The sequence below is a fragment of the Opisthocomus hoazin genome, chromosome 8 (assembly GCF_030867145.1).
Source record: "Opisthocomus hoazin isolate bOpiHoa1 chromosome 8, bOpiHoa1.hap1, whole genome shotgun sequence".
Lineage (NCBI taxonomy): Eukaryota > Metazoa > Chordata > Aves > Opisthocomiformes > Opisthocomidae > Opisthocomus > Opisthocomus hoazin.
The window spans coordinates 16,482,187-16,625,252 of NC_134421.1; the positions used below are offsets into that span (position 1 = coordinate 16,482,187).

General features: G+C 46.6%; 1 protein-coding gene across 5 annotated transcripts; it reads left to right on the forward strand.

The window, feature by feature from the left end:
• The first annotated feature begins 10,139 nt into the window (after nt 1–10,139).
• On the forward strand, nt 10,140–104,054 carry CACNA1I (calcium voltage-gated channel subunit alpha1 I). Of its 5 annotated transcripts, none has more exons than XM_075428124.1 (35): nt 10,140–10,246; nt 11,249–11,382; nt 29,517–29,614; nt 47,497–47,656; nt 49,687–50,002; nt 50,666–50,758; nt 55,843–56,149; nt 57,516–57,922; nt 66,167–66,318; nt 66,932–67,117; nt 67,794–67,911; nt 68,403–68,558; nt 69,008–69,098; nt 71,027–71,229; nt 72,414–72,830; nt 73,836–73,936; nt 75,010–75,133; nt 76,762–76,830; nt 77,778–77,962; nt 78,291–78,417; nt 79,494–79,619; nt 80,101–80,190; nt 81,210–81,402; nt 82,490–82,641; nt 84,334–84,443; nt 85,055–85,188; nt 85,616–85,686; nt 89,398–89,476; nt 90,055–90,176; nt 90,929–91,267; nt 91,895–92,041; nt 99,202–99,318; nt 99,701–99,869; nt 100,361–100,557; nt 102,419–104,054. In XM_075428124.1, exons 1-35 carry the CDS (start codon nt 10,154–10,156, stop codon nt 103,118–103,120), a joined length of 6,285 nt encoding a protein of 2,094 aa, XP_075284239.1. In that variant the 5' UTR covers nt 10,140–10,153; the 3' UTR covers nt 103,121–104,054. The 5 variants fall into 5 exon arrangements, with proteins under 5 accessions (XP_075284239.1, XP_075284241.1, XP_075284240.1 ...); XM_075428126.1 differs by having other exon boundaries at nt 100,385–100,557; XM_075428125.1 differs by having other exon boundaries at nt 99,704–99,869.
• The last annotated feature ends 39,012 nt before the right edge of the window (nt 104,055–143,066 follow it).

A 143,066-nucleotide genomic window follows, 5' to 3' on the forward strand; every position in this document is an offset into this window, starting at 1 on the left:
ACTCTGCCTGGCACTTTGCAGCCAGCTTTCCCATCCTTCATGTGTGCTCTCCTTTCATCTGTTTGCATTTGTGAGCTACCAGCAAGCTTGTCTGGTAGACTTGATGGGCACAATACGGTCTCACCAAAATCAATGGGAGGCGAGGATCTGTAAGCTGCAAGAGGTCCCACGGAATGTTCTTGTGCATCTTTAAGGGCCTGAATGTCTGCCAAAACCTGGCCCTCTATTCCTGGATCCTGAAGAAACATTTGTTCCCCTCTTCATACTGTTTCATTCTAAACATTTGAGCGTTTATTTCCAGAAGAGTAGGGGAAGGAGAGCTCTGGAAAGCAAAAGAGAAAGAGACCAAAGCTGAAGAAAAAACCCCAAACAAACCAGAAAACATTAAGGATCAGCAGGGAGGGGGGAAAAAGCAAAATGCCTCCTGGCTTTTTAGTTCTATTGCTGTCGCTGCCCTCACTAGTTCTTTTTCTGCCTTTCTTGAAGTAGTCACACAGACACTGCTATTACAGTGGTATATTTACTTGGTGGATATGTCCAGTGGACCAACCCAAGGTAAGGACCGCATTCAAACCTCTCATGACATGAGGGCCGAAGAAGGTACTACAGTAGTCCAAAACGTGGCAGGAATGTTACATCAGTTTGACAGGTGCTGGGGAAGACTTACACAACTTTGGGTAGTGTTTCTGGGAGGCAGGGCAATGAAGCAAAGGGGTAGAATTTAGAGACATCTTGATTTTTCTTGCAAAGTACTTTGTTTTTACACTTTGGAAGGAAGTTTCCATCAAGTAAGCTTGACAACATCCAGATTAAATCAGATAAAAAGTCACCCCACTGTGGGTCAGGTCATGTTTTGAGAATGACGACTCCATCAGCCTCTGTGACTGCTCTTCTCACTTCCTGGGGCCCTGTATCGGAGCATTCAGCTGCCCCATGCAAAATCATATTTTGTTACTCTAGAGCACATGGCTAATTCAAATCACTCCTGGGACTGCAAATGCCATCCTGCTTTGGCCTGCGAAGTTCAGGTCTTCTCTGGCAGAGAGTTCAACTGAGTGCAAAACCAAAGACTAACTCTTCTAAGATCCCTACTTTGCCACTGGTGTCAGTTGGGAATTGCCTCCACAAAGTGAAATTTCAGTAAGCAGTAAGAGCTTCACAATTTGGATCCCAGTTTTCCTCTGGTGGTTCTTCCCTGGTGTCTGTTACCCCTGCAGCTCTATCTGCAGCAGGAAGCAGCGGCTAAACCTGCCACTTTTGACTAAGAGATTTTGGAGCAAAATTCTTTCAACTGTCATATAGTATAATAATGTGCCAGGCTGCAGTCTTATCAGCTCATGCTGTGACCTCGTTGAAGTTCCTCATGTGAAGCCAGGTCAGGTTTTGGATGGTGATCTCCAAGGCAGAGCCAGAATGCTGCAGGAGGCACCATTTGGGTGTCAGCAGGAGGTGTGATTCCTCAAGTCAGTCCTGAACTGATCCCACAGCATGGTGGAGTATTGCTTTACTGGCAAGTAAGATGTGCAGACGGAGTCTCAGCCATCTGAGGATATTAAAAAGCTCTTTCTCCAGGAACAGTCATTACCTCTAATACCCTGCTCAAGTTTAAATTTGGGTAATTAGTTTCTTCTGACCTAAAAAAAAGATTCTCGGGTGTTTTGTTTTTTTCTAGATACTGTATTTTTTTCATGCTTCCCATAGTAAACAGCTTTGTAGAAATGTTACACGCTATTAAACAGATGCTCTGTTGCACCCTGAAAGCTAGATGCAATTCAGAGGTAGGTCATTATCAGTAGAGAAGCTCTGGGGCCCAGCTGCTACAGGCAGGAGGTAATCATTAATAGTAGGGCTACGTAGCAGCATTGATGAAGATTCATGGTATTTGTGAGATATTTGAAGAATTAGTGGTGGGATCTGCACACCTCTTCTGAAGAAAACACCAGGCTGCTTTTGAAGACCAGTGTATATCCATCCAGGTGGTGTGACAGCCAGCCAGAATTCTTGGCACAACTCACGCTGGCTTTAGGTCCAATGGGCTTTCCTGTAGTTGCTGTGGTAAAGAAGCACCATAAAGAATTTTTGCTTTCCTCTCTGCAGCCTCCCGTTTGATTAAGGGTCCTCTGTGGCCTTTTGTGGCCCTATACTAGGTTACAGCTCTCTTATTGGGTTCCTATCTCTGGAATATCTGAAGACTTGTCTCATGGCGTTAATACCTCTGTTTGCTCTTCAGATTCCTTCTTAGCCTCTTAATCTCCATTGTATGTTTTTCCTGCCAGAGGTTAAATTTCTTTCTCTTAGTTTTGGTTTTGCTGGACTTGAGAGTTTAATGGACTCAATTAGCAGGTCTGAATAAATCATTATGTAAAGAGTTGTAAGAAATGAGAGATTTGCTTTATTTTTTTCTGTAATGAAGAGAAAAAAATACCCAACCCAAAAGCCATCTTCAATGCTCACCTGACTCCGCAGGGGTATATGATGTGGTGGATGAGATACAACTGACTTAGTTCTCATTAGTCTCTAAGTTAAATCTGAATTTGAGATATGCAGCCAAAAGCCTGTGTGGCTGGTACATGACCCTCTTTCTGAGCAGTCCTGGGAAGTTAGGCAGATCAGAGAGGCTGATGTATGGTACTTTGTTTGGCCGGTGCTTATCTGATGTAATACAGATATGACTGAGTCTTTTTCTTTTCTAGTGAATCTGTTCTTGATGTGAAGTCCCTTCCAAAGGACAGAAACATCAAAGTATTGCCAAGGATTTAAAATTCTCTCTGCTGCCTCCCTGTCCTGTAGTTTCTTGTCCTGCCTCCTAGTAACACCATCACAAGTCATGTAAGTCTTCCCTAGTGCCTCTCAAATCAACGTAACAGTCCTGCCGTGTTTGGCACTACTGCAGTCCTTTCCTTGGCATCAGTATTGTGAAAGACTGAAGACCCTTAGCAATGTGTATGTCAGCTGTCCAAAGTTCAGGTGCTCCTCTTTAGTGAGAAGAGTGTATAAATGATGATGTGTTGAAAGCAAGCATGTACAAGAGAACATGTCATGGAAAGACCTAGAGCATATCAACCTTGAGGGCCTGCAAAGAAGGCTTTATAGATTGCGCTTTATGGCTTGGCCACCATGAAATCCCAGTATTGCAATGCATTATTGGCATTTAATTTCCAATTGACTCAGAACTCAAAAAAAACCACAAACCCTGAAGAGTTCTAAGTCAGGTCAAAACAACCTTTTTTTCTGTAATGTTGAAACCTTTCTTTGCACTGAAGACAAAGAGATGTTTCAGTCTTTCCAAAATAGGATTTTTAAAGCTTTTTGTTCTGAGAAATATTTTGATTGTTTTGATCTATTTGAACACAAACACATTTTGAGATGTATTTTTCTTTGAGTGAACATCAGGTATTACATTCAACTTTTTACAATGGGTTAGCTTAGCAGATTGAGGCTGAAGAGAAAGAACCCTATTGCTTCTGTTGACTTGTTTTGCAGAAAAAGACCATGAAACTCCTGTGCATCAGCATAGAAGGAAAAAAAGTGAGTGGTGATAAGAAAAAAGTAGGAGGGGGGAAAAAAAAGAAACTCACCTGTGAGGGCATCTGCAAAAGCCAACAGCAATGAGGGAGAGAAAATAAGCACTTCTTTCCCTGGAGCTACTTGTTTCTCTCACCTTCACAACACAAATCACTCCTTCCATTATAAATGAAATATTAACTGTTCCACTGCAGCTACAGCATCCTACCAGTTTCTTACAGGAGAGTCACAAAGTAGGGAAGGAACACAGCACTGCCCTTAACTTATTTCAAGAGGAGGGAAAGAAAATACAATCACTGCAAACTGGAATCACAGAGTGCAGCCATTTAACTGGTGAGAAGCATGGTAGGATGAGAGGAAGGTGGAGAGAAGCCCAAAGGGGAGGCAGAGAGAAGTGATCATGCAAATATGATGTCTTGCCTGCAGGGTGCCCACAGCTGTGCCTGCCTGGCATGAGCTTGGAGGTGGAAGGCCATGAGGAGTTGTGTGTGTGGGTGGCCGGTGTTTGGGATGCATTGTATGGGGCTTCATGTTTCCAGTTCAGTCACTGAACTTGCTCTACTGCAGCAGGCTCTTTGCTCTGTTTTGGGGCAGGAACAGATGCTACCATGACCAGCCACACCACAGAGATGTCTTCTCCCCCTCACTGTAAGTGCTTTGTAGCCAAGGCATTTCTACTGCTGGTTAAACAGGTCTGAGACATTCAAGACCTGAATTGGCACAAGGCATACCCTAGGAGTGGTTTGGAGATAGCTACAGGAAATGCTGAGGGATTGTCATGCTTGCAAAGGTTATATATCTTCTGTGCTGTTAGGAGTGCCAGCCACTGGGGAGCTCTTTGGGCCTGGTGTACTCTTACTCTAGCTGAAGATAAAGGAGGAAGAGGAGAGGGGGACCCCAAAGGATTGTTTTGTTTTGCTCTGTTGTATTTTTGTCAATGATAAAAAGCAGAGATTGATGCTGATCCCCAAGAACATTAAGTGACACCTAGTTTTCCAGGTGCAAGTTATTTACACATCCAGTACAGCATACCTTGCTTCTGCTATTTGTCATTCAGGAATTGAGCCCAAAAGCTTTGTGTGTATCCCATCACCCATTTCTAACATCAATCTTGCATTATGCATAGTCCTGTCATCAAGCACTACCACAACTTCCAGCTCCCAGAAGCACCTGCATGTGTCTCTAACTGTCCTGTAATTTGTGGCTTTCAGCACTAACTTTATGCCAGATGGACTGGGGTGGATGACAGTTCTTTCCTGGTGCATGCTGGTGCCGTATGTCCCCCTCGAGCCTCTCTCCCCCTCCCAGACTTGTCCTGTCCGTTGGAAGACATGGTGGATGGTCAGTGGGTATGTGGATGCCTTCAGGCAGCAGCTGGATGGACCCTGGCTGGGGTGTGGAAGGACAAGGAGGGCACTCATCAGCAACGCAAAATGTCAGTGCCACAGGCAGGCACCAGCTCTAGAACCAGTACGAGGAAACGTGTTTCAGGCAAAATGATTACCCTAGATATGGGTCTTGATGCCGCAAGACAGTGGTGAATCAAAGAGCTTAATGGGACTTCTACAAGGAGGAGACAGTTATGTGGATAATGAGAATAGCCCATGGTTAAAGGAGTCAGGAAACCTTTCTCCCTTGCTGTTTCTCCTTTTTCAAATGAGCACTATGACCCCTTTGTCCTTGAGGGCTTGAAACAACTGTGAACTGTCATTGTTACGGAAAAACCACCCATTAAGGGCAAGTTATTACATACTGGATTGCTGTGGGTTTTCTGGTACCTTCCTCAAGCATCTTGTGGTGGCCATGAGAGAGCAGCTGACCATGGGCAGAAATGCCTGGGTCTCCTTTTAGTTTCCAAAACCTGTAAGATGCTCCAGGCCTTACTGGGCAAGGTGTTGGAAATGGGGCCATGGGAAGGGAGAGGAGCAGCGAGCAAGGGCTGGGGCAGAGGGGGATAGCATGTGTGTGGGTTTGCTTGTAATTAGGAGATTTGACCTTCGAAAGAAGTTAATTAGTGATGGAACTTCTGACTGTATGATGCAGATTGTGAAGACGGGCTTTGTCAGCAGCTGAAATTAATTACAGGCTCAGGCACGGGGCGAAGGAGGGGGTGAAGGATGCGGGGAGGGGGAGGCATCACTGAAAGACAGATGATAAACCTGGCTGCAGGCTGTTGCCGTGGTGATGGGAGGCAGTCACTGTGGTTGACAGTGGTGACACATTGAAGGCAGCAGGTACTTCTAATTACCCCCTCCACCGACCCAAGCAGGCAGCAGCCCCTCCTGACTCAGGGCAGGAGATGCTCCGGTTTTCTCCTAGCACTTTCTTCCTCTCTGCTACAGATTGAATGTGCCTTCTCAGGGTCCCCGCCTGCTCCGAAACGAAAACTGTGGGGTGGCAGATTTTTCTAATATCACTTTAATAGCCCAGGAGCAGCCAGCGATTCAACAGCATCCTCAGGAAGCCTGGACAATGCTGGCAAACTTTCAGAGAGCTGGTATCCAAGAAGCATGGGAGGAGAAATTGAGTGCAGCTGGCCATAGCTTTTTGAGCAAGAAGATGAGGGCCTTGCTCATCTGGCCCAAACAGCAATGCTTTTGTGAGTGTGGCTGGCCAGGTCTTGTGCTTTGGGGTCTCACCAACTGCCCGAAGGCACCCTGCTACTGTCTGTATGGCATGGAGAGCCACTGCAAGGGGGAGTGAGAAGAGCAAAGGAGCACGGGAGCATCCCAATCACCCATGTGTTGCTGCTGCTGAAGCACGTGCACAGAAGTGTAGATGCATATGAGTTAATCCCCTGACTTCAAGCTCCTTTTTCAGAGTTCCCTGTGTTTGGCTGCAGTTGGAGAGTACTCCCTGCCTTCGGTTCTCTTGTGCCACATTTTCTGGATGTTTGCTGAAGAAAAAAACCTGGCTTGTTTTAAAACAACTTCTGCTTTTCATTTCTTATGTATTAATTTCATCTACTTCTGTTCTGAGTGCTGGCTCTGTTTGTACCTGTCTTGACTGCCTTATGCCCAGGGAGAGGGACTTTTGCAGCTGTCACTGGGTCAGCCCATACAGAAACTCTTTTGGCCCCCTGAAGAATGTTATTCAGCACTGATCCCTCCCTGAGGGCTTTGCTGGTACTGCCTTTCCAATAGTTGTCAAAGCACCTGCTGCATAATAGAGATGCTGAAAGTGCTAAGACTGCTCAGCCTTGAGAAGAGAAGGCTCAGGGGGGTCTTATCCATGTGTATAAATATCTGATGGGGGGAGTAAAGGAGACGGACTCTGTACAGTGGTGCCCCATGACAGGGCAAGAGGCAATAGGCACAGCCTGAAATATGGGCTATCCCATTTCAAATATAAGAAAACACTTTTTCACTATGTGTGTAGTCAAACACTGGAACAGGTTGCCTAGAGAGGTTCTGGTGCCTCCATCCTTGGAGATACTCAAAATCCCACTGGATGCAACCCTGAGCAATCTGCTGTAGCTGATACTACTTTGAGCAGGGGGCTTGGACAAGATGACCTCCAGAGACCTCTTCCAACCTCAAACATTCTGTGGTTCTGTAATTCTGTGAAAGTTGGTGCTTAACAGATTTTGAAAAATCTGGAAGAGAATTGCAGTCTTGCCAGAAAAGGCAGTGAGAGCTAATGGAAACCACTACAATTCCTTTCCTGGGGCTTTGGATCAGGTCATTAAAGGAATATGTAAGAGAGAAAGATGGAAAGTTGAAGCTGTGTTGTGTAGACCTCTAAGGGCAAACACTTTATTCTGTGCCCTTTTGGTGTATTCCTCTTAGAAAAGGCCTCTGGTTTTGAAGCTGACATTGAGGGTGGGCTCTGTGTGCATTACTTTGTATGACACTTGGGATTAACTTAGAGACAGTCATAACATATTCTTGAAATCACCTCATAGCATGATTGGCATAGTAGAGCTGGTGTCCTGCTCTTGTCTGACTTTTTTTTTGCAACTGAAGGTAGCTCACTGAAAACCAGGTGGGGGAGAAGAGAAAGAATTAATAATCTTCTAAATCAGATTGTGCGGGTTAGTCACAAATCACTGTCAGAGAATGAGCATGGAAGTGTTGCTCAGAACAAACCATAGATGTTGAGTGTCTTTCAAAAGTGAAGAGAGATATAGACCACCGTTCTGAATTCAGTTTTGCAAGGACTGAAAATGGGTGCACTGAGTAGCTTGTGTTTTAAGTGGATAATTTCTTAGTTCTGTTACTTTGAATTAAAAAAAAAAAAAGGACAAAAATGGATTTTGTCTGAAAAAGGAAACTGAACCGATGTGTTTGTGGGGTGTGTTAAAATACTCAAGAAGGACGGTTCTGCCAGAGGTTGGAGGTCCATACTTATTAGACCTAGATTACTGCTTTGTAATGTGAACACTGGAATGATATCACAGAAATGTGCCCACTTTTAGAGCTAAAATACTGTAAACAAGTTCTTGGATAAGTCTGTATCAGGTCTTAAGAATCCTTCAGGAGGAGAAGGGGGCTGGTAAAGAGAAGGCAGGTAGAGAGTGTGGAGAGCATAGAGAAGGTCACACATACACCATTTTTATCCTCTTCTACAACATATAAATGAAGTGGCACTTCATGAAATTAAAAGGCAACAAATTAAAAATAAGTAGGAGGAAACAATTTTTAATGTGAAGTATAATTAGCCAATGTAGCTCACGGCTGCCAACTATTATCGAAGCAGACATTTTAGTAAGATTATCAAAAAAAATTCAAATGAATAAGCAAAGCATCTGCAGGGACACTAGTATAGCTGAGAAAACAATTATAAGGGCTATCGATCCTCATGCTTTAGGGCATAAACAGATCACCAGCTGGGGTCAGAAACGCAATTTCCCCCTATGGTTACTGAATAAGTTAATTAGGCACATTGTAGAGTGTTATCCAGCATGGGTCACTGCTGGAAGCAGAATAACAGATTAGATGGACCATTGACCTGGTCCAATATGGCAACTCTTTATCTCCAAGTTCCTTTCAGAAGGGAAGAGGGAGGCTCCTAGCCTTGTGTTTCACCCTCTTCCCAGAAGGGCAGTAATCACAGAATCATAGAATGGTTTGGGTTGGAAGGGATTTACAGATTATCTAATTCCAACCGCTGCCATGGGCAGGGATACTTTCTGCCAGACCAGATTGCTCAGAGCCCCATCCAACCTGGCCTTGAATGCTTCCAGGCAGGGGACATCCACAACTTCTCTGGACAAACTGTTCCAGTGTCTCATAAACCTCACAGTAAAGAATTATTTCCTTATATCTAATCTAAATCTACCCTCTTTCAGTTTAAAGCCATTACCCCTTGTCCTATCACTCCATGCCATTGTAAAAAGTCGCTCTCCATCCTCACTGTAGGCCACTTCAGGTACTGAAAGGCTGCTCTAAGGTGTCCCAGAGCCTTCTCTTCTCTAGGCTGAACAAACCCAACTCTTGGCCTTTCCTTAAAGGAGAGGTTCTCCAGCCCTCTGATCATTTTTGTGGCCTCTCCTCTGGACCCACTCCAGCAGGCCCATGTCTTTCCTGTGCTGAGGGCTCCAGAGCTGGATGTAGTGCTCCAGATGGAGTCTCACTAGAGCAGAGGGGCAGAATCACTTCCCTTGACCTGTTGGCCGTACTACTTTTGATGCAGCCCAGGATACAGTTGGCCTTCTGGGCTGCGAGCTCAAATTGCTGTGTGATGTTGGGTTTCTCATCAACCAGCACCCCCAAGTCTGGGGCTGCTCTCAATCCATTCTCCACTCAGCTTGTATTTGTGCTTGGGATTTCCCTGGCCCGTGTCCAGGACCCTGCACTTGGCCTTGTTGAACTTCATGAGGTTTGCACAGGCCCCCTTCTTGAGCTTGTCGAGATCCCTCTGAATAGCATCCCATCCCTCAGGTGTCAACTGCACCACACAGCTTGGTGTCATTGGCAAACTTGCTGAGGGTGCACTCAGTCCCACTGTCCATGTCGCTAACAAAGATATTAGACAGTACTGGCCCCAATACCGACCCCTGAGGAACGCCACTTGCCATTGGTCTTTGCTTGGACATCGAGTCGTTGATCGCAACTCTTTGAGTGTGACCATCCAGCCAATTCCTTATCCACCAAGTGGTCCATCTATCAAATCCGTTTCTCTCCAGTTTAGAGACAAGAATGTTGTGTGGGACAGTGTCAAATGCTTTGCTCACTAGGCTTACATAGAGATCCAGCTGTCCATTTTGATTTAGATCCCTAGATCTTGGAGATCTCTGCTACATTTAAGTATAGACCACCATGGAAAGTCTCTTCCGTGTATTTGGAAGATTCAGTAAACCAAAGAGGGAAGGGACACAGCAAATCAACAGGAGAGGAGTGAGCATGTGTTTAACTATGGCAATGATTTTACTTGTGTGAATACCTTAGGCCTTTGTGCTACCTGTACTTTCCCCTTTTCGAAAGGGTTTTGGCTTAATCAAGAAGAGGAGTAGTGAGGGACTGAGGGGGTGGAAACATAAGAATGTAATAAATCAGCCTACCAGCAGTTGTTGCTTCCCTTAATCTTCCTATTTTGTCATCCCAAGCCTAAAGCAAGCTTCTCTCAGCCATGACGTTTTTACAGAAGTTTTCCTTGACTCTTTTCCACCTGGTTTGAGTGTGTCAGCATGATGGTGATTTTGTTAAACTGTGTTACCCTGGGGATGTACCAGCCATGTGAGGATATGGACTGCCTTTCTGACAGGTGTAAAATCTTGCAGGTAAGCAGACTTCCTTCTTGTTGTGATGGTGCCTCAGTCCAAGTAACAAATTTTCACGGGTACTTTCCTTCAGTGTGTGGGCAACACCTTTCCAGACAGGTTGGCAAGACTGTCCCTGGCAGTAAGCTATCCTGTTGTAAAATGCCAAGGGGTTGCTCTGAGAAGGGGAACAGGGCGAGAGAGATAATGAATGAAGTCTGCTTGTGACCATGCAATACAGAACAGTTGCTAACATTCCTGATTCTGTGCATACACAGGGGTTTCCTGACATAGCCAGCTACAAGATCCATAGCTCAGGGGTAAACTTGGGAGAAACAACTAAGGTTACAGCATTCAGGCAGGAGACGGTAACAGCCTCACTGCATTTGCTACTCTGTTGACAAGCATGGCTATTACTGAGTCCACAGTAACTTGGCATTCAGGAGTCCAAAGGGAGAAGAAACAAAAGCTACGCCAAGAAGGGCCATGGGGGCATCCAGCCTACGAATGCACTAGCTGTGCTTGCTGCTTCCCCAAAGAGAAGATGACAGCAAAGTTTGTCATCTATAGTGTTGCTGAGGCTGCAATGTTCAGATATCTGAAGCCTCTGTCTATGATTGGTATGTGCTATCCAAGCTGTTCATGCAGCTGCATGGTGTCCTTAGCTGAGCCATTTGCAGTGGAATGATGAGGAATCCCTCCTGGAAGAACTTGGGAGGACTGCATTTCCCTGGCCAGGTTTGGACCTGCTGATGCTGAGCCAACACCACCTTTCAAGTCCGTGTAAGGAGTTGCTGAGTCTGCATCAACTGCTTCACCCATGGGGAAAAATACTATAAAAGCCCCTTGCTTACTTGAGCAGCAGGAAGCTGTGATGCCAGGGCTGCATGGAAGAAGCTTTTCCAGCCCTGCCCCCAACTCGTTTTCAGAACTACTGAAATTTGTATTTATCTCACAGTCTGCATTTTAAAGTTCAAGGCTGAGAATGCTTATCAAACATGCTCTTGGGTTTCTCTTTGGCAGGTATTTGATGATTTCATCTTCATCTTCTTTGCTATGGAAATGGTCTTAAAGATGGTGGCCCTGGGGATCTTTGGCAAGAAGTGTTACCTTGGAGATACCTGGAACCGCCTGGATTTCTTCATTGTCATGGCTGGGTAGGTCGATATTTTCTGGGTTTATTTGTTCTGTGTTTGCTAGAGTCTTGCATGGAACAGAGATGATGTAACTGGGGGGAAATTTTCCACTCTGGTGCTGCTCCAGTACCACTCCTGAACTGGAATCAGATGTGCTGGGGTTAGCAGTCTATGGAAGAAACAGTAGATAAGGTAGCTTAGCTTCACAGCTGATGTGCAGCCACCTGTCTTGCACAACTTCAGCAGAGAGTGTTAATTTGTACCAGCTGAAGAGCTAGTGCAGAAACTTTTTTTTTTTCCTTTTAAAATGTCCGAGTGCAAGAGGTGTAACCTTTATCAGTACTAAGCTAGATTTTCTGTTTCCAGCAACAGCGTTTCAGAGGTAGGAATGTCATTTTTGTTACCCTGGGCTTTTTGTCTTTGTATTGTGCTGGCCTTACCCATGGTACTACTGGGACAAGTTGACATTTGGGTGTTTTTTTTACAACAAAGTTGCTATGGTGAAGCTCTGATTTCCCCTCTGCATGTATGAAGTGGAAAGCCTACAAGGATTTGCCTATTGAATCACAGCAAAATGTCCATCTCTGATACCAATGGGCATCTGCTTTTTGGGGATTTTTCGATTTTCAATTAGATTGCTGTGTAGTATAGTAAAAAAAAGAAGTCAGAAATAAATATGTAATATTGTTGTTCTCGCAGCAAAAAAGTGAACGTCTTTTCAGAGAGAAACCCCCACTTTCCTCTTCCTCCCAGCAAGGAAATACCCACATTTGCTGTCACCTGGATGTGCATGTATTACTGACTGAGCCAGCAGTGAGTTCAAGCTCACTTTGCAGAGTTTTCCCCTGTGGTGCAGAGCAGCACCATTTTTATATTTGCTTTTGACACAGTTATTCTACAGCGAGACTTGAAAGTCATTCCCTCTGGGGGGGTGTATAATTGTTTGCTTCTGGGGGGAGCAGAGATTTTCAAACTCAGTTCAGTTGTAAAAGTTTGAAGGCTGATTCTCGGCCAGCTTGTGCATGAAAGGAGGACAGGCAGATGAAAGCTGTAGCTTTTTCAAAATTAATACAACATGTGTGAGATGAGAAGAATTTTCTTGTGGCTGAGCCTGCTGTGATGAGCATCTGATTTAAAATAGTCTGGCATGGGGACTGCGAGTTTGTCAGGAAATGCTAAGGGAAAGCACCTGGTGCATGGTGGTGAGAAAAGCCAGATCATTGTATGTTCTAGTCTGTGCTGCTGGTGGCAAAATTGCTGGTGACTGGATGCAGGGAAAGTGAGACCCTATCACAGCAGCCTTTGAGGAGTGGAAAGGGAAGAACAGGCATGTTTGAAAGGGGGACCTTGGAGCCCACGGTGCTCGTCCGTGTGGGTGATGTGCTGCGGTATGCTGGGAGGAAGGCTCTGCTCCAGGTGGGCATGGGATAGCCGGCATACGGGGTAAAAGGCTTGGGAACTGGGAGTCTTGCTCTGCCTGGTGTGGCTGCAAGAATGGTATGTGAGTGGTGCTGTCTGGAGAGAGGAAGAAATCGGTGAGGTAAAGCAAAATGAAAGAGGGTGAGCTCAAGTTCTTACTCCATGCAGGAAACAAATGAAAACCATGCTACCTACATGAGAAGGGAGTAAACCCCATTTACACATTTCCATCTGTCACTATTGCTGGCACAAATTTGAGGGGAGAGAGAATCTTTTGTGCATTTGATAGCAGTACTAGGAAAAAAGCTCATATCTGAACTCCTTTCAATGCCAAAGAGACTTAGAATCAACTCCTTAGATATAAAATAATCAGGGTGGAGGATTTTTCATTTTAGGTCCATAACTGAAAGAAATTTGTTTCCTGATTTCTGTACAATTGTCCTTATGAGGTGTCAGGCTGAAATGATAGTAAGCTCATTAGAATATCTGATCTCAAAAGACTTCTGCTAAAGAAAGATTTTTCCATTTAGTTATATAGAGCTAATGACTATATAATGTATTTCGAGTTATAAAAGCTTGTGGTTATTAATTCATTATTCTTTGAAATCCATTAAAATTGTCTGCACTGTTTAAATCAAATCCAAGGCTCAAACTTGCCCTTACATACAGACTATAGGCTTTTATTTAACCTCGAATTTAAGCCCCAAGCTTTATCCTGATTGGTCCCACACATGGATGCTTAGCTTCCGCTTACTTTGGGTCCAGATGCTGCCTTAGCCTTCTGACTAAGAAGACATCCTGCATTAGGTCTTGCATGTTTTCTCCATGCCAGTGAGTTAGGTCCTGATCAGACGCTAATCTGTATTTTCTAAGGGCCGCCTTCTTTTCATGGTCCTGGCCTCTCATTGGCTGCAAAGGAGGTCATAAATTTGACTCTGAAGAAAGTGTCCGTGATGTTGGGAAGTAATGCATTGCCTAGAAGACGTGCAACTTCTCTCAGTTGCAATAATATTGACCATACTTCCCATCCCCTTCTCTTCCCTTCTCTCTTTCCAAATAAACACCAACAAGGCAGCACAGGTTGGAAGAATAAACTGTAGCATGGAAAAGCAAAGTGCAGGCAAGGGACAGTTGTGTTGGGTGTTCCTGGGCGGCTGAGATACCTCCATCTGGCTAGCTGCATGACAGCATGTTTCATCAAGGAGCATAAAGGCTATTTGCTGTTATTGCCCCAGACGGTGTTTTGGTTACATAAACCATATATTGAGGCATTCATTTGTAGTTTTCTCCTCACTTCCTTGGAAAGCCAGAAGCTATAGTTTTAGTTAGCTGAATTCCCTCATGTGCCCCTGCCCTGCTTGCCCCTGCTCCCCACGCAACCCAGCAGCTCAAGGAGGAAGACTCCATTGTCACTAAAAATGTTCAGTTTCCATGGTGATAGGAGCTGACATCACCAGAACTTTCTCCCCTCTCGCATGGTCCCTCCCCCAACCACCTTCAATACATTTTTTTTCAGAAAGGATTAGAAAAAAAACCAAAACAGTCCTAAGTCGATGCTCTACTTCATTGTTCTCCTTGGAGCTCTTAAAACTGAGCGAGGTAATTTGGATAGAAGAATGCTGATGTCCTTGTGTGCACAAGCAACCAGGGCTGCAAATTCAGCTTGCCGATGCACCAGTTCCCAACTGCTTGCTGGCGACAGGAGGTTGCAGGTTCCCAGACGTTTCAAGCAGACTGTGCTTGTCACCAGCTGTCCTGGTGGGAGTCTCTCTTCTCCTGCGTTTGTGATTAGGTCTTGCCTGTCGTCATTTGTTTTCCACAGTGATGGGTGCATTTGGAGAGCTTCATCTGAGGCACCTTCAAAGGGTAGCTTCCTAGAGTTGAGAACCTACTAAGTTTCGAAAGTTGAGATAATGTGAACACTAATCACCTTGGAAACTCAGGCCAGTATATCTACATGTATGAATTCAGGAGAAAAGTCACTTATTTCTGGGCTAGCGCCTATCAGCTTTTAAAATCAAGCAGTTCTCTAACAAGAAAAGAGTAGGAATTTCTCCTGCTCACTCTACTCTGTGAAGCAGTTGTGTGCACGTGAGGTTGGAGATGATGCCGCTGTCCCTCTGGGAAGGGAGATGTCCATTTGCATGACTCTGTCCTGAGGGTCTCCATGCAAGGAGTGAATTCATGCAACCTGCCTGGCTTTGGGGGCATTAATTCCATTGAGGACGTATTTGTTCTGACCCTCTTGAGCCAAGTGCTGTAATTAGTGATCTATGGTGGGAATTATGTCTGTCTCTGCCCTCTTCTGTGGCATCCCCACAACATGTTCTGGTATGCTATTTACTTGTGTAAATAGATAGGTTAAGCGGGAAGAGGGCTTCACTACATGGGCAGGGGAATGATTGTGATGACAAGTGTGTGCCCAGAATATGCCCAAAACCTTTCCTTAATTACTTGTGGCTTGGAGTCCAATGGCTGAGGAGAGGCTGGTGTATCTTTCAGAGAATGCCCTGTCTTTGCCTCCTTCCATTATCACACTGGACCTTGCCACGTAGATTCCATAAGCTGTGGTCAAATCCCATCCTAACCTTGAGGAATGACATGATGTTGTATATTTTGGCATTTTAGGATGTACTTGCAGTGTTTTTTAATGCTTTTAAAAGTGGTGGATATCAGAACAAGACACAGTACTCCGTGTAGCCGCTTCAGTGGTAATACAGTCTCTCTGTTCCAGCCTGAAATTTCCTGTTCCTAAAGCCAAGGTTTGCAGTAGCCTGTCTAATCAATCACTGCATCTTCATATCGATTTATTCAGCTGCTTTCTCCGTTGGCCTCAAGATTTGTTGGTTGGGGTTATTTTCCTGCTCAGTCTCCTCTTCTGAAGAGAGAAAATCCCTTCCTACTAGTAGGAACAGCAAAGTTTGTTTGCAGATGTATACTGTTACATTTGTTCACACATTATTTGCATTTCCAAAACAGTTCATACTGTTCCATATTGCTGACTTGACATCTTCGTTTCTTTTTCTGTTCTCCTAAAAACGTGCTTCAACTGCAAAATCTATCAGTGATTTTTTTTTTAATTTTCTGCCAGGTTGTGATAAATAAATAAACAACAGAATGGCAAGATTTGTGCATTACAGAAGTACATCTGCTCACAAATGAGTCCCCATTTACTATTGCATGTGAGGTTTATTACTTAGCCAGTTTTTCTCCAGCTAATGTATGTCATGATGGTGTCATATCATTCCAGCCATATCAACATAATTACTTGTGCGAATCAGACTTGTAATCTCATAAGAAATTATAGCGCATTAGTTTGATGATGTCTATTTTTCCTTAAACCTATGTTGATTATAGTTAAGTTCATTATCCACCTTTAATCTGTAATCTATCAAAGCTGCATATTGGCAATTTCATTACCATACAGTGATCAGCATCAGTCCAGTTAGCCTACTGAGATCACTGTGTTTCAAAAGTACTGGCACAACATCAGAATTTCTCTGGCCCTTGGATGCTTTCCCAGTTTTCTGAGACTCATCAAAAATCATCAGTACTAGTCTAGATCTTTTCTGGCCATCTCTTTTAAAACTCTTGGATATAAATTGTCCAGGCCTGCTTATCTTAGAATATCCCAATTTTGATAGGCACAGCCTAAAATACTTGATCACAGCTGGAGCTGAAAGTAGCTCATTATAATCTGTGGTACACATACATCATCTGACCTTCCCCACAGAACTTTCTTTTAATTGAAGTTTTCTGCCTTTTTACACTGTCCATGATAATTCTGTTTTCTTGTTCCAGTGATTAACTTGTACCGTTTTATGTGCTTGTTCAATTCTCTTACAAATTTTCTACAATTTCCATCTTCCTAATTTATATTCATTGGTATCAGCTTCCTCTCTCTTGCTATTACATCGCTGCTTTTGCTTTCACTTACGTTGTACTATCTTTTTAGCCCATTCAGCTTTCTTGTCTCTGTTGAAGCTTCTTGGATACCTGATAAATATTCCTGAACACCACAACTGTCGTCCATAGTTTGTGAATTAAAGTCTTTTTCCTGACCTGTTTGATGCATGGCTGTTTCCGTGTGTTTTCAACTTCATAAATATGGCCTCTGTAATCCACCAAGCGTATCTAGTACTGTTCATGACCTTGCTTGATTTGTACATAACACAAGTAATCAAGTAGTCCTAGCTTTAAGTTCTATGATTAAAAAAAAAAAAGCCCTTAATAGGCAGTCTCTGTATCTTCCATCATTAAATGAAATTTTATTTGAGTTGTAAGGCACATCACTGTAAATGCTGGGAAATTGCAAGGAGATTTAGGTGTGCCCAACACATTGCCCACATTCAGCTATTGCAGATGGATAAGGGGAGGGTTTTTCTCCTATGAATTACAGACAAATACCAAGAGAGCTAGTCCGTCTGTTTTCTAGTGTGATCTGGACATACCTAATCACATTCATATGATTACAGGATAATACAGGTTGGAAAGGGCCTTGTGAGGTCTCCAGTCCAATCTTCTTGTTCAAAGGAAGGATCAACAAACTCAAGTTCGGTTGCTCAGAGTTGTCTGGTCAAGCGTTGAAAACCACCACAGGCAGAGACTTGCACCATCTCTCTGGGCCCCAGCCCCATTGCTGATTCATCTCTGTAACAAGTCTGAATCTCCTTTCCCTGCTTGGATTTATGCCTGTTGTGTCTCGTTCTCCTGCCATGCACCACTGTGAAGAGTGCTGACCTCCCTGTAGGTACCAAGGAGCTGCTGTTAGGTCCCTCCAAAATCATCTACCCTCCAGGCTGAACAAGCCCCTATCCATTAGCCTCTTCTCACCGGGCAAGTGCTCCAGGCCCCTGAGGCCTGGCAGCTCTCCACTGAACTTGCTCCAATTTATCAACATCTTTCATGTACTGGAGGGCCCAAAACAGAATGTGCTATTCTAGAGGTGATCTACCAGTGCAAACTGAAGGGGATAATCCCTTCCATCATCTGCTGGCTGCACTCCTGTTGGTGCAGCCTGGTATGCCTTCAGCCTTTCTCACATGGACCACGTGTTGCCTGTTGTCCCCGAGGACCCACAGGTCCTTTTCAGCAGAGCCATTACCCAAACAGTTCTCAGGTAGCGGGTCAGTCCAGCTCAGGTGCAGGGCCTTGCATTTGTCTGTTGAATTTCATGAGGCCACTGGCAGCCCATTCCTCTAGCCAGGAGGAATTCTCTACTTTATACGGCAGAAAATGTATCCGTAAGCGTTCATTTCCAAATTGTCACTGATTCTGTTCTAGGAAATGCCATTTTTGACAGTGTGCTACTCCCCCTCCCTTTCTGTCCACTTGAGTTTCCCTAGCTAGGTGAAAAGCATTGATTTTAATATTCCTTTCATGCAGATCTTCCCACCAGGCTTTCTTAATGCCATTTAGGCTGTTTATGCTCATAAAATGAACAATTCCTATTCTTTTTATTACTCAGGCCCCTGGCACTGGTGTATAGATGATACCATTTTTCTCCACTTTACATCTTTTCGTGCCTTGATTAGTTTTGTTCTTGACATGGAGGCTCTGTAAGAATTAACTCTTTTCCTAACTTCATTACTTTCCCCTTTGGTTTTTCATTTCTCCTGACTGGTCTATCTCTCGGTTCCCTAAAAACTAATTCTTCTAATGAAATACTGGTTAATGTTTCTGATTCTCCGGGGGTAGCCCAGTGCTCTGTAAGTCTCCTGCCCTATGTGGCTGGCCAAGCCAGCAGCTTTTTGCCAGATTCCTCCATCATCTCCTTTGCCCATTGGCCAGGATGGGCCACCAAGAAGCTCAGCTGAAAATTTCTTGTCTGTCGTCTTCAGAAATTGTCTATAACATGTGGTATATCATGATAAGAAAACCAATTTATTTCAAAACACATCATCACAGGTAAATCTTGTACTGTAAGTTTGAAAACCTTGCTAAGTTTGCCTTTTTATCTCATTTCACTTACAGTATGGCAGCACAGCTGTCCTGATATCTTCATTTCTTTTCCAAAGCATCCTTTCCTTTCTGAGTAGTTACACAGCCTTTGGAGAGGGTTTTCTGGCATGTTTGTACAGCTGGAGATCCCTTCTCGGGCATGCCTGATAGCCCCTTAGATTGAGCAGAACATTTCTTCTTGCTCCCTGTGCCTTTTGGCTAGCTGCTTCTTCAGGAGTGCTATATGCAGCTTCCACACTGGGAGCTGCAAAGTGTCACTCTCTATTAACTGAGATAACTATAAGAGAGGGAAGATACTAATAATAATTATCTACTGTCCTTGGTTTCTGCTTCCCCCAATTCCTTAGATTTTGCATCCTTTCTTCCGTAAACCTGAAATGATGCTCCTTCCTAAATCCATTCGTTCTTTTTCAAACCTGTGCAGCATCAGTGCGTGTACCTCTGAACGCCGACTCTCTGCTTACCAGGGAGCCACCGGTTTACACTTATGGCCTCAAGTTTGTTCCCCTGCATTTCAGCCTAGGAAAAGGGGCTGGCAGCTCTCTGGAGGATGAGAGGTACAAGTCCCTCAGCCTCAAATGCCCACCTGTTCCCAGGAAACAAAACTGGCACCGTACGGGACCCTTCCATGCTGGCAAGATGCCGCGTAGCCTGAAACACACTGGTTGGCCTTAATCTCACAAGACGGGGAAGCGTGTTGCCAATCTTCTGCTTTCTCTTTGCTTTTAATTAACTATGGTCCTTCAGGGACTTGGCCAGAATTTGCATAGTTATGACTTTAAAATCTCAGACCATTAAATACTTATTAGCATCTGTGTAAACAGCAGAATGCTCAGAAAATTCTAGTTAGCTAATCTTCGATGTCAAATGAAAATTTCTATAAAATTATGGCAAGTTAAAACTGTAATAAATATAGCAATTTGGTGTTTCAAGCAGTGATCAGATAAAGATGGAAACCAGTAAGCAGCGGGCTAAATAATATCTTAACCAAAGGCAGAAATATCAGAATCGCAGCCCTCCCCCCCAACACGCACTCATTTTTTCCTCCTTAATGATACTAATTATTTCATTTGCTTTCTCCTAGTAAAACTATCCATAGATGTGCAACATATTGAAATGAAAGGAGTCATCAAAACGAAATGAATCACACCAGAGAAGAATCAAAACAAGGAGGCAGTGGTACCCTGCGTGTGTTATGTGTAGTTCTCAATTATTGCCTCTGATTTTTTTGCTTGCTTAAAAGCTAATTCCCTACCATGTGAATCTTTAGCTTTATTTACAAAAAAAGGCAACATCAGCAGGCTTCCAGGACCAAAGTGCAGACACCTTCTTTTTACTTCTCCCCCCCCCCCGCAATGAAGTACAGAGCTCAGAGCCTGTGTTCAGACTCCTGGTTGTCAAAAGCGAGGCCCCATCATTCGTCTGCAGTCACCTGAGCTTGGCGAGTCCCTCTGGCTTTCTTATCACAGTGTGAAAACCTGCTTATGTCTCTTCATATCATGTCTCCAAAACTATTAAGAGACTCTGACGTTTTCTTTTAGTGCACAGTTTGGAGGGAAATCTGAGTGTTCAGGGGTGTGAAATAATCACATTCCAGGCAGCAAGGGACCAGTCTCACAGGCTCTGGAAGCTTTCAGCAGCTTTTGCTTGCAGAGCAATTAAGAAAAAAAAAAAAAAAAAAAAAAAAGAAAAAAAAGCTTTGTACTGGGGAGGAGACAGTTGCAGGTTACTTTTTTAAGAATACTAAGAATCATAGCTGGAACTGACTGTGCAGTTAGTAATTGATCTATCACTCCCTGAAGAAATGTCTTACTTTTTACTAACAGAATTATAGCCTCTTTACTTTTTTTTTTTTAATAAGGGGGGTGGGGGGAAGGATGTATTTTTTGCGGTCCTTGTTCTACTAGTAAGAGATTTTAGGGATTTTTTTTTTTTTTCTTTTATCTTTCAGCTTGTTATGTCAGCAGAGAGTTGTGTTTTTGCAGCGTGATGAGCTCTAACTTTAAAAGAGATAAGCAGGACCATTTAGTTGAGTACACTATAGTTTGCAGAGCAATTTAGAGGCCTACTGTGTAATGTCTGGCCACATCCCATATGATGTTGTTCCATCCTTTCTGGAGGAGGTGTTGAAAGGATTTCAGCTCACCTATTCATCTGTTTTTGAAGCCTGGCCCTGGAGGCACCAAACCGTGCAGGATGTGTGGAAATGCCTGCATGGCTTGCTCTTCAAGTATATATCAAGCAAGCTGATAGCAGGTTCAGTGCTGGGGTCTGCCTGGCAGCCGTATGTCTCCTGCACCATGGAGCAACCTATGTCTGTATAGCAAAAGATCAAGTCCAAATAACCCATCAGATGGGAGCCAGAGCATCCGTGAAGACATCTTTAAGGAGGACTCCATAGGTGACTGCAGCCACGATGTGGCTGGGGGGCTGCATGTGCTTTGCACACCCCATGTGGGCTGGTGCAGTCCCGCACTTGTCTGAAGCCCCTGCCCATTCCCAATGCACTGGTAAAGGTTGTGCCTTCTTGCAGCTGTGAGCAAGCAAAGGAGATGGGGGCATGGGCCACAACGCAGCTTTCTGAGCAGGGAAAAGGGGACACCCAGAAAGAGCCTTTAATTTCTACCAAAGCTCCTGGGACCTTTGGGAGCAAGTAAGGGTGTGGCTCTAGCTGTAGAGCAAAAGGGCTGGCATGATGAAGAAATTTTTAAAAAATAGGTCCCCCCTGGGAGCCCTGCAGTCCTGGGGCTGGCAAGTAGCCTGTCTGCATGCTCTGTGTGTTTTTTCTCTCCGCTGGTATGTGTGTGTCCCATAGTTTCAGACTCAGGGTACAAGCAGTAGCCCTCCTCTCTTGCCTGGCATCTGGGCCAGCCTTGCCAAAATCTCCTGGCTCTGCTTCTGATGTCTCTGGATGGGTTTGCAAGAGATTGGATTCATCCCTTGCTGATGCCTGCCTGCTTACAGCTCTCCTTCTATATAAGTCAGGGCACATCCAGCCCTAGCAAGGGCTGACTGGAGGTGTCTTGAATGCCACACATGCCCCACGCTCTAGCTGTTCGGCTGTGTGCTCTTCCTCCTGCCTCTTTGCTGTCACTCCAGTGCTGATGGTCCCCACTATCCAGGCAGTTGTGGGCACCCGTAAGTGGATTTTGCTGCCTGCCCTCCCTTTTTTGCACGCCACAGATTCAGCTAATAGAACCTTTGAGGGAGCCTGGCCAGCCCCGTTCTCCATGTTCCCTGCCCACTGCTACATCTTTGGCCAGAGATGAATGGATCTAGCGATGCACATGCTTTTTAATTTCCTTTGATCAGAACACTGCATTAATATAAGAGAGGAGATATGGGACCATTGGAGTACATTGTCCAGTGAGAGGACCAGCTTTGCTCCTTTGTGTTGTAGCCACAGTCTTTGAAGCCAGAGCAGAGACAATGAGACCTTCCTCTCATCCTGGTGTGTACTACAGAGGTGGGAGTATTTAGTGGTAAATCGGTCTCCCACCACCACCCCACAAACTGCAAGTGAGAGATTTGAGCTGTGGAATGGCTTGCACATGGCTTACATCTTAGGGGGTTGGACACCTTGTAAATGGAGAGACATCAGCTCCAACTTTTGGCACCGATATCTGAATTAAAAATTCAGGCAGGGAAAACTGGCAGACTTAGTCTTATATTTTCCCTGTGAGTCCTATGTTCTGGATCTTTGAAGTGGTAGAAACTCTAGTTTGTGGACTTTGATGGCCAAATCAAGGAGCTGAGGACAGAAAGGCATATTCTTGTGCACAAAAGACATTAATTAAATCACATCATGTCAGGCTTAGACCCCTGACGTAGCTGAGAAGCTGAAGGAGTTCAGAGCAGAGAGCAACCAAACAATCTTCTACCCAGGTGCTCATAGATGCAGGGACCGAATAAAAGTCCACAGGCAGGAGGTTGGTAACTAGTGGTGTCCCCCAGGTGTCAGTACTCGGCCCCGTCTTGTTTATCTTTTTCATCAACGACCTGGATGAAGAGTTAGAATGTACCCTCAGCAAGTTTGCTGATGACACCAAACTGGGAGGAGTGGTAGATACACCAGAAGGCTGTGCTGCCATTCAGCATGACCTGGACAGGCTGAAAAGTTGGGCAGAGAGGAACCTGATGAGGTTCAACAAAGACAAATACAGGGTCCTGCACTTGGGGAGGAACAACCCCATGCATCGGTACAGACTTGGGGCGGACTTGCTGGCGAGCAGCTCTGTGGAGAGGGACCTGGGTGTCCTGGTGGACGACAGGTTGACCATGAGCTAGCAGTGTGCTCTGGCTGCCAAGGAGGCTAATGGGATCCTGGGGTGCATTAGGAAGAGTGTGGCCAGCAGGTCGAGGGAGGTTCTACTTTCCCTCTACACTGCCCTAGTGAGGCCTCATCTGGAGTACTGTGTCCAGTTCTGGGCTCCCCAGTTCAAGAAAGATGAAGAGCTACTGGAGAGAGTCCAGCGGAGGGCTACAAGGGTGATGAGGGGACTGGAGCATCTCTCCTATGAGGAGAGGCTGAGGGAGCTGGGCTTGTTCAGCCTGAAAAAGAGAAGGCTGAGAGGAGACCTTATAAATGTTTATAAATATCTGATGGGTGGGTGTCAGGAGGATGGGGCCAAGCTCTTTTCAGTGGTGCCCAGTGACAGGACAAGGGGCAATGGGCACAAACTGAAGCACAGGAAGTTCCGTCTGAACATAAGGAAGAACTTCTTCCCTCTGAGGGTGATGGAGCACTGGAACAGGCTGCCCAGGGAGGTTGTGGAGTCTCCTTCTCTGGAGATACTCAAGACCTGCCTGGACAAGGTCCTGTGCAGCCTTCTGTAGGTAACCCTGCTTTGGCAGGGGGGTTGGACTAGATGACCCACAGAGGTCCCTTCCAACCTCTACCATTCTGTGATTCTGTGAGAAGCTTCACTTTGTACAGAGACTCATAGCAAGCCTGAAGTTACGGTTAGGAAGTCATAGCCACAAAGTTTCTGGCTTCAGTGCCAAATCTAAATTTATTTGACAAAGAAAAATGAATTGATTAGACTACAGTTAATTAGATTTCAATTGAAAACCCATATCAGAGAGGGGGAATTAGGCAGCTTTTGAATTAGACAAAAATATACTGGCTTTGTGTCATAAGAAAAATACTGCATTTTTCATGAATGCTTCCAGAATATATTTTCAATATTATTTCTTGGCTGCTAATTTTCAGCAAATAGAAGTTCAGGAACCAAGATTAGGAAAGTTAATAAGTATTTAATAAAGGTATAAGGAGGTGTAAATATGAAGAGGTAAATGGTAATGTTTGAACTCTTTTAATAATGGATTTCATCGAATGTAATTGCGAGGAAGCTGCGTAAGTACAGCAAGATAAAGCCTGAATTTTATGGACTCCTTACAAGGTTTTCATATTCTCGCTATGTCTATTTTAAATAGTCTTAGTTTTTATTCCTCTATCCTGCTTGGTCAGTCTGCTCTCCTGTGCCTGGCACAGACCCACACTGGTCTTGCATTTCTGCTGTTGAGCGAGGAGTATTGTTCTTCTCTCCCAAGTTTCATTGCTGCTGTAGAAGTGGAGAGTGCCAAGACCGATCTAAGCCCACTCTTGAGCTCACGAGTGCAGAGGAGCAGAAGAAATGCCAAGCTGTAGCTGTTGAAGCTGTTTTGCTGTTGTTGAGACCTTATGAGCAGTGCAGATTTGCAATGCTGGTGGTTTGTGTAGTCCTCGTGTGCTCGCTGTCCGCTCCAGTGGCTTGGCATGGGATGGAGGTACACCAGACCAGGTGCTTTCTGGACAGGGTCAATGTGCTGACAAACTGCTCGCTTGTTCTCATTTCTGTTAAACTCAGTCTCATGTGTGTTCACCTGAGCAGGCTTAGCTGGGCATAGGCTAAAGTTTATCAGCAAGGCAGACACAAAGTTGGAGGAGAAAGCAGGAAGATGATCAGTAGGGAAAGACACAAAAGGAATGAAGAGAAAGATGGAAGAGGAAAGAAAGGATTAGGAAGGGACTTCAAGGATATGAGGCAAAGTGGAAAAAAATGAAGGAGAGGCAAAGGGCAAACAGAAAACCTGGAAGTTAAGGCAGAAGATTAAAATGAAAGGTGGGAATGTTGCAGGTGGGGATGAGTCAGAGGGATGTAAAGAGAGAGAGGGGGTAGGGAGGAGGTGGAATATCTTGAGAGTGGGGAGGGAGGCAGAGCTTGAGTGGAGAGGCATTCCCTGCCAGGCATCCCCTGTGCTTCTGCAGGATGAACCCCACGTGTGCAGCTGGTGCCCCTGTGCTATTTCCCACTCTGTCAGTGTGGCATGAGGGCAGGGTGTGCATCACTCCCCTCTTCTTCCAGGAGAGTTTTGTGTGGAAAGTTTTGAAGAAGAAAATCTCTAGTGAGGGAAGAAGAGTTACTGTATAAATTCAATTATCTTGACAGCTTAGTGCTCAAATTCCATCACAGATCAGGAGTTTCTTTCTGATTTAGCATAGTTCCAGCTTCTTAACTTGCCCCTGCACTCACCCACCCACGCCAGAGGCCACAAAATACTTTAGCAGTGCCAGAAATGAGCTGCCATTTCTCTTGGGAGAGATGCATTCCCCTCTGCACTGTCACGATAAGAAAAAGGACAGCTCACAATCAGTACAGACTTTTTTTTCCCCACATCCAAAACATTGTCTGACTGTCCCTGGACATTAAAGAAACTAAGGCTTTTACAAAAAAAACCACACTTCAAGCAATCAAGAAAGAGGGGAGAACTAGATGAAGAGTGGTCAGGTCCTGTGAGCTACCCTTGCTCATGGCACTGAGCTACCACAAACCAAGGACAAGGAGTCTGGAAAGCTCCTGGAGTTTAATATGGAGGAAACCATTTTGTACTAGCTTTAACGTTGCCATGCTCTTTGTTTGTGAACACCCAGCAAACACACCGTTCCCCACATTGCTGATGTGATAAGGATCTAAGCACCAAAGGTTGGGTGCCTGCCTGAGAGTCTGAATAAGCACCGTGCACTTAATCCACCATCACAAGGCCATGAGACTCAGACATGGGAAAATGTGAACCTCCTGACATAAATCTACTGCCAGTTTTTCTGGCTGATTGCTTTTTGTGACATACCCTTTAGACCCTCTGTCAACCTGTCAGCACCTCCACATGTGGCAGTAGGAGATCAGGTACAGCCCAAACCTGGAGGTGTTACGTGTGTAGGGTTTCCAGGCAGTGGGGAACAGGGCTGGCTGGAGAAAGATAAGAGCAAAAACAGCTGGCCTGGCAGTCTCTGAAATGCTGCAGGCGCCCAGAGATTCCAGCAGAGTCCCTTAGACATCCCATTTCATTAGAGAAAAGAGGCAACATTTGGATTCATTGGTTTTACCAACATGGAAAATGTATTTTTTGTTAATCGATGGAGTTTTATTTCACCCCGCTCACCTGCAGTCCATCATTGTGTGCGTGTGCTACCCTTGTGAAAAGAGAAGCAGGAGTGCAAGCTGATGCTGAAGTCATCACTAGGAATGAAAAAGTAAGAACAAGCATCTCTAATGTAAAATTGCACTGGAATTGTGTTGAGTTGTTTTGGATATGATTTATGTGACTACAATAGGCATAACTCATCTGCAGGGATTTAAGCATCCTGGATGTGTCTCTGTTATTGCAGCCAGGACCAGGAGGCCTCAGGAAGAACTGTAGGCAGAAGGGGTCTGCAAAGTGAGCCAAAGCCCTGGGGCCTGCTAGGGCTGAGCTCGTTTTTTGTTAGAAGTTGCTCTCTGAAAAATTTAACGGTTGCCCTTCTCTGACCCATCCTTGGGACCAGCCTGCCTATTTTCATTGGCAGGGTGGTTGACTGTGCAGCATTTTTTCCCATCTAAACTGGAACGTAATCAGAACAATCTGCAGCCAGTGAGGGCTGCAGAAGCCTGGCTCGTTGGCTTTAGGAACTGCACAGTTGCAGCTAGGGTAGCATTCGTCTTGTTCCAAAATGACCTGTGCTCGCTACTTTGTTGATTATTAGTTTTCTAGTGACAGGTGGACTGTGCCATTTTGGTGGAAAGCTCATTCCACCTAGGAGAAAGCAGAAATATTACAACAGGAGTCACCTGGTTAAGGTGACTCCTGTTGTAATACCAGCAGTATGGCTGTAGCTGCAAGAGGACAAAACTCGAATGGTTTGTAAATGGAGGTTCTATTTTTTAAATGAATTTTGCATGGCTAAGTCTAAGAAAAGATGTCACCTCTTCCCACTGATTTCATCTCAGCCCTAGCCCCGTGCTGTTCCCCTGTGCTCAGTTTCTGTGAGGGTCACAGTGTTCTTCGGGGCTCCTCATTTGGATACTTGCAGTTCAGAAAAGACCACTGGTTGAAATTAGAGGTATTTTGGGGCTTTTTGCTTATTTGGCATCTGACAGAGTGTGTTTTAAGTTGTTCTACTACTGCTCAAAAATATTTTTTTTGCATTCAGACGTCTGAACTCAACCCAGTGCTCTAGGGGTTGTGGTTTTTTTAGGAGAGGAAACGAAGTTCTGTGGGAGTTTATCAGGCTTGGAGATCTTTATGTTTCTATGCATATACCTGCCCTCTATAACAGACTTCAGTGTAGGGACTGCTTCAGTTATGAACCTGCCTCTACATGTCAAGTCTCTGTGCTGTGAAGAGATGTTAGTTCACATCTTGGGAGCAATGCAGTTATGTCCATATGATGCTTTGCCTGTAACTGCAGTCCTAAAGTTTCAGCAGCTCTGTCTCATTCTGGAGCAACAACATGCTAACGAGGCAATCTTGCTGTATGCTTTTGGAGCAGGGTGGATCAGTGCTTACTCAAGGCCCGTTGCACTGCATTCATGCGCACCACATGCGTATGTCCTTTGTGTGATGCCCTGTAGTCGCATTTGTGCGTTTATATCTGTGTGTGTTCTTCCTTCTTTCATACCCGCTACTCGGTTTTATCTGACTGGATCCCAAGCTTCTGTTGATCACCAAGGCTTTCTGTAGGCTATCTAAGTATTGCTGTTTGGTTTGGGATGGACTTTTTTTGGCTTGCGAATATTTTGATTATCTGCATGAAATCCCTCCTCTCTCCTTCTGCACTCAGTGTATGTGGAACTGACAGCTCTAGGGAGGTAAATGAATACCACTGCATTTCAGAGGAAGAATTATTTCATGCAATTACCCTAAAAGCATATGAGAGAACAGAGTGAAAGGAATGAAGGAGAGAAAGAAAGAGAGCATGAGAATAATCACAACACTTCGACAGGTTTATCTCATTGTGTTTGAAAATCTATCACTCTGACAAATCCCCTTTGGAAGGTGTTGACAGATAACTAGATATTTGCTCTTTAAGGTCCTTTTGAGTGAAGAGGGTGATCGATAGAAGGATCAGTCCCTTTCATTCAAGTTTCACTCAAGTCCTCTCCCTGAGGTTTCTTACGATCTGGCTGTACCTGTTTCACTCTCAGCATCTCACTTGGGCTCTCTGATTTGCTCCTCAGTGGTTCCTGGGCAGAGGGATTTGGGTGGACTTTAGGTTACTGGACTATTGACTTGTAGGTCTTTCTATATAAATATAACGGTTTTGGTTTGAGAAGGGACGCAGTAACAAAAGGCTGTGTCTCCTGAATCCTCACCATCTTTTGAGCGTGTTGGAAGGTTAAGGAAAAGGGACCTTTTTGTAGCTTCATTATTCACATCTGAGAAGATATTCAGGAGAAGCAGTTCCTGTCCTGACTCTGCTGCTGCTGTTTCACCTACCAACTTTGTCACCCTCTTGATCCCCTCAGCACATCAGGGTCACTCCGGGGAAGCTGGTGTCAACAGCCCATGTCTTAGTGGAGGCCTCATGTGTCTATGTTCACTAAAACATGCAAAATGCTTCGAGATCCCCAGGTAGAAATTGCTGGCCAGGGTAAATGGTATAATCCAGTTTCTTGCCATAGTTTCCAAGAGGCAGGCAAGTCACTGGATGTTTGCCTTACTGGGCGAGGAGGGGAGCACTGGGCTAAGGGATACTGGGCCATGTCATTTTTTTTCACCTGCACCTTCTGCTCTTGCAGTAAAGCCAATGTGTTAGTCATAGCTGTTTGCATTGAGGTTATTTAGGGAGCATGCTTTTGGGTTGGGAAAGCTAAGGTCTGGCATATTTCCTGAAATTAGGCTTTTCCCCTTTTGGTTGGTGTCAGGAAGGAATGATTCACAGCTATGGGAGAAGCCTTCCCACCTAGCTGAAGCAGTTACCGCTTTAAGTAGAGAGTTTGCTTCTACGTGAGGTAAAACAGCTTAGCTGCAGCCACCTCTGGGGACGTTGTCCTGCACCATGAGACGAGGGGAACATGGGGAGCACCCCAGTGTGCTGCAGGTAATGCTCAGCAGAACCAACTGTGCAGCCCCCCTCCTCCTGGCAGTGTGGGAAATGTCCACCCTGCGTGCCTGCCCCCGGCAGCAGAACATGCTCCTCGTGGGGATGTCTTCTTGCAGCCCTTTCCCCTCCTAATGGTCGCAACAGGTAAGTGTTATCGCAGCTCCTGGCCTGCATCCTCATGGCACACACTCTCACTGCCTTGCTGCTGTCGCACAGATGGGCTGCGTTTTCTGCGTGGAAGAGCCATGGACTTCTGGTCCTGCTCCCGGAGGGCTCACAGAGGCTTCAGCTTTGCTCCGAGGGCTCCCAAACACTGAGTCCTCACGACTTCCAGAAATCCTTCAATGAAGAAACAGTAACTCTGTGACTCAAACCAAGATTCTGAATTGTTTTAAACTTTTTTTTTTTTTTCTCTCTGTCTCCCTTTCTGCAGGATGGTGGAGTACTCCCTGGATCTGCAAAACATTAACTTGTCTGCAATCCGTACTGTCCGTGTTCTGAGACCCCTGAAAGCTATCAACCGTGTGCCTAGTAAGTCATGCTTCCCCCTCACACCTCCTCAGCTTGGGTTGTGGGGTGTACGTGATCAGTAGGGCTGTGTGGTGGGCTTCTCCAGGCTGGGTGCAGGTACAAACTGAGTGCAGGCTGCTGCACGGTGTGTGCAGGCTTTTCCCCGTCATGAGGCCAAAGAGGTGTTGTTGGATGGGCAGGAAAGCTGCAGTCTCATAGCGTATCTGTCCTGGTAATCCCTCCTGGAGAGCTGTGCTGATGGTTTAGGAGCTGAAGCTGCACAATGTGCAGTAAAGGAAAGGGGGTTTTCTCGCTCTTACTGAAGGACATTGCAGGTTTGGTAACATCTGTAGCCTCAAAAAGGGATGTGTGTGAGGTCTGGAATAGGGTGAGCTGGGGGAAGCAGGGAGAATTGGTTTTCTCTGGCTTTCACATGCTCTTCCAGATCCTCTCATCTGAAAAATTTTTATGCCGTTACAGTTTAGGGGCGTGTAGCACTGGCGGTTTTTTCTCTACTCCTCACCCTGTACTTTGTACTCTCTGTTTTGTGCCAGCTATCCCCCCTGCGAGCTGGCATGTGCATATGAGCTGGGCTGAGCACCGCTGGGCCGGGGGCTGTGTACGAGCCTGGATGTGTCAGCAGCCCAAGTGCTGCTCACCAGCACGGTCGGGTCCATGATGCAGTCCCCAGGTCAGGTCTGCATGCAAACCAGAGAGGTGCTGCAGCCCTGGGGCATGTGCCACGCACACGTGCTGCTCCTGTAGTGGAGGTGGCCCCTCCATAACCCTCGCTTCCTGCTTTCCCAGAGGATGGGGACAAGACTGGCCTCTTCACCGTGCTTTGCAGTTTTTAGCGGTGCTGCACTGTTTCTTCCCTCTTCTTCCTTTCCTTTGCCTCTCTTTTTTTTTTTTTTTTTTTTTCCCCCTCAAGTCAGCGTTGTTCTGCTTGCAGCCCTGGAGCTAATAAGCAGGCATTGCGTTGTTATTTAACTGCAGAAAACATCGATGGAGGTGAATGGAAGTGAACTGGTGGGCTGGTTGCTTACTGTTGCGGTCGGGGGGTTGCAAGATTGCTGAACTCGGTCTGCTGTGTCAATCCAATGTTTCTGGCTATTCCCTGTGCAAAGGCAGCAGCTGCCACATGCAGCCCTGTGAGACTTTAGGCATTTCTTCTGCAAGTTTTTCTGTCTCGCAGAATGGCAGGAAGTCTCCGCTCTTCCCCATAATCTCCTTAATCAGGTTGTCTGCAGTGGCTAAGACCTTGCCAGAGATCTCCTAATCCTTCTTTTGAGCTCAGATGCTCCTTTTACTTTTCCAGATCTGAGGAAGTTTGCACAGTCAGCCTCCCAGTCTGCATCATGTTTTTCCTTGTGCCGAAGTCACTTTCACGATGCCACTTATTTCTTGAACATGCTATGGAGGCAGATTTCAGGGTCTTCAGCTCCATGCAAAGCCCTGCTGGAAAGGGGTCTTCTCTGTCTTCCTGGGTGTATTTTTATCTCTGGGCAATAACCAGGGATAGAGGGTGCTGAATGGTGTGATGGAGGAACTGAGGCACAGTCCTGTGTGCCTGACGTGGCAGGAGGAGGTTTGGGCACTGAGTGCACACCCAGGCACATAACAGGTCCATCATGGGGTGATAAAGATGGGAGCTGAGAATAACCTTTTTGCTATCCACTGTTGGCAGAAGAACTTCCCCAACCTGCCTCCATCTCTCTGCCCCTTTTCCAGAGAGGAGAGGGCTGGGACCTAGCCACGATCCCGGCTGTGGGCATGCACTGCGGCAGGGTGGTGACATCTCTTCTGCTAGGAGGTGGGCTGGAGGTCATGCGTGGCAAGCTCGCTCCTTCCATAAAGCATATGGCTGGCTGCATGAGGGCAGCACCGTCCTCATGTTATGCAGCCCCTTTCCTTCCTGCTTCACAAGGAGTCCTGTGAGTCAGTGCTCAAAGACAACTGTGAGGCTCATCCCTGTTACCACGGTAGACTTCACCTTGGTGGTGAGTGGAAACGTCTTGAATGACATCCAACTGACTCCTGCAGATGTCTGCCGCGTTGATTGCTGAAGACTGGTGGTCAGGAGCAGAACTTGACTGACAAAAAGTGAAGGCCTTGTTTTATTCCTATTTATTGGCTGGAATAGCTGGAGTTACTGCCCTGCTGGCAGGAGCTGCCCCAGGAGGAGCGGTGTGAGCAGCATCTGAACTGGCCCACCAGGGACCCGCTCTGCCCATGCAGAGGCACCAGGGACGCCTTCGATCATCTCGCCTGACCTTTGCAGAGCTCGGGATGTTGGATTTCCCCTGACTGTCCTGGTCATGACGCTGTCTGTCTTCTCCTTTTACCAGTATAAAACTTCATCTGTATGAAATTGATGCTGTTTTAATTTCCACTCTGTGGATAAACCTTTATGTATCTTTCTCGCTACATAAATCAGTGGTTATATGCAGATAACGTTTTGGAAGAAAAACATCCTGCCATTAACTTAAAAAAAAAAAAAAAAAAAAAAAGGCAGATTTCCTGGTAGAGGAAGCACTGACTTGAGGGTTGAAAACTGGTAAGAGGCTGTAAACAAACACTTGTGATGAATGGGAATGAGCTGCGTTGGAAGAAGGTGCTTAGTGGGGTACAGCAAACATAATTAATGGGACCTTTGGCCACAAATCTTTTTTAATGTCTTTTTAAAGTTCTTCATTACTGATCTGAAGCAAGAGGAAAGTCTATTAGTGAGATATACTGATGATACCAAGCTGGAGGCGTTGCAGGTGGTAGCAAAGGAGGTGGGAAAGAAGACAGCAGTTAATCCCAAAGGCAGATATTTGGCCATGTTCAGGAGGCTGCCATGGGGTGATGTGGCCCAGCGTTCATCGGTGGACATTTCTAAGGCTTCCATGTGGGACCCAGGTAGGGACTGATTTTCACAGAGGAGTCTGGCTGTGTGGACTGAATAATGGCAGTTTATTATCAAGAGAATGGGCAAAGTGATTAGGAACCTGAGTGATTACTGCATGAGGGGAAGAGTGCTGAAGTGGTCTGCTGGGTAGATTACTTAGCACCCAAAGAACAGTAACACTCTAATAATCAGCCACTGTTTGAAAAGTCTACATACTACATACTGGAGAAATTTGAGAGAAATTTTGTACTATATAAAGCAAAAAAAGAAGCCATGCCAGAAAATTAGGAGGGAGGAAATTCAGAGTGAGTCTAAGGAAACAGTAGCAACATGGTAAAGGAACAAGTATTACCAGTTAAATAAGTTAAACTTATTTTATATTCTTGGCATTCTTCTTCTTATTCACCTGTTAAAGAAGTTAAATAAACTTATTTTATATTTTTGGCAGATGGGCGAGGCTGAAGTTCAAATGCCAAAATTGGGTACGTCTAAATTCTGCTTACCTGTGTTTACTTTTGACACGTTACTGAAAGCCCTCCCTTACAGCCAGACTTGTGAGGCTTTGAAACAATATCCCACAAGGAGCTTCCAAATGCTATTTGTGTGTGCAGTACTCATTATGTATAGTGTAAAAGATGCATAGACTCTCCTACCTGAATCTTGACAGAAGAAGAAAAGGACATTCAGTGTAACCAAGAGGGGGTAAATGTCTATTAAGAAAGCAATTCTCCACCTGCTTTGTAATTAGGCTGTAAAACTCGCTGCCGCGGGGAGTGCTTCCAGCCCCATAGCAAGTAAGAGGCACTGTGTAAGCAAAGTAAGTAAAATAGGCCTGTCTAAAGGATGAGAGCTCATGTGGAGATGCTTCTAGGTTTCAAACCTCCTTGCTTCATGGTTAGAGCTGATCTTTAGCTACTGGTTATCAGCAATTGATTGCATTTCTTGCCGTTCTCAGCAGGATGTGCTACTGACCATTTTGGATTTCACTTCTGGATGAAGAAGTTTATGGCTCTGCCCCACCTGATAGTTCCCCCATTCTCATGTCATATTTGAAGTGTACTAGAGAAAACATGAGGCACCCGAGTTTTGTAATACGTATTACATCTTCATTAGTATTCCTGCTTATCTTTTGCAGTGCTGACTACAGCCCCAGGAATGCTGCCTCTTGGAATTTTGTTTGAAAATGCATGAAACAAAAAATTAGAGATTGTTCTGGTCCTATTACTATGTGATTCAATTCCATGGCGGTAAGCTGGTGTGACAAGCCCTGCAAGTCACCAAACAAGTGTAAAGAGAAAAAAAATACCCTCCAGGTCCCTGTCAGAGGTAGTTGCTTTCTGCCCTGGTCATGTTTGTGTCCTGGGCTTGGGGTGAAATTCCACATCCATTTGTTGTTGTTATCCTTTTGCAATTGTGTGGCAGGTTGCTAGGTGAAACGTTGCTGTTTCTGCTAGCTCTTTCATCCCTTCTCCTCATGGCAAGGCACAAGGTTTGAGGGGAAGCTGGTGGTGTTTTATTTCTGCCTGCCTTTGAGCAGGGAGTCTGTAGTCATTTCTGATCATTTGAATTTCTTTCGCTTCTGTTATTAACATTTTTTTGACACTGGAGCAGGAAATGTTTCTTCAGTTTACTCTTTCTTTTTGCATTAGTCTTATGCAAAGAAGGGTCCTTGCATTGTGTTTGATATCTTCTAGTTTCCACTACAATTTAATAACTAATTCATCATTTGGAAGCAGATTACTTCAGCTGGGCACACTGTACGGAAGTGGAGAAGTCTGTTGCAGAGTGTTGCATAGCAACTTTATTGAATATAAAGTGTATACGTGTGCTAATACTTGGTATGTAAGTGCAGTAATATGTATGTGGGGGTAATAGGCATTAGAAACATAATGTTATATTCTTATTACTAGCTGTGCAGGAAATAGAATTTCAGATCTGTGGGAAGTTCTGCTCTGTTTACATGTGTTTTTTCTCAGAACAAGAATAAGCATTGCCCATGCATTTTAATATGGTTTTATTCTGTCTAATTTAGGTGGTTTGTTTGGCTTTTTGATTTTTTCCTGTACTTTGTAAGGGTGAAGAAGTTTAAAAATGAAAAAATCTCAACTGTGCCATTTTAGTATAAAAATACTTTCCTCTTGTCTTCCTTTTCTTTTTGCTAAATGATGCTTCAATAACTATCACAACAATGAGGTGTTTCCATTTCAATGAAATAACATTTTTTGCCTCTAAAAGTGCTGCGTAGGAAAATCTTGGTCTAGCTTGATTTTTCTTTATTAATTATTGTTATTATAGTAGCTCTATGACTCCAAATAGACCAGAGTTTTTAATTCTCTTGTACACATTTCAAAGATATAAAACAAGGCTTGTTGGTTTAATCTTTCTCATGTTTCAGACCAGGTGAGTGAGACCCAGTGAGTGTCACCAGCAGACTCAGGAATACAACTGACATGTCCTAACTCTCAGCCCTGCGTTCAGCTCAGTAGACCAAAGCACAAATATAAAAATAGTCTGAAGCAGCTGAACCCTGGAACGGGAAAAGCAGATGCTTTGTATTTATATGCTGGCCTTAAAACTGTATTCCACACTGAGCTACCTGTGTTTGGTGCTGTAGCAGTGCCTAGGACAGAGTGGTCTGGCTATGAGCCCCACACTTGGCATGGGGGAAAACTGATGACATTTACTTCTCTGAATGTGGTTTTGAAGAACTAATTTCACTGATGAGTGTGTGTGAAATTAGCTGCTGACTGAGATATATTAGGCTGTAAAACAGTCTCATTTACAGCTAGATCAGACAAAAAGTGAGTGCATTTGACAGGCACAGTCCTGCCCTAGCAGTTGGAAATGCAAAGGGATTATGAGATTCCTCTTCTAAAACACCCCCCCTCCCCGGGTCTTTGCTTCAAATGCCTCGGTCTTTCTGAAAGAGGACTATCACTTGTGTGTTCTCTTCTAAAGTTGATTCCCTTTCAGAAACCTACTCTTCTGTTTGACTCTTTTGGAAGTGCATTTTTTCCCCTCTCTGCTTTATTTGTGAAGCAATAACTGAAACTCAGATATTGTTGTATTTTCCAAATATTTAAACTTACCCCATCCACAGTTCTTTGTATAAATTGTTCTGTAAATATTTGTTACCATGTCTCAGCGATGCACAAACCATACTTACAACCTCATGCAAGTGTGTACACACACAGATTTTTCTACACGCAGCCACAGTCCTGAGCAGGTTAGTACAGGGACAAGAGTGATGTTCTCTCACAGCATCCATACACGAAATTTAAGAGGTTAAAAAGCCCTTTTCCATTCCCTGGTCAGTCTATGTGTGATTCAAATGCATTCAAAGGCGAAGCTGCCAGCTTTCTGTAGGCTCTGTCCCAGGCAGGTGGGCAGCGAAAGGATGGAGAAAAGCCGAGAGGGGATGGACTTGATCGATGGGGTTGAGTTCAGTTTATGTCCTCCCTTCCCGACGGGATCACCTAGCCAAGTGAAGCAAAGCACTGAAGAGAGCAATGTGATTTATGCCCGGAGCAGGCCATTAAAGGATGCCTTTCCTCAGAGAGGGGGACAGATCGGAGATGGAAATGTAACTCAGAGCTGCGCTTTTTGTCAAATCAGTTAAACCCTAAATCAGACAGGCGCGTTCAGCATACAGGGAAACTGTGAGGGGGGGCAGAGCAGCGTGAGGATCAACAGGAGAGCAGAGGAGAGGGGCTTGCAAGAGGCAAGCGGCAGGGTTTGCCAGGCACAGCACGCGGAGGCGTGGTGTACCTCTGCGTGTAGGATAATGCAGAGAACGGGGGGATGGAGGGAGGGAGAGAAGGGGAGGAAATCAAAACCGAAATAAGGGCAAGGATTAGTTTAAGAAAAGTCTATTGACTCTCGGATAAATACTCCAGATGGGTTTGCAAAGCAATGCTTCTCTGGGGCTTTTTAACAAACTGAGTGGGCTGCAGCAGACCCACATCTTGTAGTGCTGAAGGAAGTCTTTGGTCATTGAAGACAGGCTCCAATTTTATTTAGTTATTGTCTGATCTTAGTGCTGTTTTTCATGTGCATTCCACAACGTGCAATATATTGCCACGTGTTTAAATGGGTAATCAAAGTAAATTTGGGAGAAAAAAACCCAAACCAAAACAAAAAGAAAATTATATCCCTGTGTTAGTGTAGCATCGTGGCAGGGAGCTGGGGAACACTGAAGTGCAGGAAATGTAGACTTGGTAATGCCTTATTTTGTACCATACATTGCGTAGTCCCTTTTTTTGCGGTCACAGATCATGGGAGAAAGTAATCTTTCCCTCTCTGAACCAGTCTGCTCGATTTCACTGTGGTTACAAACAAGTATTCAAAAGTCACAAATTGTGTGCTTGTAGGTTGTCAGATGGGTTTTAAACCCATGAGATTTGAAAAAGGAAAAGGGAAAAAAATCATAGATTATTTTTATTTTTCCTATGGCGTTCAGACCTTTAGACCTGTGACTCAGATCTTGTAGTCCTCTCTTTTTCGCTGCATAGTAGTGAGGAATACAAACTTACTCTCTTTTTTTTTTTTACTGTGATCCGAGATTGTCAAGTCATAGCAACATTTCATGCCTGAAGGTTTATGCCATGCATCCCAAGAGTCCCGATAAAAATCACAAGAGTTAGCAACAGCACTTCTGAGTTTCTGTTACTGAAAGTAAAGCAAGTCTGGAAAAAAAAAACCCAAACTAAAACCCAATCATAAAGAGACCTTTGCTAGAATCTTTATTTCTCCCTTCTCCTCTGGGGAAACTTGTACAGCCAGAATTTAAAAAATGCTTAGCGCCTCGCAGCTCCCGTTGTGACAATTCTGCTGCCTGTTCAAACAAGCTCAGCCTCCAGTGTACACACTGCTCACGAAAGCCCAGCCACGTATTTTGCTGCCTAAATGGGAGCTGAGCTGTTTTGCAAAATCTGTCCCGTGGGACCTATCAAGCAATGGATACTATGGAAATGTGAGCAATAATGACAGTGTATTATGAGGTGAAAGATAATGTCATATTACACTAATGCAAATTACACTTTGTGTGTGGGCAGGGCAATTTACAACCATAACCTTAAATTTCTCAATCTTTGTGTATTTCGGGCCCGATTCTCCTCTTCACACACATTTCACCTAACATCACATCACTGCCTGCGGTAGAGAGAAACATGATTCATGCTAGTGACAGCACAAGGAAATTAGATCCCTTAAATCCTAACCAGAAGTTGCATTAACACTGTTTTACATAATATTTTGCATTATTCTGTCCTACTTACACAGCACTAGAGAAGTGTAAAGAACTTAAGGGTATTTATAGAACAGAGGCAAGTGGCTTGCAGCCACGGCACTGGAGTTACTTTTTATCCCTGGTGGTGGGTGACCCCTGCAATTCTGAGAGAAAAGCTGGCACTGTATGTTTTTAATAGAGTTTTCGCTGAAAGTGAATGCAGTCATCATTGCAGGAATAAACGGGGAAAAAATGAGATGATCAGTGAATGAACAACAGTGGCAGGTGGTAGTAGGTGTTGCTTATTAGATGTTCAGTAGTAGAAAAAAGAACAGAACGGCAGGAATCCCCCCGAGAGACACCTCTCTAAGAAATAATCTGGCACCTGGAATCACTCTCCAAGGCAAGGTTACTTAACAGCCCGAAGCTTGCAAGGGTTAATGGGGTGAGAGAGTGAAGAAGGGTGCTCCTAAGACCTTTGCCTGCATCTGTTTCTGCTCATGTCACAGGTTATGTGGCTACCAACTGTGCCATGGTGGCCCATACTGAATGTGAGTGCCTGTGGTAGAAGAGCTTTGTGCTGCTATCTGTGGACCTTAGCTGGGCTCAGAGCATCCCTAATAGGGTGGGTAAAGCCTGCTGCACAGCTGAGGTGTCTCCTTCTCTTTGGATCACAGCAAAGCATGTACCAAGGCCCCTCTTTTTCCAGTGATGTCAGCATTTAGATGTCAAGGTAAATGTTCTGGATTTTGCCCTCATTCTTGAGGCCAGTGTAACCCCAGGGTGAGGTCTGCAATTAGGAGGCCTTACTTCTGGGCTTGCTTCTTCAAAGCATCTGGCAGTTCCACCTGGCATGGCCCTGGTTTCTGGTCCCTCTGTAGGGCTAGTAAGGCTCCAGCCCATCAGGAAGGAATGGTTTTGTGCACTGGGTCTTGTGCATTTTGGACAGAGGTGTGACATATGAGAGCTTGGTACTATTGTTTAGACCATCCATCTTCCGTGAAAGACTTGGAAGGTGCAACTATAGTCTGACCCTTCAAGCCACAGTTCATTTTTGACATTATTATGATCCGGTGAGAAGACCGTTTTCCATGACCTTGGTCTATATTTCTCATAACATTCTCCAAAGGGCTTTGTTTTTGTTTTTTGCTTTTGACATCTTGATATTCTCTTTAAAAAAACCCTTTATGAAGAGATCTTTGCCACCATATGCTGGAAGCTGGGCCTGTTTCTCTGTAGGATTTCATAGAATCATAGGTTAGAAAAGACCTCTAACAACAGCAAGTCCAACCGTCAACCCAACACCACCATGACTGCTAAACCATGTCCTGAAGTGCCACATGTACACATTTTTTGAACACCTCCAGGGATGGTGACTCCACCACTTCCCTGGACAGCCTGTTCCAATGCCTGACCACTCTTTCAGTAAAGAAATTTTTCCTAATATCCAATCTAAACCTCCCCTGATGCAACTTGACGCCATTTCCTCTCATCCTATCAGTAGTCACTTGGGAGAAGAGACCAACACCCACCTCACTACAACCTCCCTTCAGGTAGTTGTAGAAAGTGATAACATCTCCCCTCAGCCTCCTCTTCTCCAGACTAAACAATCCTAGTTCTCTCAGCTGCTCCTCACAAGACTTGTTCTCTAGACCCTTCACCAGCCTCGTTGCTCTTCTCTGGACATGCTCCAGCACCTCAATGTCTCTTTTGTAGTGAGGGGCCCAAAACTGCACACAGTACATGAGATGCAGCCTCACCAGTGCCAAGTACAGGGGCATGATCGCCTCCTTACTCCTGCTGGCCACACTATTCCTGATACAAGCCAGGATGCCATTGGCCTTTTTGGCCACCTGGGCCCACTGCTGGCTCATGTTCAGCTGGCTGTTGATGAGCACCCCCAGGTCCTTTTCTGCTGGGCAGCTTTCCAGCCACTCTTCCCTAAGACTGTAGTGTTGCATGGGGTTGTTGTGACCAAAGTGCAGGACCCGGCACTTGGCCTTGTTGGACCTCATATGATTTGCCTCGGCCCATTGATCCAGTCTGTCCAGATCCCTCTGCAGAGCCTTCCTACCCTTGAGCAGATCAACACTCCCGCCCAACTTAGTGTCATCTGCAAACTTACTGAGGCAGCACTCAATCACCTCATACAGATCACTGAGAAAGATATAAAGCAATACTGGCCCCAAAACTGAGCCCTGAGGAACACCACTCATGACTGGCCACCAACTGGAGTTAGCTCCATTCACCACCACTCTCTGCACTCAGCCATTCAGCCAGTTCTTTATCCCGTGAAGAGTACACCCATCCAAACCATGAGCAGCTAGTTTCTCCAGGAGGATGCTGTGTGGAACAGTGTCAAAGGCCTTACTAAAGTCCAGGTGGACAACATCCAGAGCCTTTCCCTCATCCTCTAGGTGGGTCACCTGATCATAGAAGGAGATCAGGCTGGTCAAGCAGGACCTGCCTTTCATGAACCCGTGCTGACTGGGCCTGATCCCCTGGTTGTCCTTCACATGCCCGGTGAGTGTACTCGAGATGAACTGCTTCGTAATCTTCCCCGGCACTGAGGTCAGGCTGACAGGCCTGTAGTTCCCGGGATCCTCCTTCTGGCCCTTTGTGTAGATGGGCATCACAGTGGCAATCCTCCAGTCATCTGGTACCCCACCTGCTAACTAGGACTGCCGATAGATGATGGAGAGCGTCTTGGCCAGCTCCTCCACCAGCTCCCTCCATACTCTTGTGTGGATCCCATCCAGCCCCATGGACTTGTAAATGTCCAGGTGGCATAGCAGGTCATTCACTGCAGGTTTGCAACAAAGAAATGTGGCAATAACTACTTGTGGTCTGAGCTAGGTCAGAGCTCAGTGGGACTTGTTGCTATGTACCATGTTAAAGGGAATTACAATTTTCAAGGTTGCTGATGCGTCTGAAAGCTACGTCTCACTAGGAAGAGCCTATTTCCTTGACCTATGTATGACATTTGATGGACAGGTAGGAAGGAAAGCTCTGAGGCATTCAGAATATCGAGATTTAGCCCTGGCTCTGGCATGTGAGCCCTCTTTGTCACTGTGCTGAGCATCGTGGCTACACAGCACCCATGTGTTTCTTGTCTTGTCTTCCCCTCAAGGAAAGCAGCAGGTCTCGGATTTCATTTGTGCTCTCTTTTTGGCAGCTGTTTTAGCTGAGTGTGTGTTGGGGGGTGTTGTAAGTGGTGTCATTTTTTTCTCTTCTTCCTTTTCTTTTTGATGCTCCTGTTGCCGTGACCTGCTCCATCTAAGGTAAGCGTCTTGCTCTTGGAGTGAAAAGCAGTGAGGTCTGTGCTAGTCCCTGGCTCCTAAGGGAATTGTTTCTACAGCCTCAGAGCTAGCTTGAGAGAGCTCTGTCTCTTACATCAGTACATTTTAAACCTACTCTGGAGAGCTCTGTTGTCCAGGCAGGGTGAAGCTCTGACCAACAGTTTTTTTCCTGCAGCTTTATTCTCTTTTTTGGCTACCTCAGGCTTAAGCTGAGGAGTACTTTGAAGATAACGACTAAGGACACTTAATGCTTGAACTTGATTCAGTATCATAAGGGAAGTCACAGCACCAAGGCAAAGCTTGATGTGCCCATGCTACTGAAAAAATGAACAACAGCTTTTTTGTGCTGGCTGGAGCTTTAGAAGTGCTGGAAAAGTTGTGCTTTGGTATTTTCTGTGGTCAGGCTGAGGGGTAACAAGGATCTGGAGGGTAGTTCATCAACAGGCTGAGCGGGATAAGGTGTCTGATCCAGTCACAGATGCTAGAAAGCTTTTCTTGTTGGCAAGGGAAGAGTGGGGTGTTGGTGAGGAAATTAGTGGTGCTCCTAAACTACGGGTCATGCTGACAACCTGTAAGTGCAAAACTCCCAACCTTAAATGTACCCTACAAATGCTCTGGAACCTGACAGAGAGACATCTGTAGAAAAACTTTGGTTATCTCTGAATGAGGTCAGTGTTTCACATTTTGGTCTGGGGCAGGTTTTCCTTAGCAGCAGAGCTCTTTTAAGAGCTCTCACTACCTACAATGTCAGCTGGACCTGTTTTTCTGTAGGGTTCATTTAATCTGGGCCAGGCCAGCCACCTTGACATGCTCTCTCTTGCATTGGCGCAAAGCAAGGTGTGATGGTCTGCAATGTGAGTGAGGCTGGTTTTACAGCTTGAGGAGAAGGCATCTGGAGCTGCACACTGGCTGTTCGAGCTGAGCTTCTCTTGCTTACACGTATGTTTGCAGGAGAGACCTCGGTTAGGAGGAATGCAGCAAAGCAAAAAAAGTCTGGGTGGCAAGGGAAGCTGTGGGTTAGAGTAATGATCAACTTGACAGTGCATCTACTGTTGCACACACAGCTGATTGGTTTCTGTTTGCAGTAGTTTGGCCCCAAGTTTTAGTTAATGTAAATGGACGCAATGTGCAAGTTGGAGCACCAGCTTGCACTGTGCACGCAGACTGAGGTTATTTTAACTACAGAGGTTGACTGCAAAAAAAAGGGTGCATCTCTGTGTGCTTTCTGCACAAATACAATCTATTTTCTGGAATGGTTCCTCAGCTGTAAAATTGGCGTAAAGGAGCATGCACAGGAAAATCCTGTCAACCCTGTGCTAGCTGGGTGGACTTCCATGTGTCCTGGGGCAGGGGAGGAAGGAATGAAGGCACACTTGGACAAGCGGCCTGGCTGAGGGACAGAATGATGCTTCAGTCTCTGCACTCTGCAATATGTCCTGCCAGCTACAGTCACAAGCACTGATGGGGAAGAGATTTGGTTTTACTCCAGTTAAAATGACAATTGGTGGCTTGGACCATGATGCAGATGAGATGGGTGCTGAGAATTATGTTCTCTTCCATCTGGTTTACTCTAATCAAGGGAATGATTGCCACAAATTGCTATCTCCTTTTGATTCCACACGCATTAGCTTTGTCCCTCACTGTAGACTTGGGGAGGACTCGAAAGCCTCAGAGGTGGGTGAGATATAAGAAGCAAGAACGAACAGGGTTTCTCACCCTCTCCTGAGCCAGTCCCCCATTCAGATCATGGGCTGATTAGTGCTAGGGAGTGAATCAGCTCAGCTGTTGGTCCTCGCTCTTGGAAAGAGGCAGGCGGAGAGAAGGCGAAGTGACAGAGTGATGCTGAGGAGGGAAAGGCAGTGGTAAGCTGCCGGGCATGCCTGCACTGCGTGGCTGGCTCCGGCTGCTTGGAGCTCACCTCCTCCCCAGCCCTGCCTCGGCTGCTCGCCGCTGACACCACGCTTTCCCCGGGGCTGGCACATGCCGGGCGAGTCTGCTCAGCTGTGATGGCCAGGCTAATCGGGGTAGATGGCAAGTGTCTGGAGGGAGCTACGGTCACTGTAGCATCTGCAGAGTTTGTCAGGAATGGCCTCCGCATGCTGCCGGGGCAAGGCAGAGGATTTGCTCTGCCCAAACCCAGGAGGGAGTTCAGCAACTTTGCTTCATCTTCTGGCTTTGCTCAGCTTTGTGCTTCTCTCTGAAAGCTCGCTCCCCAGCACTCCTCTCGCCCTCCCACTGCTTCTCACCGCTGCGACGTACTTTCCCTCCGATGTCCACTGCTGTGCTGGAGCAGTGAACGGATCTCTGTTGTGCTCGTGGCTTTGCTCCTGCAGGATATCCTACCAGGAGTAGCCCTGCCGGAGAGGTCCTGTCGAGCACCCTTCCCCCACCTCTTGCCCAAGAGCATGAATGAGCAGCAGGGAAGCGTTATCTGAGCATCATTTCATGAGGATCCTTCCTTGGATGCCCACAGCCGATGCTGTGCGTGTGCCTCCTTTCCCCTGGTCTCCTCATGAGGGTGAATGTGGAAGAGAAAAGGCCTTTCAGAGCCCACACCTGGCACTCATGAATATTTCATGTTTCTAGCTTTTCTTCCCCTTGAAGAGAAAAACCTTTTCATATTTGATGCCCTGGGAGCCTGTTCAGTTGCTGAATGTTGTTTTGTCAATGCTGTCCCTCCTTGCTTTTCCTCCAGACTGCCCAGCCCATCTTCCTTTCTCTTCTCAGGGAATGTCTCCTTTTTTCAAAGGCTGCTTCAGCAAAGGTCATTGTCCCTTTCATATTCCCTCCTTGCTGTGAGCCAGCGTGGCTTCTGCTCTGCCAATGGTAAAGGACAAACGGGGATGTAGGGAAAGGCAGCAGTGAAGGAGGACGGGAAACATGCACATGTATGCTGCAGAGCAGTGAGAGACAGAGAGGAGATGTAGGCAGAGTGAGAGAAAAGTAAAGGGGCAGAGGAGCAGGCAGAGGCGGCAAAAGGTAGGAAGGAGGCAGCAGCAGGACTGTGCCAAAGAACCGGCTTTCCAGCACCTTCCAGAACTTGTCATGCAGGATCCACTCGTGCTGCTGTGGATGGGGGCTTATCTGGCAAAGGCCCCTTGGGAAAGAGAGGCATCCTAGTTCTCCAGGGCAGAATGCTCCCAAAGCTGCACTGACAAATATGCCTTCTGCCCATTTCCGTTGCCCTGCAACTACTTTAGATACCTTGTTATCTCAGCCATCAGGGTCTGGAGTAAATCATCACTCTCCATCTTTAAGCTTTTCCGCCTTTCTCACTCTTTCCCCCACGCCTCGTGAGTGCTTGAGGAACCAGAGACCATTTGCAACCTGCTCCAAGTCAGGCTGTGCGGACCCTGAAACACGCTGTGCTGTGGGTCCTGCCTGAGTGGGGCTTGTCCCCTCTTGCCCTTGAAAAGCATTCAGACACCTGGCAGTGAGGGTCCTTCCTTGGAGACCCGCAGCAGATGCCCTAACGTGGCTGCCAGACCAGCCTGTCCCTTTCTGGGTCCAGGGGACTGCAAAGCCCCCTCCACAGACCGACCCGTGCAGGGCTGCCAGCTTGGGAGGGGACAGGGAGGCTGTGAGGGCTTCCCTCGAAAGTGCCCTTAGGGGCTGGCACAGGTGTAGGAGGGGCACTACCAAAATGCCATAGCAGAGGATGGGACTCAGGGACTTCAGCAGGAGTGTTGCAGGCAGCACAGCACAGGCAGCAGGGGAAGCTGACAACAGAGAGAACAAAGGTACTGAGCTTGTATTTGTACTATGCCTTTCATCCATCTGGAAGTGGTAGTTGAAGTACCTCCACTAACTGAGTGAACTCAGCAGAGGAGGTCCATTTTGTTTCCTGGTGGAAAACTGATGCCCCTGGTGAAAAATGGGTTCCCAGAGCAATTGCTTTGTGGTTTGGGGCAGGGAGCAAAAGAGCCTTTGCACAAAGTGAAGTGATGGATTTGTTTTAGAGGTGGTTGGCCCACAGGAGAATTGCAGTTGATGGTTGGATGGGTGTGGGTTCAAAATTCTTGCTTTTGGAAGAGTCAATCTCATATCCACCATCAGTATCAATGGGCAGAGAAGGATGATTCTGTTCAGTTGGAAGATTTTAAAATCACAATTGGGTTTCATTTGGACTTAGAAATGGAACCCATCAGTGCTGAAATTCTTTGTGATGTGGAAAAGATGCCAAGTGCTGGGGCCACCTGCCTGGCAGCCACTTGCCTGGTGTGGGGCCACCTGCCGCTTCTTGGGTTATGGGCTCAGGTACCCCAGAAGGCCAAGCATGAGGGCAATCGCTGTGATCCTGGAGCTGTGAGTGGCACAGTGCTGTACCATTAACAGCTCCTCTGAGACTCAGAATGGACAATGTATGGGCAGGCAGGATGTTTCCAAGGAAAAGGCAGGCAAGTTTTGGGAGTCACTTGTCTTCTCTTGGAACAAAATCAATTTTTGCAAATTCTGACCCGACAAGTGCATTGTCTGTAAAATTCTGGTGGGAATGTCTGTTCTATCTATTCTGCATTTCAGTATAAGGGCAGTCTCGTTCTTCCCATTACCTCTGCTGTGATGGATCTAGCATCAATTGATCTGAACAACGTCACCCCCTCTTGCAGCGCTGCTGGCACAGCTTCCCGTGTCACTTGGCTCTCCCTAATGCACTGACCGGGACAGTTTATGGGAACTACCAGGCTCATGCCGTGAAGCGGCGTTAATGCTGGGAACACGCTGCCCTGCAGTGAGGGTGTGTGGCCTTAAAGCCGAAGTGTTGTGCAGAGCGTTGCTCCAGAGCCTGACAGGTCACAGCGACAGGCAGAAGGCCACCGTTGCTATGCTGTTGGGCTTTGTGTGGTGACAGATCAGAGAGCTATCAGTGACTCATGGCATGTCCGCGATCCCCAGCGAGTGGCTGGAGCTGCGCCCTTGCACTGAGTTACTGATGTTCTGTCTAGAAACTGCCTTAACTGGTGACTACTGATACAGCTGGGCAGTCAGGCAAGCAGGGCTTAGCTGCTGCTCCACAGCCTGGCCTTAGAGCTAATGCCATCATTCCTTGTTTTCCATGATCCCATGTAGCCATCCTTAAGCATCTTTTCCTTCTTGCACATCGTCTATCTGCAAATACCACTTCTGTATCTCCCACCCCCATACATCCCAAAAACATTCCCTACTGAGCTAAACCTGTCCGATGCCCCACACCAGGCACCCTTCCCTCTCTCCCTTCAGTGTGCATGCACCCCACGCCTGCACGCACCCAGCAGGCACCGCTTCCCTCCCCTCTCCGCAGCGTGAGCAGCCCAGGGAATAGAGTTAGAAAGTAATGTACAGCATTGTGTGGCTAATTACTTGATGCTGGGCACACAAGGGGGATTAACTTGTGCCTCAAAGGGCTGTCAGAGAATCCTAATCTCATCTTTCCCTCCTCTTCACCCTTCCACTGCCATCTGAAGTAATGAACTGGTTATAAATACCTAATTAGCTAATTATTTGCTGCCCTACATGGAACATCTTCAGTGAAGGAACTCCCTGGGCCCTCAGGGGAGGGAACTCTGTGGAGGTGAGGAGAGATGGCTGCACGAGGTGTGCGGGGGGTAAAGGATTTCTAGACTTTCACCATCCCTGGAGAGCAGAGGAATAGTCATTAGCTGCATGGAGGACTGAGCCTATCCTTATCCCTACTTATGGCTGTGTGAGCTGAAGAACCAGGGAGAAATAAAACCACAGAAAGAATTCATTAGGTAATTAGAAAAAAAAGTAAGAAAAAGGCCAGTGGTGCTGTGCCGACAGCATTTCAGGCTGTGCCCACTACCTGTGTGCTGGGGAAGGTGTACTAGACAAGAGAGGAGAATGTGGTCTCCATGACTGTCCCCTGATGAGTCTGTCATGGAGAAGACCAATTTATGCCAGTTGTTTGTGTGTGCTGGTGAGATTCATCCTGCTAGGCAGGCTGGCCTTGGGCTGTCAATGCAGTTCTCATGCGTTGCAGCATGCAGTCATCAAACTGGGATGACTTTCAGTCTGAGCCATCTGAGGATGGGGCCGTTGGGCTGCCGTGCACGTTTGGGGCAGAGTTTTCACTCCATTGTCCTTCTGCAGGGAAGGAGGAGGGAGAGATATCAGTCGGACAGCTGATGGTACCAAAAGTCTCATTCCCTTTTCTTCTCGCTGCTGCAGATGGAGGCCTAGGGTTAAGAGATCACAGCATCATAGCAGCTCTGCTGGCTGCATGTCAGTAAAGGTTAGGACAAGAAAGGGTAATAATCATAAATCTAGCCTGGTCTGGGCAATAATTAATTTATGATATTCTGCTTTTATCTTCATGTGACTTTTTTTTTTTTCTGTATGGCTCCTGAACTATGTGACTGGGTTTTTCCTGTATGGCTCCTGAATTCTCCTTTCTTTTCCCTCTCCTTCCCTTCCTTTTCTCCATTTCTCTGTCTCTCTATTCCTCCATCCCACACTTGCTCTTTCTGGCTCTTTTCTCCCCCTGCAGGCATGCGCATCCTTGTGAACTTGCTCCTGGACACCTTGCCCATGCTGGGGAACGTCCTTCTTCTCTGCTTCTTTGTCTTCTTCATCTTCGGCATCATCGGGGTGCAGCTGTGGGCCGGGCTGCTCCGCAACCGCTGCTTCATGGAGGAAAACTTCACAATGTGAGTGCCTGGGAGATGATGTCCTCTTTCTTCCTTCCAGGGGCAGTTCTCTTTCCCCTTCCCTGCACGCTTGTCTTCTGCAGCCTGGCCTCCTCCAGCCATGCCCAGGGATTCAAGATGCTGCCCCTACTCCCAGACACAGGTGAAACCCTGAAACACCAGCCATACCAATTTTCTCCTTGACTTGCTCCCTCTTCAAAAATCAAGAACAAGAGGAGTCTTGTGGAAAGCCGTAGTTCTGCCTGATGCTTCCAGGGACATCTTTGCCACCTCTGGGATGGAGCTGAGGTCACTGTTTGGACAGTAGTGCATGACCTCCGGAGGCTTTGGAGGGACACAGGGAAATTACTGGAAAACTTCAGGAGTCGAATTGCACGTGGGAGGTGCCATGGGGAGAGGACAGGGGGCTGTTGGGAGAGGTGTCTCACAGCTGGATTAGTAGAAGTGAGAGCATCTGAAAGTAAATAGTGGCTGCTTGAATGGGATGAAAAAACCACGGGGAAACATGCACACAATTCTGGCAAAGAAAGCTTGAAGCTACACAGGGGTCCATTACAAGTATCTGAGGTTTATTCTGGGGATCAGAGGGGAGCCTGCAGAGCATGGTGGATAACTCCTGCCTGCTGCGAATTCTCCGATTACCCTCCTGGGGGGCATAGCACCACTTCCAGGGCACAGCTCCTCCTGTTGACTTTCTGGCTTTAGCAGATCTCAGGCTTTAAAATGTCTTCTGAAAACCATATACTAATCCCACCGTATCAGTTTCAACTGCTTTAAAAAAACCTAAAGGAGTAGAACAGTTTAGACTGATTAAACAATTCTGAAGCTTTAGATCATTTCACATTGGAAAAAAAAAAAAGTGTGAAAATAGAATCTGCAGAACAACAGTGGGGTTGGAGAGTAGGAGCTGCTTAAAGCAGGCATTTACTGTGTTTATATATTCCCTGGGGAAAAAAGAATGTTTAGAGTGATTGTCCTTTATGTAAATCCAGGGTAGTACTACTTTAATGAGTGTAATTACATCCATGCAGAGTTGATGTAACTGAGAAGTGAATTGGGGCCGCAGCCTGCAAAGTGACAGATACTAGAATATCTGTGGCTGACCATTACTAGAGAAAAGAAGTCTGCAGGCACCCAGATCACCAATGATGTGGATGTCTTACGACAGATCTATGTGGTTTAGTCCTGCTTGGTTTAGAATCGGAGACTTTCTTTTCTTTTTCATCAACGCCTGCCCTCTTCCAGTGACACATAGTGAAAAAGTCTGCATTCATGGAATGTGAAAGTTGTGTATTGCAGCACTGCAAGGAATACACCAGATAAAGTTTAATGGAAAATTTTAAATCTCCACCTTTCACTTTCCTGATCATTAGCTCATCTCCAGCTAGGCAAGCATAGAAGATTTTAATTATTCATGCATTTGGAAGGTGCTGCGTTATTTGGAAAAAAGCACGTGAACTTGTCATGAAACATTGCACCCATAATGCCAACTGTCAAGGAGGAGTCAAAGTTAAGGTTAAGTCAATTTTAACTTTGCGTTTCCTGATTTTAAGGCTTGGCTGTGCAACCTTAATTATGCATGAACTGGATCTTTTTTTTTTAGAAGTACAGAAGGTTCACTGCCAAATGTTATAAAACATGTCCATCAACGGTTACATACATGAGCACATCACAGCAAAGCCTGATGAACTTCCTTAATATCGCTGCATCTGATTTAGCTTTGATGCTAATGGGGAGAATGATCAGAATGCAAATCTCTGCATTCCAGTTTTTCTTCATCTTCATGCAAGCAGACTGTATAATTTGGCTTGGGGTGGTCTGATGGCAGGCAAAGCTCTGAAAACTGGGGACTCACTCAGGAAATTTCTTGTTTTCCAGAAGCCCTTCCCTTCCCCTGAGGCAGTAAACCTGGAAATCCCTTATCCAGTGCAGTCCCTGTGTCAGGATGGGAGCTCCCAGTTCCACCAGTGTCACTGATGAGAAACTGTCTGTTACAGGAACTTTATGACCGTGGTTTTTTATCCTTGTAGACAAGGTGACATTGTCCTGCCCCCTTACTACCAGCCTGAGGAAGATGATGAGATGCCCTTTATCTGCTCACTGTCAGGAGACAATGGAATTATGGGCTGTCATGAGATACCCCCACTGAAGGAGCGGGGCCATGAATGTTGTTTGGACAAGGATGATTATTATTACTACAACTCAGTCCGGCAAGAGTTCAACATCAGTGGCATGTGTGTCAACTGGAACCAGTACTACAATGTGTGCCGTACAGGCAATGCCAACCCGCACAAGGGTGCCATCAACTTTGACAACATTGGGTATGCCTGGATTGTGATATTTCAGGTAAGACCGAGTTAGCCTACTAAAAAGGCTCAAACTATTTTTCTTTTTTCCAGCTCAATCTTTCTGTGCTCCTGTGATGGTTTCTGCAGGGTGTGATACAACTGCAGAGAGAAAAGGGCTTTGTAACCACTCTGGCAAGAGAGGCAGAGTGCACACCATGAACGGTGTTCCTGAAGATGAGGAAGGACATAGAGTTGTTCCAGATCTTTGCTGGACTGGGCTACACACTTCAGGCTGACTTGTACCAGTTTTCCCTTCAATCCAGATCACTATAGCAAAAAAGTCTTCTTATTTTCTTTTTAATTCTCAGCACGCGTTGCAGATGGGAGCTAAAATCCGTGCCTTTTTTCTTCTCCGCCGGCAGTACGCAGTGTCCAGTCCAAGGGGCACAGAAACCTGCTGCGATCCAGGGAAATGAACTATTTTAATGAAATATTCCTGCTGTGGGCTAGCATGATCTCACTGGCTTTGACAGTACGCCAGTGTCACCAAAGCAATACCATGCTGATTTCCTGGAATGGAAATTTGGCCTACTTGAATTGAATTGTTGTTTCTCGCCTTCCTAGGGTTGCAACAGCCCTGCCAGTATCTGCCTGTATACTCTGAGAAGTGAACTCTGGAAGTCCACTTCCCTCCTGTTTCTCTTGTTGTTTGTCTTTGCAGGTGATCACACTGGAAGGGTGGGTGGAGATCATGTACTATGTGATGGACGCCCATTCCTTCTACAATTTTATCTACTTTATCTTGCTCATAATTGTAAGTATAAGACTTGACGACTGTCAGCATTGCAAGCTAAGAGCCTACAAAAAACAGGTGTTAGGTCAATGCAGATACCCGGGAAGCAAACTATTTAACTTGGATTTCTTCTAGGAATCTCAGGAACCCAGCTAGTTGATTTTCACCAAGAGTCAGTGGCAGGATCACACAGGTGTCAGACAGTAACCTTTCACTCAAAAAATATGTTCAGGATTGATTCCTAAAGATATACATACCCGGCGTAGAATAATGTTCTTGTCCGCAGATCTTCTCTCAAAGTAAATTCCGCAACCCATAGGTCCAAAAGCACAGAAAACCATTTCTGCATCTGCCCTCCTGCTTGGACTCTTTATACATTTTAAGCTCTCAAGTAATTCTTGAGCCATATTTTATGGCTTTTGGCAGCGCCTGTCTTTCTCCAAATCATAGAATGGTTTGGGTTGGAAGGGACCTTTAAAGGTGATCTAGTCCAACCCCCCTGCTGTGATTAGGGACACCTTCAACTAGACCAGTTTGCTCAGAGCCATGTCCAACCTGGAACTGAATGTTTCTAGGGATCAGGCCTCCACTGCCTCTCTGGGCAACCCATTCCAGTGTTTCACCACCCTCATGGTAAAAAAATTTCTTCCTTATATCTAGTCTAAATCTACCCTCCCTTAGTTTAAAGCTGTTACTCCTTGTCCTATCACAACAGGCCCTGCTAAAAAGATTTTCCCCATCTTTCCTATAGGCACCCTTCAGGTACTGAAAGGCTGCTTTAAGGTCTCCCTGGAGCCTTCTCTTCTCTAGGCTGAACAGCCCCAGCTCTCTCAGCCTGTCCTCATAGGAGAGGTGCTCCAGCCCTCTGATCATTTTTGTGGCCCTCCTCTGGACCCTCTCCAACAGGTCTGTCAGGGTCTCAGATTCAGATTTTGTCAGATTCAAGGTCTGTCATGCTGAATTGCTTCCTCACCATGAACAAAATGAGCTGCTGCTCCCAAAGTGTCCGCAGTCCAACATAAACTGGCTGTGTAAGAGCATCTGTGGCTGGTGGGGATGAAAAGAGAGAAGTGTGTCAGTGATGAGAACTTAAGTGCTTTATAAGCCCCGTGGGTTTATACAAGTGAAGGCTGAAGGTTGCTTTGCTGTAAGGACGTTTGTTGTCGTTGTCTGGAGAGAGAGGTGAGAAACGTGATGCCATTGCCTCTTCCATTCCTCAAGCCTCCCACATCTAAGTGCATGTTCTTGGAGGGAGTATCCTGTTTCTGACAAAGAAGGATTTTGTTTTTATGAAGACTCTTGCACTTTCCCCACATGGAGACCAAAGTCAAGACTAGAAGGGAAAGACTTAGGATGGATTATGGGAAGTACAAAATCTGTATGCAGTAGGTGCAATTTAGTGCTAGGTCACTTAGCCACTGAAGACCTCAGTGTGTATCTCCAAAGCCGACAGGCATTTGGATGGGCTGTTGAATGGACCTGGTTAAGACTCTACTCTTCACCTACTACTTGTCCTATGTGGTCATGCCCTCCTAGAAATAGGACCTCTAGAATCAGTAACACAATAACAGCAACAGACTCACCTGGCACAGGATCTAGTTTAAATTTAAATTGACATGCAATGATTTGAGAGCAAACAAACCTTAATCCAGTTTCTGGGAGAAATTCTGCAGCCTGGGGGTGGCACAAAAAAGAAAAAATCTGCTGGTCCATTCAGGTCAGAGAACTTATGAAAAAGCTGAATCTTCATGATATCCTCGATTTCTCCCTGCCTTCTGGCCTTCTACCATCACAAAGGAAAGACAAGGAGAGAAAACCAGAAAGATGATCTACTCTATGTGAGCTGCAGCTTGAGCCAGGAGAGCAGAGGTGAAATACACCTTGAGGAGTGCTGCTTTTACTTTGAGGCTGGGAAATCCCAAGGACAGACAGTGTAGAGGTATGATTGCACAGGGTGGGGGAGGAGCTCCCCCCAGCTCTATTCCCAAAGGCAAACTGAACATCTACTGCTTTTTGTGAGTTCAGAAAACAATTCTTTCCTGTAAAGTTTGTTCAGATCTCCCACCATGCAATAGACATTTAGTACCTACTTGCATTTTCACTTTGAGCAGCATGGCCAGGATACCCAGATTTGTACTTTGTGCAGTTCAGCATAGACTTCACTCCTGGCCTCAGACACGGTCTCTCCCAGAGCCAGGAAGGACTGTGCAGAGCCAGTGTTTAAACATTGGGGTGAGCATGCCTGTCTCCTGCAGGCCAGTTCTGAAAACTGCCCCTCACCCCCTGCTCCAAACTACATAAATTCTGTAGCATATTTTTGGTTTCTAAGCAGGAGCATCCTTCTAGTGCTGGCTCACCTCATGTGGATTCCCAGTGAATCCCAGTGAGCCTCTGAATTTGCAGGCGGCTGAAAACCCTCAATTAAACACTCCACCTGAGATTTTACTGTGGAGTGTCATTGACATTTCTAGACACTCCCTCCTCATTTGCAGAAGCTGTGTAGGTTTATTTCCATCAAACACAGGAGCACATGAACCTCAACTTACTCTGGGGACTGCTCAGAACAAAGGAGCCATATGCTAGATGGGATATTTCCTTTGCCTTTGGTGGAGTTACACCAAGAAAGTATTTAGCCTTTCTGTTACCTCTTTGCATGTGTAATGCGTCCTTTGCAGCATATAACAACACCACAGTGTGAACTTGCAAGCATTGGTTTCATTTTCTCTCTGAGTCTTATAGAAACCATAGAATGGTTTGGGTTGGAAGGGACCTTTAAAGGTCATCTAGTCCAACCCCCTGCAGTGAGCAGGGACATCTTCAACTGGATCAGGTTGCTCAGAGCCCCATCCAACCTGGCCTTGAATGTTTCCAGGGATGGGGCATCTACCACCTCTCTGGGCTGACAGTGTGATCCTCCTCTGCTTGTAGCCTAGAGAGAAGGTGTTGCATGCACAGCTGGTATCCAGCTTCCAACTCTGCCTTACTCAGCACAAGCTGAGGGAGATAACTGAGTGGGCAAGCCTGTATGAGCGTAGTGTAGTGCTGAGGGGGAAGAGGGCAGGAGAGTGCATTGGAGAAGTTGGATTCCCAGTCATACTCTCATCAGTGAAAACATGCAAGACATCGTGGACTAGGGAATACTTGGAAGAAGGTGAAGGAATCCAAATGAGGCATTGTTTTAATTTTCAAGGTCACATACAGAAGCTGAGGGGAAAATAAGCTGAAATGTGACAGGAGGAGAAGGAAGAGAAGGGTTCAGTGCCGAAGGGAAACAGAATTAGAACAGCTTTGAAGGGTGCTGAGAGGAAGAGGAAAAAAAAGAAGCACTCTTTATTTTGAGATGGTTTATTGTCCTTATGCTGAATCTGGTTGGGAAGAACTTCATGTTTCAAAGGCTTACTCAGATGCTGGTGGGGACATCTCCCGTTTGAAATCTGAGCATCACTGTATTGAGCCTCCGGGCAGAGCTGCTGGGCAACTGTGTGCAAGAGAAAGGGACAACCAAGGGGTGTGATTTGGTGGGAGAGTGTTAAGGGCTGTGCACTGTGGGAAAAGGTGCTTGGACAGAGAAGAGAAGCTGGGGTACTTGCTGAAAAAAACTCCACCTTTTCCATGTACAAAGGTTAGGGTCAGGTTATCACCACCTTTTCTTGTCCTCTCCACCTTGCTTGAAGGGTTACATGGGGGAGGACACGTGTGAAGATAAGGGCAGGATTGAATACAGCTCTGTGTTAGAGCTGTTAGCTTGGAAAGGAGAGATGGGGAGATGAGACTGGGTCTTGCGTGGGTTCATACAGGAGGAACACAGTGCAAGAATATCCCTTATCAGGGATGCTCCGTGGTCCAGGGGAAGCAGAAATCTTGAGCTGGTGCTTCCTCTTCTCCTGGGGGCTGCCCCACAGAGTCAGTTTCAGAGCAGCGCAGACGTGTGGTCCTTGTTCTGAGATCAGACTCTGCATTTTATCAATGCCACTTACAGCTTTACGAGGAGCAGGTACAAATCAAGGCATCATAGCTTTTGAGAATGATTTTGAATGGGGTTACTAGCCCTTTTATGTATGAAAGTCTCATCATATTGAAACTCAAGTTTTATTGAAAGTGTAATGGATAGAGCTCCTAGTAGAGATTCATCTGTAATTTCATAATATGCAACACGGAGAGTGAGATTTTTACCTCCAGATCTCTCAGTACCAAGAAATATTTGCTCCATTTTACAGATAGCAAAACTGAGGCAAAGGAAGCTTAAAGGGAACATGCAAAGGTGTAAAATAAGCCTGGTGGACTTTTTGGCTTCTGTATAGAGAATGGGAAGAACGTGGGCATTTTATTTTGTTTCTAAGAAATTGGGGGTGTGAGTTGTTGTTGGTTTTGTGTTTGAAAAGGAAGGCCTACCTAGACTGAACGACAAGTAAAGTAAGAGCTAATATAATATGTCTAGTATCAGAAGAATTGAAAATGGGCAAGGAAGCACTGTTTTGCCAGACTATTTAGTGTCCTTGTCAAAGTCATTAGTTTTTGTAAACTCCTCTTTGATTTCAAGAGCTCATTCATTTCAGCGAAGTGCCATCTCCCTGTATGATGAATTAAGGTGTAAATGGTACAAATAAATAAAATGCTCTGAGAATGCTCACATGTCCTCCAAGAATTGAAGATCATAAATGACAGTGCATGATTTTTCTAGTAGTAAAAGAGCAAGCAGAGGAGAAAGCAACCAAACCAGCAAACTAGTCCTCTGTCTCCAACCTTCTATTTCATGCAAAGGAGAGGCAAAGAAGTACTCCAGTTTTCATCAAACCCTTTGCAAGTGACTTCTAAGTGACTTACTAAAGGGCCAAAAGCCTGCAAAATAGTAAAAATTCAAGCTTGTGTTTCTTGAATTTCAGTTCAGAGCTCTGATCTGGCATGGAAATGACATAGAGTGAGTTCTCAAAAACAAGCTCAGCCAGCCCTAGCTTTCTCTGATATCCTGTCTTCATACATAGAGTGGTTCCTGTTCCTCTGTCTGCCTCCAGACACTTTCCCCTCCTCTCTCCTCTTATGTTCCCCCTGCTGCATGTTCTTCCTCATGTTAACGTTAACTGTCTCTTCTGCTCCTTTGCTACTAGGTGGGCTCCTTCTTCATGATTAATCTGTGCCTGGTGGTCATCGCCACGCAGTTCTCAGAGACCAAGCAGCGGGAGCATCAGCTGATGCAGGAGCAGAGGGCCCGGTACCTCTCCTCCAGCACTGTTGCCAGCTACATGGAGCCAGGAGACTGCTATGAGGAGATCTTCCAATATGTCTGCCACATTGTGCGCAAAGCCAAACGCCGCACCCTTGGGCTGTACAACAGTATACAGAGCCGGCGCCAGGGCCACATGGAGCCAAGCGAAGCCAAGCTAGCCATGAACAGGAAAAGCCAGAGGCACTACAGTAAGGATTGCATGGGTAAAGCTGGAAATGCCAATAATGGAAATGTGAGAGTACCTGGGAGCATCCCCAAGTGCCAGCTTGCCAAAGGACCCATGCCTACAAAGCACAGAATTAGAACTGAGCATGGGACCATGACCAGTGCAACAGACCAGCAAGGTGGGAATGAAACAGGGGTGACCAGCAGGGAATATGGGAAACCCAGAGACCATAGTGGGATAACACTAAAGGCACTGACTGAGGCTTGCAAAGGGCTTCACGTCTGGTATAGCAGGGTGATGATAGCAGTTTGGGAGAGAAGTATTAGGAGAATATGATGGAGTGGGACCAAGGATTGGACTCAGTGACACAGCGGGTCCCTCAGAGCGCTCCTCCAAAACTGAGTTGCTGTGGGACCTCAAGAGACAGGCAAAAAGAATAGAATTGCAAGAGGGTGTCTCCTGAACCAAGGGAGCAATACTGAAGAAGTCAGTTTGATATGCAAGGGCAATGGATACAATTTCTCTTGATGGGAGCACATGCTGTTGTGTAAAATTAGATGCGAGATACCATTTAAATTGGATTCCTGGCCTGAAAAGTGACTGTAAAAATGGTTTTACAGAGTTAGTATTAAGTGCCTGTCGATGCCTTTCCTAGGTTATGCTCCCATTAACAAGCAAAAAAGCGGATTTTCCTTCAGCTGGTCTTGCATACTCAGTCTTTTATTTTCTTTGCTTGCTGAGAGAAAAGTTTCTGCAGGCTTCATGCACTGTGTTAATGAATTAATTGCTTTGTTCCCCCAGTGTCCATTTGATCTTCCAGGCCCAACTGGGGGATGGAGGAACATAAACTTAGTTTTCTCAATGAATTCAGGAGATCTGTTCTGATTCAGAGCACACAGACTATCAGGAGGAAGTGTTCTTGTGCTAGCTTTTCTGGCTTCTTGAGATGCTTTGCTAATGTAGCTTCCCTAATTTAGAGAGTTCAGCTCAGCATGTGGGTTCTCGGACCCCACTTGTAGCAGTTCAGGCCACAAGCAGCCCTCATGATCGTTTTTCCCTCACTTCCCATTTAACACAAGCTACTGAGTCTCAAGCTGTGTTTCCTGCATCATACAAAACAGTTCTTCCTTTGATGGACGTGATACCCCATTGAGCCTAATCACTGGCAGCTGAACAGTACCATGCCTTTTGGTGACATAGCTAGTCAGTGTAAAGCCCCACGCTGATGGCTTTTATTGCTGCCCTTGAGATGATGTGCCAGCGTTTAATCATCCTTACAACTAAAAAGCCCTGTTACCCTGTCTAAATACCCAAAAGCCAAACACGTGCCCAGTTTCAATGTCTTTTTCAAAGCCTTCTCCTTTAAGCATGATCATTTCTCTCCCCAGGGCTTTGCCAGCAGCACAACTCTCTTGACTGCCCTCCTCAGGGCTTGGTCCAGTCTATTGCTGTGACAGCGATCTCTGATCCCACCAACTGCCCCCGATGCCATCAAGGGGAGCACGAAGCATCCCGAAGACTCTCTGTCCTGGATAGTGCTGACTCAGACCAGGAAGATGGAGGAGCCAGCGAAGAGGAGGGAGAGGGCAGCAGAGAGGACCAGGATGCCTCCGCGCTGGAGAAGGAGGAGGAGGAGGAGATGGAAGAAGGCAGACGGCTGAAGCTCTGCAGCAACATGTGGCGAGAAGTGAGGGTCAAGCTTCGAGGGATTGTGGACAGCAAGTACTTCAACCGTGGGATCATGATTGCAATCCTAGTGAACACTATCAGCATGGGCATTGAGCACCACGAGCAGGTAAGGCACCTTGGGGCACAGGGTGGGCAGCAGGGACTGGTGAGTCCTGCTGATGGTTCTGGCTCGCTAAGCAGCTGATACAACTTGGTAGAGGCAGAGACTGAGCAATTTGGACCCCAGGCGGCAGCACAGATGGTCCCAGCATGGCTTTGGAGAAAGCCTCAGGATTTTTCAGGGTCTTTTCTTCCTTATCCCTGCACTTAATCACTTTCACTGTCTCCATGTGTTTTCTTCTCAACTCCTTTCAATCCCCCTCTTTTTCTCCTCCCTGCTCACTTTCATCTCTCTGTTTTTCTTTTTTACCCTGTCTTCTCTTTCCATCTGCTTCTTTCTCCTTCAGCCTTGTGTCTTCCATCTTCCTCACCTCTCTCTCTCATTCCTCTCTTCATTAGCTTACTGAATCCTTAGTCTATTTGGTTAATTTAATGTGCCCTCCGGGGATGTCACAGGCACTTCACCAGCATCTCAATTCAAATCTATCAGCTTGCTAGCCTTTCCAGCTTAATTAAGAGATGCCTGAGCACAGTCTAGCTATACAAGAAGGCTAGGAAAGGCACCACCTGCCATCTCCAGTCATTTTGGGGTCTCAGATGGCTTGAGCCTTTCCTTTGCCCTGACAGCAAGAAGTGATAGATAGGTCAGACATAGACAGCAGGTGTGGGCACAGGTTTGACTTTCACGCCAGTAGTTTGCAGGCAGCTCTGAGTCAGCAGTGCACTTTATCCTAATGACAGACTTGTGAGATGAAGAAGGATTGTATGCCCTCATTTTATAGCTGGGAAGCAGAGGCTGTGTCTACATTGTGATGTGCAGAGCCAGCTTCAGAGGGTGTTAAGCACGCCCATGACCTTGCATCTGCATTGCTAGCTGGTGGCTCTGCTGCACTTTGCGTTAAAGAAGTCCGTGCTGTACATCCATGTCTCAGATCTATGCCACCAGTCTCAATGTGACCATGATTCGCTCCACGTGTCTGCCTAGATCACAGAAAAAGAGATCTCTCCACTAGTGAGATGCTGAGTGCACTGAAGGTTTGGAGCCAAGGTGAAGTCTAGTCCTGAACACAGTCTCAGGCAGCAAAAAGACAGGCAGTGAGTCTGGTTCAAGTGAGGCACTCATTTGTCCTGTGCTGTATCAGGATGGAGATACCTTGAGACTCAAAGTATCCTGAATTCTCTGTTTGAGGCAACACAGTGTCTGAGCCAGTATTTGAAGCCCTAGAGGTCTGGATCCCACCTACATACCAAGCATTAGATCTTTTGTCAAAGCCCAGCTAGTTCCTGATACAAGGATGGGAAACCTTAATTTGATCCCAGAATGCAAAACTGCACTAGATGCTTCAGTACCAGAAAAATACTGGCAGAAGCTCAGAGGATAGGAAAATGAAGAAGAGGCTGGAGGATTTGACTCATGAAAATAGATAAAAAAGAGCGATGTATTTATCACGTAGCAGAGAGATGACTAAGGGTTGAAGCCCAGGACAATATGAAAACTGCCCACTGATGTTTCAAAGATGTGAGCACCAAGCCGGGAGAGCTATTGTTCATTTTGGTTTATTGGAGACAGCGTGAATTAAGAGTTTAGCAGAAGAATATTTGAGCTGGAGGTAGAGAATTCCCTCTCATGTTCTGGCTATTGTGTGTGCAGATTTAAGCCCTCCTAGGCCACCTCTGCTGTGTTTGTATAGCCTGCAGCAGAGTGGGATCTGCCTTCAGCCTGGGGGTTTCTAGTAGCAGATTGTTAATGACACGTCCTTAAAGTTATGCTATCGCTTTTTATCCAGAAGTAGCTAGGAAAAGCTTATGACCCTGCATGCTGTTTCTACTAGAAAGAGATGTCAATCACATTGATCATAACTGAAAAATGTGGTGCAGCCTGTTTATTTAGAATGTGTATACTGAATCCTATTTCTCTGGCACAAGAAGATTAAAAAAATGTATCTAATATTCAGTCCAGACCATGAATTCTAGGTCATTTTCAGTCAGCAGTTAACTCAAAAGCACACAGGCATTTGCACTTCCCCTTGCTCTCTTCCAGTTTTCCTCAAGCTGTACTGTAAGTACATCTCAGACTAATGCTTCATCACCTCCTTTTCTCTCCTTCCTCTCTCTTTTTCCTGTTGTTTTTCCTCCCAGAAACACAAATTTTCACAGAACGATATCCAGCAAAACCCCTCTGTCCACAGAGATCTGTGATTTGCAGGGTGATGCCACCCTATGACTGAAGTAGCTTCTGTTGCTTCAGCTACTTCATTGTATGACTGTCTCCTGGCCCAGAGCTAAGGTGTATAGAGACCTCTCAAGCTTTTACTTCTGGTGCATGGGAGATCACAACACCAGCCACTCTCTGGGGATGTATCTGGCTGGGCAAGAAGACGTGTGAAGGTGTCGCAGGTTTGAGCAGTCATGGTGGGAGCTGCTCATGGCACGTCCGTCAGCTCCTTGCTGCTCCACTTGTTCATGGACTATACACAGATGAGCTGGCCTGCTGACCAAAGCACCCACCAACCATCAGGTTAAGGTGTGAGAGAGACTGCAGGAGCCAGGCACAAGGTTCAGGCTCAGAAACACAGAACCCTGGGGGACAGAGTCCCTGTGTGAGTCTTGCCTTCTATTCCTGAGCCTTGACCAACAAAAAGAAAAACATGAATTAAAATTATCTGTTTGATGCAATTCAGGGGTTTAATGTTCACAATGTTTTTCTGCCAGGAGACTTATCCTCAGCAACTCAGATCCAGATCACCTTGGAATATGGCTTTATTTGGCTTATCCATCCAGTCCCTTGTCCTGTCCTGTTTGTGTGGCCAAGGCAGCTTCCCATCTCCTTATGCATTTCTTGTGAGGGAAATCAACTCATTTTGGGACAAACGGCACTGCTATGAGTCATTTTTAATCCTTAAGCTTATCGCAGGTTATCGCTTGTAAATAGATACGTTTATTCAAATCCATCAGTGTGCACTATACTGTGTAATATCCTCAGTATTAGGCCTTCAGATATTGCTGGGACATTGCACAAGCCGAAATCCATCATTTCAAGCTTTGTCCTGCTTGAAATATTTTTTGCAATTCTTCAGATCTGCTGCTACTTGGAAGTGCCTATTTTTAAAATCCAGTGTAGAAAATCAAGATATTAGATGCTTGTGGCTGTCCAGAAGGATCCTTTAAAGAGGCTTACTTTTTTTTAATATTCACAGAGGATCTGCTGCTGCTCGCTTTTCTCGCTTGTTCAGCATGAGGATGAAAGGCTGGTCCCAGCTGAATGTCTCAAGCTGCCTTTCTCATGTATTTGTTGAACGGCCTGTTGGAGTCAAGCTTCCTTGCCATGAGTAGACAATTAGACAATTGCTGAGTAACTTGATTTATCAACTCCAGTATCTACTTACAGTATTCCTTTGTACATCAGATCAATACTTTATGAAGTTCGTTGTGTGTGGATCAGGAGACGGTCCCTTGTTTCTTGACTGGACCAGCCCTGTGGATCAGTACCTTCATATCCTTTAGGCTGTGTGATTTCCCTTTATACCAGCATTTATTGCATCCACAAGTTCGAATTTTACAGTTATTGCTTCTCATTTTACTATTTGCTCTTGTCAGAAACATTCGGCAAATGTCCAAGCCAGCTCATCATACTGATGTTTAGTAAATGATGGAACAGTCTCCCTGGGGTGGTAGATGAAACCACGTTACTTTAGTCTTGTAAAACTAGGGTATAATGAAACATCACAAAATCCTGCATTGGTTGTGGGGTGGTGATTAGAGTAAGAACAAGCTACTTGGTATGCTCCATGGCCAATTTCTATGACTCTTCTGATTATTGTCTAGTGATTTTGAAATGATGAATGAAAAAGGACAGGCTGGAGACCTCTCTATGAAATATTTCTCTCTCATGTTCTCAGAGGCAGTGGTGTGAAGGTATGCTTTGGTAGGGCTGGTCCGCATAGATCACATCAATTACTCTTCAGTTTCTGGACAGTTGCAAATTTACTCCTGGTTAGGAGAAACTTCTCCTGCAGGGGCTTCGTGGTGGTCTGCATATTCTTAACCTTTCCTGTAGTGCAGGAGTTTCTGGCTGCTGTCAGATAATGGACTAATTGCCTTTTCAGTCTAATCTGACATAAGAACTCCAATATTAGTTAATAAGAAACTGAAAAGGGGGAAAAAAACTGAGCTGTTGCCCTCTATTGCCCCAGTTTTAGTTTCTGGTCACTGGACAGGAGCTGTGAAGTAGATCTGAATCATACATTTCACTCTCAGTATTTGATCTACATTTTTAGGGATGAAGGAATTTGCACCATGAAGATGTGAATTAGGTAGTTTCATGGATTTGGAAAGAGATCCATATGCTGAGCAGGTGAACCAGTCTTGTTAAAACACTGGCTCTGGGCATGCTTTGCCCCCTGGAATCTCTCTCTCCTTCAAGCCACCCTTCTCAGCCCAATACTCAGCTCACACAGTTCTGTTCAAGTTTCTCTCCTAGTGGGATGGGTAAACCAGTCTATCCTAGCTTGGCAATATGAACAGACTTCTTGTGGGGACATTTCTGGTGTTTCCTGGTTTTCCTGGACCAAAATAGGCTTGAGTTCAGGCCTTTCCTTGTGGACACTTCAATTTACAGTTTCTAGGTAAATCTGGGTGGCCTGGGAGGAGGAAACCTTGCTAACAGTTTTGATCATAAATGTCTGAGTGCTGTCTGTGAGAGCCATCACAACTGTGAGCAGATCCGTTGTGTTGGGAATCTCATGTGTCAGTAGGAAGGAAAGGAGAAAACCACTTTTTCCCTGTCTGCTTGCCCCCTTCATGAAGTTCATACTTCCCTGTCCAGAGTCCCCTGCATCAGCCTTGTCCCAGCTACCAGTCTTGTCCACCGACACTCATGGCCACACTGCCCCAGGCAAGAGGGCATCCCTGCACAGGACATAGGCCCTGGTGGCCCCCACCCTGCAGCCCCAGCTCCAAGCTGATGGCTCTTTCCACTCTGCCGAATCATCTCTATCTCCAGAAGCAGCTGCCATGCAGGACCTGCCTTTAGCCGGTGAGCGTGCTGCCTTGGCCTCTCCAGTTGGCTTGGCTCTTTTTCTCCTCGTTTTTCCTGAGTTCATTCCTTTTGTGTTGCTCTTCCTTCCCCAGCATTTATGTCTTTCCTACTCCATTTTAAAAAATCTCTCTTTCTGTACTTCTTGTGGGTGCCAGGGAGTTTATTTTACTATTTTTTTTTCAGCTTTGTTTTTAAATTCCTCTTTTGCTGCCTTTCTCTCTGCCCATCTCTCATTCCTTTCCCTGACCGGCCCTCCCTACTCCTTGCTCTAGGAAGGACGCTTTACTGGGACTGATTGATGGCCCATTAGAAAAAGATTAACAGGTGGAGGCTTGACTAAAGAAACAGATGTCGGGGAAGGAAGAAGAGACAGGGGAACAGGTGACCTTTTCTGCAAGTGAGATGCAAGCATGGCTTTTCAAACATCAGTTGCTCCCTATGACAGCACAAGAGAGAACGCATGGACAGCAGAGAGGATGATAATCCACCATCATAGCCTGTCACTTTTTTACATTGCTCATTCTCACTGACCTAATCATTTGATTCAGGCTGAAACTGGCATCTCTGTTTAGCATATGGACCTCATGTTCCCAGCGAGTGTCATTACTGTATGGCTCTTCGTGAAGTGATCTTCATCTCTCCCTTTCTGTGCGTGCTTGCTCGTTCTTTCTTTCTCTTCACTCTTATCTCTCCTCTTCTCCTCTTCATTTTCAGGGTGGTTTTGTTATTCAAATGTAATTATGGATGGAAATTGAGCCATCTCCCCTTTTTTGATTTTAAAGAAATGGACTGTTTCAATAAAAATCTGCAATGAGGAGTGCAAGAAATTAGCAAACGGTGTGGGAAGCCACAGATGCGAGGAGCAGTTTCCAGTCCATTTGCTCATCTGGGAGGATCTGGGCCCCTGGGGGTCTCAGAGCAGGGGTTAAAGCAGCCCCAGCTTCAGGGAGAGGGCCAGACCCTGAGCCGCATTCCTCCCTCACTTCCCCTTCCACCAGTGGAATAAGTAACAGACACAGCCAACATAAAGGCTGCCCTTCAGAAGAACAGCAATTTTGCAGTCCTCAGGGAGAGACCATGACTCCCCTTCCTAGTTGACACTAGTACTAAGTTTATGGTAAAAATATTGGCTCTGACCTGCAGGGACTCCCTTTTTTGTTTCTGGACAGACCAGGAGTGTCTGTCCTCTCTTGCTGTGAACAACAGGCTTTTGCAGTTTTCTTCTTCCCATCCATTTTATGTGATGTTTAAAAGAGTAGCCTGGTGGCCAGGCATAGCTCAGACCAATGTGAAGGAAGAGGGGAGTCGAGCCATGTTTTCAGCATGGGTATCAAACAGAGTACTACTGCCTGCTACCACTGAGCCTGGGTCAGACTCACCTCAATGGATTGAGGCTAGGGCTCAGTGGTGCAGTAGGTTGAATATCAAATATGTAACCTTGTCTGAGGTGGGACATACCTGCCCCAAGGTAAACATGGAAAATTCCCTGCTCGCTGCGGGGGGGTTGGACTAGATGACCTCTAGGGGTCCCTTCTGACCCAAAACTTTCTATGATTCTATGAAAACTGGGCCAGAGGAGCCCTGAAGAAGTGCCTTGGGGCTGCCGTGCCCTGTCCCTCCAATTGGGAAGGCGGCAAACCTTCATTTGGAGCAGGTCTCCACCAGCTGCTGCTTCGGAAGGTGGTGGCCAGCAGCATGCTACAGCCAGGTGAATTGCTGTAGCAGTCTCATGCGGTCTGAAGGCCACAGGTAGTCTAGCCTGGCCCCAGGGTGCAACCCATTACACTGGGATGAAGTTTTTCTCTCACTTTGGGAACATTATGTACTGTGCTGTTGCCATGGTAGTCTCCCTGGTGTATGTATGAGTATGTGCAAACATGGGCAGGCTTGTGCAAGTGTTGGCCCTCATGCATTGGACCTTGTTCGAGACCTCAGCGGTTGCTGTTTGGCTGGTGTAGTCCTAGTCCCTGGGTGAGAGGTACTTTGAGCAGGTGAGTCCACCCCAAATTCAATGCAGGGAATTTCACAGGGGATGGCAAGATCCTGACATCCCTCATTAATGACTTCAGTGCAGCCTCTGTCTCCCTCTGAAACAACATTTCATCATTCCCGAGGAAACGGTCTAGACACTTTCCTGACCTTGTCAGAGAAGTTTCCAAGGCTGCACACACTGAAGAAAAAGTCATTAATTCAGAAAACAAAAGGAGGAGTAATTTAATTTGCTCAGGCTTGTTCCACTGATGGAGTCATTAAAACACTTTCTCTCATATGCACAAACACATTGGTCTCTGCTGGGGAAGGCGGTATCACAGGGACTGAAAGCTGTCAGAGATTCAACAGAAAAAAATGCTTGAGGCAGGGTCAGATTGCCTTGTTTTTCTTTTTTTTTTTTCTTTCAACACAGTCATCTTGTGTAATCCCTGGAGGTTTTCACCTTGTGCATATGCCTTTCTCCTCTTGTTGTCCGTTTCTCTCTTTTCCTCACCCTGTCCTGCTCTTCCTGTCCCAGGTGTTAGCAGTGTGCCCTTCCTCACTGTTATCTTGTTCATCCAGTCTGATATTCGCTTGGGTAATTATTGAGACTGATCTTAGGACAGAGGCACAAGAAAAGACTGCTGGAGCAAGACCAGAAAACTAATGCATACCAAGTAGTTGGTGGGGAGTGGGGGAGACAAAAATGAAGGGAAAAAACAGAGAGGGAGGAGGCAGATGAGTGCAGCTGAGGTGCAAAGGAAGATGGGGAATGGTTTTCATTTCATTGTTTCAGAATTTCAGCGTAAAATTGTGCCAGCTACCTGTGGAAACCTCAGAGGAAGAAAGCGTTGAAGAAAGAGCTTGACCACAGATCAGCCACTTTTGCCCCGCTTCAAAAAATACTCAAGTTCTTTGCACAAAGTAAAGCAGCCTTTAGCTGGGGGGTCAGGATATGGAGTGGGATGTGGGAAGCACTTGGTCAGCCTTGGCTGTATGAATGGCTGTGGGGCTCCTGACCACCTCTAGTAAAAGAATTTGTTAGGAACATAGTCTACAATGAAAGTAGTAAATGTGCAAAGGAATGGGACTGCAAGTGGCTCTGTCCAGCTCCACTCTAATCTTATCCGTGGGAGCTTTGCAGCTCCCTACAAAGCCTATCCCCTGGGAATGGTGGCACTTTCTTTCCTCTAATTTCAGGGCTGTTTCCATTCTGACTCTCTGAATTTGCTTTCTCTCCAGCCAGAGGAATTGACCAATATCTTGGAGATCAGCAATGTTGTCTTTACAAGCATGTTTGCCCTGGAGATGATCCTGAAACTTGCTGCTTTTGGTCTCTTTGATTATCTCCGCAATCCCTACAACATCTTTGACAGTATCATCGTCATCATCAGGTGACAAGGGCCTTGGGGATCAACTGAAATACACATAGAAAAGAGTACCACAGAGCTTGCATGTTTTCATGTGCCTTTCAAAAAGCAACTATACTATGAGGAGCTGAGCTGATGCACAAGGCCAAGGATTGGGAGAGTAAGATGTCTTTTCACAACACTTAGCGACCCTAGGCAAGCCACATAGCATTTCTACTTCTCAGTTGTCTCCTCTGTAGAGTGGAGGCAATCACATTTGCCTTGAAAGTCCACAACAAATATTAGCTGTGAAATATTTTGCAAATGCATAAATGAAGGATGCTACAGAGATTTAATGTGTGATAGAAGAACTTATTTTTCTGGAACTTAATGCTGCAATCATTTCTTCATTCCTGAAACGTGCAGTGCCATGTTCATATTCTGAAGGGAGCAATGCAGCTTTCTACACATAAGTATAAACCTGTAGTATATGTTTATTATATCTTGTTCAAACAGATTTTCTCTCTAATCCCCTATATACATGCTGCCAATGCAGAGGTGATAACTTGGAATAGCATTGTTATTCCTCTCTCTCTTCTGTTTGTTCAATTCTCTTTTGTTATGTCCCTTGCACTCCCTGTGCGTCTCTGGGCCGTAGCATCTGGGAGATCATCGGCCAGTCAGACGGTGGCCTCTCCGTACTGAGGACTTTCCGTCTCCTGCGGGTGTTGAAGCTGGTGCGTTTCATGCCTGCGCTGCGCCGCCAGCTTGTGGTGCTGATGAAGACTATGGACAACGTAGCCACTTTCTGCATGCTCCTCATGCTCTTCATCTTTATATTCAGGTGAGGAGGCAGTTAGTTGCCTCACAGTGTTTTAGAGAGGCAGTGCATGGCTCATGTGGACAGCAGCTTCAGAGCATGAGCGCGTGACTTGTCTTGCCCATTGCTCTAGGCTCAGGAAGCACTTACAGACGCTTAGTTGCCCATGAGCTCTGAGGTTATTACTGCCCTAAATTGGGTTCAGTAGCTGAAGTTTTGGCCTGGACGGGGTGGAGAAATACTGCCATCAAACGCGCAGGCTGAGCATAATGTCCCATTGAAGGATAGGTGAATTCTCTTGATAATCAACACTGACTGCAGGGACAGTTCAGTCTGGAGGCTGGTGCTGACACAGGCAAGTTTGTCAGTGCATCCTGTGGAGGCAGTGGTAGGGAGATGAAGAAAAACGGAAGCAAGCAAGAACAGTGGAGAGAGCAGTCCTGAAGGACAGGTTGGAGGGAATATGTGAGCTCTGAGGAAGTGCAGACAGGAAACAAGAACAAGGTTTTGTGGTAGCTACAGGGGTGCAATACACAGCTCCTTCTTTACAGGTAGGTCCCAGTGGTCTGGCTGTGTTCTACCCCTCACTCCTGTGGTGCTACATTGGATTGTCAGGAGGAAAAGAGTGTCGCTCTGACAAGCTCGTTGTGGTGGTAGAGATACTTATATTTGACACTATCTCCTCTTCCTGTCCCAACAGCATCCTGGGAATGCACATCTTTGGTTGCAAGTTCAGCCTCAGGACGGACACAGGAGATACAGTTCCTGACCGGAAGAATTTTGACTCCCTGTTGTGGGCCATCGTCACCGTCTTCCAGGTGAACCCACTTTGCTCTCTACAGGTGGGCCAGGGCAAAGTGAAGAGGATCAGGGGTGATTTTTCTTCTTGTGGAGCATTGTACTGGCTCCTGACAAGACAAAAGTTCACACAAAAGGCTTTGGCATGTCATGTTTGGAGGAAGAACAATTACACATTGTAACCAAATGAGTGGTGTATCTCTCAGACAGGGGGGCTCCTTCCTTCCTAGAAGACACTTTGTAAAGGTCTCTTCTGTTGTGGCAACTCCTGTGTTTAACACCATCACCCCAGCACGTGGCTGCCCTCATGGTCACTGTTGTTTCTTTTTGCTCAACTGATGTTATCAGGGCAGTACCACATCTGGACAGTGACAGCAGGCAGTGGGTTTGTGGTTCTGGGGAAGTCAAGAGGCGTGATGTGGTCCTGATGTGTATCCTTTCACTGTCTTTTTCTGGGAATCTCCTTCATGTTCTTCCTTCATATTTATGTGACCTCTGCTCCTGGTTGCAGATCCTAACCCAGGAGGACTGGAATGTTGTGCTCTATAATGGCATGGCCTCTACCTCGCCATGGGCATCCCTCTACTTTGTGGCTCTCATGACGTTTGGCAATTACGTGCTCTTCAATCTGCTAGTGGCCATTCTTGTGGAGGGGTTCCAGGCTGAGGTGAGTTGCCACCAAGGTCTCATCAGGAGGAGGGACGGAGGTGCTAAACAGGCAGCCTTTGAGACACTTGGATGGTACTGGGGTGGAGGACTCCCAAAATAGCACAACTCTGTCATTTCTTGTGAAGTTCAGGGCAGGGTTCATTGGAAAAAAAGAAAAAAAATAGATAACAGCGTTAATCCTTGCAAGGAAAGAGATAAGCCCTCTGGAAGGGACTTCACAATTTCCATCCCGTGCAACAGACCCTACCCTACTAGGGTGAGTCCTTTGTCCTTCCAAAAGCAAGAACACAGTACCTTGGCCATCCCAGGCCACATGAGACTCTTACCAGCGATCACACTGATGCCTGGCTGCCAAGGAGGATTTTACAGTTGTTCCAGCAATGAAAGATAAGAACAAATGGTCTTTTCTGTTTATGAGTTCCCAGCTTCCAAAGTTGTGTGTTTCAGGGTGATGCCAACCGGTCATACTCAGATGAAGATCAGAGTTCATCAAACATGGAGGAATTAGATCAATTCCAAGAGGTCCAGGAAGGCTCAGGTACAGTAGCTCAAACAGCCTTATTTGCTCAAGTCCCACTGCTGTGTAGTGAGAAACCTGAAAGCAGATTCTGCAGAAAATTTACTCCCATCTCCAAGAACTTACTGGTTTTCATTTTAAACTTTATGCTAGTTTGTGGTGTTACCTGTGGAAAAAACAGAGCTGTGTTGACATCATGCAACATATGAATGCAATAGCTAAGAGGAGCAATTCCTCAATGACCTAAAGAATGGCAAATAGGAGTGACAAGTGAGGCTGTCTCTGCCTACCTTCAGGGGCACCTTTTCAGGAACACTGTGTCCAAATCTGGGACCCACATTTGGGTAGGGGATATGAACACGTTAAAAAGGACTCGGACAAATCTGGAAGTCTTGCCTCATCGTGAGAGATTAATGAAGCTTAGAGAAACCAGAGAAGTGACTTGATCAAACACTCCGTAACAGCTGACCATAAGGAGAGATTTCTGATGGTAGATGGCTCTTTAATTGAGCGGAAAAAAGCATAATGAGATTGTAAAGGTTGGCAGCTGAAGCTAGACAAATTCAGACTGAAGAAAGCCACATATTTTTAAGGAAACATAATTAACTGTTCTAACAGTCTGCCTACAAGCTGCCAGGTAAGGTCTCCACCCCTCAAAGTCTTTTCCTGAAGACTGCAAGTCTTTCTGCAAGAGGTATTATATCTCAAACAGGACTAGGTGGCAGGGAGCAGCAAGAGTATCTTGCTCCGCAATGAATGGCAAGCCAGGAGCTGAGGGGGAGGGACAGCCAGGCAGGAGGGCAGGGACCACACTGGCAAAAGCACAGTACTTGCACAAGGTGAGCAGAGTAGGTCTGCTGACACTAGCACAGGTCAGCCAATGGTTCAATGATTGCCAGGCAAGTCCACAGCGATCAGGCAGGTCTGAGGTCAAGCCCCAACAGGTCCAGTCAGCAAGACAAGATCACTATCAGCAAGGTACAAGCATATTCACAGCAAAACCCAGACGAGGACCACAGGCGCTGGTCTGAGCTTAAATGCAGCTCCCACAGCAAAGAGCAGTGGCTCCAGTCTTGGCTTCTCACAGCTCTTTCCTGCAACTTAGCTGTTTTCACAGCAGTCTGATCCTGGGTTACATGACTGCACCATGAATGTAGACAGCCAGACTCTTAGGAGGACAGATGGTTGCAGAGCCTATTGGTGCACTCACGGCTGTGACACTGCCTGCAGGTCAGGATATGTGACCGTCATTATGCAGTAGGTCAAATTAAAATGATTGTTCCAGTTCTTTCAGGCATTAAAAGCCAGTACCCCATCCTCTCCATCCATCTTGACAAATGCTGATGGTTGTCCACAGCATCTAACATACCCCTCAAAGGTGTTCTGGATCTTCAAGGTCAATGATCAGTCATTTAAAGAGGCCCAGTGTAGTAGGATAGATTGGGACGAAGAGTAGGATTGAGGGAATTTAAAGGTGACCCCAATACATGGATGGCTGAGAGTCTCCCCACACCTTAGTCTTTTCCTCAGTGTCTCAGCCTAACTGCTTTAACTAGACAGTCTGACAGTTGGTGATATTTGTTCAGACCTGAACATGCAGGTGTCTGTTCTTGTTGTGCAGAAGCACACTCTCCTCCCCTTGCTGCCAGGGTTTGGCTTCTTGCTCTGCCTGTCAAATGGAGTCTGCTTGACCAGCACTCTGGTCGTCTGTCTGGCCCCAAGGAGAGCTGCCATCAGTTTTTGGGACTGAGGAGAATACTTCAAAGTCTTCTCAGCTAGCAATGCTTTTGCAGCAGCAGCCTAAATCAGAAGGAATTGATGCTAAACAGCTAATATTCTGTTAGCAGCTGCTAATATGCTAAACAGCTTAGACATCAAAACAGTCACTGGATAGTGAGGAACCTACCCTCTTTTCTCTTTCTTCTTCTTTCTACATCTTTTCCACCCAGATCCTAAGCTCTGTGCAATTCCTGTGACACCTAATGGACACTTGGACCCATCCTTGCCCTCTTCCAACCCACCAGTGGTTCCTGTGGGGGCCACCAACTCTTCGCGCAATTCCCTGCAGCCTGACCAGATTCATGTTGCTGTTGGCTCCCGGAAGAGCAGTGTGATGTCCTTGGGGAGAATGACTTATGACCAGCGGTCCTTGGTGAGTGAGTGAGTAGAAAAGTGTGTCAAACCCTTCTTTTGAAGTCCAAGCACTCTGTTGTCTTTCTGTCGTCATCTGGGGATTGCTGTGGAGGGTTGTGCTGCTGCTGTAGGCTTCTAACACAAGTACATTGTCTGTCTTTAGAAAGCCAGGTCAGTTGACATTATTTATCTAAATTTCCGGATTATTGATGTCTCTTTCCAGGTCACTGATCTATATTCCATCAAGTGTGGGATTCAGCTCTTTTGCATTATTCTGGTGGGAGAGGGGGAACACCATGGAGACAGAGTCTCAGTCCTGGCGTGAAACACGTTTTGTCCTCTTGCCCTTTCCTCGTTTTCCTTGTACAGGACACAAAATGGTGCCCTGAGTGAGTTAAGAGCATAGGAATATCTGGGTGATGCTTGAACCGTCAAGTCCCATAACAGATGGATTTTCTGGAAGCTTTTATAACAATGAAGAGAGAAATCTTGACCTGGAGCTCCCTATAGCAGGTTCTGCTGCGCCTTAGTACTTCCCTAGGCACTGCTGGCTGTCCAGCACATCAGACCTGTCCACCTTGTAACATCCACTTCTGGGCGTTCTACCCACTGACACACACATCTTTGTGGGGGTGCATGGGTGCTCAAAGAGAGTTCATGCCCCTGTTATTTCTAAACAGAGAGATCTGGCAGCCATGTACTACATGATAAGTTGCTGATGTGTTTGGAGTAGACTGTAATCAACAAGCCTGTTTCCTTCATTTCTTCCTTTTACTAAGACTGTACTCAAAGATGGTGCGTCAGATTATCCATCGCCCTGTACTTTGTGTTATCCTTTACCCCAGGGCAGTGTAAAAAGCTGCCAGTCAGATTTCTGGAGAGCTTTATTCTTGCTCTGTGCTGGTGTAAGTAACAACATCAGGTACCTGGCCTTTGGCTTTATTATTTACCTTCCCTGTAAGTGCTTTCCACACAGATGGTGCTATAAAGAAATCACAGCCAACACCATTGCTAACTCATTATCAATTTATTGTCAGATTTACAGAGATTGCTGCTAAATTCCTACCATGCAGCTTCCTCGATGGCTAAAAAATTGCAGCCTCCTGGCTTAGGGAAACAGGGAGAAGTCTGCAATCTGAAACAGGATCGCATTCTCTCTCCTTGTGCCCAACATTGTTGAGTCTCTGTCCCGCTCTCTTACAGTCCAGCTCCCGCAGTTCCCACTACAGTGCCTGGGGCCGCAGCGGGGCCTGGGGCAGCCGTCGCTCCAGCTGGAACAGCCTGGCCAGGGGACACAGCCTGAAGCACAAACCTCCCTCCACCGAGCATGAATCCCTCCTGTCTGGGGAGAGGCACAGGGTGGCAGATGGGGAGCCGGACGGGACAGGAAGGGTGTTTCACCACCGCCGGACGCTCTCCCTGGACAACAAAGGCTCCTGTGACCTGCTGGAGTTGGCCTCAGTCCCATCTGGCCACAGAGTGACCCGTAAGCTGGGAGCAGCATCCGGGGCCAGCGAGCATCACGACTGCAATGGCAAAATGCCTAGTATTGCCAAGGAGATCTTCCCAAAGATGAACAACCGCAAGGAACGGGGAGAGGATGACGAAGAGATAGATTATGTGAGTACTTGGTGCAGGGAACCTGGGTTACACTGCAGTGCTGTGGGCAACCCCAAATCCATCCTCAAGTTTTAGTCTCCCTGCAACATGGATGGGACATCTTGCAAAGGTTCTTTAAATACAGCCGGAGGACAAAACTGAACACAGGGCGGGACCTTCCAGGCCCATACAATCCCAAAGCACATTGTCAGGCTGCCTGCAAGACAGGCGTATTGGCGGATGGTGGGAGGAAGGCATATGTGAGGTACGTGCATGGTCATTCGGGGGCTGTTATTTCACAGCAGTGCAGCCAGTGATTTCTACAGGTTAGGAAAGGTCAGGCTGTGTGAGCAGCGAGAGCTTCACGTGGGGAACACCAGGAGATCATAGAATCATAGAATGGTAAGGGTTGGAAGGGACCTTCAAGATCATCTGGTTCCAACCCCCATGCCATGAGCAAGGACATCTTCCGCTAGATCAGAGCAGCAAGCACAGGCACAAGAGACATGGCAGGTGAGTTTTGCGGTGCCAGCCTGGGAGACCGCAATGCACAATCTGTGAGAAGATCAAAGGGTGGAAAAAGTGGAGGGAGAGTCAATAGAAATTTGAATGGACATAGATGCTGTATGAAATTAAATCACTTCCAAGCCCAAGTTCCATCAGAAGGGCTACCTGTCCTGGCCTCTCATTTAGCTGAGGTAGCGAGGAAACACTGTCCTCATGTAACAGAGCCACTCTGAGAAGGCATCATGGACAACATCCTGCTCTAGAAAGGACACCAGCAGTTTTGGAGGAAACCAGATGCCGAGAGGTAAACAGGCCCTGGCAAAGCAGCTCCTACCTTCTTTTCAGTGGCCTGTTGCTCTTTGAGTCCATTTTCTTGTTCAGGGGCTTAAACAAAGGCAGGTAGTGCACGTGGCAAAATGCGTGCAGTGGTGTTTTTGGGTCAAATGTGAAAGGAAGAGTGCTTCTTTCAGGCAAGTGGGAAGGTAACCAGTGGCACTTGCTTCTGCTGCGTCCCTCCAGAGCCTGTGCTTTCGCATACGGAAGATGATGGAAGTCTATAAGCCAGACTGGTGTGAGTTACGGGAAGACTGGTCCATATATCTCTTCTCACCACAAAACAGGTTTGTGAAGTTTTTTCCATTAAAGGGTTGAGAAGATGGGGCAGATTCTGTTGCCGTGCTGGCCACATTCCCTGAGCTACATGTTAGGTTGTAACTTTAAACTTGCTAGCTGGAAATGTGTTTTGTCTCCTCCATCTCCCCCTCTACAGCCAAACAATGTTTCTCTTCCTTGATTCTGAAGATAAAAGGAAGGATGAGAATCCTAAACAGCTATTGTGATTTTCCCTCCCTTTGGAGCATCCCATTTTTCTTTTGTAATCATAAATATTTATAGCAAAGCAAGGCAGGGTATACTAACATTAACCCAAAAAGGAGAAGGAATGTATTATTAACAACTCCATAATACTGATATTTCCTCCCCTGGTACCAGAACAGTCTCTCCATTTCATTTTCAGTCCCAGTAACAACTTATCAGCAGTCGTATCACACCTTTTAGGGCAAAGTTAGAGGAGTTCTTGCCTGAAAAAAAGAAATTTGGGATAAATTCTTCTTGCTAAAGGGGTCTTCCCACCAGGAGAAAATGTCCATGTACCCCAGCCTACCGTATTCTCACCCATGTGCGTCGCCCCTTGAAAAGAAGGGGGTTTCATTACAGGTCATGAGGGAGAGCCCTTTGCTCTGTGTGACATGTATGGTAATGGGCACAGTGTCTTTCAGAGCAGGCAGAAGTGTGGTCCCTATGACTGCCAACCTTTCTGCCTCTCCTCAGCTTTCAGCATGTGGCCTCTTTGCCCTGGGGTGGTAGAAAGTGTGAGTTTGGGAGGAAAACTGAAACTCAGCCTCCTCTCTGCAGTGCAAGAGAGGAGCACAGAACTGTAGCGGTTAGGAAACCTCTATGGCACGGGGGCAATGGATTAAGGTTCAGCTCTTTGCTCTGCCATTGCTATGCTCCAGGCTCCTGGTGTGACCGTAGGCCATTCTGGGATATTGCCATGGCAAGGGACATCATTATCAGTGATAAGAAAGCTGCTATGTCAGAGCTCAGTTTTGCCCAGACCTCTCAATTCTCTGTCCTCATGGCTCCTAACCTTGCTGTGCCCAAGGCACAGGTGCCTACTGGAATTCTCTTTCAGGTTTCGCCTCCTCTGCCAAACCATCATTGCTCACAAGCTCTTTGACTACGTTGTGCTGGCCTTCATCTTCCTGAACTGCATCACCATTGCCCTGGAGAGACCGCAGATTGAACACAGAAGCACGGTGAGCACCACTTCCTCCCACCTGCTTTTAGGAGGTTCGTAAGTGTTCTTGGCACTAGTATGACCTCTGGAAGACCCTCAGTATTAAACACCAGCTCCCACTCATCTATTCAAATGCCCAAGCATTAGTAATTTACATAGTGTGTGCTTCCCCTGCGGGGTCTTATACCAGGGCAATCCCCTTTATAGAATCATTAAGGTTGGAAAAGACCTCTAAGATCATCAAGTCCAACCATCAACCCAACACCACCATGCCTGCTAAACCATGTCCCAAAGTGCCATATCTACATGTTCTTTGAACACCTCCAGGGATGGTGACTCCACCACTTCCGTGGACAGCCTGTTCCAATGCCTGACCACTCTTTCAGTAAAGAAATTTTTCTTAATATCCAATCTAAACCTCCCCTGATGCAGCTTGAGGCCATTTTCTCTTGTCCTGTTGCTAGTTACTTGGGAGAAGAGACCAACACCCGCCTCGCTATAACCTCCTTTCAGGTAGTTGTAGAGAGCAACAAGGTCCCCCCTCAGCCTCCTCTTCTGCAGACTAAACAATCCTAGTTCCCTCAGCTGCTCCTCACAAGACTTGTTCTCTAGAGCATTCACCAACTGCATTGCTCTTCTCCAGACACACTCCAGCACCTTAATGTCCTTCTTGTGGTGAGGAGCCCAAAACTGAACACAGTACTTCAAGATGCGGCCTCACCAGTGCTGAATACAGGGGCATGATCCCCTCCCTACTCCTGCTGGCCACACTATTCCTGATACAAGCCAGGATGCCATTGGCCTTCTTGGCCACCTGGGCACACTGCTGGCTCATGTTCAGCTGGCTGTTGATGAGCACCCCCAGGTCCTTTTCTGCTGGGCAGCTTTCCAGCCACTCTTCCCCAAGCCTGTAGTGTTGCATGGGGTTGTTGTGACCAAAGTGCAGGACCTGGCACTTGGCCTTGTTGAACCTTGACTGAAGTGTAGGACTTGGCACTTATGATACAGTAACCCTAGTTCCCTCCCTCTTGGAAAGTAAAAGAGAAGAGAGTCCCTCAGGGATCTGCAGTTAAGAGATGACTGAGAAAAGGGAGAAGGGCTGGGAACTAAAAAGAAGTAACTTCCATTCTGTAGGAATGACATGTCATCATTCATGTATGCTGCTTTTGAGCTGTCTTGGAGATGGCTCAAGATGCCATCTCCAAGCTGGCAAGTGAAATGGCTTTGTCTGCATGTCTGCCTTAGCTGGCCACCAGACTCTACTGCACTTACAATCCAGTGGTCAGTGCTCAGCAGCCCTTTGGGAGGGAGTCCCAGGTCAGTGCAGCAGGTCAGGACTGAGCAGCACTGGCAGAACAGGGCAGAGAGCACCTTGAAACCACATTTGCAGGATGCATTGCAAATCACATCCACTGTGCTTTTTCTGAGTTGCATAGGATCCTGCCCTAGCTGTGGCACAGGGCTGAGCCATGCTGTATGAGCTGAAAGCTGCCCAGCACTGACCTTTGCCATGGGCACCTCTCTTTTTTCCCCAGCTTTCATACCCTTTACAGGAAAGCAAAAGATACCAAGTTTATCAGAGGGGCCTGACAGAGTAACAAGAAGTTGTCAAGATACATTGAAGGCCTTTCTCTGTTTTTTTTCTAGGAGAGAATCTTTCTCACTGTGTCCAACTACATTTTCACAGCGATTTTTGTAGCTGAGATGACATTGAAGGTAAGTTATTGAAGATGAACAGCTCAGAGCCTTTCCCCAGTGTCAGGAACAACATGGTTCATGTTTGCTCGGCACCCTTCTAAAATCTCTCCACCTTTTCAGTGTGCCAGTCCTTCCCTCTACTTGGTAAAGGCATATACTGCCTGGGGTTGAGTCCTGTCTTGTCAGGCATGGAGGGGGTGTTTATCCTAGGCTCTAAATCCAAAGGGATCTTACTATGTGGAAGGAATAGCTGGCTTTCAGGTATGGATTTTGTAATGATGTCGAATGTCCATTCGCTTTCTCCTGGAGCAAGAATGGGGAAAATAACAGTAATATTAATAACATGTTTTTAGTTGAGATAATTATTCTATAGGTGTCTAAGTACTTTGCAGCAGTAGGGAAATCATGTTATGCCCCTCTTGCACTTGGGAAAGAGTCCTAACGCTGGGTGCCTGAAGTTAAAAATTCATGCTCTAAAATTCATACCTGAATAATGGCCATGATTTGCAGGGTGTTCAGCTCTCCACGAGGCCAGTGATTCCTGTAGCACCTTCTGATGTTGAGAACTGATGAGAATTGAGCTACCCCCTTCAGAGCCAAAGTATAGGTTTTGGTGCCAGATTTTACCTTCCAGGTGATCTCTGGACTGGGAGACTTGCCCCAGGTCTGTGGTATGGCAGGGAAAGGTTTCCTGTGTGTTCCCTACAGCGTCCTGTTGCTCAGGGAGGCAGAGGAAAGGTGAGAAGACACCATGGCCCTGTTATTTCTGGAGTTATGTGCCACCACTTTCCCCAAAGATATTTTCCTTCATAGCCTTCCAGGTGAAAGGAAAAGATGATAAGATGACAATTCAGTGTTATGTGGAGTTGATAACTGTTCCCTATCATCCCCCTCTCCACAGCTGCCATCTACCAGAACCGTGGACAGGAGCCATTTAACCCCCTCTCTTCTCCTCTCTCTTGCAGGTGGTCTCTCTAGGCCTGTATTTTGGGGATCAGGCTTATCTCCGCAGTAGCTGGAACATCTTGGATGGCTTCTTGGTCTTCGTGTCTCTCATTGACATTGTGGTCTCAGTGGCCTCTGCTGGTGGTGCCAAAATCCTGGGGGTGCTGCGAGTCCTCCGGCTGCTGCGCACCTTACGTCCCCTCCGGTCAGAGCCCCACCGAGCCCTGCTCTGCCCCCTCTTACCATTGGGTGCCCCAGGAAGGGTCCCAGAGTCAGTTCCCACTGTGCCAGGCAAAGTGGGCCAAAAGTCCCAGGGAGGTTCCCCTTAGCCATATGGCTCTGGCCTTGGAGGTACCTCATCAGACAATCAACCCATGGGACAAAAGAGGCTTTTTGGTCACAGGAGAGCAATCCTCACTGATGGGTCACTGAACAGGGAGAGCAGGGGTCCACTGCTGCTGAAAACACTTAGCTTAGGCCAAACATCCCTGCCCTGTCCCTCTGTCACCCCTCCCCTCTTCCTTCCTTTCCAGAGTCATCAGCCGAGCCCCTGGCCTCAAGCTGGTGGTGGAGACGCTCATTTCTTCCCTCAAGCCCATAGGAAATATTGTCCTCATCTGCTGTGCTTTCTTCATCATCTTTGGCATCCTGGGTGTGCAGGTAGGTTGTTACTGCCCATCAAACAGTTCCCACCCCTACCATGGCACCTGTATCCCCAGGTGCTACGACAGGCACGGGGAACCATGCGGAGCAGGAGGGACAGGCAAGCCAGGAAATCTGCGCCTGCCCTCCTCAATGAGCTGTCTCCCACCATACCCCACAGCCTTTGGCAAGGACAGCCATGTGCTCAGTGAGTGCAGGTGTTGCTGGATGTGCGAGACAGGAGTTAACGCTCCCACCCGGCAGGAGTTGGATCAGGGTTTGGGTCACCATTATAGGGAGACCCCAGCGCTGGCACAGCACAGGGCTTGCTGGGCATGTCCATGTCACACCACAAGGACAAGCAGCTCGGCGCCTGCTTGCATGAACCCTGCCTGCAGTCAGCTCTGTTTCTCCCCCTCGCTCTGAGCCCTAAATCCACCCACAACCTTCTTTTATTTTTTTATCTAATCCTCTTTATTTTTGGTTGTTGCATTGCAGAGGAGCAAGGGCGTGGGCGTTACTTCCATCTCAGGGAATGCGCTATACTTAGTCTGCTCTGATGCCTCTGTACAAATGCACAATCCAGTACCTTCCATATGGGGAAAGGAGCCCTGGGCAGAAGAGCCACAGCAGTGCAGTGCAGCTCAGAGAAAAAAAAGTGTCTGAGAAGCAGGGAATGTATTTTCTGGTTCTTTTCCTTCGGATGAGATCTTCTTTTCCCATCATCTCTTTCTGTAACTGGGAAGCAGGGAGGGGAGATTACTCTTGGGGACTTTTTTTTTTCCTTGTTGGCCGGTGGCTCTGATTGCACCCAGAAAGGCTGCCCTAAAGGCTGTCAGAGGGTAAGGGCTTACAGTCGCTGCTGGTCTGGGGCAATGGAGGAAGCTGAAAAGCCAGGTGTGGGTTTACACAGGTGGCCCTGGCTCCTTAGCAGTGTTTGAGCCTGTGCTCTATGTCACATTGGTGGTCCTCCCTGCCTGCCATGCTCCACCTGGCTTGCAGCCCACCCACCACATTGGGAGCTCTTGCACATCCCAGGGATCATGGGGAACTCTGTGGGGAAAGAGTCTGATGGGGTCACTCCCCTCCTACAGCTCTTCAAGGGCAAGTTCTACCACTGCCTGGGAGTCGACATCAGGAACATCACCAACCGGTCCGACTGTGTGGCCGCCAACTACAAGTGGGTGCACCACAAGTATAACTTTGACAACCTGGGACAGGTGAGTGTGCCCACAGCCCCTGTCTCTGATGGGAACCCAGAACAGGGTTTGTCTTCTCCTATACGTACCCCTCCCCGGGGCACAGATGCAGTGCCTGGAAAGCCTGATCCCTGGGCCAGGACGGGTGGTTGTTTGGCATGGGTGTCCATGCAGAAGCTGTGTCACTAGTGTGTCAGTATCTGGATGATGCTTACAGGTTGCAGGGCAAAGAAAAGTGGTGGCAGCAGAGAGCTTGGTTTTCACTCGTGGTGCGAAGCAGATGTGCTTCACAACCTCCCTTCTGTGGCGGTTCTGATTGCACGTGGCTGCCTGTCCCCCCCGAGTCCTCTCCTCCACAGGGGAAGGAGCAGGTTTTGATGTATGCAGAAGCACAGGCAGGAAGAATATTTCAATGCTGTGTGTTAGAGCGTAAACTCATGATTTTTTTTCACAACCTACCATATGCACCTGCTCCACATCTGCTTTGCTTTGTATGTTGCAGGCTCTGATGTCCCTCTTTGTTCTGGCTTCCAAGGATGGCTGGGTTAATATTATGTATAATGGACTAGATGCTGTGGCTGTTGACCAGCAGGTACAAAGACTTCCTTGTGAAAGGACCTTTTTCACTTTTCTTGATCTACTAAGGCAGAAGCATGCTTTGACGTCCTGCTTCAGATGCCTCCCTCAAACCAAGTGTTCCTCCAAGGGCATTTCTGAATCCTTTGCTCATCTGTTTGCAAGGGGTCAGGGTCATGCCTGATCCATGCAAGGAGGTGCAGTTGTGGCTGTGCAGTGGGTGTCTGTAGTAATTCTCACGCTCTACTCAGTTTGGATCTCACATAAGGCCTTTATCTATTTGTAATGAGGGAGCAACAATGCCATGTGCCTTTCTGGGCATGTTGGCTCCCTCCTGGCCCACAGATGGTTATTTTAATACCCTATAAAGCAGAGACTGTTGGGCTGCTTCCCACTGCATTCCTATTCCTCTACTGCTAAGGCAATGACCTTGATAGTGTTCAGTGTAGACAGCTGTCTACCTGTCTACCATACATACCATACCATAGGATGCAGTACCACAGGCTTGAACCCTGGGGATGATGCTTCGTTTACCTCTGAACCTCTGCACAAGGTGCACTGCTGTTGGCTTTGTAGGCTTTCTGTCAGGAGAGCCAGGCAAAGTCAGGGCCTCCTTTCTCTCTGAGCCTGAATGACATTTCTGTTCTGGTCTCATTGCCATTTTGGTGGTGTGTAGATGTGGTCTCTACTTGTACTTGAGTCAAAGGTGTTCCTGATATCTGGACCCCACATTTTACCACATACTGGTGTTGTACTCAACCTGTGGCTGGGGTTGTGCCTGAAGTGTGGGTGACTCTGTGCAGACGGGCCTTTGCGCTTGACTCCCACCCGCTCCATCCATCTGCAGCTGATGCCGAAACCTAGTCAGCAAATCATAAAGTTCCTTGCCTGTAGCCCCAATTCTTCCCAGCCCACTCTCCTGATTTCCTGAACACCTCCCCACCAGCTAATCACCATTGCAGATCCCACGCACATCATTTCCACACCACCATGCATCCAACCTATTGACCACCTCTGTTCTCCCCTCTCCTCCAGCCAGTGACCAACAACAACCCCTGGATGCTCCTCTACTTCATCTCCTTCCTACTCATCGTTAGCTTCTTTGTGCTCAACATGTTCGTGGGGGTGGTGGTGGAGAACTTCCACAAGTGCCGGCAGCACCAGGAGGCTGAGGAGGCACGCCGGCGGGAGGAGAAGCGCCTGCGCCGCCTGGAGAAGAAGCGAAGGAGTAAGGCACAGCCTAAGTGTTTGGTCGGTTCGTAGGCCAAGGTTTTCTGAGAAAAACCTTCTCCTCTTCTTTTTCTTTCCTGACGGACTAGTCTCCGAAATGCATTGCTTATGGCTGCGCTCTCAGCCTTCCTTCCCACGCCACTGCCGCGTTGCTACACACCTCACCGGGGCGGTCTGCGGAAGAAGGGTGGCTGATGAGGTCTGCTGGGACTCCGGGGAATCCACTGGGGTTTTAGCACCCTGCCCCTTGGGAAATAATATGCACCAAAAATATGCCTGTGCATGTGCTGGCGTGCACTGTCAACACGGGACTTGCATGCATCGGCACACTTCTGGGCTTAGGATACTCCCACCTGGGCATCCTGCAACCCAGCTGGTGTTCAGGAGAAGACCTGGACAGACCATCCTTTGTGTTTAAACCCAAATTTAAAGAAGAGGGAGAGGGAAAAAAAGAGGAAGACCCCTGTGTTTTGTTCCTGGCTCTTTCCATCAATGTTGCATTGTTACTCTTTGGGGTCCCAGACCCTCTGTGGTGAAGCAAGCCCTCTTCCTGGTGTTCCCGTCTTCTCCTGTATTACATTTAGACAAAAATTACAAAATCATACTTGCCCTGGAAATCATCCCTACTACCCCAGACTGATGGTTTTCTTCCATTCACAGCCTGTGGGCATGCTTTCCCTTCCTCTGCTCCAGTTTTCCCCCTCTCTCCTGTGACACCCTGGAGCCTCTTCTGGAACCATCTGCTCCCTTTTATCATTTGTGATCTTAATTTGTTGAGGCATGAAATGCTGATATAGCACCATTCACACAAACACAGACTAACAGATTTTCTTTCTAGCATTCCTTTCCTTGTCTTTTTTCTACTTAATTTTTTCCCCACTTCTACTTTCCTCTTTTTTGCATTTTTTCCTCCTTCCTGTGTCCCCTATCTTTTACTTATCCTTTCCTGTTCTTTCTCTCTCCTACCTTCATTCCCTTTTCTTTCAACACCTATCACGACTTTTATGCCTGCTCCCTCCACAGTGTTTCTTACTCTTTCTTCCAATTTCTTCCTAATTCTGCCCATCTCCCTCTTTCCACTGAAGAGGCGCAGCGTTTGCCGTACTATGCTACCTACTGCCCCATACGCCTCCTTATTCATTCGGTCTGCACCAGCCACTATCTGGACATCTTCATCACTTTCATCATCTGCCTCAACGTGGTCACTATGTCCTTGGAGCACTACAACCAACCTGTGGTGAGTGAGATCATGGAGATAAGCCCTGCCTCTAGTCATGATGTTATTTTGCTACAGCTGTCCGATGACCACTGCCCACCAGCATAGGCAGGACACTTGAGTGTCTCTAAAAAGTACTATTTAATTTGTTGCAAAAGTTAATGTAGTAGGCAAAGATATGTGATGAGTTTTGTATGTATCCAGAAAGGTAGCCCCTGCTCAGACACTTATTATCTATTAATATCAATAGAGAGAAGGCATCTAAGAAAGAGTTGAGCCGCTGGAAACCATGGTGCAATGAAGTCTCTTCACTTTATGGATATGTGTGTCACCCAAATTTAACTGCCTAGTCTGCATTGTATGTTCCCCTGGATCCTAACAGGAGGAGTGGTGGAAGCAGCAGTGTCCTGTGAGCTTCATGCTTTGTGTCAGATTTGCAAATGTCAGTCCAATTCCCCTGCCATATGGCCTGAGCTGAGAGAACTAGAATGGCTGGTTGTGTCATGGGTTGGAATGTCTTTACCAAGCCTCCCTTTTTCCTTAAGAGAAGCTGCAGGGCCAAAGTGCTGAGCAGAGCCTCTCTCAGCTGTGGGGGTTGATTCCCAGTAAAGTGCCTTGAAGGCCAAGTAAGTTTTATACTTTGGCTGGGAAAGACCATGTACCTCTCAGTGTTCCTGGCAAAGCTCTAGATGCCTTAATGGAAAAGATGTATGCCGCACATATCAAATGAGCTTTCTGCCTCCTTATGTAGACAAAGCATTCATCGTGACATCTGCCCGGTGGCATTTCAGTTTTCTCTTCAGGAGACCCTTGGTTTAGGTGACAGCTCTGGTCTCTGAGCAGATGCTGTCCAAGGCAGCTCAGGCTTTGATCAGGAACTGAATCTGCCTCTCCTCATTCAAATCCACCGCCAGGCTCCTGTGTTTCTTGCCTGTCTTGCCCAACTGCCCAGCTTTTGTCTTGTCCTTGACAGTGCCCAGTTTTACTCTGCCAGAATTCTCAACCTTTATCTGTTGTCATCCTCATGTCAGGCCTTTGTTGCTGAGCAAGTCACTCCTCTTCCTTACTCCTCAGCTCCTTCCCCAGGAACGCAGGTCCAGCCATGCCAGCCTACTGTCAGGCTCTGCTAAAGAATCTTGCCAAAGCACTTCGAACCCTTCCAGTATGTAGTGCCACCAAATGCTGCCCACTGCTTACACTGGTCCATGGTGGTGGAGAACGGGCAGCAAATAAAAGAACCAGAAACCTAACAGCTAAGAGATATGACATACGTCTGCCCCACACCAAGGCACAGAGGGGTTTCCTCCCATCAGAGATGACATGTATCCACAACTGGAGTAACCTTTGTGCCTCACTCCTGGTTGATAACTATACCAGTGCCATTAACATGGAGGCATCCAGGTTGTGTAGGCTACTGGCAGAAAAGGAGGCTGATGGTACTTTGTGGATTCTCCTTGCAATAGCGTCCTTCTTGCCGTTATGCTGAGCAGTACAGGAGAAAGGAACAATAACCGATCCTGAGAACAACATGAGGCAGAGAGGCCAGCTGGTGGTTTCCCTTAGTATGCAGCCTCCACATTCAAGTAGGTAGGAGGCATTGGACAGCTTCCCCACCTCCTAGTGAATTCCTGGCACTCAGGAGAGTCCCGCCCCCAGGTTGTGTGCTTCATGTTGCTTTTGCCTCAATTCTTTACCCTCTCTTTCTGCTGGCAGTCCCTGGAGACCGCCCTCAAGTACTGCAACTACCTGTTCACCACCGTCTTTGTGTTGGAGGCAGTCCTCAAGCTGGTGGCGTTTGGTCTGCGGCGATTCTTCAAAGACAGGTGAGCAGAGGGTGATATCAACCGTGGCTGTGTGACAACTGGGTTTGAGGTGGAGGCTTTGAGGATGGATCCGTATCTGGAGTGTGAGGTGGCAGCAGAGTGCCCTGACTGCCTCACAGTTCTGCACAGCGTGGACCTAGCCTCAGCTCTCATTAGCTGCAGTGCTTAGGCAATAGTAAGAGTTGTCCAAAAATTGCCTCTTGGTTGGCATCTGCTGGTTAGGCTGGAAAGCAAAGGAGGTGGGGTTAGAGAGCACCAATTTTTTCCTGCCCTTGAGGCAAACTGGGAGCATGCTGAAGCAGAACGTATATAACGAAGCTGATCCGAGGTAGTAAGGCCGTGGAAAGCTGAGCCCATTAGTCAAAGCATAGCACCATAGTAACACAGCTCCATGCTTTCAGATCAGGCTGGCTTGCCTCTGGCTGCTCAGGGTGTGTGCAAAGTGAATCCCTGTTTGTCTGCAAAAGCCCATATAGGCTGACTCAGGCTGGGGCCTTGAACTCAAACATAAAGAAATATTTAGGTTGAAGTGGAGACAATTCACTTTCTCTTTCAGGGAAATGGAAAAACTCCGTCTTCCTTTATTCTCTTCACTTTTTCTTCTTCTTAAGGTGGAACCAGCTAGATCTGGCCATTGTGCTGCTGTCTGTCATGGGCATCACACTGGAAGAGATTGAAATCAATGCTGCTCTCCCAATTAACCCCACTATAATCCGGATCATGAGGGTGCTGCGTATTGCCCGGGGTGAGAGAAACACTGGCCAGAGGTGGGGGTGTAGGTGGCCATGGAGTGGGTCTTGGTGCCATGACTCATTGAGCAGTGGATGTAGAGTCATGGGCTTGCCCTGTCGCTAGTCCTGGGAGGGAGGCAGGGGGTGTGATGAAGGACAGCCTAGAGGTTAGGCTTCCATTAGCTAGGCATTTAAATGCAATGCTTTTAACGAGGTCAAGGACCAGGAGGATCAGCAGATCATGCAAGAGATGAACTTCCCCTTTTGTTCTTTTATGGGGCAAGTATGGCAATGGCGTTCGGAGAAAGGGCCATCAAGCAGGTTGAAGTTTGCGCAATGAGGGGTACATCAGTCTTGTCCTACTGCCATTAGTAAACCACACAAAGGATGGACCTTCTGAGCTCAGCCCGAGTGACACTTCTCTTGTGCTTGTTGTGGCAGTCCTGAAGCTACTGAAGATGGCCACAGGAATGCGAGCACTGCTGGATACAGTTGTTCAAGCCCTGCCACAGGTAAAAAAACCAGCTCCCCCAAAGACTCTCCTTTTTTGCACCCTTATTCCAAAGGGTTGATTCTCGTGGAGTCGCAGAGGTGGTGTCTACTTTGTTGTGCAGGCAACTGCCTGAAGGTGATGTCCAAGTTTTCATGTCATTCAGGAAGGTACACCTCAGACAGGTGTTGTCCAGGTTATCATGTCAATCACAGGGGTACAGCTCACATCATATCTTTGTTCTGAAGTGGGTAGATGAAATAGGGCATGCTTCCTGGATAAGGACAAATTTCTTCCTGTCACATCTAGCTAGTGTCTAACTGCTTGCGGCTAGTCCCCAGATGCTCTTTGCTCTCTCCATAAGAAGGGAGGAGTGACTGGCAGCCATTTCATGAGGAAAGGAGGTCTTTGCATCTCTACCCCTCTCACCCTTCTCCACATGTGCCCCCTTTTTCCCCCTCTCTTTCATTTGCACTCCCGTCACTCCTTTTCTTAGCCAGTGCCTCCCACTTCCTACTTTCTTTTCTTCCTTTCTCCTCCTGGATCCCTTTGTGTTTCTGAGCCCCTCATGTATGAGAAGCAGTGACGCGCTCTGTTGTGGCTCACGCAGCCGGCAGTTAAGTGTCTACTGCAAGACAGCTAGACAGAAGGATTTCATGAGCTGTGAGCGGCAGCTGTTCCCAAAAGAGATGCTGACACGGTGCTTTACACAGGCTTCAAGCCCACTATGAGGATCCTTCGTGATGGATGAGCAGGCAGGGAGACTGGTCCCCTTCCTTTTGGATCCTCAAGAGAAAATTGCTAAGCAAGGAGTAATGGCACCAAGTGGTTCTACTGATCATACATCAGACCATTCCCCTGGAAGACCCTGAGCAGGCAGCTATATTGCATGATATCAAAATGCATGGGCATTTGTCAGTTGATTTATCAGCTAATGTGCCAGTTTCGATGAGTGATGCAGAGCTGAGAATCAATCTGAAAACAGCGTGAGTACCTGCCCAAGGAGTTTACTTCTGATGTTGGTGACAATAAATGTCAATCTGAATTAGAGGAATCTCATGGCACAAAAGCAAGAGGAAAACACTGTGATCTTTTATGGATCCTGAGCTCTGTTGGATCTCCCATGCTTTTTATTAAAAAATAATGATTTGTGGTTTGGTCTAATAATAACAACTATATAATTCATATGTAGGATATGTAATAATACCGTCATCCAGGATAGTTGGAGGCTAAGATAGGCTGGACAATGGAAGCAATAGGTTATTAAGGGTGTTCTTATAGCAGGCAGCTTTGGGTCAGTAACGTTTATTAGTTCTGGCTCTGCTGCTTCAGGCTGCCTCAGTGCAGCTTCTTTGCACCTTGCTCTTTTCCGTTCCAGGAGCCACAACAGCTGATTTTTCTCAGGCGAGGATCTGGAACGGAGGAGGTCTCCAGATCCAGCATCTGCATGTCTGTGGCGTGTTTATTCTGCAACCCAGATAAATGCACACAGATATTAAAAGCTGGCTAAAGTAGTATCCAGAAGCCCTTGGTAAGAGGACTCTGCAGTATATTTGCACTGAAATGGTGAAACTCAACTTCTGTCCCCAAAATATAGAGAATAAATAAAAGAGAAGGAAATGTTCATATCCCTGCCAATTAGATGGAGAAACTGAGTCATCAGGCGGTGAGGTGTTTTGCTCAGGATGGCAAAATGCACAGCTGAGACCTCAGTTCAAGCCCCTGAGGCCTGCCTTGGTCCTAGCCACAAGTATATTCTTCCATGCTTTTTGAATTCTTGCTTTCCTCTCTCCCATTCGTCTACAGCTCCTTTACTAAACAAGATGGTAGATCGGGTCTTTTGGAGGTCAATAATATCTGCCACAAAACTCTCACAGGCAGTTGACTAAAGGTCTGGCCTCTAGGTATTCCCTGGAAGATAATAACAAGCAGTGCTTAATCATTCCAGCATCAAAGCCTATGATCAATCCACTTCCTATTGACTGGCTTTTGCTTTCTTCTGTAACAAGTTGGCTTCATTTAATAAAGTTATATAACAGAGGGATCAAAAATCACTCCATAGTTAAAGTTGTGTAAAACTCTGCACTTAAAGCATGGCTAAAATCCCCCAGTTTCACTGATAAAAGATTGAATTTAGTCTCCGTATTTTATATACTGTGTCTTCAGGGGACAGTTGAATTATCTGTAATATTATTCTCCAAGATATATTGGCTTTGCCAAAAGAAGCAGTTTAAAATAAGCTATCCTTTCCCTTGTGCTTTTTCCTCCTCTCGACCTTTCTCTTTATGTTCCTGGAGTACAGACTCACATCAGGGACTTTGGCTTGCTAATGGCATATGAGGCGTCTCCAGTTGTCCTGTTTCAATTCCCTTCCTGTCTTTGTTATACTGCAACAATTCTTAATAGTGAATAGAGCTTTAATTTTAGAGCTCTTTAGAAATGCAGCCCTTAGCTAAATTTTATTAACTTCTTTTTCTTAATGCCCTGTAGATGCAGACCCAGAGGTGCATGTTCACAGCATTTACTATGGTGTCCAATTTAGTCATCAGAAATAATTCCTTCCACTGAGTACGTAGGGAGCCAGGATCTGGCAGCCCAGGGGAGTGGGTGGGCTGAATCATTTATTTCTCTCCTGAATTTGGATGGCACAGCAGTTGCAATGACTAAATTAGACTCCTGAAGTGGATGGTCCTAACAAAGGCCCAGTGACCACGTGCATTCAGACCAGACACTATTCAGTTTTTCCAAAACACCCATATACCACTTAGGTCCTTAATTTTTCCCCGCTTTCTCTTGCTACACAACAGTGTGCTAACAGTTACTGGCATTTTCTGTTACTGTTCGGCCTACCTGTTCCAAAACCCCCTCCTGCTCCTCACATATAACTCAGCTGCCCCACATGCTGGGAGGCAGGAAATTCAGAGGCAAACAGTGATTTGGGAGAGTGAGGAGTTGAGGACAGTGCCCATATTGCTGGTGGCACTATTCCCTTTGTGCACCCTGAAGCAGCAATTCTCACATTGACTGGTTTCCAAATAGCAGTTGCTGGAGGCCCAGAAATCAGGGTTTGACCTATTGTTCATGAGATGAAAAGGAAGCTCTGCTTCCTCACTTCTTCATCGGGTCCTCTTCTCTCTTCTCCCCTCCACGCATTTCAAAAGTGCGTCTTTACCCTTCTTTCTTCCCACCTGCCTACTCATTCCACGAGCCCTGCTGTAACCTCCACATGTAGCTGGTGCTTTGCCCCACCACGCTCTGCCTGGTTCATAGCAGGAGCTGGTGTACCTGTGTCCCTGTCTCTTTGGAGCACTGCTGTTGTGCTCTTCATGTGAGCATAACTTCAAGGGCCTTAGGCAATTTGGTGGGACATGTAGCACTGCAGGACGTGTCTGTATGCTATAATCCATAGCTTGTCCTTCACCCAGCTGAACTGGCTTCACCTTCTGTGCCCCTATTCCAATGTGCTTGTCCTCACTTGGCCCAAAAACTGCACACTTTAGTCAGCCCTGGCCAGACCTTGTGCTGGAGTGGAGGCAACTGGGAAAAGTGCATCCTCCAAGTCCAGTTGCAACTGGTACTGTCACTGATGATTTCCCAAACGTTGAGCAATTTTTTGGTTGCATTTGTACGGTGGGAGTTTGCTGCTGTTATCTTCACGCTTTGAAAGGCAGAAACACTTGCCTGTACAGATGAAATAGGCTTTGGGCTAGCTGACTATGCCATTTGCTTTCAGGTGGGAAACCTTGGACTCCTGTTCATGCTCCTGTTTTTCATCTACGCTGCTCTGGGAGTGGAGCTCTTTGGAAAACTGGGTAAGTCTCAAGCAGACCATGCTCTAGTGTGAGCTACAGACCTGCTGGGAAGCCGAGATTTCTCAAAATCAGTACTCATTCAATAAAGGGACTGAGTTACTTGATAGCCTTTATTGTCACTTATGTGTAATTGATGTAAGAGGAATTTCCCTCTAAAATGTTATTGTCATAACAGCCTTACAAAATAAAATTAGCATCTGGTTTCTCTTTCTTTCTGAAACTTTTGCTTTTTCTGCACTGCTTGCCTTGATATTGCCTTCAAGATTACAAGAAAATCTCAGGGAAAGTTTATTTACGTCTCTTGCCATGGAATATTGATCAAGAAGAAAGGCAGCACAGTGACACATTGGGAGGATACCCCTGAGCAACTGAGTTACGTTGCCCGATATCCTGAGGCTGGGCCATCAGGGATTTTTCTGTATTGCTGGGCAACAGCCAACTGTTGAGCAGAATGCTGATGCCATTACTTGAGGTCTCCAGGCTGTGAAAAGCCTGAAGTCCCCTTCCACAGTTCTTGCTGTTGATCTCAGGGCCAGCAGTGCATTCTCCACTGATAGCCGCGATCCCCTTCTTTTCAGTATGCAATGATGAGAACCCCTGTGAGGGCATGAGCCGCCACGCCACATTTGAGAACTTCGGGATGGCCTTCCTCACGCTCTTCCAGGTGTCCACAGGTGACAACTGGAACGGGATCATGAAGGTAACAGGGCCTCAGGGTCTTGGATGTTCTTATTGTGGGGAAGGAGAAATTCTGATGTGTGCTCCGTTCAGCAGTGCTTGGGCTAGAAAAGGGAAGGAGCACAGGAACTGGCTTGCTAGATGAAGGTCCCTGTTTGGGCCAGAATCTCTCTCTCCACCATGGTAACTCAGACATTGGGCTTATTTAGTCCTACAGAGATCTGGCTGAGAAAAGTGCAAATTGTCCTTGGGAAGATCAAGCAGACTGTCCAGGCTAAGAGGGAATATCCACTGTCATAAGGCCTGTTATCAAAGCTGAATGTAGGTGCATTGGACGTAGCACCTGTCTGCAGAGTCACCAGGGCCATCCAAAATAAATACTTCCTTCCTTCAAAGGACATGGAGAGAGGAAAGTACTTTGAACATGTGTGGTGCCTTTGAGTCTGGGTGGGAGAAGGCAGTACCAGACTGCTCATTTTTGTTCTTGCTCACATGTGTGGATCTGCAGTGGCAACAACATGTGATGTTCTGGAAGTAGTTTGGTCTGTACACCTTTGGATGTATTTGCTCTGAAGCAGAAAGCACATGATCAGATGGTGTTCCAGATTCTTTGAAGACTTCATGAATCCCAGAGGGTGTGGGGTGATAGAAGTGTTTGCCTTGTTCATTGGTATCAGTGTTTTTTTACAGAAAGAGCAGCCAAACTTGTATTCTTACTTTAGTCCTTCCTTCCTTCCTTCTATCCTTCCCTCTCAAACCCAACTTCCCCTCAAGGACACCTTGCGTGACTGCAGCCACGATGACCGGAGCTGCCTCAGCAACCTGCAGTTCATCTCCCCACTGTACTTTGTCAGCTTTGTGCTCACAGCCCAGTTTGTCCTCATCAATGTGGTAGTAGCTGTGCTCATGAAACATCTCGACGACAGCAACAAGGAGGCCCAGGAGGATGCAGAGATGGATGCTGAGATTGAGCTGGAAATTGCACATGGGCTATGTTCCCGCAAATCAGGCTCCCCAAATTCAGGACAGGGAAAAGGAGCAGGAACAGGAGGAGGTGGTGGGAGAACAGATCCTGAAGGACATCTGTGCATGAGATGTTACTCTCCAGCACAGGTGAGTACACCTTTGACCTTACCAACCAGACTGCGGCAAGTAGTTCTGGGAAGAAGCTAGGCAGCCTGGAGGACTGAGCGCTTAGCAGTAGCAGATAGACTCTTCCACCTCAGGGTGAGAGGTTTGGTTTCAGTGGTAGACTTTTGAGTTGGTAGCATCGTTTGGGGACAAGGCTGTGACAGCAGTGGGTCCTGTTCATTGTCATCATGGTGTAGGAACCTGAGGGCCAGCAGAGGAGGGATGGAGAAGATCAGCGAAAGGTGTGTTAGGAGCAAATTTGAGAGGGGAACTCAGGAGAAGAGAGCAGGGGAAATGGCAGATCAAGAGTGAGGCACTCCAGCAGAGCTGGAAGGGATGTGTGAACAGTGCCATGGTGCACTGAGAGTGAGTGAAGACAGTTCCTCCTTCTTTTTTTTTTCTTTTTTGTATTGAACTCTGACACCTTTACACACCTTAAGGAGCAAATGCTCCCCCAATGACCATGTGCAGGTACCTGCAGAAGAAGGTGCTGGTCCAGATGAGTCAGGGTGGAGAACCCAGCCCCAAATTCACATGAAGCTTTGAAGCAAAACACTTGGCATTCTTAAAATGATCTCTCCCATCCTCCCCCCTTTCTTGTCCCCCTAGGAGAACTTATGGCTGGACAGTGTCTCTTTAATTATTAAGGACTCCTTCGACGGGGAGTTAATGATCATCGATAACCTATCGGGCTCCGTCTTCCATCATTACTCCTCGCCGGCCATGTGCGAGAAGTGTAACCATGACAAGCAAGAGGTAACCTGCGTACGAGGATGCGTGAGGGGACTCTCCCCCCAAGACCTGCACCCCCACACCCACATGCCCGCAGGTCATCTGGTGTGTGCTCTTGGCTGTAGATTGTGTAGACAGAGAGTTTGTTGACCTGTGTTTGTCATCTGTCATGAATTGCTGATACTGCCTCTAGTACAGGCTTGCCCTCCTTAGCCACGGGGGGATGTTTGAGGTGGTTGAAAGGTGAGATGTACCAGGATGCAGATCAGGAGAGACTGAATAAGCTGTAGAGAAATGACTACGAAGGTGTCCTGGCAGCTCTTGTTGTGTTCAATCCTGCAAGTAAAGCAGAGGTTCAAGCTCATGTTGTACAGAGGACTCAAAGGATGTCACCCCAATGACAGCACGCAGGGTCAATTCAGTGGGAGATTTAAGCATGTTTTGTCTTCATTTTAAGCATGTGCTTGCTTACTGCCTGTTGAGGTCGATGAATTGAGCACATGCTCAAATGCCTTGTTGAATAGAATCACCATCTGTGAGAAAGGATTGGTTTGCGGTGGAAACCAGTTAATTAGTTTGAGCAAAAGCTAAATAAAAATGGGCCCGCTGAGAAAGTTTGAGAGTCTCTTTTCTGATGTAGAAGCTGTTAGCTGACAAATGGGTTGTTGCTAAGAGCAGGACACCAAATGGCTTCGACTGGTGCTTAGCAGATGCTTTGGAAAACTACTTCCTAAGCGATTAGTCTTTTCGGGTTGTAAAACTTCAGGAGCAAAGTAATCTGGGAGAAGTTAGGTGAGTAGCAGAATTAATTTTGTTTCTGAAATCATGCTATTATATTTAAGTGCTATGATTGTGGTCAGACTTGTAACAGTAGCGTGGCTCATCTGACAGTAAATCAGTACATCAGAGGCAATCTTCACCGTCTCCTTCCCCATAACTAACTTGATATGTTGCTATTGCTTATAAAAAACTTGGGAAGAGAGCTCTCATTGGCAGATTACTCTGTTTGAAGAAAACAATATTTTGTTTGGCTTCAGATGCCTAGTTCTGATGCTCTAATGTTGTTCAGCCTTTCAGCTATTTGCTTGTCCGCGTAGCTTCCCTTTGAAAGTATCAAAATGTGAACATTCCTGTAGTTTATCAGTGTTGCAACACTCACAAATGGATGCTGCATTAATGCAGCCAAATAACTAGTTTTCAATTAACTGCAATTTCCACTGCTTTACAGAAGTTCTTATATTCAGCAGCTGATGCCCATCCTTCTCAGAAAATCAGGTCTTCTAAGGCATTCCAGAATGGTTACCGCGAAATTAAGTAATCTGCAGCTAGTTTGCTGCATTTAAAAACTTTCCAGATAGTCTTCATTATCCTGCCTAGCAACAGACAACAACAGATTTTCTTACCTTCCCAGCAAGGAAACTAGACAGCAAAATCTTCAAGTGCAACCCACAGCCACAGCAAAGAGTTTAACAGAATAATCACAACGAAAGAATTGTTCTTAGATCATATTTTCTAATGGCTGTTATAAAGGCATAAATTATTTTTCAAAATTGATATTTCAATACATCTAAAATGTGGAATTGAAAAGAAATTATCTATATCAACAGGAATAACTTTAATAGTAAAATGTAGATATTTCTGATCATATGAGTCAAAATTACAGCTGAGGATTTTAAGTCATGGTTGATCATGACCTTCTTGTCATATTTCATAGCATAAATAACACTGAGGAAATTCCAGCAGGAAATCACTACATGGAGTCACAGCTAGGCTTTTTTTCAGCACTAACACCAGCAATGCACATAGTCATTAAATTACAGTGCACTCTGGTACATCAACTTATATATGAATGTACATTGTATACGCAGGCAGAATTGTACTATCTCTGAAGCAATCAACAGCAAGATACATAGGCAAGACAGTTTTTATCTAGTCCTATTCAATACATGTGTGTTCAAACAAATTAGTGTGCTTGCTGCCCACGGAATGACCCGTAACTCTGCCCTTGTGGCAGAAATCACATATTAGCCAAAAATGCTCACTCCCATTTCATTTGTAGTTTAGTCCGTCAAGATACTAAGCACAATGGATGGACACAACACTTAAACGTATGCTCAAAGTTATTAATGTGCACTAAGCTTTTTGTTGCATTGAGTAGAACCATAGAATTATTGAAGTTGGAAAAGACCTCTAAGATCATCAGGTCCAACTATCAACCCATCACCACCATGCCTACTAAACCATGTCCCAAAGTGCCATGTCTACACGTTTTTTGAACACCTCCAAGGGATGGTGACTCCACCACTTCCGTGGACAGCCTGTCCCAGTGTCTGACCACTCTTTCAGTAAAGAAATTTTTCTGAATATCTTACCTGTCTAAACCTTCCCTGAGGCTATTTTCTCTCATCCTATCGCTAGTTAGTTGGGAGAAGAGACCAACATCCACCTCACTACAACTTCCTTTCAGGTAGTTGTAGAAAGTGATAACATCTCCCCTCAGCCTCCTCTTCTCCAGACTAAACAATCCCAGTTCCCTCAGCCGCTCCTCATAAGACTTGTTCTCTAGACCCTTCACCAGCCTCGTTGCTCTTCTCTGGACATGCTTCAGCACCTCAATATCTTTCTTGTAGTGAGGGGCCCAAAACTGCACACAGTACTTGAGGTGCGGCCTCACCAGTGCCAAGTACAGGGGCATGATCCCCTCCTTACTCCTGCTGGCCACACTATTCCTGATACAAGCCAGGATGCCATTGGCCTTCTTGGCCACCTGGGCCCACTGCTGGCTCATGTTCAGCTGGCTGTTGATGAGCACCCCCAGGTCCTTTTCTGCTGGGCAGCTTTCCAGCCACTCTTCCCCAAGCCTGTAGTGTTGCATGGGGTTGTTGTGACCAAAGTGCAGGACCCGGCACTTGGCCTTGTTGGACCTCATATGATTTGCCTCGGCCCATTGATCCAGTCTGTCCAGATCCCTCTGCAGAGCCTTCCTACCCTTGAGCAGATCAACACTCCCGCCCAACTTAGTGTCATCTGCAAACTTACTGAGGCAGCACTCAATCCCCTCATCCAGATCACTGAGAAAGATATAAAGCAATACTGGCCCCAAAACTGAGCCCTGAGGAACACCACTCATGACTGGCCACCAACTGGAGTTAGCTCCATTCACCACCACTCTCTGCACTCAGCCATTCAGCCAGTTCTTTATCCCGTGAAGAGTACACCCATCCAAACCATGAGCAGCTAGTTTCTCCAGGAGGATGCTGTGTGGAACAGTGTCAAAGGCTTTACTAAAGTCCAGGTGGACAACTTCCAGAGCCTTTCCCTCATCCTCTAGGTGGGTCACCTGATCATAGAAGGAGATCAGGCTGGTCAAGCAGGACCTGCCTTTCATGAACCCGTGCTGACTGGGCCTGATCCCCTGGTTGTCCTTCACATGCCCGGTGAGTGTACTCGAGATGAACTGCTTCGTAATCTTCCCCGGCACTGAGGTCAGGCTGACAGGCCTGTAGTTCCCGAGATCCTCCTTCTGGCCCTTTGTGTAGATGGGCATCACAGTGGCAATCCTCCAGTCGTCTGGGACCCCACCTGCTAGCCAGGACTGCCGATAGATGATGGAGAGCGTCTTGGCCAGCTCCTCCACCAGCTCCCTCCGTATTCTTGGGTGGATCCCATCCAGCCTACTAGACTTATGAGTGTCCAGGTGGTGTAGCGGGATTATGGGGGGTTCATTCTCCTCTCCGTCTCTGTCTTCCAGTTCAGGGGGCTGAATACCCTGGGAATAACTGGTTTGACTATTAGACTGAGGCAAAGAAGTCATTAAGTGCCTCAGCATTTTCCTCATCCTTGGTGGCAATGTTCTCTTCCGCATCCAATAAAAGATGGAGACTCTCATTGGCCCTCTTTTTGTTGTTGATGTATTTGTAAAAACATTTTTTGTTATCTCTTACAGCTGCCAGATTGAATTCTAGCTGGGCTTTTGCCTTTCTAATTTCCTCTCTGCATGACCTAATGAGATCCCTGTACTCTTCTTGAGTTGCCTTCCCCTTCTTCCACGAGTGATGAACTCTCCTTTTTTTCCTGAGTCCCATCAAAATCTCCCTGTTCAGCCAGGCCGGTGGTCTTCCGCGCCAATTCATCTTATGGCATGTGGGGACAGCCTGCTGCTGTGCCTTTAAGACTTCCTTCTTGAAGAATGTCCAGCCTTCCCGGACACCTTTGCCATTCAGGACTGTCTCCCAAGGGACTCTCTCAACCAGTGTCCTGAAAAGGCCAAAGTCTGCCCTCCAGAAGTCCATGATAGTGGTTTTGCTGACCCCCCTCCCTACTTCACCAAGAATCCAGAACTCTATCATTTCATGATTGCTAAGCCCAAGACATCCTCTGGCTACCACATCTCCCACCAGTCCTTCTCTGTTACTAAACAGGAGGTCAAGCAAGGCACCTGCCCGGTAGGCTCACTTATCAGCTGTGTCAGGAAGTTATCTTCCACACGCTCCAGGGACCTCCTAGACTGTTTCCTCTCTGCTGTGTTGTATTTCCAGCAGACGTCTGGTAAGTCCCCCAAGAGAACAAGGGCTACTGATTGTAAGACTTCTGCCAGCTGCTTGCAGAATGCTTCATCTACCTCTTATTCATAATGGCTGGGTGATCTATAGCAGGTTCCCAGCAGGATGTCTGCCTTGTTGGCTTTCCTCTTCATCTTTATCCATAAGCACTCGACCTTATCATCACAGTCATCAAGCTCCATACAATCTAAACGCTCCATAACATACAGAGCCACCCCACCACCTCTCCTTCCTCGCCTCTCCCTTCCGAAGAGCTTATAGCCATCCATTGCAGCACTCCAGTCATGAGAGTCATCCCACCACGTTTCTGTGATGGCGACTAATGCATAGCTATCCTGCTGCACAATGGCTTCCAGCTCCTCCTGTTTGTTGCCCATGCTGCGTGCATTGGTGTAGATGCACTTGAGCTGGGCTATCGATTTCACTCCCAACATTGGCATGCCACCCCTAGGCTCATCTCTAGTGAGCCGGGTTATGCCCCCTTCCTACTTTGAACTTAGGGGGAACGTACTGAGCATCTTTCCTGGTTACACTGCTGGCATCTTATTTCAAACCAATTATTTGTACCATTAAGGATTTTTCTAATCATAGCTCTGTTTTTAAAGATATGTTATATCTGCAACTAGCTATTTTCAAAGGGATACGTGTGCATGGTTGGGTGTCTTAGGTTGATGTCCCTGGGAGTTTTCATGGATTGTGCTCCTTGTGAACAGCCCCTTCTCCCCCCACTGCAATTTTTTAAAATTTTTTTGTTCCTCATCTTTAGTCAGAAGATTTTTAAATGTTTTGCAGTAAGAGCAGCTATAACACCAAACCACCTTTTCTTCATACCACTAACCTCTTCCCTTGTCATTGCTATCCTTTCACTCGGGCTGGCTGACAGTTCAACATCTGCGTATTGGTGGTTGATAGTGTGTTTAGCCAGTGGCAGGAGTTTGCCAGTGCGCAGCGGTGAACCGTCTTCCCACATGCGCGGTTTATCTATTCATGACTTGTTGATTATGGTTTTTGTGTAGATCCCAGGGTGGCCAGAATTTGTGAGCAAGCGGTTCAGTGAAGAACAAACTATGCTGTCTTTTGTTGAAATCATTTTTTATGGATGGAGAAGGTAGTTGCAGATGTTATCTCATCTCACGTTCTCATCTCTACAGCACAGCTGTAAGGCTCTTCCGGTGTAGCAAGTACTTAGGCAAGTAATGGATGAGCACGCACATTAAGTGGGACTGAATGAAGACTGTTTCTCTCTACAAGTAGTTGCTGACTGGTGGCTATGTAGTGTGCTTGACATAACTTCATTGTGGGCTCTCCGGTGTGCCTGTGCTCTGAGCGGCAGTTGTTGGTTTTGGGCTCTCTTCATGGTGGAACAGCACCATGTTCCTGTGTCAGAATGATATCCCGAAGAAGGATGCCATTTGTGCCCTTTGCTTAAATCCAGCTCTGGTTTTCCATCCTGTTTATTCTATATGCATTATCTCTCAGATAGAGACCTCTTCCAGTCTCTGGCATTGGCACAAACCACTAAACTCCCAGCTCGAAGGAGTCATCACTCCAAATATTCCACCTGCTCTTACAGCACAAAAGTTGTACCTGCCTCTTGCAAACACAAACACGGGGGAGGACAAGATAAATGGCCAGGAAGCAAGCTGTCCTGACTGAGACAACCCAGAATATAGCTTTCAAGAGTCAGGTGCTGTTGATGGGAACTGGTGGGACTCTAGAGACCAGTGATGGAAAATCAATCACAGGAGGGACAGAGCAGCTGCTTAGGCTACTAGAAAAAGGAGAGGTGTTTCAGGCATTGTGGGAAAGAGATGTCAGGCAGAGGGGAATTGAAAGCTTGGAGGAAAGAGGATGGGAGAGGGGCAAAAGTGGCATGAAACAGGCCAAGAGATGAAGCAAGGTCAGGCATGGGACTGGAGTGGAGCTGAGGCTCAAGGATGAGAAAGATGCAGTGGTCAGACTTGGTTTCAGAAAGCAAGAGAGCACAAGTATTAGTGGGTGGGAGGGGTGAGTTTAGGGATGGAGAGCAGGATGGGAGATGGTGTTAGCTGAGATCTTGGGTGGGTTAGAGGTGAGGGGAGAGGGAAGATTCAGGGAAGCTAGAGGGAAAGAGGGTTTCAGTGATGAAGGTAAGAGAATATGAAAAGCATGATACTGGCATGGACTGCAAGAGGCATGACTATCCCTGGAATGAAAGCATCTTCACGTTTAAGCAGGGCTGTCCGTGGCGCCTTCAGAAAGAGGGGTCTACTCCTCATCCCTCAGCAGAGCAGACTGCCTTGCCACTGGCTTGAGGGAACCCTCTCCCCACCTGGCTTTACTTGCAGGGCCTTGTGCCAGCATATCGCTGGGACAGATTCAGGACTCCTTTCTCCAATTCTGGCACTAGAGCAGCATGGACTGGCGGTGGGCTGCTTGCAGATCATATGTTCAACTTCCATTAAAAAGTGGATTCTCCTGCCCAGCCCAGGTCTGGGTTAGGCAGTACCTGATGTATCCAAGGAATATAACCTAAAATTGATCTTGGGTCTACAGGCTCTCACTTATCCACTATAAGCAGTGTGAATGCTTGAAATGTGGATGTCAGGCATGACCTGTGACAGCTGCTTTCCCTTCCTGCAGGTCCAGCTGGCTGAAATGGAAGCATTATCCCTCAACTCAGACAAGTCCTCTTCCATCCTTCTAGGAGATGAGTCAGACAATCACAGCACTTCTCAGCTGAGTCCTAAGGAGATCAAGGTTAGTCCCAGGCGGTCATGGGCATGTTGCACTATGTGCTGTATTTCTGCTCCTGCTCATTTGAGGTGCTCTGTATTCATCCAAGTGTCCCTGCTAAGGAATATAAATTCTGGTCACTTTTCAAGAGCTTCTCCACCGAGACATGTCGTGGAGAACGATTTGAGGAGAAAAAAGGGATGTGTGTTTTTCAAAGTTCTCTTCGCTACTGTCAGTGACTTACTCTAAATGAGCCTAGATTTAGGGAATTTGGGCTGGAATCCTGAGGATTTCTTAGCTAGCTTGAAGGTATCTTCAGAAACAGCCCTTCCTGAGGCCTTGACTAGTCTGCTGTGTCATCTGCCATTAAATTCCACAAGGCTTTATTGTCACTTATTTTTTCCAGCAGGATGGCCAGAACAGCCCTGACTCCAATGGGGGAGGCGATCTGGGAGAATGCCTGCTCCCAATATCCAGTGTGGATGGCTCTACAAACCCGGACAGTTACCTGTGTGAAATGGAGAAAACTCCTTTCAGTTCAGTCCAGTCTTGGCTAAAGCATGAAAGTACCAAAGGTGAGCATGGGTCTCATGATTCTCCAGGTCTGCTGAAAGTGTGGGTTGGTTCTGCTCATCTGCCTTTCTCCTGACTTGCCCCTGCCGGGAATGGAGTTCAAATGATGTGGGGTTACACTAACCAAGAATTAGCTTTCAGTTTGCCAGTCTTCAGGAGTGGGGTGAAGAGCAGCTCCTGCTTCTGCTGCTAGAGTGTATATACTCCTGCAGACTTGCCTATGTCTGGGCTGTTGCTTTATGGCTCTGAGCCCTGTTAGATTGTCTGGGTCTGGTGCAGGTTTTGGTCCTTGTGTAGAAAGTGGGACCCTTGGGGTGAACACTAGACTGAGGCTTCTTGGCCAGGCGTGTGTGTTACTAAATATCCTCCGTACACTGGACTTGCAGGACCCTCGAAGTAAAGCAGCAAAGGCACCAAATCAAATCAGAGGACTCTTCAACTTTTTTTTTTTCTTATTCTGTTCTCCTTCCCATTTCTTTTGGTGCTTTTTCAGTCCCACACAGCCCCTTCTCTTCAGGTGCATCTTGCCCTCTGTTACCTGTACCAGCAGAATTTTTCCACCCAGCCATCTCTGCCACCCAGACAGGGCCTGAGAAAGTCTCATGTCCACGCAACCTTCCTAAGATCTCTCTGCAAGGCTCATGGGCATCACTAAGATCTCCGAATGTGAACTGCTCACTTATTCATCAGGTGAGGACCCCCATTTCCCTCTGCTAGGAAAGTTTGATCTTTGCATCACACCCAATCAGAGGGGGCTGAATGGGGAGGAGGGTAGAGGAAGGAGAGAGGTAGCTGTGGTCATGGGCTGGGCGACCTGGATCTAACCTGTTGGAGGAGCACAGTGGACTGCAGAGTACAGGAGGGTTGGGGAGGAGAGAGGGTTGTATAGCAAAGGTGTGTTGTGTAGCTCTCACCACCTGAAATTGTATATACTTTTGCTTTGGATCAAAAAATAGTTTGACAGCTGCAGCTAGCCCCACATGTAGACAAAATCACATCACCTTTTAGCTCACCCTTGGGTCCCTTGCACTGAGTGTACTGCAGACACCTGCATGCACAGCAGCTGCAGTATGAGCCAGGGAGATGGCAGCCGCACAGCCTCCTTGGCTCCTCTCAGCACCACATCTCCAGATCCCACACCTGCTTCGTTGGAGTAGGCTTCTCCCCACCTACCTCCTCCACAGCACTTTGTGCCGCATCCACGCACCATGTCCCTGAGCTCACTGTTTACCCCTGCGCACTTAGCTCTTACATCCCAGAAAGGTGCTATCTTTTTCTGAAAAGGCAGCTATTTCTCACTAATGAAAGAGAAGAATGAAAGTGTTGAGGGAACATCAAGTGTCTCTGAAGAGCAGAGGAGGCAGAGATGAAAGTCCAATAGAGATCCTTGTTATTGTTCTTGGAAGATACTCCATGAACAATTCCTGTTTGAGGAGTACAGGGACACTCTATTCCAGACAAACTAAAAAATAAAGTCATATGTTATCCAGTTCTATGTGACAGACACTGTTGGCACAATACAAATGTGTATAAATTCACCAGGGATAAATTTAGCCTTGAGATGAGACCACGGAGTTGTTACGGTGTTGAGACTTCTGGTATAAGTTTTGGCATGAAGAGAAAGAGCTCTGGAGCTGGTATACCACTGGAGCAAAAGTACTGAACTGTTGTAAAGGAGAAACTGGTAATCATCTGGTTATGTGATGCAGACTGTATTGAGTAGCTGTGGTTCAGAAGGCTACTTCTAGTCCTACATGCATCCTTCCCAGTGCTGTGTCCCAGTGATGATGATCTGGCGCCGACCAATTTGCTAGGATCAACTGACATGCAGCTTAACTAACAGAGCCCTGATACAAGGAAATTAAGGCTGTTTCCTCTTCCTGCTGGAAGAGGACCCCAAGTTTCTGCCCTAAATATGACCATTGCCACTAGTGCTGGTCAGAAGAACCATGAGGCCTCTTTTGTCTCCCTAAACATTGCTGGTTTTTTAATGAGGGGAGGTCTGTGTACAGAGCCTGAGGTAACAGAAGTCCCCTAAATTCTGCCCAGCTGATGGTTTTGATGTGCCTGCAGCCTGTGTGGTGGGCTCATAGGGAAGCCAAGAGTGAGGACTCACAGGAAACCTCTGCGCCTCTGCCTCCTGGACCACCGGCAGTCAGGGACAGCCCAGCATCTGAGGCTGCAGAGCACAGACCCAGCACCCCTTCCCTTTGGTGGAGCATTTCACATGGGAGGGGAAGATTCACCCTGGAGGAGAAAGAAATCAGAGCTCAAAATACTGAAAACTTTCCTTCCCCCTCCCAGAAAGGAATGCCCTGGGCAAGCTACATGGCTGGTGCTTTGTAGCATTGCTCAGGTTTTTTATTGCTGCTCTCTCTAGCAGAGGAGGATGAGAAAGGAATTGGAGCTTTTCCCCCTTTTTCTGTAATTGTGGTTTATTTTCACATCCCAAAGTACTAAAAAAAAAAAAAAAAAAAAAAAAGAGGCAAAGCCTCTTGCCTCCTGCCCATCTCTTTCCTGAGAGCTGTGTTTTCACACTCCTGCTCCCCAGGCCCCTGAGAGCGATACCTCGCTGGACAGCCGGAGCAGCAGCTCAGTGGGCAGCCTGCAGACCACGCTGGAGGACAGCCTCAACCTCAGTGACTCTCCCCAGTGCACCCTGGACCTCCCGGTGGCTCTGTGCCCAGTGCCAGCTGCCGGCAGCCAAAGACCCCTGGCAGCCCCCCTCTCCCCTGCCTCCCGCCGCCGGAGCCTGCGAGGCCGGGGGCTCTTCAGCCTACGAAGCATCTGTCGTCACCAGCGCAGCCACAGCAGCGGCGGGAGCACCAGCCCTGGCTGCACCCACCATGACTCCATGGACCCCTCGGATGAGGAGGGGGCGGGCAGCAGCCTGCGGGGGGGAGGCAACAACAGCGAGCCCTCGGAGACCCTCAGCAGCCTCTCGTTGACCTCCCTCTTCTCGCCCCCGCCGCCGGGGCTGACGCTGGTGAAGAAGTGCAGCAGCACCAGCAGTCTCCACACCAGCCCCTCTCCCCGGCGCCCCGCAGCCCACCACGCCAAGCCCTTCTACACCGTTGACCCCCGGGGCTTCCTCTCGATGCCCTCCTGGGTGACGGACTTCTGCAAGGACACCCCCTCGCCCGGGGAAGGAGAGCAACCGGACGGCCCTGGCAGACTGGGGATGGGGGACCGCAGCTCCCCGCTCCCGTCCGAGCTGGAGCTGGGTGATGGAGTCAGCAAGAGGAACAGATGAGGGTCCCTGGGGCGCAGGGAGGAAGCATTTGGCCGCCGGCACGGGGAGCACGTTTCGCTAGCTTCTCCCCAGCAGCAATTCCAAAGGATTTGCAAGAAAAAGAACCAGGCAAACAAAAATTTATAAATATATATATATACATAAATATATATATATAGAATAAATACTCTGGTACCGTACCTCAGAGGCATGGGAGAGTGCAAGCAATACGGGAACAGTCCTGCCCGGGGGCAAGACCTGGACCATCACCGCAGAGACTATAGTGACAAGAAAAGGCCATGGGGCTGGGAGGGATGGGACCCTCCAGCCAGGTGACTGCCACGTGGCAGCTGTTTAGTTATATACATATACATATATAGAGAGATCGATTTATTTATTTTTTTTACCGAAAGATTATGAATTTCAGAAAGCGCTAAGGAGGAACAAGCAAACGGGGACAGAAGGAGGTGCTACACCAAACAAAGAGGGTGGGGGCGAAGGGAAGCAGTGTGAGCGGCAAGGGAAGAGTGTCTGGGGTTTGCCTTGCCTGTTTCTGGGAACTTCCTTATTGTCCATGCTTCCATTTCAAACATTAAAAATTGTGGGCCAGATCTTCAGGTTGAGCGTAAATTGGCCAAATGCGATTGTGCGCTTCTGTTGGTGTAAAGCAGCAGAGCTCTGGCTTGAGGGGGATTCATGCTGATTTACAGTAGGTGAAAATCTGGCCCCAGCAGCAGGGAAAAGCAAACAGCCATGGAGCACGGGAAACGTTTTGAGGTGAAAAGCCTTGCTTTGAAAGGAATGTGTGAACACAGCGGGCATGCTCATGGGAGGAGGGGATGGAGGCTACATGGCATATTTTTGTTGTTGTTTTGTTGGCTTTGTCTTTTTCATTTTCCAAAGAAAGAAAACTGCTAAGGGAAAAAAAAAATCACAAGATACGCGGGGAAATTTGGAGTGGGAGAGGCAGGGTGGAAGGGGAGGGGGGAGGTAAAAAGGGGAGAGGAAATTGAACCTTTCCCACTTTTGTTTGCAGTAATTGTGATATTGTGTTTTAGAAGCCCAAAGGTGCAAAAATCATCTCTAGAGAAACCTATCTCTTATTTTTGTATCTATAGCTATATATATTAAAAGAAGACAAAACTTAGAATTTTAAAAAAGACAAATAAAAGTAAAGGGGGCTTCAGCAACACAAAGCATAATCAGTCCCCTGGCTGAGGGCTAACCCTGTTCCAGGTCCCAGCGGGAAGACCCTACGAGAACATCCTCAGCTCGGTGGCGGCTCTGCCTCCTCTCCAGCACCGCCTTCATCCTCTGGCCTTTTCCTGATTTGCATCAGTGTAGCTGGGACCAGAGTCCTGCTCAGTGCCAGCCGTGGACACAGAGAGCCGGGAATATTGGCACGCGTGTGTGTGTGCATGCAAATGTAAGGATGTTTATGTGTGTTGCATCCAGGCTAACTGGCTCAACAGCTGGAGAGATGGGAGAGTGGGAGAAGGAGAACCGCAGCTCTCCTTGTCTCTGCCTTGCGGGAGTGTGAGTGGGGAGGGATGGAGGGTGAGGACAGACCGACTCCTCGAGCCATGACCTCCCTCAGGATCCAGGATTCGATCGGGCAGACATGATTCTCTCCTGGCTTGGTTGCAGCAAGGCCTCCGGAGGCTGCATCCCTCCTTGCCTTTCCAGCGGCATGACTGCATGTGTGTCCTTCCTGGCCAGGGCCAGCCTGGATCTTCTCCTGCAGCAACTCCAAGGCTTCATACCCTTCCCAGGTTTGCAGGTGGGTAGGAAAGCCAGCCACCTGGTGGGAACAAAGAACTTTGGATGTCACCTACCACCCCAGGGAAGCTCCACCAAGGTGTGTCAGAGAACACAGAGTGAAAATGGCAGCGGGGAGAGGATAGCAGCCCAACAGAGATGGGGAGGTTTGGAGGCTGGTGCACTGCTCAGAGAAAGAGCAGGGCTCCTTTGGGGATTCCTGTCCCATTTTTTCCATCAGGTCAAGAGGTCCCCTGCAGCCCTCGCAGAGCTCTCCAGGCTGGCGTATGAAGCGTTGTGAAGCGGGCAGTACAAAACAGATGTTCTGGTTTTATTGTGACCTGTCTGATTTTTAAGCAGCTGCTGCATCTGATGAACTGGGGCTGTAAACAGTGGATGCATCAAATGGGACCAACAGCCAGGAAAAGTGTAATTACTGTGTGGACTTGATTTATTTGCTGGAAGGAGTACTTGCTGTGTTGCAAGTGTGCATGCTGACTGCAGGGATGTCAGGCCTGTGGGGAGAGGACAGGAGAGCCTGGGTCCTTGTCTTTGCAGAAAGGATGCTGATCCAGATTCATTAAAGCAATAATAAGGGTCTTTAAATGCTCTTTTTGCACTGGTGGTTCTTTGGGTGAGTTGCCCCATCCTGCTCTCCTGTGGGCAGAGAGGCAAGACACATGGTTTTATGTCCTCAGGGAAGGACAGTGGTCTGTCCCCAGATGGCTAAACAATGAACTTGGGCTGCACAAGGCTTGGACTCAAACCCACAGCTGCTTTGAATCCAGAGGTAGGGCTTACCAAAAAACCCAAAACAGTTAAAACCCATCCAAACCCCAGACACCTCAATGCACAGAGCGTTTCTTGGAAGGTGGCCATAAGAGGACTTGGAGGTGGTATTACAAGCTGTCCTGACGGTCATGTGGGCTGTGAAACGTTTCAGCTAAGGAATGGGAGAAAGGTCAGAGATCGGTGCAGTGCGAGAACCTACCCCATATTTGGTCATGACAAAAGTACGGCCTGCACTGGGATAGCTGGGAGGGGATAAGGGTGAAAAGGTGGCGGGGAAAAATGGTAGTGGCCTCACAGGGTGACTTACAGCCCCTAGGATGGATGCTCTCTCAATTATTCTTGGTTGTCCCTGGAAATGACTTGCAAGGAAAAACTACTTTGTTTTTCTCGTGGTTTGGGGTTCATGACAATCCTTTTGCTCTGCAGGATGTCTCCCCTTTGCCTCCCAGCGGGGTCATGTCACCACTCCTGCCTCCCCGCAAAAGGGCTTTCACCCTCCACTGTATGACTCGAGCAAAAGGCCTCTGGCTTAGGAAGGAGGTTGCCATGGAAACAGAAGACTAGGTTATCTTTAGAGAATATTTTGTCTCTCCCTTTTAATTATTTACTAACTGTTTGAAGAAGAACGAGGAAACATCCATCCTTCCTGAAGAGGAAACAGAATACGAAGACCCAGCAAACACCTTGCGTTTTTGCTGGGGATTTCTGCGGTGGTGCAGGTTGTGTGGTTTCTCCTGGCAAGAGCTGCCTTTCCCAGCTATGCCTGGCTGTTGGCACCAGGAAAAACTTCTGTCATCACCCACCCACCTCCCAGACAACACCTGAGGGCAGCCCGGGATTTGCCCAGGCGCCTTTTCAGCCTCCTGTACTCCCCACTTCCCACAAGGGACTGTATCAAAGGCAGCTCCTGCCAGGAGGCTTTTTACCATCGTCAGCCCGAGATCACTCTGTTTTGTCCCACTGCCACGTTACCCTCGTGCCCAACTCTCCCCCACATCTGCCACCGAAAGCAGTCCCTCTCCCTGCTCAATGCTGAGCTCTTCCACGTGCTTGCTCACCACTACTGTGTCCTGCTCCGGCTGCTGCTCCACCAAACTAGGCGTATTTAGCTCTTTTTGTCTTGGCGTGCTAGCTGGTTCCTCCACGTTTTTTCAACATTTTTCTGAGTCTCTTTTTCAAAGCCCTCCCTGTATGTTTTTCCCTCTCACCATGGCCCCTGGTCATGTCAGTGTGGTTTATTGCAGCTGCAAAGCAGAGCCCATCCCTAGTGCTTCCCACCTTCTCTTGCACATGAAATCGTCAACCGCTCCAACTTACTCATGGAAAACACACCCAAATTTAGTATTTCTTCTGTGCCCAGAGCCCCTGTTTCAGCACTGCCAAATGAACGAAGGCTACCGCTGGGTATACTTCTTCTCATGGCTTCTCCGTCTTCATCTGTCTTCCATACTACTACCAAAATTTCCCTTATGAAAACAGATGTATGGGAAGCAATTGCCAGCGTGACCACTGTTCTCTTTCATGGGAAGTTGGCAGTGTGGTGAATTTGGTGGGTTTTTTTGTTTGTTTTGTAAGGGTTTTGTGAGGCCAGGTCCTGTGAAGGACTGCACACCACCAGCTCTCTGTGAAATTAATATGAGTTGGGCAGGCCTTTGGGAAAAAGTTGAAAGTGTCATTGAGCAGGAAGATAGTTTTTCAGACAAAAGAAACTTGAAGCAGAAAACTTAGATGTCTTCAAGGAATTTTCTACATTTTGCTGAGAACGAAATGATTCACACCATGTCCAAAATGCTCCCACAGGCCATCACAGAGGTGGTGTGTCCTGGCTGGCCCCTGGTGACTGTCTCCTGGAGACACCAGGCCACTCATCCACCCAACGGGGCACTGAAGATGGGTCCCTAGGCAGTGAGGTGCCCACAAGGCGCTGCAGGAGATGTGCCCTGCGCACCCACCATGCAAGGAGAGCGAAATATGTCTAAGCAGTGGCTCAGGTGCAGAGATTTTATTTTAGCCAACGTGCTCAACAACTCAAAATTTGTTATGGAAGATGTGGAGGTAAGTGGCTTTGGTTTGCTCGTTCTCATCACAAGAATTTCAGAGAGAAGAGAAAAATTAAACCCTGTTGATTTTCTGACTAGTTGCGATACAAAACACACAGCGTGCCTTGTAGGAAGTGCTTGGTACTTTGCAAAGTCAGGCCCCTGGGTGTATGCCACCCAGTTCAGTTTATCTGCATGTGATCTGACTTTCCAAATATTCACTTCCCTGGTCTTCATGAATACTTCATTTTATAAGATCTGCCTTGTTTCTCAGTTTTTTCCATGTTATTTTTGTTCCTTGCTAGGGACTGGCTTCCAGCAGGAGCTCAGCATCTCAGTATCTTTGAATTATCACTCATTTCTTCCATCTCATTTAGACATATATGTTTCTTCTCTATCCCTTTTTCCTTTCTCTGCTTATTCCCAAGCCCTCTGTTTATTTCTACGCAGATCCTGTCACACTTTGAGCAGGAGCTGGCAATGTCATATTCAATATTGATGCCTCCGGGCCACTTCCAGAGCAGATGTGCTCAATTTACAAGTACAGAGCTCTCACCCCCACCAAAACCGGCATCCCAGCCTCCGGTTTGCAGCGCGCCTCTGTTTTTCCTCCAACAGCAGTTGCAGTAGTTAAGGGCTCTGCCCTTTCCTTATGCCAGCGATGGGATTGCACAGATGGGCCTTATGGCTGGGTGCATCCTCAGCATCGCTTTGCATGTCAGCAGATCTGCTGAACATCTTTCATGCTCGTGACATTAGTAGGAGCAGAGAGGACTCGGCACTTCATGAAGTGGCTCCCATTAGCAGTTGGGCTGTTGCCATGCAAGCCACAGCAGGCTCCAGCTCATGCTCCCCCTTTGCTGTGCAGCATTGTGGGCACAGAGAAATAGAAATCTTTTTGCTTAGCTTTTTTTTCTGTAGTCACTGAAGTCAGAAGGTACAGCTCGCTCTGTCTCATGGTCCACAGAGCAGAATGATAGAGTAGGAGAGGCACTGTTTTTCCAAGGACACTTTCCTGGAGACCAGAGCACTTTAACTCCTCTGACTAACACTGTTTTAGTTATCTGTATCATTTCTGAAAACTTTTGAAGATGCTGTGGCTTGGGGTTTTTCTTTTGTTGCTGGTTGCTGGGGCAGGGTCAGTGTACACAGTGCACTGTGCAAAACAACAGCAGCTCCTCCTGCAGCTCTTCCCTTTCCTTTCCTCCAGCTTCTTCATCCTGGATGAAATTTTTGCGCTGTAAGTTACTTACTTGTGCTGACCACAGTGTAGTAGGATTTGCTGTCTGTCATTGTCCTGCTGCCACAACTTTCTTTCTCTTCTTATCTTTTTTATGACTGCTGCTAAGGGAATAGCACTGCTCCTTCACAGAGCCTGACAGAGCATCTCCAAAAAGGGGGCTGGCAACCACCCAGCACAAGCAGGCGGGGCAGCCACCCCTGCTTCAGTCAGAAGCACCCATATGGGCTGAGATGCTGCTTCAGAACAAACCTGCAGTGATACCAGGGGCTGTGCGGATGGCACTCTGAAGAGAAACTATTTTTCAGTGAAACATCTTTAATCCAAGCTTTTGCTATTAAATTGCAAAGTGCCTTCTCAGGAGAGAGCTACCCGCCCACACACAAGGAGGAGAAGCGTCTTGCAAGAAGCCAAGGTACATGGTCCACACACAGGCAGGCATTTTTATTACCCTGCAAGTCCTTGGTATAAGTCTTGCTTTCGAGCTATCACAGCTTTGGATATGAAGTACCAGGTGGACTTTCCTCTAAAGCTACCACCACCACCTTTAGCTGCATCTAACAATCGCTGGGGTGATGACAATGAAAACAGATGATCCCATTTCTCCTTTCAATTACAACTTCACAAACACAGTTAATTTATGTTCCCATTTATGCACTTCTTCTCTCACCTCCTTATCTGAGCCATAGGCGAGGTTTGTTTCAAGATGTGATACACACACAAAAATACTACACACATAATAACAGACATTTCTAAGAAAGAGTCAAGTGCAATGTAAATGGAGTGGTGTGGATAAAAGATCTGCTTTTATGTGTATATTCCAGCTACATACACACAACCGCCCCCTCCCCGTACATTTATATTTCTTGCTACACTCATAAAAATGACCTTCCATTGAATGTAAAATTAATAACACGTGAGAGACTGTTAATCATCATTGGCCACTGATTAGTTTCTGCTGTTATGGTAAGACCAGGCACGGGAAATTAATCAGGAAGAGGAAAAAAAAGAGAAACAAATAACATTGCATTGAATAAAAAAGCCAGAGAGACTATTCTGAAAATCTCTCTGTGTCTGCTCAATATTTATTCTTATGCTTCCATAGTCACTGCTGCTTTGTGTCCATGTGCATGTATGTGGGTGTAGGCAGGTATCTGTTTCAGAATGGCTGTGGTTTATAACCAGATCTCCCACTGGTCCTTTTTTCAAGTGTGTATTAAAGCAATAAACAGCCCAAGCTGCTGACACAGGACACTGGTTGCCCTGTAGTCCCCACACCACTGACACAGGCAATGCCCAGTCAGCACCTCCATCGCTGCCCAAAACGAGTTGCCAAGGTCTCTTCTCGCCCCAGGGCAGAGTCCCCCTCCAGCCATGCACCATCCACCTGGAGCAAGGGGTAACCTCGAAGTGTCGCAGTCTGAGGAGCCAGGCACGGCTCAGCTGCAACCCACACTCATCATCACGGCCTGTCCACGGCTGCTGCACGGGGCCCGATGTCCGTGGGGAGGGGAAATAGGAGTGGCAGGGCTCACGGGGAGCTGCGGCAGACCATGCAGTCAGGCACGCAGGGATCTGGGCCTGCTGGAGCCACCACGTGTGTGTTTGCATGTGCACACGTACTTTTACTGAGGGGAGACCACCAGGACCCTCCTTGCGTCGTGTAGATCCCTAGCCCGTGTGCAGTTCAGGACTTGAGATGTGACACTTCAGCATCAATGATTCCCTCAGGAACCCAAACAGGGCACAGGTCCGTGTCAAAATATGTTGAAATATTCTTCCTTTTGGGCAAGGACATGCAAGCACCCACACAAGGGAGGCCAGGGAAACGGCAGCTCTCTCTGCAGTAGAAACCACCAGTGTGCAGAGCCCTGGCTGGGGTGGGCAAGCAAGGCGGGCACCCTTGCGCTGCTCACAGATTCAGAAGGTTGGTTATCATCTACCTGAACACTGCCCAAACGTGGATTTGCACATGAACGGGAAATAGGGTTGGAAGCCAGAGGGAACCAGGAGCCCCCGCCCTGAGCCCTGATATCCTGCAGCCTGTTTGAAGTCTGACCTGTAACTTCAGATTTTGCTTTCAGTCCTGGGCACCTCTGATGTGGGCACGGCTGAACAGCCCAAAATCTCACAACAAAGTAAGGATGCCTATGTGGCTGATAGTTCTGCAACCCGACTCAAGCCTGGGACTCTGGATCCTGCTCCAGAGTTATCCCTCCTGGCCTCATCCGTACTCCTGCTTGGTGACCACTACAGAGGCAGAGCCATCGCCTCCATCCCAACTAACTCCGATGCCCTGATCTGGTGGGACCCACTGCCAGGTTAAGCCCTGGGGTAGGGGGTGCTGGCTCCATCCCAGCCTGGCTGGTAAACAGCCTTTCCTTTTGTGCTTGGATGGACACAGCATTTGAATGTTTATTTGTGTCCAACCAGGCAAAAATACAGCCTAAGTAACAAAGAGGTGAAAAGACCTGCGGGGAATTTGCACTAACGATGGAGAAAGCTAGTTAAGGGTCTGGAGGAGGTGAAGATCTGACTCCTGGCTTGAGAGGTGGATGATTCACCCTGAGGGACACCCCGAGGGTGTGGGTTTCTTCCTTCCAGCCTCACGCTCGCTGCTGCTGCTGCATTTTTCTGCTCTGTAAATACTGCAGGAATCAATGCAGCGGCTAATGTGGCACTTTTGACATTTGACGGAGGATTATCTCGGAAGCGAGTGTATAAATCTGCTCCATCAAAAGTCCAGAGGCGGAACGCAGATGCCGACTCGCAGCCCCCTGCCCGCCCACGGTCCCCTGGTGGCAGCCTGGGAGGGGCAGGACCCTGGGGTGCAGGAAGCTGGGGGGCTGTTGCAGCATCCAACAGGTCTGAGCACGCAGGTAGGGAGGGAAAGAGGAAGCCTGGCTGGTTGTGTTGTTTGCTTTCTGCTGGTGATGATGCAGTGGTATCATTTTCTTGCTAAATGCTAATTTTCTGCTTTGCTGGCCTCGGAATCGCCTACATTCGTATCCTTCATTGCAGCAATTAAAGGGCTGGGTGCTCGAGCTGAGGCATTTGCGATGAGTGTGATTTTAATCGGTGTGCACAGGAGAGAAGGAGAAATGTGATTGCCTTGCTGTTGCTGTGGGAACATGTGAGAGCAAATCTGGGCCCAAGAGGAGTAGGAGAGCCCCTACCCCAGTACGCGTGTGCATTGGCTCCAGCCCAGCGCTGGACCAGGGACTGCAGGCTTGCCGCATCTTCCACTTCTGTGTCTGGTCAGAAATTGCTGTACATCTTCAGCAAAACATTGAAACAAATCGCCTGCCTCATGTTCTTGCACCGTGGTACAACCCTCCAAGGTGCTGTGCGCTGCAGAGGTCCGCAGCACATTGCTGAGCATCCCTGGCCTGTCCCCTCAGAGGGGGAGGCAGGGCAGAGGGAGGGGGCCACGCTGCACACGCAGGGTTTCCAGGTGTGCCTTCTCCTGGGCAGAGGGAGGCAATTACACAGATCCCTGCTACAAGACCGCAGCTGAGGTTGCTCTGCACAGGTGGGCAGGAGAGTCCATTTGCCAGAGTGCTAGGAAAGATATTCACGTGTAAGTACTTAAGCACTGACATTGTTTGCCTAAATCATAAAGCTTGTGCTGCTGGATAAGCTCGCAGATCCCCTCTGCCTCTCCAGCAGGCTTAAATGTCCCTCCGAAGGGGAACAGGGGCTGTGTCACTTCAATCCTTGCTGCTTTGCTTTCCCTGGGTGCAGCTCAATGCCCAAGTTTGCAAGGAGGGGACCACCCTGACCGGTTTCCAAGCAGAGCCGTGACTCTCGCTGCTGCTGCCACAGCATCGTGGGAGCCACAGCAAACGGCATGAGCTAAAACCTTGAGAGATGGAGTGGGGAGGAGGTCCAGAGCCCCATGCCAAGGGGTTTCTGTGTGCAGAGGCATCTGCAGGACAGGAACACCAAGAGCGAGACCAAGCCCATACCAAAACTGCAGGAGCCAGTGGGAGGGACAGGGCGGGTAACCATTTCTTGGGGAGAGACAAGCTTCCTAGGTCATCATTTCAGCTCCTCCTTGAATTTATCCCAATTCCCTCCTACACACCCCTTTCCTCTTTTCAGCCCTTTCTCTCCTGAGCTCACAGATTTGGTTCCATGGGGAACACAGGGAAGTGGGTCAGTCACAAGCCACTTTCATCTGACGTGGGGCTGCTTGTGCAGGTCTCCTTACACACCTTGAGCCATCCGGATCCCCCAGCATGGGGACTCATGATTTTTAAGTGCCTTTCAGGATCAGGAGTCAGCACTGTGTCAATACTCCTTGCCTGAGATGAGTGTTTATGCTGATCCAGTTTCCCCACTCCCACCCCCAGCTTTCAGCATCACTTCTGCTGTATCCTGTGTCGAGGGGACTGATGCATGCCCTCTTCAGGGACCTCCCCATCTCTCTCCCACCCACAGGAAGGGCCCCGTGTCCCCTCAAAGCCCGTCCCGCATTGCGGGTACTAGAAGCCAGGAAGAGGTGTGGGGAAACACACGTTCCTTTTGCAACTACTCTCAGCAGGTCTGAGCATTCCCTGCAAATGTCCTGAGAAGGAAACCCTCTGTCCATGCTGCATGTGGGAAGTGGGAAGTGGGAAGGAGATGTTAGCTGGCCAGGAACCAAGCTCAGGGGACACCAGCATCCAGGGTGATGGGCACAGTGTGAGGAGGCAGTGCCAGGGGTCAGGCACGGGTGTGCTCAGCCCATAGGGCTGTGGACCACGGTGGGCTGTGGAGAGAAACCCTAGCTTCCTTCAACGTAGGTACTCTGGGCACTTATTTGTGAGGCGGTAGAATGAGAAGGCTTCAGCATGAGCTCCCCAAGTGCCTGTGGGACATGGGACCACATGGGTCTGTGCCAGGGTAGTTTCATTGCTCCTTGCACCCAGGCTGGCATGAAATGAAAGTAGCCTGGGACGACTTCACCTGCTACAATTCTACCACGGATGGCCACAGAGATATGTCTCGTATCTGTCTTACTCCTTGACTCTCTGCTCCTCCATCTGCAGTCCCTGTTTGTCTTGTTTCCCTGTTTTGTGGCCCAGCCACTTTTTGTGGAAGTCAGAGGTGGCAACTGCAGACAGCACAAAAATCAGAGGAGTGGCTGGTTTTCTTCCCTTTACCAGTTCAGAGAAGATTTTAAATATTTTCTCCAGATTAGCTACCATATCTCAATGCCTGTCCTGTTCCACCAGTAAATTTTATCTCAGAGGCATGTGAACACTTTCCCTGTTTTTCTGGAGGTTTTAGCGATGCCACTGCTCTCTATTCAGGCAGGAGGCTAGGTGGCCTTGGTAGGCAGTGGGCAATCCTGGGCAAGCAGCCCAAGCCCACCTACAGCACAGCTCCGCAGCACACCGTGCCTCCCCAGCACACGTGGTCTGGGCAGGTCGGAGTTGCTTTGTGTACGCAGGTCAGCTGCACAGCACAGTTACAGAAGAGCTGACTTTGGCCAGCATGGGCTGCAAGATATATATACACATCTTCTCAACCTTCTGCTTCTCTGGCAGGGCCCAATCTGAAGGACAAGGTGGAGGAAGAAGCAGCTGGAGAGGTGGTGGGTTCTTCCCTCCATTGAGCTTACAGCTCCTGCCCAGCAGGACCTACTGCCAGGCCCCTCTGGCCTCTCTAAAAAGCATCTTTTCTGTCTGGGCCAGCACTGGAGTAGGGTGGACAGACATAACGAGCACAAGTGAGCCAGATGTGTACGTTCATTGTTTAAAAAAAAAATCTTTTAATCTGTTTGTGATCAGCAGCATCTGAAGCAAGCTGTTGTTTCTGTTTTCATCATGAACAGGTGAACTTCCTAGGCTCAGGTATGTGGGCAGGGGCAGGAGAGGCTCACAGGGTGGAGTGAAGGGGCCACATCTGGACCCACTGCCTATCCCAAAGGGCCGTGTCAGCCAGGGCTCCCTGCTGCAGAGGGGAGGATACACAAGATCCTGGCCAGAGTGGATTCACTGCCCCTATGTCCAAGCCTGTGTCCATGCTGCCTGCGCAGGCTTGGACACAGGGGCAGTGAATTCCCTTTCTCTCCTTCAGAAACGTGGGTGGGTGAGAAGGGAGCTTTCTTCCCCACGCTGGCTAAGCCTCTCTTTCTCCCTCTGTGCGCTAATGACAGCACAAGGAGGAGAGGAGCTGGAGACTGACAGCCATGAGGGATTTCCGCTGCTGTTTAACAGACCTCTTTCCATCTCTTCTTCTGTCTTTGCATTTGTTTTGCCATCTCCCTCTTTCTCCTTCCTCCACCCATTCTCCAGCCACAAACCCTTCCCTCAAGCCCAGCCATCCTCTCTTTTTTTTCCTAGTCCTCCTTTCCTTTTCTATAAGTGAGGAATTAAATAAGCTTCTGCGGAGACAAACCCAGGTAGCAGCTTCTCCGTTTGTTCCCTGGCTAGGATATCGATGCAATCAAAGAAGAGGCACATCCTAACGATGCCTCATTTATTTTAATATCAAGCCCAGCATGCACCAGGTCAGGGTTTTGCGAGCATCCTTAGAACCATGTGCATGCTCGCAATGCGAGAGCTCACGGTGAGGTCTCAAAGCCCCTCCATACCCAGGCCCCTGTTGCCTGAAGCGGCAGTACCCACCCTCCAGGCACTGTCCCACATGTGGGACCAGGGAAGGTGGGGTCTGATCAGCACCAAGGGCTCCCCCATCCCATCACTCAGATGAGGCCCACCTGGAAAGTCGGTAATAAAGAGGGGAATAGGGTGCCAGGCTCAGATCGTTTTCATTTAGTCAGTAACGAAGGAACCTGAAGGTAGTAGGAGCACATAAAAAGAGGAAGATCAAGGAAGAAGAGTTTTTTTGCTTTATAGGGCTTTCTTAGTTGGGGCTGTCCCTTAATGCTGCTATCTCATATCTGTGCCATCAGAGTAAATAAACCTCCTCTTGTAAACGCTGACCTCAAGCTATGTAGTAAATTCTGGTGCTAGCCAAACCTGTGCTCAGTCACTTGCAGCGGGATGTTGCTTCTCAGTATGATGCTGCTGTATTGCTTTCACTGCAAGCACCAGAGGGAAAGGCCATGAGATGCTTGCCTTTGGGTCTCAATTCCAGGTATGCTCCAGCATCTGCTCATTTTTTTTTTTTTATTGCTTACTCTCACTCCTCATGTTGTAAAAGTAGCAAAGTTTCCTGTTGCATTTTGTGCCACGTTTCTCCTTTAGAGCCGACTTACTCTTTGCATTTTCCTCTCGCTGTTAACCTCAGAATTAAGAAAAAGATGTGCAAGTATGACTTGAGCTTTTAGAAATACTTTCTCCTTTTTTAAAGAAATTAAAAATTAACCTGCAAAGAGCAATGATTTTAATTTGGATCTGAATTAATGAATTTTAACTGAAGATGGGCATATTGGACATTAATATATGTATAATTATGCAAAACCACTGTTATGTCTCTAATGAAAATAAGATTCTGCCACTGAGGCTGTGTTTGACGATAGTGTGTATCTTCATTTGTGCTGGTTTTCCCCCCCCCCCCCAGCTGCATGACCTAGGATTACAGTTGCTATGGCGATACGACAGTTAGTGGAGGAAGGAGTGAAAGGTAAGTTTGTGTGTCTGCCTGGGCGGTGGGGGTGGGGGCGGGGCTGGCAGTCTCCTTCACTGGTACTGCATCTGCCTCCTGCTATTGCTGGGACTGAAAAGAACTATTGCCCAGGCTATAGTATTTTCAGAGTAGCTTGGAGATGGGCGCTAAAGAAGTGGTAGCAAGGTTATTTTTTTCCCAGGAGTATGTGTGCATGACCAGGCCATATGATTGCTGCACTGAGACTGGTTTTTAGTGGGGCAGGAGGGGACCGATCCCCTGCTTGCAGGTGGGGAGGCCTGGGATAGTGGGGCCCAGAGTGACACCTTCTGTCTACTCTTATGTATTTGTTGTCCTGTGTTTGGGATCTTATGTGCCCTGTACTTGGAGCTGGAGATGCTGAGCGCGAGTGGCAGTTCCATCTCTCCTGTACCCTGAGTTATGTCGCCAGCCTTCTCCTTTGCTGGGGTTTGTTTCTTGGTGCTTGCTGCAGGAGGTGAGGCAGTATCCCCCAAAACCCTTCCAGCAGATGGTGCCACCTCCAGACCCGAGCAACTAGCTCAGGGGTACAGGGGTTGTTTTGATGAGTGATTGACAGTGGAGGAAAGTCTGTCCTTGGAGAAGCTTGCTTTATTGACAAGGAACGTACATATGATCTGTTTCCCTGGACACAGCTGCCCAAAAGTCCAAGTGTCTCTCCTAGCCTGTGCTCTACTCCAGAGCCCTCCCTCAGCTTGCTCTCTGCTGTGTGGGAAGTACTCCTCTGGCTTCCTGCCTGCCTCTCCTGTCCTGCTGCCCCTGCCTTTCTCTGCACCTCTCCATCAAAACTGCCCTTACGATTTGCTTTAAGCTCCTGATGGAAACGCTTTCCATGGAAACTCAGGCTGACCAGTCTTGGTGATTGGCAGACTGATTCAGGCAGGTTTTTTGCAATTGCCTATTCCAAAATAGCTGAACTGCTGTTTTCTCCCTCTTGTCCTGAAAGAACAGTGGCTGCTACCACCAGCTTTAAAAATTTTCACCTGATACTCTTAGCAGCAATGCTTTTCTAACTCTGTGGAGCTTTGGGTCATGTTCTTCTCTCAGGTAATTTATGAATTAACATTTTGAGGGCCAGAGAGTAAGTCTCAGACTCTTACGAGTTGGCCTCAGTAGCCTTGAATATCTCCTTGGACTTGTTAAACTTTTTATTAGGTATGGATTTTCCACCAGAGGTTTTATTAGTGTGATTATCAAAAGACAAAAGTGTTTTAAAAGAGTCTCTCCTGCCCTGCCACGCTTTGTGGTTTTCCCCAAGTGAACTCTTTGCCTGCTTGCAGCTTATCGATAGTGCAACCACTTTAACGCAAGCCAACAGTGCTCTCCCACTCACTTGGGCAGGGGTAAGGCAAACGAGCTGGCTGACAGGGACAATCCTGTGCTTGTACCACTCTTTCCCCCTGAGGAAAACTCTTCCAAGACACTGAGCCTCTGAGAAGGGGTCCTCTTTGTCCTCAGCCACCCTCCCACCCACAACCATCAGCATCCATCAGTGGCTGCATCAAAAGCCTGTGCTCACAGAAGACTCCTCAGCTGGGGGAGAAGGTGGAGAAACCTGATGGGCGATGCCCCGTGGTGACTAGTGAGCAGGGGGAGTTGCTCGTCAGTCTTAAGGTGAGGGTGGGAGCTTGAAGGAGCTGCATTTCTCTTAGCCTGTTGGAGAGTTGTTGCCTCCCTCTCATGGCAGAGAAGATATCCTTGGGGCAAAGACTTTTGTAGCTCAGAAGTTGGGGAGCACTGAAATAACAGAGCAGCTGCTTCACCTACCTAAGTCTGTCTTCCTTCCAAACCCCAAATATCACAGCAGGCGATGAGGGCAGAACAAACCTGCTGCCTGCTCCCCGCTGCCCACATGGGACTGCTTAACAAAGTAAACTCTCCTGTGTCTTCTCCAAACCACGGGGCTCAGCAGAGCAGGCTGCCCAGATTTCCCCTTGAGGACTGTTTCAAAGTGTTGGCAAATGTAGCCTGCAGATCAAGAACATGCTTCTGTGTGCAAAACCTGAAAAAGCAAGAAAGAATAAAGAGCTGTACAACGGGACGTGCAGCTCAGAAGAGAAGGAGCAGAACAAACTTTTTCACATTTTTGTCTCCTCTTCCTGAGGTGGGAAAAGAAATGGCTCTTTCTCCTGAGAATCTCTTCTGGTAGAGTCCTGCTTCAGCTGTGCCACATCTCATCTACGAGCTGAGGCTTGCCAAGCTGTGGTTCCTCTTGCAGCCAATGCCTGGGGTGAAGTCAAGTGCAAAGTAAAGGCAGATTTATTGCATGACCCCTGGGAAGTCTGGTTAATGCAGCAGATTGCCTGGTAGTAATGAATTGTCAGATGGCAGCAATCCTTAGAGGGGGAGGCTTAGTTGTGCTGTGGGTCCAGCCCAGGTCAGCAGCATACGGAGTCATAATAACCAGGCTGGTCTGTGGTCTTTGGGAGCTGCCTCTCTAACAGCTTTGGGCTTCAGATTGGATCTGCCAGTGCCAGGTCAGAAAAATCAATACAGTGTTGAACAGTGCCTTCATCAGCCTTTGACTTCTCTGATCTTCTCCCTTAGCCTTCCACAGGTCAGTACTGAGGTGGGTGAGATGTGTGTGTGTACGTGTGAAATAGCAGTGCCTCTGCCAGCTGGATATAAACAGAGGGCTGGAGACAGTCTGGGTGGCTGTCAGATTGGCCTCTTCTCTGGAAGAAAACATGCTGAAAAAAAAAAACCAGATAATTTCATGATTCCCCCCCTCCCCTTCTGTAAATATTCATCATAAGCAGTTAAAAGGGAGCAGCTGCAGACGATGAATCCTGGCTTGTCATTGTCCTTCATCAGGAGGACAGCCCAGTCAGCACTCAAATATCCTTCCCCTCTCACTGGCCCCCTGCCGCCTCCGTGCGCTGCATCCACATGCTGCCGGGGGTTTGTAAAGAGCATATAGACGAGGATGCAGCAAACATATGCTGTGCCTGTGACCGTAATCTCAAATGAGCTAGTCAGGTGCTTAAGGACAGAAGCTACTACGAGGGCAGGAGCTGTTGGTGGCCATGTGCAGGGATTGCCATCGCAGGTTTGGTCGTCCTGGGGAGGAACAGGCACTGGGGTCAGAAAAGGTCACAGTCTGACTTTTACATCTTCAGATGTTGAGACAGCAGTGCAGCTCCATCGTAGCCCTTGTGTCCTGTCCACAAGAGTGCCATCAAATACAGGCATGTCATCCTGAGGGCCAAGAAGCAGCCAGGAGCTCTGTGGATGGAGCTGTGAGGGCCCTGTGTGCTTGGCAGGGAAATGAGTGGGGCAAATTCTCCTCACTGCGGGACAGAAGGAAGTGGTGGTGTAGGGGAGGGGTGCACCTGGCTGATGAATCACCCACCTGCTTTGGGATCTGATGTAATTGCAGTGTTTGTAGGCAGGTTATCACCCACAGAGCACAGCAAATAGGTGACAGCTTGGGAGATGGGGGTGTTCTGGCATTTTTCTTGTCTTTCTAAAGAGTCATATGATGTTGTGATGTCCTTTACATCAGATGCCTGTGATCCCAGGTTGAGCAAGGTTGTCAGGTTTCCTCCTAGACTCAGCTCTGGGCCAGCAGGGATGTGTTGTGTCCTTACCCTTGTGGAATGGCAGGGCTTTAGTTGAGAGCTGCTGTGGGTCCTCAGCAAGGCTGGGCAGACACTGCTGCATTGTGTGGTAGTGTCACAGCACAGTTACGCTCTCCTGGTGTCACATGCAGGCTGCAGTGGGATCTCTGCCTCCTGCAGGGGAGGGATGGAGGACAGGCAGGTGGGCATAGCAAGGATGGGCTCTCCTAGGGGAGCAGAGGCAGTGTCCAGTTCCCATGCTCTGGCTTCTCTCCTGCAGCTGAAATGAAACGCCGAATCACCTGACAGGTTTAATACCTAGGGCATAGCTTGCCTGCCTAAATCTTTGCCTTTGCAGAAGTTGTGATTTCTTAGACAAGCTTGCTGCTGAGAGAGCTGGATCACTGCAAGGGAACACTTGATTGCCGCTCCAGCTGGTAGGCTTTCCAGGGTCCCTACTTCAAACCTGTGGCAAAGGCATGTGCACCTATTTTCCTAAGCTCCGTTTTTACCGCTGAGGTTTCATTCTCACATACAATGGGGTGAAGAGGTGGGGGTGTTTTCTGTTCGGTTTTCTGCTTTGGCTGGGGGTAAAGTTATTTTGGCTGGAGGTCTGGTGCCTGGCATTTTGTCTGCTGGGGCCAGGCTCCGGCTGTGACTGGGTGCTAGTGACCTCTAATGGGCAGCTCTGAAAAGCCTCACTGAGGGATGGAGACCTTTTAGACACGGGGTTTTATTGTTACGGTCTTTTTTACACATAGCTGCTGTGGATGCGGTATTAGAGCTGTCTCACACATCTTTAAGGCAGTCCTGTTGCTTGTGGCTTGTGTACTTGCTTTTGCATTTCTATTCATTCTTAGCCAGCAGGAAAGAAGCATCTGAAACACTCCAACCTGTTGATCTTTATAGTGCATCCATTTTCCTTGGCATCTGGCAAGTGGGGAGGATCAAAGGGATACAGAAGGGACAGATAGAAAGTAAGGACTGTAGTCAACTGCTTAGTCCTGTTTAAATAGCACTTTACCGACTGGGGAGACCACCATGGCTTTATTGTGTTTCCTGAATCTATTTGTGATTTGAAGCACACAGATCTCTAAGTGCTGCTTTGTTTTAAAAAATTGTAAGAAAAATTAAATCCATTTGAAAGGTTAGGAGCCTTTCTTATCCCCTAAAAAAGGGAAAGCGCTCAGGACTCTTTGACAGCCTACCCTGTCAAGCGTGACCTGGATAGGCTGGAAAGCTGGGCAGAGAGGAACCTGATGAGGTTCAACAAGGGCAAGTGCAGGGTCCTGCACCTGGGGAGGAACAACCTCATGCACCAGTACAGGCTTGGGGTGGACCTGCTGGAGAGCAGCTCTGCGGAGAGGGACCTGGGTGTCCTGGTGGACGACAGGTTAACCATGAGCCAGCAGTGTGCCCTGGCTGCCAAGAAAGCCAATGGGATCCTGGGCTGCATCAAGAAGAGTGTGGCCAGCAGGACGAGGGAGGTTCTCCTTTCCCTCTACACTGCCCTGGTGAGGCCTCATCTGGAGTACTGTGTCCAGTTCTGGGCTCCCCAGTTCAAGAAAGATGAAGAGCTACTTGAGAGAGTCCAGCGGAGCGCTACGAGGATGGTGAGGGGACTGGAGCATCTCCCCTACGAGGAGAGGTTGAGGGAACTGGGCTTGTTCAGCCTGAAGAAGAGAAGGCTGCGAGGGGACCTTATAAATGCCTACAAATATCTGATGGGTGGGTGTCAGGAGGATGGGGCCAAGCTCTTTTCAGTGGTGCCCAGTGACAGGACAAGGGGCAATGGGCACAAACTGAAGCACAGGAAGTTCCGTCTGAACATGAGGAGGAACTTCTTCCCTCTGAGGGTGACGGAGCACTGGAACAGGCTGCCCAGGGAGGTTGTGGAGTTTCCTTCTCTGGAGATATTCAAGACCTGCCCAGACAAGGTCCTGTGCGGCCTGCTGTAGGTGACCCTGCTTCGGCAGGGGGGTTGGACTAGATGACCCACAGAGGTCCCTTCCAACCCCTACTATTCTGTGATTCTGTACCCTGTAACATACCCTGCAACCCATACACTCATCACTAGTAAAACCGTTTGACATCCTGAGACACTTGCTGAAAGCAAATAATTTGTGCTTACAAGTTGATGGGTGTTGGGAGCATCTGATATCCCTTTTTCTATATCTTCTTAAGGCTCCTTTTTTCATTTCTCTTTGGCTATTGTGTCTTGGGATGAACTCTAGCAGCGGGCCATAGGTGTGTTTTTTCAAAGGTGGGAAAGAAACAGCACTTCAATTCTCCCTATATCAGCCTCTTTGGGGTGCCTAAAATACAGCACCTTATTCAAAGGACATCTGATTAAATTAAGATGGCAAGCTTGGAACTAAGCTCCAGATCTTTAAGTGAAAGCACATTGTAATACTAACTCCCTGCCCCAGACCAGCACCAAAAGCAGGATCTCTGCAAGATTCGTTTGGGCTGGGCATGAGGTGACTGAGAAAATCCAGAGGTTTCAGAATAAATAATATTTACTGATAGTATGCTAAAACTTATGCTTCAGTTCCTCAGCCTATTTCTGTTTATTAGGAGCATGATAAGATTAACACAGAAGATCAATGCTTCTGCATCATTTGCCTTCTCTATAGCATCTGGTAGTGGCCACAGGGAGGCCAGACTGGGCAGGGCTTGGCATGGGACAACAGCCCTACGCTTTGCCAGGGAGCTGCACATCGTCTTCCCTTGCTCCCTCCTTACTTGTGGCTGCCAGCGATGTTTACAGGAAGATAAAGTGAACCAGAGGGTCGGCTGATCCATGACAGGACTTACAGCTCCCCATTCTGGATGAATGAGCAGCTGATAGGGTAAATGGGGTCTGTCACATTGTAATTGGGATCTCCTGTCAGCTCCTTTGTACATCTCCCCTCCTGGGGCAGGTCAGGGTGCCAGGGGAGGGGGGAACACTTTTTGGAGTTGATGGTGCTCCCCATAGTGGCTCTCAGCAGCTCCCCAGGAACCAGAAGCAGCTCCCGTGCTGGGGCACCAGGAGCATTTCCAAAACCGGCTCAAAAAGCAGATGAAATAGGCTGTGCTTTGGCATAGCAACAACTCAGGAAACAAGGCTGAGCTAAATATGAATTACTCTGTTAGGTGGGTCCTGAAAGGCAGCTATAACAGTCTTGCACCAGTGAGGATGGTGCAAGGTGGGGGAGCAGGGAGAGCAGAGAGATGGATGGTGATGAGAGCAGATATCGCGCGGAGTAATGACGTGGGGCTGAGCTGGGGAAACGGAGCCTGTGGATCAGCGAGGGATTACTGCTTTATTAGCCTCTGGATTAGCGTCCCAGGACCAGAGACTGCAGAATAGACTGTACTGAATCATTCCTTATCAGCTGGTGCTGACTGACTGACTCGGGTCTGTCCCAGTAAGCTCCCTGGTTTGGGGAGGTATTTTCTGTGTTCAGGCTGGTATGCCACAGTAAAGAGCTTGGCAAGAGATGGCTTTTAGGAACTAAAAAGTCACATGGAGATGAGAAATTATAGGAGAAATCAGGGGTGAGAGTGTCACCCAGTAGTTGCTCAATACTCTCCCTTTTCTTCCTTAAATTGGAAGGGCTCTCTTATCTCCAGATCAAGTCTCTCAAGACATAGCTGGAGATTTCCAGTCTTTGATTGCGATAGCTTTGATTCCAACACCTTTCCATGTTCCTATTTATTCTTCAAAGGTGAATTCAGACTAGTCAAATCTGCTTTGGCTACAGGTCTAAAATGTCTGGGGATACAATTTTAACCACAGAAAAGAGTCACTTTATTGATATATGTGTATGAATGAGGAAGAGAAACAGACTGTGTAAAGGAAAGAGGGCCAGTATGTCTGCAGCCTTCTTGTAATTGTGCTGTGAGGTTGGAGGAGGCAAGCACCAGAGACAAAGGTGGCAGAAAGCGATATTGCTTCAGTAGGGGATGCACCTCACTCTGAGGCAGCAGTAGTTCCTTGTCAGTTTCTCAGCCAATTTCCTGGGTGATCCCAGGTTTTCGATGAAACACCAGTCCAGGTGTTCCATTTGCTTATTGTCACTAAGGAATTTTGTGCAACTTTCGGAAAAGGACACACAAAATGGTTTTCCTGACCATCTTCTAGTTGGAAGGCAGGGTGAATTACACTTTGCGTTTTTACTGGCCTATGCTTCTGCCACCTTCCAAGCCTGCTGGAAGTGTAAACAGATATGGTGCTACCTAAAAGAGAAGTTCTGGTTCCAGTGCTGTGTTGGACTATTCAGAAGTGCTGTGTGTGGTAAGATAAAGAAAGGAAATCTTGTTGCAGGGATGTTGCCCTTGGTCTGTGGAATGGATTTAGGCTCTGTAGTATCAAAGATGGTGCTATACCATTGTGTCTAGCCTTTATTTGCAAAGCAAAGCTTCCAAGCATGAACCAATTGCAACTTCACTTAGAGGCTTAAAACAGCAAACAACCAGAATTAATGCTTTTGAGCACAGTTGACTCCCCCAGGCATCCATCACCAGAAGTTTCTGAATAAAATGCTGGTCACTTGAATATGTGAAATTTGTTATAATGCAAACAAGTGAGAGCTGGGCACTCACAGGCAATGAAGAAAATGAAGAGCCACCTAACAGCAAGGCTCCTGCCTGTAATATGGATTTTGTGATATAGAATGCAACAGTGAGCTTCTATATGAATAAAAACAATTAAAATTGTAGTTCCTGGCTGACCGTGGTGGCCTGCTAGCAACCTCTGTGCAAATCTCCAAGCTCCAGTAGCTAGGGGTTATCATGCACCTCGACTAGCTAGTGTGGTTCACAGCCAGAAATGCAATTCCTCCCTGCTCCATGTAATCACACTGGCATAAGAGGGACTTCATTTGCATCACGCTGTTAACCACAGACTTTAGAGTAAGCGAGCATATACTGTGGCATGACTGACCTCTCTCAGAAACCATGCTGAGTGCTCCTGGCTTAACAGAAGTGATAGAAGCAGTTTTGTCCAGGGCTATGATCGTACTGGCTCTTGAGAAACATTAATCTTCGCTCGGCTTCACTGATTGATACTCAGCAGGGAGACCTTAGAAGAAATGCAGATGTTTCAGAAATGAATGTTGATGACTAACTGGGTAATACCTGGGCCCTGTCTAACACTGTGGTAGAAGCATTTTGCTGCCAGAGGTACTATATTTTCATTTGGAGGTAGATCTGAAGGCTTAGTTGTTAGTGATGCTGTAACATCTTCCACACGAGCTTGAATGCAATCCTCAATATTCCACTAAATTTTGCCTAGAGAAAGTAGTATTCTGCTGACTTGGCATGTGTTCTGTAATTCAACTAGTACACTTACTCTTCATTTTCCTCTCTCTGACTCTGTTATACAGTTTTATTATGTGCTGTTATACAATTTGGTTCTGATGTGAAGCCAGCTATATTTCAGGCTTAGATGGATGATCCCTGTATAATATGCATATATGTCTGCAAAGTACTGTGGATAAAAGATGCTAAAAAATGCAGGTTGTTATTTTGCCTTTCTCTGGATTTTGCTTTGTTGCATGCTATTTAGCAACTTTGCTGCTGTTCTGTCTCAACGCCTTGTTGAATTAAGTGTTCTGAACAGTTTTGGTAGTACTGACAGATTTTATTAATTGCCTTTTACAGGTTGTTTTTCTGACTCTCTTGAAACTTGCCATTTCACAGACATAATGAAAAATAAATGTTTTAAGCTAAAGTTTTAGCAACTAAGACAGGGGGTGGGAAGAAAGCTCAGCAAAATATTTGGCCAATTTTAAGCCAAACTTTGGGGCTGACACTATATCAGAGACTCCTGTCAGTAGGGGTTTAGGGTACAGGAATAATAATAACTGGAAAGGAGGAGAGATGAGTGCAGTGTGTTCCAGGCAGGATAAAATAAACCAGCAACCCATCTGGGTCTCTGACGACTTCTCAAAACAGGGTTTTGTACTCTGAGATTTGTTCTGACAGCAGTGTTTTCAAAATGTTTAGGACTCTTGCCACCACATTTCTTTTAAAGTCTGATTACCTTATGTGACATATCCTCGGTTGTTGTAAATTGATACTGCTTCATCAACTTTGGTGACATCTTGTCAGTGTACATCGGCAGAGGATTAGCCCTCTGCATCCAGACACGTTGCCTTGAGCTGGGTTGGGATCTCATCATAAGTCATTATGAGTCTGATGAGTGTGCGCTGAAGGGAAGACATAGGTTATGATAGGTCGTGGTGAGAACTGGCCCAGTAAGTAGAACTCATTTCTTTTTGATTTATTACTAATTCCAGTTTCTCGGTATGACTTTGGCTCCAAGACACATTATCTTCTGAGATACAAAAATTTGTAGCTACTAAAGACCACTGTGCTATCCTTTATAAGAACAGGGATGATATTGGTTCTGATGTTCTGGCCAGAACCAATGTGAGAAACTACATTCACGCCACTAAAATTCCCCTCATATCTACCTTTGATACTCATCTTTGCTGATTGTCATAAGGCTACGGTGCAATACTTCTGTGCTGCAGAGTTTTATCACAACTCAGGTGTAAGACACTCTCTATGAAAGATGGTTTGAAGTATCCTTTGGCATCCATTAGTGCGAAATGTGCCGTGGAAATGTAAATCATGTCACTGGTTGTCAGGAAGCACCTGGCCTTCAAGGAGTGTCCTGACACATTACTGAGGGAGGGGGTGAGGAGGCCAGCAGGGCAAGATAAAGGAAAAGGCGAATTTTTCATTTCACTTAGAGGGCTCTTATCTGCAGGCTAGCATTCAATACCCTCCTGGGACTGGAGCTTCTTAATGTGAGGACCACAGTGCTGCTCGGCTGGTGGACATGGAGGAGAACATACCATTGCACTTGCTCCTGTGACACTGCAAAGGCAGTGCTCTGTCACCTACTGGGCCAATTATTCTCCCTGTGGGTAATGTTTCCCACAAATACAGAAAAGTTTCACCCTCTGGACTTGAGCGGGTACTGTCTTTTCTTGTGGTTTGGGGACCTAAGCTGGAAAGCCTTCCCCACACTGGTAGCACCAGGGAGCGTAGTGCTGGGGGCTCCCAGTTTGGCTCGGTAGGAGTGGGCTCAGACAAGCACCCAGCTATCATGGTGGAGTTTTTCCTGCCTTATTCCAGCCCTCAGCGAGCTCAGCTGATCATACATAATGGGATTAGTGTGTCTTCCAATGTGCAAAGTAATTATTTCCAGGGGCTATCGGTCTTCTGTGTTAAGGGCATTGGCTGACTTGCCCAAGTGGATCAGTTGTAAACTTCTGGTGTACACTTAGGTACCACTCTCTAAGCGAGTGATGGGCCAGTATATCTCTTGTGATGATCTAAGGGCAGCTCACTGTCAGATGACTGGTGCTATGAAACAGCTGCTGAGAACTTCCGTTTGAAAATATTCTAACTCATTTTTTGATGCAGCTTAGTCAATGGCAGGTTGCAAAGGTCGGACTAGGGCATCTCTTAACCCGTGCTAGAATGCTGAGTCTCTCCTGTAATGTAATGAAGTTAAAAAAAAAAAAAAACCAAAAAACAAACAAACAAAAAAACAAACAAAACAAACAAACAAAAAAACCACCACCACCAAACATCCAAATGCATCATCTTCATCCAGTCTGAACCCAAACCCATGATACTCACCCAAGAAGGGATATTATTAAGGAAGTGAACACCTTCATCAAAAAGCTGCATCTTTTCCTCAATGGTATCCTTCTTCACATCCCTGCACATTTTTTAATTTGCAGCTAGCTGTAGGTCAGATGGGTGGATTTGCTGCTTAGTGCTTCTTCAAGTCTCCCAATGCAGACATCATTTTGTCAGTATGAAGTGCTATAGTCTACAGCAAGTCTGGTCATCACTGGGAAAACTCTCTGAACAGAGGACATTTGCTATGTTGTCCCAGAAAATAAATCCTAATGTTCTAAGGTAGGCACAGGCTTCAGGCTGTCCTTAGGCTAAAGGAATTAGATTCAAGTCTTGCTAAATGGAGCGCTTCCCAGTGACATTACAAAGCAAAGAGTGGACTGCTTTGCTTCTATATCATGTATGTCTTCAACCTACCAATGCATGTATGTCAAACAGATAATGTGCAGGTCTGTAGGCAAGAAGCCTGATTCACTCAGCTTTGCAAATGGCTCCCTAATGGACTTTGCTTGAAGCCATATGACCTTGAAAATGGGAGCTCCTTAAAAACATACTGTTTCTGTCTAATGGTTAAAGTTGTATAGATGGGGGCAAGTGCAGACTGTGTTATGAATGAGGGTTGCTCACCCTGTTAAAAGTAAAGCTTACCAGAAAACGAGCCTTTTCCCTTAGCAAAAGGGTTTGCCACTAATATTAGGCCGGTCCATCTTACATGGAGATGACACAGCTGAGAGAAATAGGGTTTGAAAATAGTATTCACAATCAAGTATGTGAAGCATGTTGTATAAAGATTTTGCTGCTGTGAATCTGCAGTGTTTGCTCGTTGATAGACATACAGATTGTTTAACAATGACTGTCACACTCTTGCTAATACAGTGTGTGCTACTAATATGGCAAGTGCTACTACACTCGGGTATTGTCAGAGACCCATTTTTATAAAAGTTGCAATATCCGAATTTTGGTATAATGAGAGACTCCTAATCATGTATAGTATAAGCCCTCCTTGTCAGGAGAACATATTGTGCATCTGCAGTAAACATTTCTGCAAAAGTGGAATATTTTCTTATACTTTCCCTCAGCAAGTTAGCCCCTGTGACTACACAACTTGTGTACATGTGCATACAGCATGGAGAATTGGCAACGTCTATGGTAATGATTTTGACTAGCTTTGCAGCCAATTTTGAAGCCTTCGAAATCCCCTCAGTAACAAAGTCCATTCTCTTGATTGTTTGTTTGTGTGATGTGTGGCCAATAAACTGTATTTCTGGCAATTTAAAGCTGTTTTGTTGGAATGAAACTTGAATATCAACTGTGCCGTTTGCTTTTTGCAAATGCTTCTTTCTCAGGCTCTATCTCAAAAATGACTTGGCCTAGAAACTCCGTTTCTGGAAGAATCCTTGATGATACGCTGACATAAATTGTGACTTTGGATCAAATTATTAAACGGTTTTTTTAAGCATTGGCAAGGCCTCTTTGAATTTTTTGCAATACTCACTGGCTGCATACTCTACAGGTAGAATTTTCCAGAGTATCCAGCACTTAATCAAACTTCTCTGATCCACGCCTGCTTGGGTTTCTACAGAGCAAAGGCTGGGCAACACAAAGTCCATTTCAAGATCCTATCCAAAAGGTGCACCCATGGGCTGGTGGTGCTGGGTCTGTGGAGAGGGACTGAGGGTCTTAGGCTGCATAAGCTCCACTGCTTGGGTTGAGAGCTGGCAGCTGGACTGCACTCTTGCAGATAGTTAATGTTAAATTCCACCAGCTGAGCCACCTGGGTCCAAATTGGTTATGTGCTTTTCTAGCACTGCTTGTGATTTTGGGGAACTCTGGCAGAGCCCTTCTCCCTTGATAGGAGACTGATGGGCTCTGCCCAAGGAGCCAGTGGAATTTGTTAACTCCCTTAGACAAGCTGTTTGGTTTTACATTCAAGAAAAAGCCCTCTGACCCAGCCTATGCTCTTACCGATTGCAGCATGCCAAAACAGTCCTGGCAAGATGAGCTGCTTATTTAAGCTTTTGCTTTTTTAGCTTTTGATGCATTTTTTTATGACCTTTGTTTATAGGATTCACCTATTGCCTCGCAGATGTTACAACTGTTCACTTGGGCAACAGCTGGGGCTTCTCTTGCAGATTCCTGCAAAATCAAGGAGTCTACTCTCTTCTCTGTTAGCCTGCTTGACTTGGATGTTCTAATCTGAAGTCAGTGAGGGTGTTTTCTTCTATGTGATCTGAGGTATGAGTAATTCCAGAAAGGCACACTCAGCTTGCCCTTTCTGCAGATTAAAGCTAGTTACAAGCTACACTTTTGAAGTAAAGGGATGCAGAGGAAGAGCGTGGAGGGTGATGTGAGATCCCACCAGGGAGGTTAGGTTGCTGAAAACTGACCCAGTGCTTGATGGAACCACCCTGGGCCTGTGGCATGCCTAATGCAGAAGGTCAGAGTCAAAGCCATCTGAAGTCTATGAGGGTTTGTCTGTCACAGTCCATGAATCATGGATCAGGGCCCCCTGTGGCAAGACTGCACCCCTGCTTAACCTGCTCTGTGAATCTTTGCAATGTCACCAGCTGACTGGAAACCTGACACTCTTATACAGTAGAATAAACCCCAACAAAACATGTAAACAAGTGCAATTTAGCTTTTTTATGGAAGTTGCTTTAAGCTACAGAAAGACAGGAATTGTTGTTCTAAAAGCAAGATCAATTACCCCTTATAGAGCTGGATCTGGGTTAGTGACGCTAAAAAAAGTCAAGGGTTTGCTCTGTCCTTTGCACCAAGGCTGTAGTGGGAATATTTTTGATGGTCCTACTTGGAACAGCATCTGGCCTATTCCGATTGCAAATCACATCCCTTCTGCACATAAGATTCATTCTTAATTTATATTAGTGATGTCTTAAAAGGAAAAATGGAAGTCTAAATGCACATGTCTCTAGATCTCTAAAGTAATGTCCTGCATATAATTTTCCAGCAAAATGGATTCAGGAAAATGTTCCTTGTACTTCAACCGTCTCAGAAATAACATCAGCTCATGTTGCAGTTCAAGGGCCAGCACAAGGATCTGCAAGGATAGCATGAAAATACTGTCCTTTTTGAAGTGTTATTGACAGGTGTAGCTTGTTGATATTGCTAGCCTAAAAAAAGCAATGTTATTTTTAAAAAGGAAGCCATACCGCAGGAAATCATTCTCCTTTTCCTCTTATGCGTCAGCTTCTAGCCAGAAATACATTGGTTAAACTGGAGAAAGAGAGAGAAAGTGTTGGGGGAGCGTAAAGGAAGGAAAAGTATGAGGGTGTGCAGATTTTATTCTTTATCTCTTGTGCCTCAGATGCTGCCCTTCACAGCATTGCACTGCATCCCCTGAAGCCATGCTCTGAGCTGAATAGGAGCTGTGTGAAAGCTGCCTGGGTACTTTCTCCTGAGCTGTGTGAAAGCTGCCTGGGTACTTTCTCCTAACAAGAGCTGAAGCATATCTAGCCTGCTTTTCTCTTGCTTTCCCCATCCCCATTTCAGCAGCAGAAAAAATATGAAATTGGGTGGGTCTGGATTCCCTGAATAATAACCTGGAATCTCTGTGGATCTCACTGTTTTGCCCACCTGCATCCCAGTACTGCAGTTTAGATGCAGAAAGAGTCTCTCCCTCACCTTCACAAGTAGGAGATCACAGACAAAGCTTTTGGTATGATGTGTGAGCCAAAGTTAGGGACTGCAGATGTCACCAGGTCAAGAACCAAGAGAACATCCCCACTGGCAGTGTCTGTGCTGACCAATTCTTAATGCCTCTTGTCCATGCATTGCTTCTGGTGGAAGTGGTTGGTGGACTGATGTCAGTAAGTCACTGGTGTGTCTAGTGTTGCCACCTCATACCGTGTCAATTTGTTCACTGTGACATAACTGAGATTTCTCTACACGGTATGAGGAAGCCAAGTTGCAGCCCTTACAGACATACCATAGATAAGAAATATCTGCGATGAGAACACGGAGGTGCAGCCATCTCCACAGGTGTCATACCATTAGCTGACCACACACACCAGTGTCTGCGCAGCCTGCCTGCCTGCAACGGTTGTCTTTGCTGAAGCCAGCCTGTGTGGGCTGCAGCCACATCTCCTGATGCAGTTCAGGCGGACCTGGAGGAACAGGAAGGCGAATGGCACTGTGTCACATCTACAGATGTTAATGAAAATAGTGTTGGCTGGACCAGATGCAGGGAGGCTTTGCTCTCCTCTGTGCTGCTGCTGTCACCCTTTCTGGGCTGGCATTGTCTCCAGAGGTTGGCTGATTGCTGAACTCTCTTTGCAGCAGTGAGTGTGGTGCATGGTGTAACACGGTCCTTTGAGCCCAGGCATCAGGAAACAGGGCTCCACAGGGAAGGTGGTTGTTGCTGGCAGATCTGGGGCTGCAAAAATGGCAGTGGGAGCAGTGGCTAAAACGGGGGGAAAAAGAGAAATTGCTCTTCGGTTCTTTGCCAGGAGATGATGTGGTTCTCCTAATGTGGGTTGTCCTTCAAGAGAGGGTGATGTCAGGGGCTTGGAGAGCTAGACATAGCTCTTGTCTTTGCCAAGGGACAACCGCCTGTGGTTCTTGGGCCTATTCTTTCAGTTCTACTCATCTCCCTGTGTTTACTATGAGATATACTGCCCACATGGGAGTGTTTTTTCAGGCTAAATTCAATAATGCCAATGAGGTGCCCAGACACAATGATGACTGAGAGCATTAAAAGGATCCGGCTAAAATTCATCAAAATTTGTGTAGCACAGGGGAGTTCAAGGGAATGCACTGGAAAATCACCCTGTCACACTTCTCTCTTTGTAGTTTGAATTGCATTCAGAGGAGTATGTTGTTGTGGTGCTATGCTGTGTGTGTATATATAGTTATATATATTTCTAAGTATACGTATTAATTATTTCAACAGAGTGCAAAAAGAAATAATGTAGCTGGATATATCTAGTATCTGTATAGATTTCTGTATCTTCTACAAAGTGAAGACATTTGATTTCTTTTTTCTTTTTTTTTTTTTCTTCCCCAGAACATAGCTAGTGGTAATCTTCTTGTCATCTAATCACAAGTAAATCTTGTTTTGTTTAGTAACTGAAATTGGCATTTTTGCATCTGCTGCTCCTACGCACTGCACTGCAGGAATCAATATCATATGTGACAGTTACAATTGATTTTTGAGCAGTGGCACCCACACTGAGGATTTCAGGCCTCAGGGATTAAATAGCTTGAGAGAGCAGTAAAGTCATTTTACATCAGGAGGGATTATGAGGAAAGGGAGGTGATATCCAGGCTGGATCCTGAAGCCCAATACAAGGAACAAATTTGTCATAGATTTTGTGTGTGATCATATACAAGTACTGAAAATTATCACAAGTGTAACTTAATTATGCCATAAATTTTGCACCACCCAAAGCAGCACCTTGACTGGTCCATGCTTATGCTTGCATTGGTACTGACAGTTGAGGATTATAACCGGAGCACATCCTCAATGTAAGCAAGTAAAATGTAGGCAGTGGTTGTTTGGAGGTGAACCTGAGCTCAGTGCTGGGCTGCTCCTTTCTCAGGGTGTGGTACCTGGGTGAGCTGGCAGGGACAGGACAGCCCGACCTCTGAAGAAAGACTGAAAGGGTTGGGAAGAAGTTTCTTCAGTTGTCCTCTTTTCCTGAAACAATATGTGAAGGCCTGTCAGCAAGATGTTTCTTAACTGTTATTAATGAATGAATGTCGGTGGCAAGGTTATTAGATTTGCAGACATTTAGATTCCTCCTTTGTCCACGTGGCAGAAGCTTTCTCTGACAAAATGTGCAATACATGGCTGTTCCTTGAATATCAAATTCTAGTTTCAGTGGGATTGCAGTAGGTCATGGCATTTGGTGGTATACCCTGGGCTTCTTTAGAGAGGGCAGGATAAATGAAAGGTGGACAGAGCACAAAAGGTTACCTTAGATGTCTCGATAAAATCAGGCAATGCTTCTACTGTTCTCAGTACTTCCAGTCTGAGATATTCCTGGCATGCTATTCTTTTGCATACATTGGTCCTATGAAGCGTGGTCTCCTTAGATGAAGAGGCAGGGATTAATGAGCCACATGGAAACACTAATTTGTCTGAGTTAGAGGAGATTAGTTTTGCTTAGACCATTAACATAATTAATCCTGAGACTAGAAATGTTCATTCAGTATTGCAGTCTCACTGTTTTTTTCAGACATTGTAGTCCAACACTATTAAATGAGAATTTCAAAATACGTATTTTAAATTGTGATCTCTGTTCTTTGAAAGCATATAGAAACTACAGATATGTAGAAGAAAGGTAATATCTCATTGCTGGAATCATTTATACCCCTATAGTGTCTTGAGGGATCCCAAAGTGGTCAGTTCCTCTGGGAGCTTCAAATCAAAGGCTGCACATACGGTGTACTATGCTAAGGGGCAGAAGGGAACATAACCCTGCCAAATCAGTTGCAGAGCTGGAATCCTTGCTTGCACCTGTGCCCTTCAGTCCCATCACACTGTCTGGGGAAACATTCCTGTCTTTTAGCTTTTCTTTTTTTCCCCATTGGTAAGTCTTTTCTCCTCCCTCATATCAAAAAGGACCTGAAGTCAGGCCATGGGAATCATTTGCAGCCATCAGAAGAGGGCTGCTATGGACCTCAGAAAGTATTCATAGTGAGAAAACAGCTGCCTTTAAGGGGACAAGTAAGTAGTTAAGCAGTACAAGGTTCTTGTCCAGTTCAGGAAAGCCTATTTCCTTGCATTTTGTGGAGCAATAACTGGCTCGGAGGAGAAACTACAAAAAGAAAAGTGGGGCTTATGAGAGGCAGTTCATGTCTACCCCATCAGACTCCTAAGACTGGGTATGAAGTTGCACCTGTTTCTGCTGCTTTGCACCTCCAACCACCGAATTGTTTTCTTTCCTTACCCAGTCTTGAGGTTTAGGATCAATGCAGTACAGTTAGTTCAGCTTGCAACAAGCTCGACTTTAAAAATTCTGTTTCAAGACTTCTACAGTTACAAATCTGTCTGAAGAAGTATAAAACATTTAAGGGACTGGTGCTAAAATGAGTGTGCAGACTGAAGCTGTTATGGGAAAAGCATTTATAAAAACGATATTGGAATACAGCTTGTGTTGTTCTTTGATTTGGTTTGAGGGAATTCAGAAACTCTTCTGGAAACATTTTTTTAACATGGAGCTGCAAAGTGAACTTGTTCTAGCAATTTTCCAAACTGGAGCATTGAGCTTTATAACCTTAGACATGGGGTTCTATTTCCAGCTTTTTGAGAGTAGTGGGAGGAGCAGCTTTCCTTCTGACATTTACTTTAATTCATAAAAATTACAGGCATCTGACAAAATATCCTAAATTGTGGAGGAGGTGGAAATTGGGTCATTGAAAAAGATTAACATTGAACAAAAATATTTGCCAGTAGTGTAAGAAGAGAAAGGGAAAGCTGTGTGCTGTAGAAGAACAGGCTGTCTGTGGTTTTTTTTGCTCAACAATGACTGGCTTATTACTTTAACAGAGAATGAAGAGGCAGGGCGAGCATCAGGGTAAATTTCTTTGTTTGCTCTTCATCTTTTATACATCATCAGGTCCCTATGTCCTGCACTTTTGTTGGGGGTTACTTGGATTTATTTCGGGCACCTTTATGGTTGTTTTAGGTGCAGGTAAGGTCAAATTCTCGGCAGACAAACCTTCCATAGGGGTCATGTCTTACAAATGCAAAAAGCTTTAGACAACTCGCTAGCAGCAGCCACAGCAGAAACCTGCTAGCTGCGACTCTGGGTGGAAGGAGGAAGGAAGGCAATGTGCCCATAGTGGATTTTAATATATTCATCAGTGCCAGACAGCTTCTGATTAACAGCAGTTGTCTCTTTCACTGAAGCATGACGATCAGGGCCCATCCATCCTCTCTCTCTCTCTCTCTCTGCATGCTGCCTTCCAAACAAACCTCACCAGTCAGTTATTCTCCCATTAGTCTTTTATCAGACTGTGTTTAAACCGCCACTTGAAATCAGTCACATTGAGTCTATTATTGGCACAACCACTCCTATTTCCAGTTCTCAGCTTCTCCAGTCGACGAGCTTCTGCTATCATCATGCGTAATTTTCAGCGCCCTCAACACCATCAGCCGATTCTCTTCACATTGGCACGTAAATCTGTTAATCCCTTGTTGCTCTCTCTCTCTTTCTGCTCAAGGCTCCTTTTTGCCTTTCAGGAGAGCAGGCAGCGCTGTGTGGGCAGGCATCGTCAGCCATAGAGGCTGAGCTGTCCAGGCAGAAGTGCCTGGAGGCATGGCTCCGACCCAGAGCTGCTGTGGGTAGATGTCTGCAGACAGCATGGCACCGTGTGTGCAGGTGAGGCACCATGGCTCTGCCTCCCAGGCTGTTTTGGAAGGGGCATAGCAGAAGCCGTGGCTGCCTTGGCATATTGAACAGCCTTTTGGCAAGGAAGGCCATTCATTCGGATGGAATAACATATAATTGGTCCACTGTGGCAAGTTATGTTTTGTGTTAAGTGTAGCTGGCACCTTTATGCAATGCAGAAGTCATTTATCTGAAAGGACTCTTTGAGGTTGAAATTGGTACAAAACTTTGAGAGGGTGGGAGGCAGCCTTCTCTATAAAGGTCCCGTGTTTCTGTGAAGTTCTTCATTACACATCGATACCCCTTCTTCTAATAGATACTAGAGTGCTTAAATAGCTACGCAAATTGTACTTGAGCCATAGCTGAAACTCTGCTATTTCTGAGGTTAAATTCTGTTGTCTCTCAGCAATATTATATGATAGTTCAGGGAATGAAATATACTTTCAGTAGAATTGCAAGGAGGACTTTTACATTAAGTGAAATGTACTGGAGTTGTGGTTAGAATGCAGGGAGGGCTTTTTACTTGTGAAGATTTGCCACAGACAGGGTTACCACAAAAAAAAAAAGAAGATTCAGGTGTTCATAATTTCTGTTCTGTGCCGCCTCTGCTAGACGGTGTACAGAAGCCCCAGTTTCCTCTACATCTTGTTGATCAGCTAAATATTAGCTTAAAAGGAAGGATGTCATGTATGAATTACAGCCTCTGTTTTCTTCAGTGCATGGGTATTTTTAGAGGTCTCTGAGTCAACCATTCGGCTCCGTCCAACCTGAATGAATCATACTGGTGACACCCTGTGCTGGAAGGATTCAATTCCTTTCTCTGCTGCAAACTCGCTGTCACGGAGAGAAGAAAGGTTTAGGTGGTTCGGCACACCGTTGTGCCTGTGGATGCATTCTGCTTTACTGAAGGTCAGGTTGCTTCTGTGTGTTTAAGGACCTGCCTGAGGAGATGTCTTAAGTTCTGGCTAAGAATCTACAGAGACCATGAGTCGTAAGTGTCTGCTTGGGAGATATTCTAAGAGTGAGAATATCTCAAGAACTTCAAGGAAGAGTTGCTTCTGTACTTCACAGGATTGCTAAAAATACATACTTGTATCTGGACTGTGCTGGCAGTCAAGTTAAACCATATATTTTAGTTGTCATTGAGTTAGTTTAGTTTATCATTGCTGTGATAGATAGGGTAGCAAAATCTGTTTGGGTCAGTTGCACAGTTTAATGGATACTGTACAATTCATAGGAGTGGTTGGCAACCACTCCTGCATCAGTCCTTTGCCCTTGCAACAGGTTCACTCTGAGGATGATGGAAAATTCATCTATCCTGTTTTGGTTTTGTAGCCAGGGAAGAAGCTGCCAGCTATTTGATAGAGGTATGCAGAACATATACTGGCAAGCTGCCAGGAGGAAAATTTCTGATTGCTGTAGAAGGATAGTGAGGCTGTGGATTGTAAAACACAGTGCTTCAGAGTCTTTTTAGTCTGTGATATGAAAAGCAAATTGTAAAATAATGCTTTAAGATGTCCATCACTTAGCAAAGTAGAGACTTGTTTAGAGTTGTTATAAATCAGGTTTTGTATCGCATAGAGTATTTCCAAGTTTAGTGATTTCTCTCTTGATGCAATAAACGTTTTCATACATATTTCACTTGAGTCCTTTTTAGCTTTTGATCCTAAATCTTCCACCTCTTGCCTGTTATTTCCTATAGCTGTCCATGGGCATCCTTCATACTATCCCTTTATGTATCTCCCCACTACTATCCTGATGCTTAGCTGATAAGATGTCTTTATTTTCCTGTTTATGAGAAGATCGGATTATTGGGAAATGCAGGGACAACCCACAGATGCAAATATAGATGAATGTGCAGATAGTAAAGTAACACCCAGGGAGATATGATTGCACAAATATTTGTCTTGTACACACAGTGAGTTCTTGAGGATTAAACGCTTGAACGATGGGGACATGCTAATAGTTTTGGTAGTGGCAAAGCGCAAAGGACAAGATGCGAGAAGTTTGTTTTGAAGAAAACCAAACAGCTCTGTGTTTCTGATTGTAATTGCTTGAACACTATAAATGAAGTCTGATGACCTGTGTGACATTTATTGTGAGACAATAATGGCACAAAGTTGGAAAGGAGGCTGATGTAGTCGTCCTGAGAAGAAGTGACCAGAGGCATCCCTAATGCTTGGAGGACATTGTCCAGAATCTGATCAGATGCTGAATGGCATTAACCATGATTACCATCTGCATCTTAATAATTTGTAGCTCCTGGACCATAATACCTATATTGCCTTGGATTCTCAGAACTGCATTTTTCATCTCCAAGTCCATGGTGTTTGGTGTAGTATCCCTAAAAAATAGGCCTTCAGCAAAAGGCTGCACAAGGCACACAAGTACTGTTCTGCAGAGGAAATTTCCTCCAGCTTCCACTGGAAATGTGGAAAGTTCTGCTATCAAAACTGTTTGCTTTTTCAGCAGTATCTCCTTAATTATCTAGAAGGAGATTCAGGATGATGGAGACTTAATTTTCCTCTTTCAGCACGGGGCAAGAAGAACTGTAGGGTATGACCTTGTTCTTGAGCTCTTTGAATGAAATACAAAAAGAGAACCCTGAGGAGAAGGCAAACTTGAAGACCTTGTGGCAGGAGTAAAGAAAGGATGATTTGTCTGCTGAAACAGATGAATCGGGAGACGAGACAAAGATGTAAAAAGAAGCTGATGCTATGGGGATGGTTGAGTCTAAAATACACATAAGGGAGAAATAGAAATCAACATTATACCAAATTTTCATAAAATGAAAGTTTAATTTGTGAGTCCTCATTAGCAGTAAGGATAGAAGAAATTAGCCACATTAAAATAGCTCCTCAAGGCCCCAGTTTAAATACAGCTGTAATTTGCAGAAGACCAGGCAGTTGGAAGACTGTGCCGAACGCTTTCAGTATAGGCTTGATTTAAGAATTAACAAATTGAGTTGGTGGAAAATGATACAAAGGTAAAGGTAAATGACTCTTTATCGGAAACTCTACACATGTTAACCACCAAAAACTCTGCTAGAAATAGTCACTCTGAAATGAGAATGCAGTTATTTGTATCAGGTATTTTGCTAATGGGTATGCTAACGTGGGTATGCTAATCTGATGCAAATACTTGTTGACCTGATTCCTGCTTAAATGAGTGAATTTTAAAAGTTTGACCAGTTTAAACAGACAGTGGTGGGAACAGCAGATGTGGGAACAAAAATGAGGAAATAATGACGCTGCTTGATGCTTTTTTTTTTTTAAAATTTAAAATGAGGAGCTTAATTTAAACCATATCTGGCTATATGCCAGGGTGGGTACCAAACCTTAAATCTCCAGGTACTGCTATTGTACTAGGATGTCATGTACTCTGACCAGTATGGGACTGGCCACTACTGTGTTTATTTTAGTCTAAGAAGATCTTTAAAAGCCATAAGCTTTCCCCTACAAGTGCTGCTCTCTTATCTGTAACATTGTGAGATCACTCAATTCTACAGATTGAGATGGATAAATTTCCACACATTTTGTCATTCAACTTTCTCAAAGCACATGGGAGGAAGCTGTGGCAAGACTCAAGCCACCAAATGAAGAGTCAAAAGGGAGAGTAGGAAAATCATATTTAGTTCTCCAAGAGAAAATACTGAGAAACACTGCTTCACAAGAGTATTTAAAAATAGAATTGAAGCTCCAATTGAAGCTTTACAAATAAGAAAATATATTTCTCTAATTCATTCCACGTGCTGCTTCTGTAGCTGTTGATGACTGTTTGTAAGCTGTTTTCCCCTATCCAAGGGGAAAATGTGTTTAAATTATTGACTAGAGACTTGTCTGAACTAAAGCTGAGGTTTTGACATGAAGAATAAATTTATGGAGTCTGTCTTTTATTCAGAAGCAATCACTTCATACTGCAAAAACTGGTAGCAGCAGTTGCCACTACTGCACCTTTCAGGCCCCAGCTGAAGGAAGGGGAAGGGGGAAAATGATAATTTGCAGTAAATAGCAGCCAGCTATGTAACACCTCTTCTGGCAGGGGGAAGCTTGAACTTGTTCTGCACTTCACAGGCTCCTTCAGACTGATTTTTGTAACCTGCAGGGTGGAGTATGCCATTTGAGAGAGGTGGAGCTGCTCCACTGACAGGTGACAGCTGTGGGATTGAGGCACTGTCACTGGAGAGCAATGAAACATCCATCTCTTAAGAAAGGAAGCCTGGGGGTATCAGAGTAGGGAAAGAGAATGAGAGTTAAATGGGAGATACTGTCAGCAAAAGTGCCTACAGATTTAATGAGGATTTGGTTTCAGTTTCCCAGAACAGCCGTTCACCTACAGAAAAAAGCATCCTTGGAAAGTCTAAGTGCAATGCAGTCTTACATGTCACAAGGAGTGCCACGCTGTCCTTGGAACAGTCCCAAGCTTGATGTTGGCCTGATCTATGTACCAGAAAGCACTTACTCAGCCCACAGCATACTAAACAGTAGCATACCTAGGTGCAGATTTACAGGCAGAGCAGCTGCCAGTTTCAAGATTCATGTATGCTTTTCACTCCCTCTCCACCTGCGAGTTTTATCTTCTGCACTGCTTCTGTGAGCACTGCCTTGCAACCCAATGACAAGATTACACTGAGGACTAACTACACAAGTGGGAATGCCACCTTTATATCCTTCCTCTGCTTCCTAGGACCAGCTGGGGATGTGTTCAGCCCCTGAGCTAATTAATTATGCTGGTTTGAAATAACCCTGCAGCCATTTATTACCATTCGGTATATTCCTTCTTTGGGATGCAGGAGTGTGTCTGGAACCAGCATAATTCCCCATCTGTGGAGGAACGAGCTGATGTCTCTTTTAGAAAAGTTTTATGGCTCCTTTTCACCAGGAGACATGATAAAGAGTCCTTGTGGGCAATAATCTGACATTCACTTGTCACATGGTAATGTGCTGATGCGAGATACTGGTGCATAACTAGGCAGTGGTCCAACTCACATGAGAATGCAGATAAGATGCAATCATTTTGTTACATTATATTAAGTACTTTAAAATTATATTATGCTTATGAGAATAACATTAAAATTTTAACTAAATAAAAATCAATTTATTGATTTCAAAAATATTAAGATACGCAGTTTTGAGCTGTTGCATATCAGCTTTTTGCAACAAGCAGTATTGGCTTTCTGACTGTATGCTTCCAAGCACCAGTACCCATGTATGATTAATGTTTTTTTAGATTGTCTATTTGAGACAAAAGCTTCTCAGTTCTGTACTTCCATGGTAGTGGCTTCTCTTTTATTCTGGAAATGCTTAGTGTTTTCTTGGCGATTATGTCTCTCTGTTGGAATAAAGTATACCTTCAGAGTGGTCACTTACTCTAGTATGCTCTGAAACAATTTTCTACACAATACAGAACAGCTGTCTGTGGATGCGAAAATTTATTTGGCAGAGTGACATCTCCAGGAGTGTGGGTGCTCTGAATGCCACTGTCAGTCCCTAGTAGTGAATGATGCTAAGGTATGGCAAGGCGAAAGCTTGAGTCGCTTCAGCTTAGATAACAAAACAAATGCATTTTTGTTTTCTTGTGGATCTAAGGACATCTCTCTGATTATGGACCTGCCTAAAAAATGTTAAAAATAAGAGGTTTTAACTTGGCAATTGTTTAATGTCTGGAAATAACTGTAAGGTTTGAACTTCCTCAAGGTCAAGGGACTGACAGAGGGGACTGGGTCGAGGAAAACTTGCCATGTCCCTGATAAGGCTGCTCAGGTTGTAGGAGTAACTGAAGAGTTTTGGTTCGGTGATTAGTAAGTAAAAGCTTCTGCCCAGAGCTAGAACCACTTAAGTGAATACACACAAATAAGTTCCCTGTTTTTGAAATGCTCTGTTAAAGATGATTGTTACTGGTTTTCATTATTAGATTTTAGCCTTTGCTAAGAACACTTACTATTGAATAATGACGATTTAAGTTACAATGATTCCTTAAACACTGGACAAACTCAACTCTGTTGAAGCAGCTTGGCATATTCAATATTGTAGTCACCTGGGGTGATGGTAAGAATTGCCTGCAGCACAAAGGGTGATTCTCATAATACACACTAAGCTCTGAAGGGCTGACGTGCTTAGCTGAGCTGTCAGGGAGTTCACATTCAGCAAGCACTGGGAAGCAGACTTGGAGTGGAGAGAATGAAGAAATCTGAATACGTGTAGCATGGACTGTGTAAAGTCACCTGGCCTTGGAGAAGGACAGACTTGACTGCTGCCTGCACACTATCCCAAGAGTAAGCTATTGGCTTCAGAATTGCATTGCTTACCATAGTGTTTCCCAAAGATTGAAAGGCATTGAATGTAGAAGTAAGGTAGATGGTCCTCACAGAAGTTTTGCTACTGGGTGGAAGAAGATTTGGCTTTGAGTGTTGACGGCTACTTGTGACATCTTTTGGGACTGGCAATCAAGGATCGAGCAAGATGGGTTTTGTGGCTTTCAGCATACTTGCACCCAACTGTTTCTTGGAAGGAGGTTTCAGGGTGACACAGGAAGCAGGGGAAGCAGGGCTGAGGCAATATTATCTCCTTTCCTGTTTAAGCCCCCTGTTTATGAAGTAGTTTGGTTCGTCTCTGAAAGGCAGGAAGCAACACCTGCGAGGCAGCATATAAAAATAGTGTCACAGAAAAGGGATGTATTGCATACGGGGGCAGGGGAGGATGTTGTAATTGTGTTCGTCGGAGTGTAAATGGCTCAGCGTAAACATGATCATGCATTGCAATGTACTCTACAAGTGAGTATGTGCTACAAGAACACCTGAACTGACAAACCAGATAGACCACCCAGCCTGATTACTGCTCAGGGACTTCCTCAACTAGAGGTGATGCTTTAGATGTGGTGATACTGAACAGAATCTTTCTCATGAATGTGTTCAGTCACTTTTTGCATCTAGGTAAACTTCTGGTGCTCATAACATCCTTTGGCAAGGAGTTCCACGGT

Coding starts and splice junctions, on each gene's coding strand:
- CACNA1I (XM_075428124.1), top strand. CDS start 10,154: ATGATGGTGATTTTGTTAAACTGTGTTACCCTGGGGATGTACCAGCCA. Junction 72,831..73,835: donor ATGACGAAGAGATAGATTAT/GTGAGTACTTGG, acceptor GCGTCCCTCCAG/AGCCTGTGCTTTCGCATACG. Junction 80,191..81,209: donor CTGTGGCTGTTGACCAGCAG/GTACAAAGACTT, acceptor CCTCTCCTCCAG/CCAGTGACCAACAACAACCC.